Below are 144179 nucleotides of genomic sequence, written 5' to 3' on the forward strand. Positions count from 1 at the left end.
GAGAGAGAGAGAGAGGGAGAGAAGAGAGAGAGAGAGAGAGGTGAATGAGTGTGTCTGTGTGTGTGTAGAGAGAGAGAGAGGAGAGAGAGAGAAGAGAGAGAGAGAGAGAGAGAGAGACGAGAGAGAGAGAGAGAGAGGAGAGAGAAGAGAGAGAGAGAGAGAGAGAGGGGAGTGTGTGTGTATGTGTGTGTGTGTCGTGTGTGTGTGTGTGTGTGTGAGAGAGAGAGAGAGAGAGAGAGAGAGGTGAATGAGTGTGTGTGTGTGTGTGTGTGTGTGTGTGTGAGAGAGAGAGAGAGAGAGAGAGAGAGAGAGAGGAGAGGTGAATGAGTGTGTGTGTGTGTGTGTGTGTGTGTGTGAGAGAGAGAGAGAGAGAGAGAGAGAGAGAGAGAGAGAGGTGAATGAGTGTGTGTGTGTGTGTGTGTGTGTGAGAGAGAGAGAGAGATGAGAGAGAGAGAGAGAGAGAGAGAGAGAGAGAGAGAGAGAGGACGCACGAGATGAGCTCTTAAAAAAAATATATCAAACATTGGGTCTCTAGTGAGACAGAGAATTTAGAAAACAGTCTAAAAGAAGAAGACATCGTAAATCGTTTTCTAACAGAAAATCCTCCCTCTAATCCGACAAGGAAACCAAGTTTTTAGATTAAATCTTCGCGGAGGAGTTCGCAAACAGCAAGCTGGCTAACTTGTTAGCTTGCTATCCTGCTAGCCAACCGTCCAGCAAAACAACCCAACAACTAACGTGGCCTGGTCTAACGTGACCTGGTCTAACGTTACGGATCCAACCCGAAGAAACACGCTACCTGCCGACACAGAGGGAAAGGTAGGACACGTACAGTTGAATCCGACGTGCATAAAAAACGAAACGTAAGAACCGTAACGTAGGACCGGAAGTATCCTAAATTAGCTAACGTTAGCCAGCAAAACAAAACAATAAACCGTTGGTGGTGGTAAATATTACCGATCGTCATGGAAACCAAGCCAACTGAATCTAGTGTGGTGAATTACCCGGCGGACTGCAAGAGCACGCAGGCTAGGAAGAAACACAAGGAGAAAGTGTTAAACGACAACCCAGACACACTATACGCGGACTTTATCTGTATGCATGGAAAACCGATAAAAAACAACTTAATCTTCCACACCACACGACTGTCAGCATGGAAAGCTGCCATCTGCCAACACTATAAACACGTATTTAAAGAGGGAATCGGCCGTGGAGGACGGTTCACAGTGTGTACGGATAAAAATCTGGACACCGATAATGCGATACTGACCATCACATACTACACTAAAGGAGCTATACTGCTGCAGGGAAACGAGGAGAGCCTGAACTCTTTTGAAGAGGTTTTCCCTCTGCTTAAGGCAGAGGTAGACAACCACAGAGACAGCGACACGGCTGAGGACCAGCTACCTACAGAGCCCCCACAACACGCAGCAGCCCCTCCCCCTCCCCCTTCTGACAATGAGCCCCCACAACACGCAGCAGCCCCTCTCCCTTCCCCTTCCCACTCTCTCTCTGCCACTGACAGGCAGCTGAGGGAGAGTCTGGCCCTGCTGGAACTGGACTTTGTCGAGTTTAGGGAGTTCACCCAGGCCAGGTTTTCTGACACCACCACCAGCTCCATCCAGCAGCTAAGGGAGGAGGTGGAACAGCTGAGAACAGAGAACAGACTGACTGTCTTAGAGCTACAAGAGACCATGAAGCAGCTACAGGTGGAAAACCAAAACCTACATTCCCAAGTAGCCCAACTAGAGAAGGAGGCGATACTGAAAGAGAGGAACCTCATGAAACAGATGGAGGATCTTAGGACAGAGCTCCAAGAGAACACCAGGGCCAGGGCTTCAGTCTCCCAAAACAATGCCACTAACACCCATACAGACCATCACACCTCCCCTGACACTAAAACAACCAACAAACATGATACAGAGACCACTCACACAGACACACAGACACCCCTCACACAAAACACACAACCCCCGCCACCCAACCAATCTCCTCCCACCAAGACAAACAAACAGCGCCCACACGTAGCCCTGCTTATGGACTCAAACCAGAAGTTCATGGACCCTCAGAAACTATTCCCCGGATATCACGTGACAGCAAAACGATGCAGCACTACTGGCCATGCACTACAGCTCCTGAACAAGGAATCTCTTGGGAGCCCACAATGCATCATCATCCACACCGGGACCAATGACCTGCACTATCTGCGCAGTGACACGGCTGTGGCGGTGTGTAGAGTGGCAGAGAGAGCAAGTGGAGAATTCCCAGAGGCTCGGATTGTGGTGTCAACACTCCTGCCACGGCGTGACACCCCACCCCATATAATCCATGGAATCAACACAGACATCAGCAGAGGCTGCGCTTCTCTTCCCAATGTCCACCTGGCTCACCATTCAGGCATCAGCCTCCATGACCTCTACGACGGACTGCACCTTCACAAGGAGAGGGTGCGGATTTTTGCGAGGACCCTAAAAGATGTTGCTTTGGGCCGCAACCCAACCACACCCACTTATCCTCCACCAGTAGGAGACTACAGACCAGAACCCTCCCACATCCCCAGATACCCCCCTTTCCCCCCCAGAGCACACAATACCTGGACCCCTCCCCCCCCACAGCCCCATACTCCATACTCACCTTTGGGCCGAAAGCCCTACACACACCCACACCTACGTGCTGCTTCCCCCAGGTCCAAGAAACCTGTGCACCCAACCCCTCCAAAAAACAAAAAGACAACAACACTTGACAGAGCCTGTCCCCCACAGCACAGGCCACAAAGCTATGCTGCTGCAGTAGCCCAGCCCCCTCCCACACCCACCGCCCCAGCCAAGACTGAGATTGGAGAGATAAAGGAGATGCTCCACACCTTGTGTTCCAGACTCCTGCATGGCAGCGTCTAAGACAACCTCTACGTGCCATCAGATCTTAATGGGGTAACCACTTACACGGGGAAATCCTGAGTGTTGATTTGGCTCTGGTTGTGTATAATAATGCCCACTATATCGATAGTGATGTATTTGGTAAGTGTTATCAGAATATTTCATATATGTCTTCTTCCACTGTAACTTGATAATTCTCTGTCTCACAAAAGAGACTCATTGTATATTTTCTTTTCATGCGTTCTTTTTCTGTCTCTTGTTGGAACATTCAGGGTCTCTTCTCATCTTCCTTTGGGATGAAGAGTAGAGACCCTGACTTCTTAAAAAACATCGAAAATGTCGACATAGTCATATTAACCGAAACCTGGTGTCGTGAAGACATAACCACCCACTGTCCCTCAGGTTACAAAGAAATAATTATTCCGTCAAATAAACTTAACTCAGTACATCGTGGACGAGACTCTGGAGGTATTTTGATTTGGTGCAGAGGATGTTTAACCAACCACATTTCAAAAATTAAAATTGGAACATCCCACTGCTGGCTGAAACTCAGCAATAAAATTGGCATATCAAACAAAGATATCTATCTCTGTGCTCTATATTCTGCCCCAATTGAATCCCCATATTACGATGAGGATTTCCTGACTAATCTCCATGAAGAGGTAAGCCTTTTCCAGGCCCAGGGAAATGTGCTGCTGTGCGGAGATTTTAACGCAAGAACAGGTTCAATGAGTGATACCATTGACCCTCAGGGTAACAGACATGTGTTTGGTCAACATTCCCTGTACCTCTCACCAAGCCTCATTAAAAGGAGCTCCCTCGACTGTACTGTGAACAAGGCTGGTAAGGAGCTAGTGCACCTCTGTCGCGCTTCTGGCCTGTACACACTTAATGGTAGGATCAGAGGAGACTCTTTGGGAAGGTTCACATGTTGTTCAGGTCTTGGAGCTAGTGTAGTTGACTATGCAATAACTGACATGGACCCCACCTCCTTCAACGCATTCACTGTCAGACAACAAACTCCTCTTTCTGACCATAACCAAATTATGATTTTCTTCAAAACTATTAACCTGACTCAAATGCCTATAGAGGAGCCCAGCAAGCTGTTCAAAATTAATAAGACCTACAGATGGGCTCCAGACAGTGCAGAAAAATTTATCAATATCCTGAATTCATCAAAATTACTTAATATGATTACTAACTTCATTAACAAACCGTTTGAAACTAATAAGCACAATACCAACCAAGCTGTCAATGAAATCAATTGTATCTTTCAGACGGCAGCAAACATGGTCCTACCAAGGACCCACAACAGAAAAAAGAAACAATCTGAAAATGAAAAATGGTTTGACAACGATTGTAAAAATATAAGAAAAGAACTGCGTAAATTGTCAAACCTGAAACACTACCAACCTCAAGATATGGATATAAGAAAGAAATATAGCGAAACATTAAAACTATATAAACATACATTAAGAATGAAAAAACAAAGCCATGTAGATAGAACCCTACAGGAAATAGAACATTCCCTGAATCAAAACCAATTCTGGGAAATGTGGAATAATTTGAGCGCTACAAAACCACAAGACCTGCCTATCCAAAATGGAGAAATTTGGAAAAGTCATTTTGAACATATCTATTCGGAAATCCAACAAGAACACTCAAATTCCAATTACAATCTGATCAAACAAAAATTACGGTTGCTCGAATGCACTATAAAAGACAACCAAAACCCACTGGATTTTCCAATAACACAAGAAGAATTAGCACAGAAGCTCAAATCCTTAAAACCCAATAAAGCTTGTGGCCTTGACAGCATCAGAAGCGAGATGCTTAAAAACAGCACACCTGAGCTGCAAAGGGCAGTACTCAAATTGTTCAACATTGTTCTAAGTTCGGGATTTTTTCCTGACATCTGGAGCAAAGGGCTTATAACTCCTATTCATAAAAATGGAGACAAATTGGATCCTAATAATTTCAGAGGCATTTGTGTGAGCAGTAGTCTGGGGAAGGTGTTTAATAGCATTTTGAACAATCGAATTCTAACCCTCCTTAACGAACACAATGTCCTGAGCAAAGGTCAAATTGGCTTCCTCCCAAATCACCGGACTACGGACCATATTTACACCCTACACACCTTCATAAATGAAAATGTGAATCAAACCAAAAATGGAAAAATATTTGCTTGTTTTATTGACTTCAAAAAAGCTTTCGACTCTATTTGGCATGAAGGACTATACTATAAACTCTTACAAAGTGGTGTAGGGGGTAAAGTGTATGACATAATAAAGTCAATGTATTCGGACAACAAATGTGCAGTTAAGATTGGAGACAAACACACTGAGTTCTTCACTCAGAATAGAGGGGTGAGACAGGGCTGTGGACTTAGCCCGACACTGTTTAATATATATATTAATGAACTGGCGGTGCAGCTGGAACAGTCTGCAGCCCCAGGTCTCCCCCTGTATGACATGGAAGTGAAATTTTTGCTTTATGCAGATGATCTAGTTTTGTTGTCACCAACCGCAGATGGGCTGCAACAACTACTAGACCTGCTTGAGGACTATTGCCAGCACTGGGCCCTGGCAATAAATCCAAAAAAGACAAAAGTAATGATCTTCCAGAAGAAGCCCAGATGTCAGGAAAATAGATACCAGTTGACTCTAGGTAGCATCACCTTAGAGCATACGATGCAGTATACTTACCTGGGTCTAATTATTACAGCATCAGGGAGTTTCAGTAGGGCAGTGAATAACCTAAAACAAAAAGCTCGCAGAGCTCTATATGCAATTAAAAATAAATTCTTTAACATTGATATACCAATCTCCATCTGGTGCAAACTGTTTGATAGTGTAATTCTGCCCATTGCACTATATGGAAGTGAGGTATGGGGTCCACTCAGTCTTTCCAGCTACACTAGATGGGACAAGCATCCAGCAGAAACCCTACATGCTGAATTCTGTAGAATGATTCTGAAAATACAAAGGAAAACACCAAACAACGCATGTAGGGCAGAATTAGGCCGGTTTCCATTATTGATAAATGTACAAAAAAGATCTCTAAATTTCTGGATGCACTTAAATACAAGCCCAACAAATACACTGCACTTTAAAGCTCTGAAAACCCAAGAACTGAACCCCGAAAAGAGTCCCCTGAAGCAGCTGGCTCTGAGACTCATTAACCCTGTAATAAATACTAAGACCAACCAACCTCAGGCCAGCACTGCATCCCAAACAAAGTTTACGATAAATCAGGCTATAAAACAAAGCAAGAACAATTATCTGAAACATTGGAACGCTGAAATCAAAACTCAAAACAAACTAGAAGTCTATCGGGCCCTAAAAACAAACTATGATTTGGAAGAATACCTCTTAACTGTCAGAGACAGGAAGCAGCGACAGATCCTCACCAAATACAGGCTCAGTGACCACAGTCTCGCCATTGAAAAGGGGAGACACAAAAAGACGTGGTTGCCAAAAGAGCAACGATCATGTGGTCAGTGCATGACAGATGAGGTGGAGACAGAGGTGCACTTCCTCCTTAAATGTGACAGATTTGAAAAACAGCGCCGGGCTTTTGTCAAGGAACTGGAACATGTGATTCCAGAGTACCAGGAAATGGACGACGCAGGTAAGCTGCGGGTGGTCCTGGGAGGGGGGCCAGCGGCGAACATTGCAGCAAGATTTATATTATCTTGCCACAACCTGAGAGATAGTGGATGACGGCACCTATTGCTACTATTGTTATTTAATATCATAATCATTGTTGTTGTTGCTGTTATTATTATAATCATTGTTGTTTTTGTTATTATTATAATCATTGTTGTATTGTGTTGTTGTTTTACATGCTTTGGCAATATGTACACAAATGTATGTCATGCCAATAAAGCACATATTGAATTGAATTGAATTGAGAGAGAGAGAGAGAGAGAGAGAGAGAGAGAGAGAGAGAGAGAGAGAGAGAGAGAGAGAGAGAGAGAGAGAGAGAGAGAGAGAGAGAGAGAGAGAGAGTGTGAGTGTGAGTGTGATGTGATGGTTATATAACCTTGTAGACAAAGTAACGGGGAGTGGGATTTTCCTCTGACAATGAAAATTGAGGAAGCGATGTGGTCACAGCTGTGAGGAAATTCTGCTGTTAATTGGATTGTGAAGAATTCTTAAAGCGTATTCAGCCCATTCTACACTTGGCTGTTGCTCCACTTGTCATTCACACAATGGCTTTTCAAAGGCCTTAAGTCTCTCCCTCCGTCTCTCTCGCTCTCTCTTGCTCTCTCACACACACATGCTCATATGCACGTGCACTGCTCACACACACACACACACACACACACACACACACACACACACACACACACACACACACACACACAGACCCACACCAAAATGTGCAGTGTAGAAGAAAACACATCAGAGACTGTTAAAACAAATGATTGACGACGAGGTGATGACACCTGCTAGTAAACCTGGAGTGAAACCTGAATGCCGGGGGGTTTGATCAAGCTTCAAAGCTCTTCGCAGACTGCAGCACCCCTGAAGAAGCTGTCCTTTCAGCTGTGCAAATGTGCTTTAATATAAAAGGAAGAGCAAATAACATTGAAAGTTAACACCTTTTCTCTCAGCTGGTGACCACTTTTCTTAGGACTCCTGCTTTGTGCAAGCCTTCTGAGTTCAGTCATTGCCATGACGAAGGGGCAAGAGGCATGGAGCACAGAGAAATAAGCATGGCTTTCAATGACTACACACCAACACCATGTGTTTAAGCTGTTCATTACTCCTCTTTTAGCCCCAGAGGACACAGGAGACAATTTGTCACCTGTTGCTAGATGCTGGACAGCATTGCTGGTAATCTGATAAAGTTAACTTGAAGGCCCAAACCATCCTTCCTTGTAGTATTTGTCTTCCTCACCTGTGTCACAGTGGTTATTTATCTGTTTTAGTGTTGGATATCTATTTTCACCCAAATTGGCTGTTATTTATAAAACACGATGGATATACAGAATATTGTCTCTTTATCATGTAAACCCAAAACTTTACTTTTTAAAGCAAAAAGGGATCACCGCGTAAGAGAAGGTGAAAGGCTGATGAAGTCTGAGGGTACTGATTGCAGCAGCGCTGCTCATGAATCTATCCGCCTCTTGGGTTAACGTGTGAAGAAAAAGTGTGAACTTGTGAGTGCACATTGGTGGCTGAAGGTCTCATGGTAAGGTCTGTAAGTAGAACCCTCGCCCCCCAAAACACACACACACACACACACATACACATTCTTGTACTTCTATCTTTGTGAATACAATGATAGAAGTACAAGTTCTGACCCTAAAATAGACAAAGAAATGCAGGCTGGCAAAAATGTCCTCACTCTGATGGTTAAAAACTAAAATTGGTCTTCATACAGATAGAAGTACAAGAACACACACACACACACACACACACACACACACACACACACACACACACACACACACACACACACACACACACACACACACACACAAGCTGCATTGCCTTTTGAATTGATTGATCTGATTGATACCAATTTGATTGTTGGATATACTTAAAGCAAGGGAGCGCTGTCTTCGCTATGGAAACTGCCTATGGCAGTTTTTGGCGGTGGGGGTCTTGAGAGACAGCTTGAGGGGTTAAAAACTACCGCTGTTAATGACACTGCAACAGGCCTATGCCACTGGCAGAGATAACTACTGATGGGTTTTTAGCCAGTGATGACATCCCAGGGCCCTTGTGGGCATTATGGATGCCCATCAAATCCTAACTTCATGCTGGCGCTGTAATGAGGAAAACCATAATGGGAAATGTTGCTTGGAGCGCCCTTTCACTGCGACGGTTCTACCAGCGGGCATGTGCACAGACAGTGGGGATGCTTCAGCTGGTGAGCAGGCCCTCTCATTATCTAGATATGAGCACCGCATGGGTGCAATACTGCCCAGGGTTTGGACTCACATGAATCATTCTGTCAAACATATATAGTTGCACTCCAGAGACAGGTGTTCATGCTATATCCCATCAGAAAGCACTGAAGAGAACAAAAAGTTGTGCCCCCATTCAGGATTGCATTACACAGCATCCCAGTGGTATGCACCTATAGCAAGGTATGGAAAGCTATATTTCTTGACCTAGCAGCAGGATGATGGCTGATCATATTTGGCAATATGTGGCTTAATGGTAGCCCTCATCTACAGCTGTGTCTCAGTGGTGCTTCCCTGCACCTGATTCTAATGTGTATGTGTGGGCAGAATCCCACCATTTGTCCTCTGCAAACCATTGATGGTGCACTTTACTTGCTGTGGGTTTTTATGTGCCAATGTTCCCGCATTACTGGCTCTGTATTCATTTCCATCCAAATTGTACAGGGTGCACAGGGGATAAATATAATGATTTGCATGGATATAGCTTGGAGGAAACAGCATGATGAAAGTCCCTCCCTCCCACCATGAAAGCAAGCTTTGGTCAAGAGTAGGAGAGAACTGTCTTTTATTTCCTTGGCATTGCTGGTACAGCACTGGGACAGGGACTTGCAGCCATGATGGACCAGTAAAAACCCAGTTAAACATGATCTTTTCTCCCCAAAGGTTGGATTCCACTCAAGTCTTAGTAATATTCATAATAACGTTTCCGAGTAAAGTATTTCTATCAAGTGTATAAATCAGTGTAGCCTGAATCAACACAAAGTGAGATCTTGGTGGAAAATGATTAGTGCTGTCTGTTATTGTTCTAGAAAGATGGCCCAACACAAAATGTATTTGAAGCTTATTAACGGTTGAGAAATTATTTCTCACCTTCTTGCCACTACTTCAGTCAAATTAAATTTCTTTTGTGGATTTACGAGCTGTCTGGTTTTTAAGATTCTCTCTGGGAGTGCTTGGCTTTTAGACATCAACATTTTTTGATGGATCTGCATGTTCTCAAACACCATCTACCCACCAAGAGGTTGACATTTTGAATTATGAATTGGTTGAAGCCCGAGTCTGACTTGTTGTGCAGAGGATTACAAAGTGGGTCGACATGGTACTTCATTTATTCCTTGATGATTTCTTTCATATTGATGAGCTACTGTTTGACCTCATTCCCGGACACTGCACAAAAACCTGCCATTCAATGTTGGTACAGCATGACGGTTTTCCTCACAGAGAAGACAACCAGTCATTTTGGATGTTTCTGACTCAATCACCACAGAAACCGCAGGTTGACCATTTATTATGACATAAGTAATCTGGTTGCAATTTGTTGGAATTTATTCAAATTAGCTGTCAGTGCAGCGTGCAATCACATTGTTTTCAGTCACTCTGTGTATTGTAGATAGACACAGACAGTCTGGACTATGGATGGATTTTGGATGACAGCCCATTAGAGTTGAGGTCTTCAGCAAACCATTTCCATGAGTGTGCATACAAATCATTGGGAGTAAGGATAACGCTAACTCAGTATGACGATCACAAGCCACTGGCTTGTCAGCTGGATACATTTCTTACTATAATTGTAAGCAACAACAATATGCAATCAATTAATGCAAATAACCTTCTGGAATGCCAGTGTGTCATTTCAAGTGCACCAGGGTCAGCTGCCCTTTAGCTTTTTTATGTTAGCGCACTGCAGTTTCTCAACTGCTGATTAAACTGTTTCAAAGTCAAATTTCAGGAGTCGTTCAGTCTCCCAATCATTCCTTTGATATCTAAGCCAGACTTCTATGCAGACACACCTCACACGCTCAAATTGCATAATGGACAGTTCAGTTATAGTCTGTGTACAAGTGATAATTTTTGTTTTAAAAATGTTTGTCTCTCTGATCTTTGAGATTGTGTTAAATTTAGAAAAACTGGGAGTCCGGGTAACGTAACGGTCTATTTCGTTGCCTACCAACACGGAAATCACTGGTTCAAATCCCTGTGTTACCTCTGGCTTGGTCAGGCGTCCCTATTGGCCGTGTCTGTGGGTGGGAAGCCGGATGTGGGTATGTACTAGCGCCTCCTCTGGTCGGTCAGGGCGCCTGTTCGGGGGGGGATAGCATGATCCTCCCACACGCTACGTCCCCCTGGCGAAACTCCTCACTGTCAGGTGAAAAGTGGCTGACGACTCCACATGTATTGGAGAAGGCATGTGGTAGTCCGTGGCCCTCCCCGGATTGGCAGAGGGGGTGGAGCAGCGCCCGGGACGGCTCGGGAAGAATGGGATAATTGGGGGAGAAAAGGGGGAAATTGAAAAAAAAAAGATTTAGAAAACCTTGATGTGACAGTAGCAGTAAAGTCATGTAAGAGTAAAACATTGCAGCCCTTAATCTACGTTTGGCCACAACAAAGGCAGCTTTGTCATTTCAGACAGCCTGACACAGCTACAGCAATAGCAGTGTAGACAGTGACCAAAAAAAAAATCAGAAAAGACAAGAGCAGCACAATGAGTTGCCATGAGATGATAGAAACTAATTAGGGAGTTTTCTCTTCAGCTCTAGGGGCCGTGCCCTGATGAAGAGGGAGTGATGAATATGTAGATGTGATGTGAGTATAGGGATGTCGGATCTAGGTCAGGCTGCTCGTGCATGATCGGCTGCTTGTGAGGCGAAGCAAGAAGATGTGTCGCTATGCCACACCATTCAGAGACACCCTCACGAGGCATACGTCGAGGTGAAAGGCCTCGGCTTTCGCGATCATCCCTCCAATAAGTTTATGGGTATTTGGTATTCATCAGGAGCTCGCTCCTATTCAGCTGAGGCAAATGACTTCACTTGGAATTAATTACTGTTGGTTTCAGCTTGGCATTTAAATGAAGTAATTGAATTAATCGTTTAGTCATTCTACTCGTTTGGCAAACTGAATTCAAAACAGATGCACACCATGAAGGAGATGATAGAGGCTAGATGCCAATTTTGGCTGTTTGACCCTTTGGCATATAGGAGCTTAATTCTCCCTAGGACAAGTCCTGGTATACTGAACATAGAGACGGCTGAAGGAAACCAGTGTTTGCTAATAGACACATTTGAAACACAAGATTAACAGTGTGACTTCTTCCTTGTTTATTTTTTTGACTCGAAAATGTAAGCAATCCCCTTAATCAAATTTTATTTTGCAAATTCTTGGAAATGACCAAGCTACCAGGGGGACTGCTGCAGAGTCATGAGTCTTTATTTGGATGCTTCTCTGGTCTCTCATCATGTAATTACGTTCAGTGCCCTCACCCGGTCTGCATTCTCTCTAGGGTTGGACACTGAAACACGATCTTGCTTTATGGGCATGGTTTTCCCCGACGTTAAAATGTTCCTTGATTTCTGAGGCCAAAAAAAAACAACAACAAAAAAACAAAAACAAAACCCCGGCATATCCCCAACTATAAATGTCTGTAGCTCTCTTCTTTTGGAAATACGCACAATCACAATCTCTCTAGAAAAGTAATCCTTTGTAGTTTGTTCCCGATGTTTCAGATTTAACTCAAGTATTACTGAAATGGAGTTGCTGAAGCTCAAAACATAGCGGTAAATTAAATTGTCTTCACCCGAGACGGAAAAAAACCCCAATCATTATTTGAGTGAAAATAACTTCCTTTGGCTTTGTCTCTTGAGCCTCAGTGGAGCCTTTGCCATGCTCTTACCAGTTTCCTCTTCAAATGTGATTCTATACTACCAAAATACGTGCATTTTACATTGCTTTTACTATGGATTTGCAATGACGGATCCTCAAAATGCCTGTGTTTAGTCTTCAAATGGCGAATTTGGGCCAAATGATGTTATTGGCCACAATATCATCATGTTATGCCCTATTTTTGATATATGTGTGCTTGGTGATTAACTCTGTCTTTTCTTGGTGATTATGGTTTGCATTGATCGATTTATTAATTGTCATTCTAAGTGTCTACTCATTTTTTTTCTTTCTGTTTATGTCAGGTGTATGTCACATGACCTGTTGGTAGGCTATTCTAGCTCTCAGGGTCGCGGGGATGCTCGAGCCTTTCTTATTATACTTACCTGTTGTACGTAAGGCCAATCAGGAGTAAGGGGGAAGGGTCACGGCGAAGGGAGGGGCAAGCGGTTGTGAAGATAAGAATGTTTCTTATTATAAATGAAGAAACTTGGGTTCAACAATTACAACTATTTATTAAGGTATTGTGACAACTTAACTAACATGTGCATCAAGTATCATGTGCGTGTGGTGTCTTCTGCCGGAATCCTGCAGACTACTAAAGACAATACTGGTATAGCTTACAGGTAGGTACGTTTGTGGCCACTGTCCTCAGGTGGTAAGTATTGGTAAGTATATTAGTATTAACTCCTATCACCACACCCCTTTCCTTTAGATGTAGCTTTACACAAACAAACTATTCATCTAGCCTTAGTAGCAACTTCAAACTAATAAAAACATTCTTGTCATCCACAAGCATGAACATTTTTTTTCAACAGCATACACAAACATATATATCTATTTTTTCAACAGCATAAACAAGCATATATATATATATATATATATATATATATTCGCTTGCTTGCTGGTTGTCCATCGTGCCCGATGATGACCATCTTCTTCTATTTGTGGGTCCTTTGAGGACTCAGATAGCAGAAGATACCTGCGCAGAGATGGTTTTTAAAGTGGCATGGGGGGTGCGCTTCTCCCAACGCCACATGACTTGATTGTAGAGGAGATGGTTCCGATGCCAAGGGGGATCCCTAGACGACCGGCACCTCCACACAACTGCAGGGGGCTGCCGGAAATCCAGTTTTTCGGAAACCGCCTCGAAGCGTGCCTCCACAGCTTGCTTTTCTGTTGGGGTAAGCGCCCTTAGCCTTATGTCTTCCAGACTCACCCACAAGGCAGCGGGGCAGTGGTTGATAGGTGCCAGGGCGTGTCCACCAGGGTGGGCCTGCACACCATATCTCTGGGGCCCACTGCTGCTCCGAGATCCCCTGCCAAGTTAGCCTGGGGCCGCAAGACCCCAGTTACCACGTGTGGCCATGGGGAGGCCTGGCAGGAGTCTTGGTGAAGGAGAGGCTATGTACTGGCAAGGGAAGGCTTACACGCTAGCATGCTTCCCTATTTGCCACAAAGGCTAGCCAGCGGCAGCAAGCTAAGGGCAGGAAGGACACAAGCGGGTTGGAAGAACACATGCACCTTCCCTCCAACTACACACTGCTGCACTAGACGCATCACAACACCCTGTGTGTATGTACACACACACACACTATATATATATATATATATATATATATTTAGCAACATAACCAGGTTCCTTTTACTAAGTGTTCATGTTTGATTTCAGTCTTTCAAGACAACTCACAAGGATACAGCTCAGTTTTTTTGTTTGTTTTTTGTTTTACAACACTTATAGATTCAACCGGTCAGGTGCTTTGACCTTGCGTGTGGATCTTCTCAGCACAGGTGAGTGTGCAGGTGATATGTGTGTCTCTGCTCAGCTGGCGGTTCAGCGGATGCGGTGCAGGTTGGATCGTCTTCATTTGTTTGTTCTTTCAGTGTCTCTTGTGTTTTCAGCAAGCTGCTTCGATTCCGCCTCAGGATTTACAAACCTCTGTTCTGACTGTAGGATCTTGGACTTACTTCCTCCAGAACAGTGGCTTTCTTATTCCAGTTGTTGGAATTTTCGAGTCTCACTGTCATGTCTTGCCAGTGGCACTAAGCTTCTCGATGACTTGTCATAGTTTGCTTTTTGTCTCTTTTGCAGATGCTTTTGTTTCTGTTTCACTTCTTTGTGCTTCTTTTGCTCTTCAGTGCAGGGAACCATGGTGCGTAGCCTACATCCCATCAGAATCTCAGTAGAAGACTTGCCATGTTCAAGCGGCGAAGCTCAGTAACTCAACAGAGCTAGATATGGATCTGAGCGGCTGTCTTGTGTTTTCTTGAGCAGCTGTTTGATTATGTGAACTCCTTTTTCTGCTTTACCATTTGACTGGGCATACAGGGGGCTTGAGGTCACATGTCGAAAGTCATACTCTTTGGCGAAGTCCTAGAACTCTTTGCTGCTGTAGCATGGTCCATTGTCACTGTAGACGATGTGTGGGATTCCATGTCTTGCAAATATTGACTTCATGTGTCTAACCACACAAGTAGCAGACATGCTGGGAAGCAGCGCCATCTCTGGATAATTTGACAGGTAGTTGATCACCAGCAGGTAGTTCTTTCGATCCAGGTGGAACAGGTCAGTCCCAACTTTCTGCCACGGCTCATCTGGTAGGTCTGTGATTGCCATTGGCTCTTTTGGCTGTTTTGCGTGATACTTCTGACAGTGGCACTAAGCTTCTCGATGACTTGTCATAGTTTGCTTTTTGTCTCTTTTGCAGATGCTTTTGTTTCTGTTTCACTTCTTTGTGCTTCTTTTGCTCTTCAGTGCAGGGAACCATGGTGCGTAGCCTACGTCCCATCAGAATCTCAGTAGAAGACTTGCCATGTTCAAGCGGCGAAGCTCAGTAACTCAACAGAGCTAGATATGGATCTGAGCGGCTGTCTTGTGTTTTCTTGAGCAGCTGTTTGACTATGTGAACTCCTCTGGATAATTTGACAGGTAGTTGATCACCAGCAGGTAGTTCTTTCCATCCAGGTGGAACAGGTCAGTCCCAACTTTCTGCCACGGCTCATCTGGTAGGTCTGTGATTGCCATTGGCTCTTTTGGCTGTTTTGCGTGATACTTCTGACAGTGGCACTAAGCTTCTCGATGACTTGTCATAGTTTGCTTTTTGTCTCTCACAGCTTGAGACCAGCCTATTGATGTCTGCATTGATTCCTGGCCAATAAACAGCTGTTCTGGCCCTTCTCTTGCATTTTTCATACCGAGGTGCCCCTCGTGCAGCCTTTTCAGCATCTCTGGTCTCAGTGACTGAGGAATGACAATTCTGTTTTTTTCTGGCCCGTTGACGACGCTCGGCTCAGCTCTGAAGTTGTAATACTGTTGACATTCACCTCTAGGCCAACCCTCATTCAGATTCTTGATGACTTTCTGTAGGCCTGTGTCCTTTTCTGTTTCAGCTGCAATCTGCTTGGATTTCATGTCAGACACGGGTAGTGATTCAGTAATCAGGTTCACGTGGGGAGTCACATCCATCTCTGTGGAGCTCCCGCTGCGTGTTTCACTCTGTGTCGTCGCCCTGGACAGAGCATCAGCGAGCACAATTTGCTTACCCGGTGTGTAGATCAGGTCAAAATCATAGCGTTGTAGCTTCATCATCAGTCTTTGAATTCGCAGTGACATCTCGCTGAGGTTTTTCTTAATGATGGCTATTAACAGCTTGTGGTCTGTCTCTCCCATGAATGTTGGTAAGCTATAGACATAACTGTGGAATTTCTCAAAGCCATATACCAGTCCCAAATACTCCTTTTCAATTTGTGCATAGCGACATTCAGCCATGGACATTGTTCTTGACGCGTAGGCGACTGGCCTCCATTGTTCTCCATCAGCCTGTAGTAACACCGCTCCAATCCCATTTTTCGATGCATCAATGGATATCTTTATCTTTTTGGATGGGTCAAAGAACGTCAGCACTGGTTCTCTTGTGAGAGTGGTTTTCAGTCGTGTCCATTCCTTTTCATGATCCTCAGTCCACTTGAACTCAGTTCTGTCGTGCAACAGCTCTCTCTGGTGCACAGTTTTTGAGGACAGGTTTAGTATGAATTTGCTGATGAAATTGAACATTCCCAGCACTCTCAACACATCTTTTTTTTTTTTATCCTCGGGCCTGGATATCTCCAGTATTGCTGTCACCTTGCTCTTGTCTGGCTCCACACCTGTTTCTGACAGCTTGTCTCCCAGAAAGGAAATTTTGTTCACACCAAACTGACGTTTTGCTCTGTTCAGCTTTAGTCCATACTTCTGGATGCTTTGTAGCACTTTGATGAACCTCTCATTGAGCTGCTCCAGTGTGGATCCCGATAGCATGATGTCATCCACATACACATGTACCCCATCAATACCTTCTATGATGTGCTCCATGGTCCTGTGGAACACTTCAGGAGCAGAGGAGATTCCAAAAGGCAGCCTTTGGAAAGAGTAATGGCCAAACGGTGTATTGAATGTACAGTACTTTGTGCTAAACTCAGGTAGTTTTATCTGCCAAAAGCAGTGGGATGCATCCAGCTTGCTGAAGAACTTCGCACCAGCCATCTCACTTGTTATTTCCTCTCTGGTTGGAATTTGGTAATGTTCCCTTTTTATGTTGGCATTCAGGTCTTTCAGATCCATGCACACACGTAGGTCGCCGTTCTGTTTCTTGACACACACCATCGAATTCACCCACTCTGTGGGCTCCTCCGCCTTTTTTATGACTCCCAGTGACGTCATTCGGTCAAGTTCTTGTTTCAGCTTGTCTCGTAGAGGTGCTGGAACCCGCCTGGGAGCATGGACGACTGGCTGTGCATCATCTTTTAGCTGTATCTTGTAGGTGAATGGTAAGACACCAAACCCTTTGAAGCTGTCTGGATACTGGTCCACTATTGACGCTATGCTGTTCTGTGCACTGACATTGATGTGGTACACCCTCTTGACTAAACCTAGATTTTCACATGCCTGGTCACCTAGCAGTGAGTCGTGTCCTTCTGGAACTACTACAAACATGAGGTTTTGTTCTTTTCCTTTAACTCTCACCTTGAGTCTGCATGTGCCTTTGGTGTTGATGAGTTGTCCATTGTAGGCTTTGAGTGGAATAGAATTTGGATGAATGCGTGGCTTTACCTTCATGGCTTTGACGTCGAGCTCATTCATCAAGTTAGCCTTTGCTCTTGTGTCCAGCTTGAGAGGAATGACAGCTCCGTTTATATGCAATAGAACAGTCCACTTGTCCTGCTCAACTCTGTTCACACTTGACTGTTCGGTCGCTTTAGGCGTGACATCTTCCTGCGCTACCATTCCCACGAAGAATGAATCACAGAGATCAGTTTCTTCCACTGCACGCACACGATCACCTCGGCGTTGTTTCCCCTTGGAAAAGCATCGTTTAGTAGTGATTCTCTCCTTTACATTTATTACAGACTTTGCCATAAGCTGGGCATTGTTTTGGTGCATGTCGAGTGCCACATCTTGTACAATTAAAAGACTAAGCCATTTTGCTGTTTCGACTGCCATTATGTTTTCTGTTTCTGTGCCCGTGCAGGCACAGTGACTATCGCTGCGCTGTCGTTTTCACTTTCCTTCGCGCCACCACCGAACGTTCTAGCATGTTGCAGGGCCACCTCACTAGCATGGCATATCCTCACAGCTCCAGCTAAGGTAAGGTCCGTTTCTCGTAGTAATCTCTCTATCACTTTCTTGTCATTAATGCCAAACACTAATTGATCCCGGAGGATCATTGAATCATGCAGCTCTCCAAAATTGCACGTCTTAGCTTTCAATTTCCAGTCCGTCAAAAAAAAAAAAAGTCAACGCTCTCACCATTTTGCTGCGTGCGCATGCGAAACACGTACCGTTCGAATGTCTCGTTTTTCTTTGGCGAATAATGTTCATCAAACTTGTTGACAACTTTGACGAACGTGTCCTTATCAGCTGCGTCGGGGTAAACAAACGTGTTGTATACCTCCAATGCTTGAGGTCCCGCGACGGTAAGTAGCAGCGAAATCTTCCGTGCGTCCGGTGTGTCATCCTGTCCGAGGGCTTGCAGGTACAGCATGAATCGCGGTTTGAACGTCCGCCACTCGTAGTCCACATTTTCAGTCCAATTCACAGCATCAGGCGGCCTCAAACTTTCTATGATGGCTGTCTCTGGACCACTCCTGGTACCATGTAATGTTTCTGATTATAAATGAACAAACTTGGGTTGAACAATTACAACTATTTATTAAGGTACTGTGAGAACTCAGCTAACATGTGCATCAAGTATCATGTGGTGTCTTCTGTCGGAATCCCAGACTACTAAAGACAATACTGGTATAGCTTACAGGTAGGTACGTTTGTGGCTACTGCCCTCAGGTGGTAAGTATTGCAAAGTATGTAAAGTGAACGTTGGTTAGATGTTACTGCGTCATTCTCCAGTTCACCGTGACTGTCGTTAGCCAGCTAGTTAGCTAAGCTAGCTGACGTAGTACCCTTGTTTGCTAGTTTGGTGAACATAACGCAGCTATTAAAAGAAGACTCGGGCGGGATCAGACACCCCAGATGGGGTTTGAGCCACCAGGGTTGGCTCAAACTTCCTCTGGCTACGTGGGATTCTCACGTTGGGACAAGTCACCAGCAGCAAGCCTTTCGCCTCCTTTTCACCCGCGCCTGGACCATTCGCACACACCGCCATTTCCTCAACATCCTGGAACTGCCATTCTCCTGAACTGAGTGGGTACGTTTGTCCGTTTAGCTCGCAAGAGTGAAGATAACATCGGTTGGACACGTGAAATCAGGCCTGCAACCAGGGTGGGTTTTCGAGGACCTCTTTATTAGTTTGATAGATGCCGGCTTTAGTTTGGTTAATGTTTAATGTGTTTGATTTGGAATATTGAAAAAGGTACCTACTTTAATTTTGTATTTGAACTGTATTGAGCCCGATATAGTGAAAGTGCACTATTTTGTGTTTTTTTGACAATAACTAAATATTTCGAGTTGCAACTTTTGTCTTGTTTGATTATTCATCGAAAGCCTGGGAACTCAGCTACACTGCTGCAGGCTGCAGCAGTGTAGCTGAGTTCAAAGTTGAGGCTTCTTCTGCTTACTCCTGGCTCCTGCTTTTTGGCACCTGTTTCCTGGGGCTTCACAGTGTGGTGGGAATAGGCCTGTCATTACTGGGCCAATCACACGTCTGTCACCACCAGCCTGCCTCACAACTGGGTTCTCTCTGCTGTCACATAAGGCTAACCAACAGATCTGTCTGAGGATATGAGAGATGCCTCCAGTATTGTTTTTCTATTATTAAAATGTGCGATGTGCAAGCATTTCTTTCTAATATGCACAATGAGAACTTGGAAATGTCGAAAGCTGATGATTCCAGCGTGCACGACAGCTTTCAATAATCTTTTTTTTTCTTAAGAAAAAGGGTTAGAATGAATCACTCAGTCACTCCCATTGTATGTGTATGGCATTTAAAGACATAACCTTGGAAAACCAACTCTGAAGCTGAGGTTTTCAAAGCAATGTGATGTAACTGGAATTCAAAATATAGTAAAGGGATGCGATCTCACAGATGTCAGTACACTGTACAAGTCTACAAAAATCCATGTCTTCACATGGGTTCTGCAGCAAGATTTCAACAGAAGTCATAAGCGATACATGAGAAAATGCCTTCAGTTTATCAAGTGTGAATCATTTTTTCAAGATAATGAAGTCCCTGATATGAAAGAAGCAGTGCCTTACCACATTAAGTGGCCATTTTCTGTTGCCACTCCTGAAGATGGACACGCTTCATTGTTTTAGTGACAGTGGCAGGGGGGCTGCTGACATCACATTTCCCACTGCTCATCCAGTAAAATATGCGAGTCCCTATTTTACAAACACTGATGAGGACACACACACACACACACACACACACACACACACACACACACACACACACACACACACACACACACACACCAACAAAAGCATGCACAAGGATGCCCTTTTTTCCTCTCCTGATGGCTGCATCACACTTTGCGTGGTGGTCACACCCTGTCAGTCCTCTGTCATGTGCAAGATGAATGAGCCAGAATCAACCTTCCCTGCACGCCTGATGAATCAATCTAGCTTGCGGTGGATAAAGCTCTCTGAATGTTTATCGTCTGGGTAATGCAATGGAGTGGCACATCGTAATGGAGTAAACATTGCTTCTCAATTGACACCCAATCGATTATACTCCATACATTGCTATAGGCACCATTGTTTGTGGTAATAGTCCCACGCACGACTGTTCTCAGTAGGACCGTAGGATTGGAGCATCCTCTCGCTGGAGGGATTTAGCGCCTACTATTTCCTGCTCTCCAGAGATAGTACAATGCTGACAAATTAACAGGATCCGCTGAAATGGAGAATGACAAATGTGTTTCTGGCTCAGCACAGGGGAAGTGTTGATTTATGCCGTGAAATGGGAAGGAAACCATCCTCTGAAGAAATCAACAATAAGCGGCTCCTTCACAGGCTTTATATTAGAGACTTTGTGTGGAACTAAAAGGCACTTTTGTGAGCGTAGGAGGTTCCATTATCGTACGGTAATGATTACTTTAATAATTCCCTTTGGGAAACCACACGCCTTCTGTCCAAGAGGTCAGTACACAGTTTGAGTTAAACAGCAGCATCTCTGGAGTTGCTAAGTGTGTACTGCGGTGATTTTCTCTACAGCCGTGCCGACAGAGGGCCTGCTGCCTGGTGTCTGGGTGAAAGATGGACATGTTGACCACTGAAACCCTCTGACAAAATTACAGACGGGTACATGGAGAAGCGATGTGGTACTCTATATGGGTTTTATAATTAACCCAAACCTCAACATAAGAAGCGCCGGAGCATAGTTACTTAATGGGGAAACGTGAGTATTTTTTAACCTACGCCCTATTTCCCCTACTGTTGAGAGCTAAACGGATCAATGGCTAACATAATCTTTTAAATCGATTCTGTCTGCCCACTGTGACCCTTCGGGGCAATGGCGCTCGCCAAATAACATCCGCTAAAAAGAACTGCTTACTTTTGCACTAACGGCAGCAAAATCTTCGGCGAAGTGTCTGAAATCACCTTCCGTTACAAATACACAATCCTCGAAAAGTCAGTTAGCGCGGCGATAGACTTTTGTTTTTTAAATGTTTTCTCCTTTTTTTCCCTCCCGCACTTCTCTCCAACACTTCGCGCTTCCACTGTTGTCTTCCTATAATAACTCACTTCTCGCGAGTTAAAGACGAGCCTTATGCTTCGGGTTAGAAATGGAGCGATGCATCTACACAATACAGACTTATGTTGTGGGTGAGGCTCTTCGGATTCATCTCATGACATTCTGAACCCGTTAGTGCCAAATAAAGAGCTCCTCTACCAAACGTTATTTGACGAACACTATTGTACTGAAGGATTAAATTGCAGCTTGGTGCACAGCAGTCATGTAACATGGTATAGTGCCCATAGGCTTTATCCCACGTCCGAATACACACACACACACACACACACACACACACACACACACACACACACACAGAGGTTTATTAGACACAGTTGTTCCTCACTGACCAAAATGAGCCACTGCCGATGTCATCTGTGTCATCTGCCTCCAAACCAATGCCAAACCCACCATGCAAGTCCTGACTGGATTTACCACAAATCCCTGGCAGAAATTCTTCGTTTAGTCACACCACTGTGGTTCCTACTCCAGGGTCGTGGAGGGGGATGAGCACCACCAGGCCATCCAGTCCTAAAATCAGGCTGTTTCCCCTGTCTCTAAGACTAGTAAGGGAGACAGATGGATGATCTGGTCGGCAGTCGGTTTCTGTTCGTACGGCAAGCACCAATCCATGTTCCTCTGTTGCTTAAACCCAGTTCAGGGTAAAGCAATGAGCAGAAGGCAGGGGTACTCTTTGGAGAGGTCGCCAGTCCATCAACACACCATCATTCACGCCCATTGGCAATTTAGAGTCTTCTATTCACCTAAAAGACATCTTTGGAGCGTGGGCGGAAACAGGAGCATCTGGAAGAGACCCGTCATAACCTGGAGCCTCTGTGGCTGGGAGACGACAGTGACAGTCACCAAGCCACTGTGCTGTTTACTTATTCAGTGGGTCAAACGACTAGAAACAGCAAAACGACCTGCAACTTTCTACTGACATCTGGTATATTTGCCCTTGGAAAGTACGTAATGTTACACTATAATCACTTGAAGTATGCACCTCATTATTATTCATTGGCACATTTGTCTTAAAAGCTGCTTGTTTGAGAGCAGATGCATGAGACTCTTTATTAAATAGCCAGAGGAGATATTAGAGTTTTATTACGATAGGCCCTTTTTTTCTACAAGTCTTTACTCTTAGTATCGGCGTCGGAAACACAGGCAACAAAAAAGACGCGCACTTTTTTGCAATTAAAGTTTTTATGAACTTTTTCAGTATACACAAACGCAATGGCACACAAGACTGCAGTAAATCGATTAAAAAAAGCGACAGAGCAAACGGAAGAAAACAACGAAACAAATCTGGGGCAAATAAAATTAGCTACAAGTACAGTGAAATAAACAAACAAACAACCGTGAAGACAAGTGAAAAATTAAAAATAAATACGTGTATCAAAAGGTGGGGTAGTGTATTTTCCTTGTTTACTTGCTGTTAGGTTCCTTCCTTCACATACAGCAGAAACGTAGTAGACCAAACTTCTTAAAACTTTCCCTTGTAATTATTAGTCCTTGTGATTAGAGCTTCAAATGAGGCAATGTCTTTCCAAAGACACACACACACGCACACGTACACTTACAACCTCACACATGCACGTACATGCACATGCTGTATACCTTCATGTTACTCAAGTCATCAGATTGGCAGAAACATGTGACACGTGAGGTCTGAGAGCGCCAGTCGACAGCCCCCCCCCCCCCCCGCTGCTCCTGGTGAGGCTGAACTGGTCTCAGCTTCAGCATGAGGTCGTGCCTTTGTTCGCGCATACGGTTTCCCTGCAGAGACCCGAAGCACGGCACTGTAATTACACTTTTACCCAAAGCAATGGGGAGAGGACTGGCTGCAGGTGGGAACTAAGGCTCCCTCACAGTATGGGGTGGGAAAAAGGGGAGGGGTCTTGAGGGAAGTCAAACTCAACCAACCGATGAGCACCACAGGGCCTAATTACCGAGTATTTGACAAATGATGAAGCTGCGCGCTGAAGATGTGTGTCCAGAAAACTCCCTCCCTCGGCACCCAATCCAATCCCGGTCCCAGGTGCACTGTAAGTGGTGCATTGCCATAGTGTACGGCCCGTCCCACAATACCTGCCGCCCACTAATGCCTGGAGTGTGATGGATCGCCTGTGGATCTTATAGACCCAGGAGAAAGAGAGAGAGAGAGAGAAAGAGAGTGCGTGTGCGTGTGTGAAAGAGTAAATATGACTGCAGGAATGTATGTGTGCATATGTATGTGTCTGCCTCCCAGTATGACCCATATGTAGGCGTTGTTTTGGCGTGTATGTGCCCTGTATTCCTGTGTGCACAACAAATAATATATGAAGGCAAGCCTATATACACATGTATGCGTATGTGTATGTGACTCAGGGTGGTTCCTTTTTATTTTCATTTGGGGGGTATGGCTGGTGGATGGCCCTCTGATAAATGTGGTGATGGATTTTAGGGAATGTAGCGATTGCGTGTGATAGCTTAGAAAAGCTTTATGTGAGCGGGTAGACGCGCCACTTCGTGCTCTCTGCCGAGATGGCAAACCATCGCTCACTCACAGCCTCCATCCCCGAGAGATTTACTGGTCCTTGGGTGGCCGTGACTGATGGCAGCTCACACATGCAAGTACAAACACACATTACCATACGCGCAGGCGCACTCAGTCTCTCTCTCTCACACACGCACACGCACACAGCAGGTTATATCAAGAGAACAGTTTGCCTGGTTGAGGCAGAAATGAAAATCTCGACGTGGGTTAGGCGCTATGGCTATTTTTCTGTAAAGTGCGCCACTTTAAAACAACTACAAACCAGTGCTTTTGGTATTAGAGAAGAGAAAAAAACCCCACACACATTTGTGTCATTGACTAACCCTGACTTTAGCCTAATCCTAATCGCTAACCCCAATCCTAAACTCAAACTCTAACCCTAAAATAGTCCCTTGAAGACGTGAGGACCGGCCAGAATGTCACCACTTTGGTTAAACTTGTCTTCCCAACAATAGCCGAGCAGGAGTTCACGTTTCCCTTCTGTGAGACGGCCCCCCCAACGATGGAGGGAAAAAACCAGAGGAGCTGTCCAACTGCTGAAAGTGCATCAAGCAGCTTGTTAGCCAGTTATAGGGCTCCTCTGGAAGGAAAGTGTGGTGTAATTGACGGGTCAAACGTGCCGAGATCTTCTCTCACGCATGCAATCATAACAGTTTAAACGGTGCGCTGCAAGAGACCACGCTGAAGAAACGACACAAGCGGCTGCACATGTTCAAAGATAGATCATATAGGAGCAACTCGCCGCCTCAGCTCGACATGGCGCTCAAAGCTCAACTTCCGGATAGATGTTGCTGTCTAGTGGTGCACAGAAATCACTTGCACTGACATTAAAGATCTGTATGAATCGATGCATTTCACTGAACGCCACTCGCACCCCGCATGTGGAAGAATGCAGAGGGGTGGGGGTTGGGTGGTGTGGTGGGGGGGGGGGGGTTGGAGTTCACAGCTTCTACTTTTCAAGTGCTCCCGCCGCCAGAAGAGATCATTCTTTGTCTGAAAACAGCAGAGTTTACACACACACACACGCACACACATACTCACACACACACGCACGCACGCACACACACACACACACGCACACACACACACGTCCTGGCTACGCTCCTGTCGTCAGACCCATATTATACGGTTACTGCGGGTTGTCATTAAACTTTCACCGCTGTTGTTTGCCCAATGGAGAAGACTTAGGAGATGTGACCGCCGACTCTGCACAGAGCCGCCCGCTCGTCTCGTCTCCTGCTCGTGTGTCCTCTTATTACCGTCCGCCCTCTGCGTTCATTTTGGGCTGCGAGTCGTCGAGAGACGCTTCGGCTGCGTGAACCGGGGAAGTGGCCCGCGTCTCTCGCCCTCATGGAGGGGGACGTTATGGACAAACTGGAGGCTATGGCTACGGTCTGTGACTTCGACCCTATAACGGGGAACATCCCTGCCACCAAAGTGGAGATCACCGTGTCGTGCAGGTAAGTCCCGCTCGCCGCCGTCTGTCCGCCGTGTGCGCCATGGCTGCTTTGGATAGGTCGTGCGCTTTAGGCGCTTACACGCGCAGCGCTTACTCTCGAGAGCTTGCTGCGGTTAGTGTAGTCATATTAACAATACATGTTGCCCCTTAAAGATAAAATCATCAGTTTGTTGTACTGTTGAAATCACCCCAAAATGTTCAGACTTGAGTCAATTTTGACGTGCGCAAGGCACTTTTGTTTAGTGAGAGGTTGCCAAGCAGCCGGAAAACTTCGGCTTTTGGCGCGACGACCGTTTTCGTTTCAAATGGATGTGAAAGCGGATTTTGTGTGCTCGGATTTTTAATCTTTGGTAGTTTCTTCTCATCTGGCTGGTAAATCATTGGGGCGTGTGTTCAGCGCGTTCCCACCCTGTGTGAGAGGCGCGTACCACAGCTGGTATCGACCCTGGGAGAGTTGTTGGCTCCCTTGAGGCGATGTGCCAGTTGTGATGTGGCTGCTCCACAGGCTCGGAAAATACACCTTTGCCAGACTACAAACACGGTTTACGGTTAATAGTCATCGTTTCCTTGCATCCGTTTGAGTTCTCCACAGTTTTAGCGAGCCACCCCCTTGCCACATAAAGGAGGCTCCTGCACCGTTTTGGAAGGGTGGGGCGTACTGGGTGCTGTTTGCAGACTACAGGCAGAGCAGATTGTCCACTGGTTGCAGGGTGATTTTCAAACTATCTCATATTCTACCTCGACACAATTTGGTCAGTTGGAAGTAAAATAAATAGATAAATAAATGTTTGACTAGTCGTATAAAGAGATGGATAGAATTGGTCGAGCTTGAACAAGCTATAGTATGTATATACACCTGGCAATCACCGCCGATAATTACACGTATTTAAGGGCCTTATGCAATTCAAAAGTGATTGAATACCCTTCTTCAGGTTTCTCAACGCTGACTGCAGCAGAATGTTTTCAGTGTGAATGGAAATGAGACTGTTTGTGTCACCGAGGTATCATGGAGTCAATGTGTAAGCCACTGGGGGGGATTGATCAGCAAGGCTCATGTTGCTGCCTCCCTGCGACTTACACTCTCTTCTTCCATCCGCATCTTTCACAAAACAGCGACTCAATCATTCTGAGCAGGGATTGGGTAAGGTCAAAGCGATAGGCTGGCGAGGGCATTTTCTTTCCTTGCTGTTAATGTCGTCCTTTTTGTGCAACTTAAGATGCAAGACAAAGCAAGATTTGCTGTTAAGTATGGCCTATCCTCAAACTCCTCTTCAGAATATATATACATATATAAACCTAATAAATTGGTTCAAATCTCAGTGGTGCTGGTTTCCTGGTGCAGCTTGGGTTAAACGAGGCTGCTGATTGAGGATGCAGTTGTAAGAGTCAGATCAGTCCTGCGTCAGCACAGTGGTCACTGTGAAGCCCCTCTGCCAGATCTTAGTTGTCTTCAGTATTTCTGTGTGTTGCATGTAACAGTAAAGGTCAATGCCATGCACAACTAAAGCAAAGGTGTGTGTCTACGTGACAGTGCGTGTTACACGCACGTGTGCACACCCTGTACAGTATGTGCATGAGTGTACGTGTGTTTTAAGTGGATGTGTACGTTCATGTCTCGTGCTAAGTCATTAGACTTGGGGCTTTTATTTTCATTATTCTGTTTTTTTCCTTTTAGACAAACGATTTATTTTTCTTTTACTCTCGGATCTTATACAGTAAGTGGGGCTTCTGCGTGGATTCCCTGAAGCGATGCTGATCTGCACATTCCTGTCCGTCTTTAATGTCTTCTCAAACAAATGCTTGCTCCAGTTCGATATCCTGTAGAACAAAAAATGTCTGCGTCTTCCCTCAGCCTTGAAATACGGTCTGCCTCAGATGCAACATTTCAAGGTCCTGCCTGTTCTCCTTTGAGCTTCATGGGGCTTGCTAAACCTTACGCCTGACCGCAAGGGGGCGCTTAAAAGGGCGTTTGATTTGACGGCTCAAAACCTGCACGAGCAGAAAGTGTATGAAAACGAGTAAGACTAAAACGGACAAGACACAGACTCCGACCTTCCGAGTGCTCTGCCATTTGGATGACATCGCCTTGGTCCAGCCGGTGGACAGCAAGCAGAGACAATGAGAAGCACCTGCACCACCTTCCTGCGTAATTGGCCCGGTAATTGAATCGGGAGTGCTCTGAGATTGCGGCTCATGTGAATATGAATCGTGCGCTGGTCTCCTGCAGGCATGCTCATAACCCACTGCTATTATTGCACAAACTGGAGGACTGGGGCAGACCCCCTCCCCCCTTGTCAAAACAACCGCGTATGGCTGTGATAGTGTATTGTTTCCCCCCTCCACGCCTCTGATAGGGTTTGCTCATAGGGTTAGCCGATGAACCGAGCCCCAAAATCGTGCAGGCTTCGCTCCAAGCCGGTGGTGCGATGGGAGGCTGCGTGAACCGGGGAGGGGGGAGGGAGAGAGAGAGAGAGAGGGAGAGAGAGAGTTAGGTAAGAGGGATGGAGAGGAAGAGAGAGTTAGGTAAGGGGGATGGAGAGGAAGAGAGAGAAAATTAGGTAAGGGGGATGGAGAGGAAGACAGAGAGAGAGAGAGAGAGAGAGAGAGAGAGAGAGAGAGAGAGAGAGAGAGAGAGAGAGAGAGAGAGAGAGAGAGAGAGAGAGATGCCCATGAATGCAGCTCAGCGGGTTAGTGGGAAATGGTCCCACGGTGCAATTTTTTACGCTTGATCCCGACGATTTGGCGGCGAAAAAGTGTATTTTTTTTAGTGGTTAATGGTTAAGCGAATGCCTTGAATATTTTATGAGTTGTCTCCGCGCAGTTTGCTGCCTCATGCCGTTAATGATGTGAGCAAACTACTTGCTGCGAGTCGAGCCAGATTTCCAAAGGCGCCCTTTCTGTATCTCAGCATAGCAGGCTGTTTCAGAGTTCCCATATAAAACGACTTGAGGGGATCTGGGATTTCAGCTGGGCGGGTCGAAATAAGTGCCGAGAAACGCAGCCTATGTTTTTTTTTTGTGTGTGGATAATTTGACTCGCTCATAAATCCTGTGCTTAGCCTATGAAGCCCATGAAGGCTTGACACATGGATCTTCATTCCATGTTTTTGGTTTCCCTTTTCTTCCTTTTTTTTGTCGTTGCTTGCCAATAAAGGACCCAGATGCAGCAAACACATGTCGTTATCTGGCAGTATGTATACCCATCACACCCTCTAAGGCCTGCAGTAGGCATTTGTTAATGAGACCGACACCATGCCAAGCCCAAAGCTTAACACACTTATCAGTGCACTGATAGAGAATCCCTTGTTTCTCAAAATATTTCATTTGGTGTTTCTAAAAACAACATGCAGGAAGTTGGGATTGCTTCTGTGTGGATTTGGAAAAGGAACTCGTAAGTTTTTTTTCCCTGGACATGAAAATCAAAACAAAGCAAAACAAAGCTCTGGAGCTCAATCAAAACTCAATCACTGCCTAACAACTGGTCAAAAAAGCGGAAAAGAGAAAAGTGCATGCACTGACAAAGCAGCCCCCCCCCCCATGTACCACTGCACTCCATCTCCCACCTGACAGCCTAAATATAGAAGTGGGCCGAAGCCTCGGGCTCGTTTCAGTAGCGTGAAGACACACTACTTATCTTTTTTTACGCCACAATTTCTATTATGGTCGGAGGGAGACACTAATGCGGCTCTATCCACTATTGTTCTCCTCCATTGCCTCCGAGCTTGGTGTGCCCATTCATTTGGCGTGATGGATTGGTTTAGAGAAGTGCTACACCAATCAATGAATTCCATAGCTGGGGGATTTCACTCGGCCCGGCCGCTCCGGTCCCGAGGGATTCATTACTTGGTGGAGCGCGCGGCCTCCATCACAGAGGTCACGCCGCATCCGGCGCCCTGTGACAAGTGCTGGCATGGGAGGATCCGCCCCACCCGCACCAGGCCGATGATCGCTATCTTCTCGGGGTCAATCTGAAAACCTGTGGCACGCCTTTCCATCTAAACTCCGCTCCGAGGGGGATCGATGAAGCACACGGGAAGGTGGCTGTAATGAAAGCATCAGGGCGATTAGGACGCGGCGTGGCTCGATCTGTCAAAAACAATTGTTGGCGCGGAGGAATTGGAATTCGATCCGGGTAAAAAAAACCCTGAGATTATTCCACCAAGATCTCCACTCGTTCCCACCTGTGGTGTGTAGCTGTGCTGTAGATCTAACACGCACCTCTCCGGAGCCTCGTCTGAAACAAAGCCTTGTGACCTGGTTTCCTGCTTGAAACAGCCTTTTGTTCCTCCGGTGGAGGAAAGCAAAGCTTGGATTGAACTCGTTTTGCATCGTGCCAGAGCGTCAAACATTGGCTGAAGGTATCTCTGTGTCAGATCGCAGTGTTTCACCGAGCCGTACTTTTCAACACCTTGACCCGAGGCCAGCTTGCATCTCTCATCTCCCATGTGCCAGTACTTGATGTGCTGTATCTGTTTTTGGAGGGTTTTGGCTGAACGATGGGAAAAAGCGCCCAGAGGGAGCAGATTCTCTCCAATTTCGGGGATGTTAAGATTGCAGCAGGCGAGTCTCACAGGTCGATGAAGCGAATAATTATGCATGAACCCCTGACACACTGAAAATGAGTTTGGATCACAGACACTTGGCCTGTGGCGGTGTCAGTGTTATGATGTGTGGCAGCAGGAGCGGGGCCTGTGGAGAGTCAGTTGTGGTGCAATGCCAGTGGTTTATGACACTTTGTGTGTCGCCTGTGTTATCTGAAAGTGCTGATTTTCCCTTCTCAAGTGTTATGTAGTTGTAATAATAATAATAGTAACAATTATAATTATAATAGGTATTATTATTGATAGTAGTATCATTATTGGTAGTAGTAGCACTACCTGTATAATAACAACAACAACCACAACAATAATGATAATAATCATTTCTATTATCATTTTGTCATTTTCTGCCTTAATTTGATAGTGATAGTAGAGTGAGACTGGAGAGACGGGGGAGAGAGAGGCGATGACACAGGCTGCTGCAGTAAGAACTCAGCGTAAGTAGTAAGAACTAATAATAATAATAATAATAATAATATACTATTATTGTTGCATAATAATAATAATAATAATAATAATAATGAAAGTAATGATAATAGTACTTATTATTGGGAATGTTATTATTTGGGGATATTAAGATTGCAACAGGCAATCTTGTTATTATGGTTGTTGTTGTTGTCGTTATACAGATAGTACTACTACTATCAATAATGATGATAATAGCTATAAACAAAAAACAATTAAAAAAAATTGCACAGCATCTTACAGAGCTCAGAGACACTATACAATGTAAATCTACAAAGTAAAGAACAAAGTAGAACCCTGTAGCGCAAAATAAAAAAGGCAACAATAAAGATCTTGGGGAAATTGGGAAGCATAGAGCAAAACAATAAAATAACACGTACACATAAGTAAACATTCATAACAAGTAAGACTTAAATGGCATGCAACATATCACAGAAGACGAGATGTAAACGAGATTAAAAAGGGGAATTTTGAGTTTGGGTTCCAAACAGACAGTTTGCTCGCTGCAGAAAATCATTTCCCTTAGCTAAGAAACATCAAGATATTTTCATCCCTATTTCCAGGGAACCCTTACGGGTCAGTACAGTGTGTCAGGGGTTTTCTGTGTGGAGGGATATTTGACCTTACATCGACGCTTGTTGGGCTTTGGGGAACGTGGCAGCTGATGCAAGATCGGTGCATGGATTGACAGGCTGAGTTTTGCTCAGGGAAGATTTCCCGATGTTATGATACATGTATGCTGAGGGTCTCTTGCTCACTGACGGCCTCAGCTGAAGGGCTATACAGGTACACTGTTTCCAGGTCATAGCAATACCCGCAGACATATCAGAGATCATGTCAGATATAGCTCAGTGGAAACAACAGATTGTGGCCCAAAGTGGCACTTGGCCACATCCTGCGGAAACATGTTCCAGCGGCTGTTTTGTGCATGGTTGTGTGTGCTCATGCATTTAGATATCACACAGCTCAGGTATTAGTGTGGCGTGCTCTATATTTTGACCACACTCGCTCGGTTTAAATCACAATACTAATCAACTTTTATGACTTCATGCTTGTTACAGATTACCTCCTTCCTGCTGCATGCTCCTTTCATCTACCTAGCCTCAATGTGGACCAGTTACACAGTTGCCTCTCGCTGGCTCTCTAATTCCTCCACATATTGTGCTCTTGTTGCAATCTCCTCTTACACTAACCTCAATTAGCCTCGGTTTAAAGCCCAAAGCTAGGTCATTGTAAAAAAGCCAGACTCTACCTGGCTTTGTTGTTGGTGTACATTTATTTCACACTGCCAGTCTGTGACATATGTGGTTTTGTGTGTGTCTGAATGTGTGAAACGCATGAAACGCATGCGTGCGTTGTGTGTGTGTGTGTGTGTGTGTGTATGTGTGTGTGTGTGTGTGTGTGTGTGTGTGTGTGTGTGTGTGTATGTGTGTGTATGTATGTATGAATGCCTCCCACATTTTGGATGTTTTCAGTTGGAACGGAAAGTGTAAGATGAAATAAAACTGGCGTGAATTCACACTAGGCGAGGTGGAAGGTATTCTGCCTGGCTCTTGCAGAAGCAGGTGACATAAGGAGTTTCTTCAATGTCACTAAAGCTGTATATGGACTTAGCTACCCCGTATCTAACTCCCTCTGTTCTAAGGACAGACAAAAGATCCTAAAAACGGATGATGAGATCAAGGCCTGCTGGAAGGAACATTTTGAGGAACTGTTAAACCATAGAACAACGGTTGATGAGGAGGTCCTCGATAGATTTCCACAGTGTCCCATGAAGGAATGCATGGATGACCCTCCGAGCCTATTGGAGGTTGATGATGCCATCTCAACGATGTGGAACAACAAAGCTGTTGGCCCTGATGGGATTCCAGCCAAAATCCTGAAGGCTGGAGGGGCTAACCTCCTTCAGCATATACATGTCCTCATCGTGAAGATTTGGGATAAGGAGGCGATACCCACATACCTCAGAGATGGATGTATTGTCACCCTTTTTTTAAAAAGGAAACTACATGGGCATCTCACTCCTGTCCACAACTGGAAAGATTATTGCCCGCATTCTCCTCAAGAGACCCCTCCCACGATCTGAAGAAATCCTCCCCGAATCCCAGTGCAGATTCCATCCTGCTGGCGGCACAACTGACACGATCTTCACCGCCAGACAGTTACATGAACAATGCAAAGAACGAAAACAACCACCATACATGGCTTTCATCGACCTTACCAAAGCATTTTACTTTGTGAACCGTCAGGCCCTCTGGACAATATTGTCAAATTGTGGATGCCTGTAAAGGTACATCAGGATTCTGAGGCTCCTTCATGATGACATGTCAGCAACAGTCCTCTGTAATGGCAGTGTAACTAAACCTTTCAAGGTAGAAACTGGTGTAAAACAAGGATGCATAATTGCCCCCACCCTGTTCACAGTTTTCATTGCAGCCATTCTCCACCTAATCGGTCACAGTTTACCCCCTGGTGTGCAGATCATCTATAGAACAGATGGCAGCTGTTAAACTTAAACCATTTCAAAGCCAAGTCCAAGATCTTTCACACATCCATTGTGGAGCTGCAATATGCAGATGATAACGCCATCATCGCTCACACAGAAAAAATATCTTCAGTGCATACTTGATGCTTTTGCCACGGCTTACACACGCCTCAGTTTGGCCATGATCATAAAAAAGACCAAGATCCTTCATCAGCCCGCACCGGACTCCTCCTCCTCCGCACCCCCACCAACAACAATAATTGACAGTGTAAGCCTTGAAAATGTGGACCAGTTCCCCTACCTTGGAAGTCACCTCTCCTCAAGGGCAGACATTGACAGCGAGGTTCACCATTGCATCTGATCTACCAGTGGGGCTTTTGCACAGCTCACTAGAAGAGTCTTTGAAAACGTTGACCTATTTGCAAAGACCAAGCTGGTTTACAAAGCAGTTATCTTGCCCACACCTTTACATGGTGCAGAGACCTGGACTACCTTCAGTAGGCATATAAGAGTCCTGGAGTCCTACCACCAGAGATGCCTATGCAAAATCTTGCGTATCAGCTGGAAAGAGAAGCGAACTAACATCAGTGTTCTTGAGGAAGCAAACATGGACAGCATTGCCACCACCGTCATTAAACACCAGCTGAGATGGACAGGCAATGCAATATGAATGCCTGACATATGCCTCCCAAAACAGGTCCGCCACTCAGAACTAAATGCTGGCCAATGAGCACTAGAGGTCAGAAAACCTGTTTTTTTTTAATTTATTTTAGATACTTAATTGATCCCCGTGTGGAAATTACGTTCTGCATTTAAACCCATCATTTCACCCAGGGGCCAACTCCAGTTCGTCTTGCCATACCTCGGTCAAGGGTAGACAGGAGTATTAATCCTAACATGCATGTCTTTTTGATGGTGGGGGAAACCGGAGCACCCAGAGAAAACCCACCGCAGACACAGGAAGAACATGCAAACTCCACACAGAGGATGGATGAACTGGGATGACCCCTAAGGTTGGATAACCCCAGGGTTCGAACCCAGGACCTTCTTGCTGTGAGGCGACAGCGCTAACCACTGCGCCACCATGCCGCCCACTGTGTGTTTCAAAGACAACATCAAGATCAACCTCAAAAAATTCCACATAAACAGCTCTAACTGGGAAGACCTTGCTCAAAACAGAACTGCATGAAGAAACAGTTTACATGAAGGATAACATTCCATAAAGCTGATCTCTGACAAGCTGCCAGAGTCAAGCAGCAGCAAAGAAAAGAGAGCGTCCCCACCAAAAAGTCTTTCCCACATTCCACTTTCAGCAACTCACATCAATGCCCACACTGCAAGAAACTTTGCGGTTCCAGAATTGGCCTCTTCAGCCACTTGGAGACCCACAATAAAGACCCCCCAGGAGGACCATCATACTCGACCTCGAGTGATCGCTAATGATGATGGTGTGTGTGTATGTGTGTATGAATGCCTCCCACATTTTGGATGTTTTCTGTTGGAACAGAGAGAGTAAGATGAAATAAAACTGGTGTGAATTCACGCTAGGCGAAGTGGAAAGTTTACTGCCTGGGTAATAACAGCTGTAGTATCAGTGCACACATCTCCTCAGCTCCGAACAAAAGCCTATCTCCACACAAACCCTGAGCTGTCACAGTGTGCAATTAGTGGTGATATTATTCCCAGTTCAAACATTAGTCATACATAGTGATGTATCCATGACAGCCTCAGGGAATTGTGGTGTATACCCAAGTGTGTGTGTGTGTGTGTGTGTGTGTGTGTGTGTGTGTGTGTGTGTGTGTGTGTGTGTGTGTGTGTGTGTGTGTGTGCGTGTGTGTGTGTGTGTGTGTGTGTGTGTGTGTGTGTGTGTGTGTGTGTGTGTGTGTGTGTGTGTGTGTATTCTCATGTATGAAACCAACAGAAAACCAGATTTATGACTGAAATTCTGCTTACAACACGGCTGCCCGGGGAGTGCTTAACACACAGGTACTGTAGACCCGGAGAGATCCCGGGATGAACAGAAAATGAATAATTAAAGAGATAGGGGAGGAAGAACACACCTGGCTCCATCACAGGGAAACTCAGCAGATGAATCTGTCTCTAAAAACGGGAAAGAACAGATTGTGTGTAATGGAAGAGATATTTTGACACAGACACCAAAGCAACATTGGTCAGCATCTGTCACCGTTCTGGTGATTCACAGATAGACATGACAATATAGCTGGTGATTTGTTGCCAGTATAAGCAAACTGGAAATGTTCAAGAAGACCTTTAAGAGCATCTTTCTTTCCATTTTTTTTCTCCACACGGATGAGCTCCCCTTAGGGCACATGTGAAGAAAGGGATGCCTCAGCTTTATGACTCCACCTGACTCTGCAGTAGGCTGAATCTCTGCTGTTTGGTCCTGTAACCTTTTGCCCCCTGTAATGTTCCTAAAGGGCATATTAGAGCAAGTCTACCTCTGCTGACCATGTAGTTTCTGACTGGGGAGAATATTAGAGCAAGCTCTTCCTCTTTGTCTGACACTTGACTTTCAAACTTGCACTGGTCCCAACATTTTAGACCCCTCTGATGAAGCAGATAACGCCAAGATGGCCACCAGGACTGAAGGTTATTTAAATCCCTTCCCACCACCACAACGTGCAAATTATGATTTTGACAACTCTTAGCGCGGGGCAGAGAATTCAGGGATTGCTGGAAATTGGGGGTCCTCAGCCACATGAATTAATTCCCATATCTCCCAGATTAATAACAGATCAAATGGACCATGGCCTTACTAAAATATCTCCAGGGGTTTCTGATAGAGAAGGAGCTTATGTTGCTAATATACACTCCTAAATTAGAGTTCAGCAGACAGCTAGAGTTCTTTAGGGCTTTTTGTGGGTGTCTAACTCCATCGGACTCACATTTGCCCTGTAGCAGAAAGAAATATCTCGGCCATACCAAGTATACTTTTTGACTAAATACTTTCTGTGGCACACATTTGTAGCCAGAGAGAGTCTGAATGCAGGGCAAATGCATCAGTTGTTTAATGATTGGATTTAGATTTTGCAGCTTCATTTCATTAATCACTTATTAATCCAGGCACAGAGTTTATACAGTCAGGTCCATTCAGCGATGAATAAACAACATTACCACGTTAAGGATTAGTAGTTTGTGTCTATTTACTCAAAAACTTTTCATATTTCTCTGGTGGAATTGATTGTCGTCTCCCACCCTCGTTTGATATAAATCAGATAATACAGCCTACTGCATGTCAAATGGACTATTGCACGCATCAGGGATGACTGCAGGTCTCCTCTCAAAAAATTTTCCCGACAAATTTACTCATCAAAGATGGTGAGCTAAAGAAGGGTGAGAATAAACTCATTACCATAATGTTATTCTATAACATCGCCAACAATAAAGGCTGATTACATAGTCGTACTGTTGAAAAAGATACACTATACATAGCATGCAATGACAAGCTGTTCCTTCAAGTGTCACGTTGGGTTTTGGTTGAGTCTTGAAACAGTCTGTATTATTCCACTGAGAGCAGAGGGATTATGGGTACGAGATGGTGATAGTGGTGGTTCGCAGTACTACAGTTGAACGTGTGTTAGCTGGCGAGCCAATCGCAACGCAAGCTAGTGCATTGGCGTAACAGGTTTCTTGACAGACATTTCTTAATGGAACATGACCAGGTGTGGTATGTTCAGTCACATGGAATTGAAGTTGGGAACAAAAACATTGGACACGTATTTTACAAGGAAATGTTGGCTGCTCCTTTTTTTCTTTTTTCTTTTGCTCTCCAGAGGGGCGCGGTGGGATGGCACGCTTTCCTCTGCTGAAGGAGTGAAGAGATGGGACAAGGTGATTGACAAGCTAATTGGCTGTGGGTAATGAGCGCTAGACAATTACAGGTGGAAGAGAGCAGCAGTTAGTCACGGATGGCTTTGTTATCTCCAGTGATAATTACAGTGACAATGTTCCCGCTGTCGTCAGGGCAGCCCGAGGCTAAACACTGACAACAAGCCGTATTAGGATGACACAAATATCCACACACACACGTCCCTGTAATGGAGGGTTTCTCTAGCCAAGTCGAAGGAATTATGTGTACATGGATGATGACTTGGACTGAGTCGCAGAGTCTCATATATGGGTGATTCTTCAGTTACGGGAGTTTTTCTGTCCCCAGTGTAGATTTTCAAGAAAAAAAAATTCGGGGGAGGGGGCACAACAATTATTGTATTTGTTAAAGTTAGGTTGTGTTAGCTATAAAAGAAAATTGTGTCTCAATGATGACATGAAATTTTAATACTTTTTTTTAGTATGTTGAAAATTCAAATGTGCCAGAATTTCATTGTTTTGGGCTTGTCTCCAACCCAGACTTTTTAACTTCCCCTCTATAATAAAGTAATAAAAATGGTTAAACTCATGAAAGCTTTACTTTGCATTTTCTCGTAATAATTTAAAAAGACATATTTCAAATTCATATGGTTTATATATGTGCAATTTGCACACTTTATAGTTAAATATCGCCGAACATTTTAGAGAGCAATAACGTTTTTTCAAACAACAACAATGGTTGCCATGGAAATGGGACGTGCCAGAGGTGCATGACCAGTCACGGCAGAAGCGTGACTTTTTCCATGTCCACAAACGTAAGTAGTTTGAAGATTTGTATGTCCTGATCTGAGAGTACGTTTATTAGGCGTCATTACCAAACAAGTTACTAATATGGTTCGTATTTTAGTTCATCCATCCATCCATTATTCAAACCGCTTACCCTGCTCTCAGGGTCGCGGGGATGCTGGAGCCTATCTCAGCAGTCACTGGGCGGCAGGCGGGGAGACACCCTGGACAGGCCGCAACACAGTGCCATTTTAGTTCAGAAATAAGAATATTTTAGTTCAGATATACTATATTTTATTTTAGTCATATTTTATAGTCATATTTTAGTTCAGAAATAAAAAATTTCACTTTATTCACGTATATTCATTGTACATTTTATGCTAGCTAACAAGTTAGGTTAGCAAGTAGCCAACTTTTTCTCCAAAAAGTGAAAATTGTCATTAATACCATCACGTGTCATTACCATCACATTTTGCTGTAACAACTTTGAAAAAAGTCTCAACTTATTTTGTAGGACGATCAACGCTATGCTAAGATATTTGTTCCAGACCACTTAATAGAGCTTTTAAAAAAAAACAGATTTTAAAGAGATTTATTTTTTATTTTTTCAAAATTTCAAAACCCGAAAGTGCCAAAAATTGAAGATTCACCCATATATGTATTAATTGAAATTCCCATAGTCCCCAAAGGGACATGGATAGTTTTACAATGTGTTTGAGTTATTTATTGATGCTGTTCCCTACTGAAAATCGGGATTAGGACAAATGCTCAGGCTTATTGATTATGTTAATATGTCAATGAGATCAATGGGGCCATATTTGTAAAATTACTCAAATGAAAGTTAGATTAAATTGGCCAATTACCCGAATAAATAGAACTGCTTTCACTGTCCTCGACTTCACACAATACTTAGTTTATTAGTCAGTGATTGGTTTTGTTTATTATGATAGAGAAGACAATGGACTGGTATATGAAGTTTTCTTCTTCCTACTCTATTTCGTTAATCGAGTTGTGTATATCTGTGTGTATGGTTGTATATATGAATAAAATCAAATAGTGGTGACATTTGACTTTTTCAGGAATTAGGAACACTTTATTTGTTCACCTCGATGTACTTGCGCACATATGTAAAACGAAATGCCGTTTAAGAACTACAAGAACACGCATATTCAAGCTAACACATATATCCAAACCAAAAAAAAACAAAACAAAACCTCACTGTCCAAAAAAACCCTCACTGTCCAAGGGAACAAACGCCAGCCAGGATGACTGCCGGAACCGCCGGTCTACATGGGCTAGCAGTTAGCCTAGCTTGCCCCGATTACGCGTCCTGTCAGACCGCCCCCCGTGTTTCCTCATCGGGCGCAGCTCCAGGCAGGGGCCCTGGTCCCTGCGGCAGACCAAGCCCTCCCAGCCGATCCAGCGCCAGGTCTCCCAGCCAGACACCCTTGACACACCTCCCCGCACTCCACACGACGACATCAAAAACAGTCAATGCCAGGTGAGGCCGCCGCCAGACCGTCCTCTCTGTTATCGGAACTGCCGGTCTTCACGGCAGTGGCGTAACCAGGAATATTTTTGTAGGTGGGCCTGAGTGAAAATGGGTGGGCCAAAATTTTCCAGCAATAATCCTTCAAACAAGACGCAAATTCGAACACATTACAGCAGTAAACACATAACACAGGTTTTTAGTACGTGACCAAGAAACATACTAAAACTTTAATAAAAACCCACTTAAACAAATACCACCCCGGTCATTCTCGCCAGGCTCTGCACAACCATTCAAACATCACTGAGGAAAACAGTCTAAAAGATCATGATACAACATGTAAGCTATAGGCCTATAGTACACGTTTTACAGCACAATGTGTAGACGCCGAGGGCGAGCATTGAAGATCGAGATTATTTCATCATAGTCCAAAGAGTCAGTAAATTCCCTTTCAAAGGACAACGGGGATAGATTGTTGAGGCGTGCAGTTAGCATGGAAGATCTTAGACATGTTTTGATACGGCCTGTAGTGGAGAAGAGTCTTTCAACAGTACATGAAGTCAGGGGAATGGTGATCATTACCCTTAACAGTCTGTTAATGTTTGGGAAAACGTCAGAGTTGCAGCTGTCCAGCACTTCAATGAGGGATGGGTAACACTGACCCCTCTCCACTTTACGACGCAGTGCCTGAATGAAAACGGTCCATTCCGAACCCTCAAATTTACCAAGTGCAATACAATGGGGTTTGCTAGCCTGATGTTTCGAGCATGCCTGGCGGAGGTGCTTCCAATCTACAAACCCGCTTCGAAAAAACGTGTTTTCCATATGGGGCTCGGGGAAATGCCTACACATTTTACAGAAAACAGCGTTCCTTGCTGAGCTGTATTCAAGCCACTTAAATTCTTCATACCACTTATGGGAAAAAGAACGTAATTTTCCTGAAATGTTGGTTGCGGGGAACACTAATTTAGGCTGCGTGGGTGGCTCATCCACAGCAGACAAATCTGACGGTGGCATGGTCAAGGGAATCGTCTCACCGTCGTCAGAGGGGGGAGGAGAAGCTGCCTGCAACGGAGAAGGTGTAGCCTCCTCTCTCGTTCTCTCCGGCGGTATCTCACTCTCATTGGGCGGCTCAGTCGGTGCTGGAGCAGGTATGCTTTCCTCCTCTCCATCCGTGGCTTTTTAAAAAAGCGGAAGATTGAACTTTGTTTCGCCATTCCATAAGTTATGGCTAACTGTTGGCTATTGGCTAGTTAGCAGCAGTGAAAAATACAGAGCGTGATGGTATGCGCGCTCAGATTTTGCAGTTCTACGTACGTAAAAGGGGCCGGCCTACGTGCTTGTAAGCCAGTGTGATTGGGTGGGCCTGGGCTTGAAATGGGTGGGCCTGTGACAGGCCAGGCCCACCCGTGGTTACGCCCCTGCTTCACGGGCTAGAGTTAGCTTAGCCTACCCCGCCTCAGCATCCTGTCAGACCGCCCTCGGTGTCACCTTCTCGGTTGCAGCTCCGGGCAAGGCCGCGGTCCCTGGGCCCACAGCGCAGAAGACCAAGCTCTCGCAGCCGATTCAGCGCCAGCTCTCCCAGCCAACAAACGCAGACAAAAAATTTAGACGCAGGCGTGGACAAAGACACTGCATGTATATATAGCCATCCATTATCCTAACCGTTTATCCTGCGGTCAGGGTCGCGGGGATGCTGGAGCCTTTCCCAGCAGGCATCGGGCGGCAGGTATATACTGTAGCGAATTCGGGGGACAACGCAACCACAGGAACTGCCGCGGCCGGGAAGCGAACCCGTGTCGCCCGCACCGCAGGAGACGTCGCTAACCGTTCGACTAAAGGGCCAGACCCCCAACCAGCGGCCAGCGTGTCTACTTATCCGTGCACGTTACAATACATAATCCAGTGGGTCAAGTAAATTCTTTATCTATCTATGAAAAATTTAAGTTATATAAAGAAACACTCAACGGTAGGGAAAGTGCTCAACAAATAAAGAGCAAAATAATCCAGTTAGTGTCTCATAAAGAGTTTACTTGACTCACTGGATCATATAATCCAGCGAGTCAAGTAAATTCTTTATGAGACAGTACAAGCCTGTTTCATGCCATAAGGATTATTTTGCTCCTTATTTGTTGAGCACTTTTCCTACCGATAAGTGTTTCTTTTAACGAAGTTTTATATTTGTGTGTGCATAACATTTGTATGCATGTGTGTACACTGTTCTTTAAGTTAAAGGGTCAGCATAATAGACCGCCAAGAATGTGCCACCACAAGTAAATAAATGAGTGAATAAATAAATAGATGAATAAATAAATAAATAGAGTAAAGATAGGGGAGTGATAGAGAGACTGAATGGAATGGGGTCCCCAGCCCTCAGCGATTTACTGGATTTTCCCTTGGTTTGTCATATTAAATGATTTTTCTTTAAAGGCCAAAAATAGAGTTCTTATGAGACAAATATCTCTCCTGATGTTAACTTGAACGAGTCAATGAACGAATCAAACTGGTTGTACACAAGAGTGTTGGGTGAGGATCGATGTTATGTAAACAAACAGCACCTCCACAACTCTTCAAGCATTGCATGTTATCTTTGAAAGTAAACTGTGATTATTGATGAAATCCCAAATTCTGCATTGTGTGTTTTGCAAAATAATCAGGTGCTCCATGTATGTCAGTGATCATGTTCGTGTTCAGGACTGCTCTCTTTGGCCATGTTGACCAGAGTACGATAGCATATAATCTCGGTATATTTGACTCATATACTTGTGCCACTGTGCGAGCGATAAATCGGATTTGAACTCATCTCAGTATGGTCACGTGGGATGTGCAGTAGCTCACCATGCCACCAGAACGCGCACATGAGGTCAGACTGAATTTGAATCCATTGAATCCATCTTTGGCCATCATTCCACGCGGAAGTACGTGTTGATCGTGGTAGAAAAGTATTTGACGGTTGCCGCGATATCTGAAGCAGAGTGTCCTAGTTGGCCTGTGTTGTAGCTTGTTACTGTGGTTGGCTCCTCCAACTGCTTCATCTGGCAGCCCTGAGGGCTGCTTGCCTCACTCCCTCCACCTCTGCACGCCACGAGCTAACTCACTGCAAACCCTCTTTCAGAAGTGGCATCCAAGTTTTTACAGGCAGCTCTGCCTCGCTGTCCTCAATGTCCTTTTTTTAATTATTATTTCAGCTGGAGATTTAGTGTGCATACTGTGTTGGTAGCTCAGAGAGGATGAACAAGGACAAGGAACATATGGTTTATGGGATGGTTTTGAGCAAGCACAACTGGAAATTACTGTTATTGTGTCAGGCTTCGCATATAAAACCTTTACACCAAGCTGTAAAAAAAGGTGTTTACAAGAGCGACACCTTGAAAATGAGCTGCATTGTCCCCACACTTACACCACAATCTACACAACTCATATCAAACTGTTATTTTACATATGGACAGATTCAAAAGGATGTCTGATGTATATCTGATGTATATGTCTGAAGTATATCCTTTTCATTCTCTTGCAGGAATCTTTTGGACAAAGATACATTCTCCAAATCTGACCCATGTAAGTGCCATCACATTCTAATAAAATGTTACCATGCAAATTAAATTCAAATTGAACAGAATCATAAAGATCTGAAGGATTCAGGAGACAAGCCACTACGCAGTTTACCTTTTCTTGAGGGAGAGAATTTCAAGTAGAATGTGGTGCACTGAGGCTTCTCCTTATTTTTGTGACTCTTAACTTTCATTTTTTGCTGAGCTTCTAGGTGATTCAGTTTACTCTGCTATTTCAAAGTGTTCTTTCAATAACTGCATATCATTAGCACAGTAATGTGACAGCATTTCCTCTGTGAGAGCTACAAAAAGTACCTTAATGCATGCAGGGCTTAAAACGCCAGCCTCTTTGAATGCATTCAAAGGCTGGCGTTTCTTTTGGTGGGTACCTTTTGGTGAGACAGGGGAGAAGCGACCCCAGGTCTCTCGGGACACTGCTATAAAAGGCATCTTTTAAGATACCCCCGATGGGACAAAGAATGGGGGAAATGTTTGACATAATTGGTATATAGGTTCAAGCCTTTCATGTCTATAAGCGACCGGGGAGACGTCACACTTGCTCTGTTTTGTTTTACTCGAAGATGGGATGAACCTTGAGACATGTGAGAGGTCACATTACCCTCGCTTGTCTCGGCGCTGTTTGAGCTAACACAATAAAAAAACTCTTTGGAATCCCACTGTTATGAAATTGTATTAAAAATGTAACGTGCTTGGGGGTGTACAGGTGACATTGTGGTCTATTTCATTGCCTACCAACATGGGGGTCGCTGGTTCGAATCCCCGTATTACCTCCACCTTGGTCGGGTGTCCCTACAGACACCATTGGCCGTGTCTATGGGTGGGAAGCCAGATGTGGGCATGTGTCCTGGTCGCTGCCCTAGCACCTCCTCTGGTCAGGCGCCTGTTCGGGGGGAGGGGGGAAATAGCGTGATCCTCCCACGCGCTACGTTCCCCTGGCAAAACACCTCACTGTCAGGTGAAAAGAAGTGGCTGGCGACTCCACATATATCGGAGGAGGCAAGTGGTAGTCTGCAGCCCTCCCTGGATCGGCAGTGGGAGTGGAGCAGCATCGGGATGGCTTGGAAAAGTGGGGTAATTGGCCGGATAAAATTGGGCAGAAAAAGGGGCGGAAAAAATCTAAAAAACAGAAAAAAAAGCACACGCTCAGTTGTGCAGCCCGGCGCCTTCCATCTAGCTCAGAGCATTGTTTCTTTTCCTGTGGAGGTTGTTGCTAGATTTGACACGGTGCAGCATCATCAAGCTCGACACTTCATCATGCTGTCAAAGTGTGGCAGGGTAATTAATGATGAATGCGAGCAAAGGAAGAAGAAAACAAACATCATTTCAAAAGATGGGATGCTCGATTGTGTTTGGTAACTGTGTATTTTGCCCCCCCCCCCCCCCACCTTGTCTCTCTGTCTCTCTCTATCTGCCTAGTGGTTGTGCTGTACACCCAGGGTGCAGAGTCCAAGCAGTGGAGAGAGGTAAGCCAACTCAGGAGTTCGTACATCAATACACCTCAATCAACTTGTCTTTCTCTCTCTCTCCTCTCCACAACAGCCCAATGTCAAATGCCCCCTAACACCCCTCCACTCCCATCTCGCGCGCGCACACACACACACACACACACACACACACACGCAAGGAAAATGCTGTGACTGTCACTCACCCTCCATTGATTGACCCTGTGAATATTCATGGGCTGGTGGAAGCCATGTCAGCAGTGACTGATTGGCCATTAAAGTGACATCTACACATATTGATAAAGATTAGTCTCAGTGTCACAATCTCCCCCCAGGCTGTTGGATGTTAGTTAGAGAAGGAAGTGAGATGGAAGTGGTTGCATGTAGAGATTGCAGGTAGACAATAAGTGTTACTGGAGGTTATTCTTTAATCTTCGTATTCAAAATGAATAGACATGAAGAGAAACAACAGTTTCTCTCCTTACATGGTCTTATATAGGATTGTTATGGGGGGGGGGTCACACTACATTGGCAGCCGTATTATTAATCGGTCTTCGAAATGTTGCTGAAATTGCATGAAAAGTGTCCACCATTGACGTCACTGATGGACAATCTTTTGAATCGTGGTCTTTATATGGCATTCGGTGACATTCACTACAAGAGTTATACATATTTTCTGTTGCCTATTTCGATGTAGCCCACCGAAAGCAGTGGCAAACCGGGAAGAAAGGGTTTACATTCGTGGATTGTCCACCAGCGATATCTCCGACGGACACATTTTCAGCTGACACTTTCAGCAGCATTTCAGACACACAGAGGACTGCTCATTATTATGGCTGCTAATGGAGTGTTAGCCCTATAGCAAATTATATATATATAATCTCTCTCTCTTTCACACACACACACACACACACACACACACACACACATATATATATATATGTGTGTGTGTGTGTGTGTGTGTGTGTGTGTGTGTGTGTGTGTGTGTGTGTGTGTGTGTGTGTGTGAAAGAGAGAGAGATGGATATAGATAGAAAGATAGAGGTCTTTATGCATGCTCAATAATCCAGGTAAGAAAATCAAAGAAGGTTGAATCAGTTCATCTGGGTACAACGTTTGTTGACAGATATATTTCAAGTGACCTCTTCAGTCTAAACTGACTGCAGGTATCCCCACCCTTATAAACAATACAGTTGCACAACGACTGAAACCAATGACCAGTTTCTTTCTTTTTCTTTTTCTGTTTTTTTTAAAAATTTCCCCCCCTTTTTCTCCCAAATTGTGGGCGGCACGGTGGCGCAGTGGTTAGCGCGGCCGCCTCACAGTAAGATGGGTTTGAGCCCTGGGCTAGTCCAACCTTGGTGGGTCAACCCAGGTCATCCTCTGTGTGGAGTTTGCATGTTCTCCTCGTGTCTGCGTGGGTTTCGTCTGGGGGCTCTGGTTTCCTCCCACAGTCCAAAGACATGTAAGTCAGGTGAATTGGCGGTACTAAATTGTCAGATACGTTTCATCACTGTTAGCCCCCCCTCCCCGACCATCCCTGAACCGGGGGGGGGGGGGGGGCTAAGAATACATCCGTCACCATCTTACAATGCTGTGATTGCAGCCATTCCCAAATAATGGTCACGCCCATATTTGCATATGAAACTGGTCGTTGGTTTCGGTCGTTATGCAGCTGTATTGTTTATAAGGGTGGGGATACCTGCAGTCAGTTTAGACTGAAGAGGTCACTTAGATGAATGATGAAACATTTCTGTCAATAAACATTGTATCCAGATGAACTGATTCAATTTTCTTGGAGATATAGAGGGAGTGTTGAAAATTGTGATCCTTTCCCTTTAAGGTAAGTATTAACCTAGGACATTCTTAACTAATGACATCCCTGCTGTGTAAAGCAGCCCAAGCACTGTTTGTGAACACTGAAAAACATCATACAGTTGACAGAAACAAGAACACAGCATGTGGAATCTATAATGCTAAACAGATGCACCCCCTTTTTTCAATAAAAGCAAATGGGAGGAGAATGCTTTTCAAAAACCAATTTGATTGAGCTTTCAGTTGATTTATCGGCAATGATGTCTTTAGTGATCCCCAGTGTACAGTGGTGTGACATTGGTGTTCACTGGTGTGACATCATATGGTAGATCTAGGGCGAGGACAACAGCCTGCCTGTCTCTGGCTGTAATCAAAAGGGTGTATTTTTGCAAAGTAAACAGTAACTATACAGTGCTAATCCCTTTCAAATTCAAAGAGTATTTTTGCCAAGAGATAACAAAACAAAACATGAGTGTACAAGAACAATGAAGCCTTGACCTTACTGAGATCCAATGCATGTTCAGGGGTCTGATACACCTGCAAGCCCTGACTGGGCTCCACCCCTGCTAACACTCTACGAGCTGAGTGGGCCTCGCTCCCAGATACAGAACAATGGGGCTGCGCATTTAGCGCTGGGCAGATGGCTTTGTTGATGGCACAGTAAAGCTGTGAAGAATTGATAAAGCTAAGTGACTCGTTGGCCCTTCTGTCATGTAATGTGTTTTTGTCCCCCCCCCAAAGTAGATACAGTTGGTCAGAGAGCTGCTCACTGTGTCCTCGGCTGCCTGTGATCCAATTACTCCTCTGTGGGAGAACCTCTCAGTTCTTGCTCGTCATTACCACACCTTTCTTTTTTTTTTGATTTGTTTTTTTTTGTTTTTTTTGCAAATACAATTAGTATGAGTAATGAGCCAAACGAATTGTGTTTTGATTGCAATAGGTTGCCCTTATCAGCTCCACTTGAGACCAGCTCCCCCTGTCTAATTCGTTGCAGCATTTTAGGTCTGATGTATAAGACCGCAGCTGCACCACCTCATTCTGTCACAAGATTACGTTCAAGTCTTGATTTCAGCCCCGGGTCTGTAATTACTCACAGTCAATGACACGTCCTCCTCTTTCTTCCTTTTTTTATTTGCAGTGCCATGGTGACCAAAGGATGCTCATTCTGTTTAGGAAATGGCTGTTGGAAAATGGACTCCCTCAAATCCCACAAGTCTGACCTCTCCTCCCCCAATCATATCTTTCTAGCCATAAATCTTTATTCCAAGTTGAGCGCTGTGACTTTCTAGTTCACAATTTATTCTAGTTAAAGTTATTGGATGTCAGGGGCTGCAGACAGCCAGTGCCAAGATATCCCCTCAGCAAGTTTTTGTTTGGGGTCGACAGCTAATGGTAAGGCTTTTGCTGCAATAGCTAAAGTGCCCTGCTGTGCACACGCCAAAGAAAGAATGATATGTGGATGCGGAGGTCTGTTATTTCCTAGGGTGGCAATTTTTTGCAGTGGTGCTGATTCTTTTCCTTTGGTGAAGTCTGACTATGAGACTCCACTGAATATGCTATCGACCCGCTACCATCACATTTGACTTCTGTCCTTGAGATATTATTGCCTGTCTGCTCTAAGAAGATCTCACCACTTCTGCATCCACTGGAATGAAGCGACTCTGACAGCAAGTGGAGCACATGGACAGAGAGAGAGAGAGAGAGAGAGAGAGAGAGAGAGAGAGAGAGAGAGAGAGAGAGAGAGAGAGAGAGAGAGAGAGAGAGAGAGAGAGAGAGAGTCGCTCCACTCACTGGTTAAACTTTGATAGGCTTAGACACACTTGTATTTATGATGGAAGGTTACAATTTCAGAAACCTGGTTCAGAAAACTTTCATGTGGGCTACACAATCCGTTCAACTGAGGGATTGTGCATTTGCCTGTCTCCAACAGTCCACTCCAGCGCGGGGTGGGTGGTAGCTTCGCTGTCAGCGGCCATAGGGAATCTCACCATCTCGTGATGTAATCACAGATGTGTGAGTCTGCCTCGATCTGAATCGACTACAATCCTGCTGTTACATCTTCCCTCTACACCCTAACTTGACCATCATTAATTCAATGTGTCAGTTTATGGCAACGTTTTCTAATGGGGATCATTTATTTATGCAGCTCAAAGTCGGTCCCCTGTGCATGAATTATTCATTTTGGACACTGTGTGTGTGTGAGAAGGAGACAAAGAGATGGAGAGAGAGACAAAGAGACAAGAGATAGAGAGACAGAGATGGGGGGGGGGGGCTTCACTGCTTCTTCCCTATCTGTTGATCAGTTGATCTGCTCATTAGCACATCGCATCATCTCAAGATCTTACTCCATAATGACACCAAGCTTTTCTTTTCTTCACATCTGTGCAGTGTCCCATTTTCCTGTTAGTGCCGCTGCAGAGAATGCAACTCATCATCCTCCGATGTTGTGCATGCTCCCCTCGTGTTCAGACAAAGTGTTTCTGTTAGGCAGTCACAGAGGCAGAAGTCACCGTCTTTTGCGTCATTTGTACCCACCTCCAACCCCAACCCCAACCCCAACCCCCACCTCCCAACTTAACTCGACTCGACTCAACGACCCCCTTACTCCTTCATGGAGGGATGAGAAAGCTGTGATGGAGTGAATGCCTTATTAATTAAATCTGTATATTAATTAAATGTGTGTAATTGGTCTCAAGAAAGTGGTTTCCCCAGGCTTGCACTAGGAGGCGAGATGGAGCAGAACAGATGACTGCTTGTGATTATTGACTCCCATTAATCAAACCTGAGCTTACTCCATGGTGTGCAGTCCCAGGGCTGTGAAGAGAAAGAGAGAGACGGGGGGGAGGGGGGGGTTAACAGAGCAATGGATGTGTTTTGTTTTTTTGTTTTGGCTGAGTGACTGCATTATATGGCATTTCACAGTTATCTGCTGCTCACATTTCTTCATTCTCTGTCTCTTCCTCTCTTGGTTCTGATCTAGTTTGGGAGAACAGAGGTGATAGACAACACACTAAACCCTGACTTTGTCAGAAAGTACATCCTGGACTACTTCTTTGAGGAGAAGCAGAACCTGCGCTTTGACGTGTGAGTTATTCTGTTTGATCCTGTCCTCTGAGGATGCACCCGAGTGTGTGAGTGTCTGATATGCCACTTGCTTCGAACCTGGGTGTCGAATTCTGCCTTCTTTCTCCATGGGCTTAACATCTCTCTCTCTCTCTTTCTCTCTCTCTTCCTCTCCACCCCCCTTACCTAATTCTCTCTCTCTCTCTCTCTCTCTCTCTCTCTCTCTCTCTCTCTCTCTCTCTCTCTCTCTCTCTCTCTCTCTCTCTCTCTCTCTCTCTCTCTCTCTCTCACTGTCTTCCTCTCCATCCCCCTTACCTAATTTTCTCTCTCTTCCTCTCCATCCCCCTTACCTAACTCTCTCTTCCTCTCCATCCCTCTTACCTAACTCTCTCTCTCCCTCTCTCTCTCTCTCTCCCTCCCCCCTCCTCTCTCTCTCCCGCCCCCCCCCCCCCTCTCTCTCTCTCTCTCTCTCTCTCTCTCTCTCTCTCTCTCTCTCTCTCTCTCTCTCTCATTATATCTCTCCCTAATTCATTGTTCTCCTCTCTTCTCTCCCTCGACACGAACCCAGCTCTCTCCTGAGGAATTATTCATCGGCGCAATGTCTCAATCGTGATGTGTTGGAAGGAGATTGGTACAGGGGCGATAAATATTTCATATGAAGTTTTATCCTCAATATAGTTGGAGTTATGCAAAGCAAATGTCTGAAACCAAGTCCCATAAGAGTTGCATAGACCCTTGTTTCACCCGTGCTCCTACTCTTGCACAGGGCGGGTTCTCTCCTTTTAGAAAAAGGGGCCACATCAGTGAAAGGAGAGGGCGCGAAGGTGGGATTTAATTTTGTCATCTCCGAGAGGGGAGCAGAATAATTTCCTCCACTCTCCCCTCATCATCATCTCCTCAGCCGGGCGAAAAATGTTTTTTTAAGGAGCCTCATTTCCCCCACCCTTTCTCCTTTTACCGTCATGCCTGAAAAGACACTTTGAATAGAGTCCCTCTGGTGGACTTCTGGATTATATCAAAGATCTTGTTGAAGGTCTCCTGGGCTTTTTAGACACTTAATTAATTCATCTGGTGCACTATCATGATGCAGCTCTGGTGACAGGAAGGGGGGGAAGTCTGTCCCCTCACAATTAATGCTACTCATTTACATCCATCCCTTTTTTATCATGGAGGGGGAAGTCAGAGCATCCTGAGGTTTAATTACTTCTACATTAAGTTTGACTGGCATGTGCTCTACACTTTCCGTGCATTGCTGCATTGTTTCAGTATGATCCCCAAGGCGTGTTAGAGAAATTACATTGTTAAACTATGAAACCATCCCCCTTGATTAGCTGTGATTTTGCTGCTTTTTTCCGGGCCATTTCCCATGGCTTTCTGGGTGACCCGAATGTGCAATTGACAGGAAAGTTGCATCCGTATCATAAGGCCATACATCCACTAGCCATGTGAAGTCATAACAGAAGTGTTTGGGGGGGGGGTCATCTCTCGGGTCTTCAAATGTTTTGCCGTTGTGTACCATAGTCATGATCAGTGCTCTCTTTTCGATTTCAGGTACGATATCGATTCTAAAAGCCCAGATCTGGCCAAGCACGTAAGTGACTGACGTTTGGTTTATGGATGCTTTATCCGCACAGCTTGGTTTTGGTTTTGTTTGCCCTACAGTCATTGTCAATGCATGACGTGAGTGTTCTGGTTTTATGCAAGCCAGAATTTGAGACCGAAATGCTCAAATATATTTGAGAATGACAACAGTGAATTACCCCCCCCCTCCCAAAGTACCATTATGTTTCCTCACTTTCCACCCGTTAGTATTGTATTCCTGCAGACCTAGGATGAGAAGTGCTCATCTAGCTTCAATAAGAAATTAACATTCCTTATTGCATTGTTATCAAAGCTTTTCAAACATATTCCCTAGATACTCGACCCTTTTTTGTTTTGTCTTTGTGTTTTTCTTAATTTCTTTAACCTCTTTTTTTTTTCAAAAACAGCAGATTTGTTCAAGATTACCTGTACATTTACATTTATTGAACTCTTGAGTATGAAAGGCAATGCATTGTGCCAGCAGGAAGGACTACTGTAAGATATATGCTTGGGCATGTAGCTCATAAAGCTCCTTTGCACATGTCAGCATTATCTTTTACAGTAAAAGCTTTGATAAACAAAACATCCCTCATACTATACAATATGCTCACACTGAGAATATATTTGCAGCCCTTGGTTTGCATATTACCAGAATATTGATCATTCACATTTTCACCAGTGATGCTTTCCTTGTTGCATTATTCACATCAGTGTCTCAACCATTTCATTCACTGAAAACAAACTGTTCTTTGTGAATATCTGTTTCTCTTTCTGCCTCTACTATCCTCTCCTCATCTCTCTCTGTCTTTCTCTCTTGCTTCTTTCCCTTTCTTCTCTTTCCTTATCTGTCTATGAGGCTCGGCTCTCCTCTGTTCCCATTCTACCAATCTGCTCCTTCACATATATCCCTTTTCTCTTCTCTCTTGCACTTGTTTGATGATGGTCTGGTATTTGAGTCTTGTGCCTTCTGTTCCATGATACGCTCTGTTGTGTCAATGCTGCTGCCTGGCCTCTTTCTCTTCCTCCTCCTCCTCCACCCCGGAAGCCAACCGACTTTAACGTACGTGTCTGCCTCAGATGTCCTACTTTATTTCTGCACGTATAATGCTTATAATAATGCCTAACTGCTCACTGACTGACCATGTTACCCCTCCGATGAACACCCCCATGCTCGACTCCATTCTGCGGCGTGCTGGGTCCCACCAACAATGTTTCTTATGCACCCCCCCTACTCCCATGGCAGGACTTCCTGGGGCAGATTTTTTGCACACTGGGAGAGATTGTGGGCTCACCTGCCAGTCGCCTGGAGAAGCCCCTAGGGTGAGTGGCAATGATCATTTTACCATTTCCATGTCTAATTGGTTCTCGGAAAACAGCTTCATCATTCAAACGAGAGAAAATTACGATCAGCCAGAACAAGAAAGAGTTTTTTTTAAATTTTTTTTTACTTGAGCTGCATTCTTAAAAGAGAAAAATAGTTGTATTTGAACTCACCAAGCAATTGAGCTCCCTCCTGCTGACTGTGGGATAATGAAGACTCTGACAACTCTCCTGGGTGTTAATGTGCTCGGCTCATTCAAACGTGGTATGGTTTCCCAATTGGATGTCATATGTTTCAGCAGTAGGATGGTGATGAATATGTCCCTCATCTATAGCCATCTGTATATTGCAAGATTAGAATCGTGTGCTTGGGTGGGAATGGGTAATTGAACACGACCGGGGGCTTCCTTAACACAATTACTATCATTAGTGAGGCAATCTGCCTCAGAGAGTGGATGGAAGTTGGCACGAAACACACACCTCTATCAATCCTGCCTCAACACAAAAATTTGGAAAAATGGAGCCCTGCAGCTACTGGCAGCCACAGTGCAATGTATTACTCTTTGAATTGTGTTTGCGCACGCGTGTGTGCGTGTGTGTGTGTGTGTGTGTGTGTGTGTGTGTGTGTGTGTGGGTATGTATTTACCTGTGAAAGATATGACAGAGTATTTATGAAGGATTTTTGAGAAATACGTTATATTGTAAGCATATATATTTGTTTGCATATGTGCATACATATGTGTGTTTGAATGTGTGAGACCCTGTAGAACCTGATAATGTAATAAATCCCCGATAATGTAATAACCCTGATAATGTAATTAAAAAAATGCACTTGAGGCCATTGAAAATGCAATAAAACCTGATAATGTAATAACTTCCTGATAATGTAATAAAATGATCCAACTGAGAAAAAACATGTGTGGAAGTAGCTTGGAGGTAGCTTTGAGGAAGAGTAGAGCATTCATGCACGTCCAACTTTGACCTGTCGGTGGCGCTAGACCTCTCGAGCTTGCGTTGCTTAAACAGTATCAACACTTGAATCCATTTATGGGTGGTCTGCTGTTAAATTATTACAATATTGGGGAATTATTACATTATCAGGACCAGGGAAATGAAGGCTAACCTGATAATGTAATAACGTCCCGTTAATGTAACACATTATTACATTATTGGTAAAAAGTTTATTACATTATTGGGAAATGCGCTTTATTACATTATCAGGAAGTTATTACATTATTAGGTTTTATTGCATTTTCAATGGACTCAAGAGCATATTTTTATTACATTATCGGGGTTATTACATTATTGGGAATTTATTACATTATCAGGTTCTACAGACCCCAAGGCACAGTATGTATGACAGTGTGAAGTGTGTGGATGTGCTGGCCTGTGCAATCAGAGTTTTATGTGAACAGCTGAGCTTTGACCGTGTCAAAACAGCATATACTATACTATATATGTGTTTGTGTGTGTGTGTGTGTGTGTGTGTGTGTGTGTGTGTGTGTGTGTGTGTGTGTGTGTGTGTGTGTGTGTGTGTGTGTGTGTATAGCACAAAGCAGACATGAAGGCCTTCCCAATAGGACATCTTGAATACCCCAGATATTGTTACCCCCTCAGTCTATACTGTCAGTTGAGCAGAAATACGAATTGATTCCTATAATAAACATTAGTTATGGTGCTATTTATTGACTTACAGCTCCCACGCCAGGGCAATTCAACTGAAAATTCAAAATCTGTGAAGAAAGGCAAAGAAGCAAAGGAGTGCAGTTTTTGCTTTGATGTAAGCATATTCCAACAGGGTTTCTATTTTCCCCCTTTTAAATTACATGCAGGCATTTGTCTTTATCAGTTTGTACAGACAAGCTATGAGACTGTACTTCTAATATTTGAATAGTATAACAGCCTGCATAAGTAATGGGTATTAGGTCCATTGCTTTGACAGAGGATTGTTGGGTAGCTGTCTAATAGCTGTGTGCTCCACTTGGGATCCTGACATTGCAGTGCCGCTCTGCAGCTGGGCTTTAAGGAGTGGCCACTCGGGGGACCGAACAAAATCTGTTAGCCATGCTTAAATGAGCCCTCCCAAGGCACACAGCATCCAATGGCCTGCTTAAGAAGCACATCAGTCCCCCTTTCCCCACTTTATGGAATTCATCTTCGATTTATTCTTCCTCTTTCAGTCTTTTTTGAGCTCCATCCCTTTTCTCCATACTCCGTTTTTTCCTGCGTCCCCCCCTCTCTCTCACTCTCCGTCTTACTTCTTTAATTTAACAATTTCATAAAATCCATCACACACACACAAACACACACACAGACACACACAGACACACACAGGCACACACGCGCGCGCGCGTGCATGCATGAGAGTCCCACAGTCTTTCTCTTTTATCTGAAGTGAAAGATAAATCGCTACACGCTTAATAATTTACCACAACCATCTATGTATATTCTCTACACACAAGGGATGAAAGTATTGTACTGGCATTCATTTCTAAGGGAATAATCGAACGTAGTTTTGTCCTGGGAAATTAAGAACTTGGATGAAATATGTTGCATTTTTCCATGTGTTTTTAATGAAGCAGTGTGTATGGCAATGATTGAATGGGAGATATGGAATAAAATGACATGTTGTTATATTGGTATACACTACTCTTTTTCTACTCTACACTATTCTGTCTGCAATCATTGAGAACTCAACGAGCAACATATGTCAAAGTTATTGGGAGATGAGGAAATGATTATTTCAATGTATAATGGATCATGCAAGAGAATGGCATTTTTTATTGAAAATATGCTAATTCTGGTGCAGCTCATGGCTGTGATATGTATAGCCTGTGGGAGGGAGCATAATAACATTGTATAGGTAACATAAAAATAGGGCTCATTATATTGATGGCAATAACCTTTTGTCTTGATATGGGAAGTAACCCAATACACCAGAGCATATGAATGCAATATAACATTAGCATGTCAAACCCATTAGTGTTGCTGTGCCCTGCTGCTGTATTCGTGAAGCAGGCGATGAGCCTTAATTGAAACTACAACCGGGGATGTATAGGCTCCACCCGTAAGAGCCATGAAAAGGGATTTGCAGAAATATAACTTGCACCTTTGCGTATCGTTTATCTAAAAGGTGCAAGCTTAATTGAACATATTGAGGATTATGTTAGTTCTATATTAAAGGCATTTTTACTCTGCATCTGCTTGTACATGTCAGCTACTGTGCAGTACTAAGAAGTTCTGCCAAATAGATAGAAGCATTTAGTTTTATCCAAGAAATACTGCATAATGAGTGGGATCCCACTTTTAAAGAGAGTTTGATTTGGTGGTATAAGGCATTGAAGATAAATGATCACATGCTTATAAAGTAATTCACTTTTTATCACCAATTTAACCAAGGGAGCATGAACTGCTGTGGTTCACTTCATGTCTCTTTGTCCCTCATACGAAGTGGCAGGTCAGACTCATAGAGTATTAAACCTAAAAGTAGCTAAGCTCCAGACCTACAATGATATTACTATAGTTTTTGCTTCAAAACACTGTAGGTATGTCAACATAGAATCTCAGCAAGTTCCATATAATTATCCTTTACGTTTTTTATTTTTTTTGAGTCTACCAGGGTCATTACTTGTACCCAGGGCTGTTGCCAAGACCACCTTTGTCAAATTCAAGACAAGTCCAAGACCAGGAATAGTTTAGATCAAGTCAAGACCGGGTGTTAAAGGGGGTCCAAGCTAAGTGAAGACCGAGACCAAATGAAATCGAAACTGAGTCAAGATCGAGACAGAAAAAGACCAAAGTCCTTTTTAAGAACAGACTCTTTATAGAAATTAACTTGGTTCCAGTCCAAATTTGCCAATCCTTTGATAGAGTTGTTTGAGGCTCAGCTGTACCTGCAGATGTGGGTGTCTGGGTAGTGTAGCTGTCTACTCCATTGCTTACCAACAACATGGGGATTGGTGGTCCGAATCCCTGTTTTACCTCCAGCTGGTTGGTCGGGGCACCTGTTCAAGCGGGACGGGTAATGGGGGAATAGCGTGATCCTCCCACTCGCTACATCCCTCTGGTGAAAGTCCTCACTGTCAGGTGAAAAGAAATGGCTGGCGACTCCACATGTATCAGAGGAGGCATGTGGTAGCCTGCAGCCCTCCCTGGATCAGCAGAGGGGGTGGAGCAACGACTGGGACGGCTTGGAAGAGTGGGGTAATTGGACAGGTACAATTGGGGAGAAACAGGGAAAAATACAAAAAAAACAACCTGCAGATGTTCTTAAGACGATGGATTTAAGCACATATAAAACATCACTACAAGATTGTCATGTTTGGAAAATAGGCCTATGTTGTGCATACCAAAACAGAAGTTTTACAATTTTTCTGTGTGCTGTTGGTAAGGCAAAATCTAGAGGAGGGGGGCAATTCATGTGAATGCATTTGGTAATTGGCACGTTAATAGAACCGATGCTCTTTTCCAAACCAGTTGCCTTAATCAAAGGCACCAAATTATTTTTTTGTAGAATGATTGACCTGTGTCCGAGGGAGTACAGGGCAGAGATGTGTGCTGGTAGCAGTTAAATGTAAAGAAAGGAAGAAAAAAAATCAATGAATATAAATAAAAAAAATCTTAAAAAGCGTCTGGATTCAGTCAAGACCAGAAATCATATTTGGTGAGATCATCGGCCCAGAATGTGTTAAGTCCAGGTACAAACACCACGAGTCCAAGACAAATCCAAAAAAATGGAAAAAAAGATCTTGAGTCTGGACTCGAGTACTACAACCCTGGAAGTACCATGGACATCTCATGCACTAATTAAAGTATTTTCCTTTCTTATTTAGTTTGACTGACTAGGCCCATCAGCACTGAATTGTAATGTATTGTATGGTACCCTATTTGCTGGTAGATGGCAAATTACCTTTTCATAGCACTTAGCAAAGCCAGATGAGATTACCAGAAATGTATTCAGAGAAAACTGAAGCAGCAAACATCACTTATCTCGCCTTGACTCATTTTGACTTCAGAGACTTAAAACTTAAAACTTTTTTTTTTTTTTTTTTTGCTCATATACTTGGCCGCCTGACTCCGGGCTATGCAGTGGCTGTTCTACTGAGATGTGAAAGAGAATTTGCTCCGCAAATTTAAATAATGAGTGGGGAGAATTTAATACCTTTTCTGATGAAACTGAATATCTTATTGGCATTGGAGAGGACAGGAGAAGGTAAAAGGTTTTTTTCCCATGTTACTTCCATGTTTATTGCAGTCTTTGCATGTATTATTTAACTGGGAGCTGAGGGTTTTCAGCAGCCGACTGTAATCAGCATTTTTTGCCTTGGAGCATGACACAATTAGGCCATTCTGCAGCATCGCTAAATGTCAATTTGGACTCAAAGGCTGAGTGCTAGCAAGGGTCCCACTCCAATAATGTGTGGTTCCTGCTTAGATGTGAAAAATACTACAACCTTGCTGATGGTACAAGAATCCTTCATGTCCAATGGAGGGGGATTTGTTAGGTATGATTTAGATCCCATCCAGATGTAAACAGCTAGCACTTTGACTAGTGCTGTTCGATTTTCCTTCTGGCCTTCACAATCTGAGATTTACTTTACCTGTACAAGAAATCTAGAAATCTTCCAGGGAATGAATTATGAAAAGCAGTTGTTATTCTTCTACATGAAGTTTTTGTTGAAGGACCAAGGTTTTAAAAGCACTGCAGATAAGACGGCAAAGCATTTATTCTTTCCCTCTTGTATTTGAGGCCTCAGGAGCAAGAGCAGGCAAGGACAGTGGAAGTTTGTAGTGTGCAGATGGGCTTAGCCGGTTTGTTTTGTGCTTAGAGTAGGCAGCGTTCATTTCCGCTGCGGACACGGCTTGTCATCTCCTGAAAAGCCGAGAGAGCATCGCTCTGTCCTGAAAACTGACTTGTAAGATTGCTCTCCCACTTCGGTTCAACACCTTCATGTGATTAATCTGCTCAGCAGCCAAAACAGCTCGCTCTGCAGCCAGACTATAGTAGCAACCTATAGTGAGCTGTAACCACTGCAGCACAGGGCAGTGCGACACCTGTGTAACGTGATTACAGGTATGAGTCCCATCACTCATCACCCAGTGCCCCATGAGGAGGGAGAAGAATACAGCCCTCCACCCCGCTTCCCCCAGCCTTCTGGCACTGGGAATAAGAGAAAACAACGAATGAGCAAGACAACTGTGATTTGATGTCATGCATAGAAGGAAAGCGGTATAAAATGCTACCTACACTATTGCTTAATATCTGCCTGCCTGCTGTCAGGGGATGGGCATATCTCTTGGCCTCTGATCGAATGGATTGTTTTTTTCTTACCAGAGGGAGAGTGAAGCGGATGTAGCGTAGCTTACCACATCCTCTTGAAGTATGAATTTGTTGTTGGTAGGAGAAAAATATAAGAGGGAAATGAGAAACTTACTGGTATGACTTGGGAGTAGTTTTAGTTCTAGACTGAAACAGCAAGTGTCTCTTTTGATTGACAGTTCCACTTAGACCTCTCCTCCAGTCAAAACAAGTGTTTTACGTAACCGGCAGGTGGCTGATGAATGGCTCATTTATTTAGCCCGATGCTGAATTGAGCTGCCATCGATATAATCATTAGAGCGTAGGATTGTAATTTAAGCAATCAAAACTTGAACAACAATCTCATTAAATTACTGAAATACTACTTAGAAAACATGGACCACCTTTCAAATTTCATTGTGGGGCTATGAGCAATTAGTGAATGCCTGAGACTCCATATTTCAAAGAAATGCCAGGATCAGTTTAATTCTCTGGGGTTTGATGATGGCCCGTATATAGGTAGATGAACACACAGAGGGCGAATGAATGAGACACTCAACATGACAATAACAAAACAACCACGATGCGTTGGTTGTTTATTTGTCAAGACAGGATTATTTCATAAAATGTTATGAAAAAGTGATGAAAGTGATGGCAATGAATGCCATGAACTACTTACAAAGTATGTTGTTCAAAGTATAACCCTTTGTTTTCAACTCTAAGCATTTGCATATCTTTTTGTGGCGGGGGAAAAAAGAAAGCCCTAAACATATTCTTTACCCAAATATCATATTGCCATTTTTTATACCTTGTTTACTTTCTTTGCACACGTTCTAGCAATGCTTTAAAGGATTTAGTGAAGCTTGCCTATAGCCATGTCCCTTAAGACCATCCAGAGCCTTCTCCCCCTCTACCAAATAGGCAGCTGTCTGTTTTTCTTTGAAAACTAGGCATTGTGGTGTCCTTTTGAATTAGGTGACTGCACTTTTCATCCTCTTTTTTAATCTGGACGAGGTAAAGGATTATGGATTCTTATCGGTGTATGAAGATCAAGGGGATTAGGCATATAATCCCATTTGAACCCACTCAGGGTTTTGGCACCCTTGTCTAATTTGGTTCAACTATGATCTGCCCACTGCCCCAAACGTTTACTGTGGCACAGAGCCCCGTTATCTGCCCCCCCCCCCATCTCTGTTTGTCTTTGACTCAGATCAAATGAGTCAGATATGCTCTTTTACCCTAATCCCCTTGTTGTGCAATCAGATTTAGTGGATTCATTGACCTGGTTGAGAGGCCTATTTCATTGAATTATCCCATTTAAAAGTGTGGGAACTTGAGTCTTGTTGTGCTTTGCCTCTACCCGAAATGATTTATTTTAATTATTCCTACCTAGGCGTTAAATTTGCATTGCAAGAATCATTTTTTTGTTTGACAGTGAAGATTCTCAGAAAGACTGAAAGAAGAAAAACACTGGAAACCCACCTAGCACCATCTTCCGTTTGGTGCAAACAATGTTTTGGTTTTCTTCATTCTTTTTGGTATTGCTGAACTGTTGCTGCTCTCATATGCCTGACACGTTGCAGTATGGTTAAATATCAAGTCCATTGCTCATCCTAATGACCTTCCTGTAATGTGGAAGGCTCCTACAACTGCTTCAGTCTCACCCTCCTGACTTTAATGTCACTATCCTCCATTCACCCCACCTCTAAACTGGAGGGTGATGAAGAACATAGGATATCCATATTTTGAATATCCATAATGATAAATCCATTTGCATAATGCCATATGCCGTGATGCCATGCATGATGATGCTTGATGCTTTTTTTTCACCTCCCATATGTGACTGAAATGTGCTCACTTCTTGAGAGGAGAGAGCACACAATCCTGATTGGTATTCTGCACGAGCATTAAAATAACATTAAAAAAAATCACAGACTTCAGCTGAGCCATTGTGGTGATGCTAGCGTAAGCTCCTTGATCTTTTTCTTTTCATGTGATCAAATAGGGAATCTGTCAAAACCTGCAGATAGCTCCTTCTTTATAGCATGAGCCAGTTTCACAAGAATATTTCTTCAACAGTATGAACCTCATGCCCTCAAGCCCCAGCTGGGCACAGGCAGTAATCATGCTTCATGTATCCTGATCTGTTTCTGTCTTCACTTGTTTGTTTTCCTTGTGAGGTTTTGTTTGACTGGAAAGAAGGCATAAGGTCTGTACACTAAATTGTTTTCAAAACTAATTTGTTAGCAACGGTTCGATCAGTTAGATCTTCCTCAGGCCGTTTGATCCTGCGGGGGTATCTGTAGTGGAGGGGGCACAGCGATGTAGTCACACTGATGCAACGCTGATTTGACTCAGTGGGTATGAAACCAACCTAGATGAGGTTGGCAGGGAACATCATCAATACGTATTATGGACCTCCACTGGCAGCAGTCTGATTCAGACCATATGGCAGAGTTTTGACTAACTGGGAAGGCCAACTGACTGTATGTGTTATGAGCAATTTATTTTAGCATTAGCTATCATAGCTACTTAGTATGTGGTTAACATTATCACTGCGTACCCGTATCCCTGAGATGCAGGAAGACATATTACCCTTATTTTATCATTTTAGCCATTCATAGTAGCCCAGAAACCAAGGATGATAACAAGCAGTCATCAATCTTCTCTAACAAGAGCACCTCATCAAAATGCTATTCAATTGCCCGAACTTAGCTCATTGAATTTGAGGTGTCATTGTTATTTCAGTGTAATGATCTTTTCACTGCTTTTGTTCCTTCTTGAATGTATGGTGCATTAATTCTCCAAAATTACCCTGGAGATAGTCACTGTCCACATGCGTTCCCACATCTCACTAAAGGTCATCATGCATGTGTGTATCTATCTATCTATCTATCTATCTATCTATCTATCTATCTATCTATCTATCTATCTATCTATCTATCTATCTATCTATCGGATTTGCATAAATACAAAGATGTTTTAACTTTGAAGTGTAGATGTTAGTCTTCTCACCGGTTCAGCCAGATGTTATTTCTTACTTTTCTCTCATCTCATTCCCTCATTTCAGTCTGAACTATTTTGAGGAGGGATTCAGCCAAGTCAGGGCAACAGCAGGACACAACTCCAATGCCAAACATCCAAGAAAGCCCCTTGTTGTTTGACATAGGTTGTTTAGATAGTCAAATGTTTCAGCGGTTGCAGAATCAGTGAGTATGGTGATATAGGACATACATTACCAACTGATTAAGCCCAGTGTTGCCCTGGAGTGCTCAAGCTCACAAACTGTGTGCCTCAGAGTTATGACTTCTTTCATAATAGATGGTGCAGGAAATGGGACAGCGGAAGTACATTTCATGTAATTTCATCATCAAAGCACTCCTCATTGTGAGTCTACGAGTCTATGAATGAGCGAAGTGGAAAGAGGACCTCTTGGTGCAGGACACTTCAGATCACTACCTCACTCACACCTCTCCATGTTCAACCTGGCAGTGTTAAAATGAAACATTTGTTATTCTGTGCAGTGAGGAGGAACTCATGTGCCAGACATGAAAGCACTCAGCACTTGCTTGCTCTTTAGGCTAGCCGGACCTCACAGAAGAATTAAAGTAAATTCACTCAATAATGGATGCATGATCCAAAAAACCATTAAGGATGCCCTTTCTTTTCATCGGTGCAGAAATTAGAGGTAGGTTGGTGGCGATGCCAAATGTTACCATGTCTGCTGCCGAATTTAAACTCCTCATCCAACCTCATTTTCAAGTTTGATATTAGCACTGGCCCTTGTCATGACCTGAATGAGATGACTTGATGGCCAATGGTGCAAGTGGGGTTTACTTTCTACATAGGTGAGGGGTTTTATCTCCTTTTGAGGCATCATCAGGTTGCATGTGGTGGCTGGAAGTGAAACATCAATAATTCAAGGACAATTAATTCACCTTAAGATTGGTCTCAGAGGCGGAAAACGAATAGAAGCCTGAGAGAATTAAGTGCGTCTGTTCTCTCGATAGACATGTCGGCTTTACTTTACACCATGCATTTTTATGGGCCTGGGCGCTTCAAATAAAAGCATGGTGGATTTGGATTGAGGTATTGATCCCACCTGCTTTATCAGAAGATATATTTTGTTTATTGAGTCCTCTCTTGATTGAGGAGACAGGCTACCTCAGAGAGACCAGTGAAGGTTAATGGAGAGGCACCTTATCCTGTCTCTTGCTAGCCTATGAATTAGTTGAATCTTAATCAGGTTAGAAGAGAAAGCACTGTTCTATTTACAAATTTATCCCTTGCTGTGATTTGCTTGTGTATCCATGCCACAAGCACAATATTCTGCTGTTTGTGTGAAACAACTGCTTCTTAACAATTGTGCAGTAGGTACAGTAGCATGGTTGGAGAGAGGTTGTTTAGGTCAGCTGGATGAGGATCTGCAGTGAGGCTGACCAAAGGGTTGGTCTCCGGCCAGGGCCTTGGCATGACTCCTGTGTAATTTCCTTCTTTATCAATAGAGCTGACAGGGCTGTTGGCAGCTGGAGTGCTGGTATATGATTGGATGGTAGCTATTCTGTTTTACTTTATGTTGGACTATGGATGGTGGAAGGTCTGCGTACTCACAGCCACAAAGGGTTCTGTGAGGCAGAGATTGGATTAAAAAAAAAAAAAAGTCATTTTGTCCCACTTAAAAGTTAACCTAGCCAAAAAACGTTTAGGAGAGACTGCTAGATTGGCAAACTACTGGGGTGATGGTGTTATATGAGGAGACACACATACATGCACCCCCTCTACCCCCCCCCCCCACACACACACACACACACGCACACACACTTCTCACCCTCTCACTCAACAAACACAATAAAGTGTGAGGATCTCCTAGTGTATTTTTGCCTCCAGGGTCTCTCTACTGTGCTGTCACATATCTTCAGAATATGTTGGATGTGGAATCAGGGATAAAAAAAAAAAATCACAGTTCTGGCGGGGGGGGGGGTCTTTCAGCTCTCAGCATGGCACTTGTAGAGAGGGATCTGACAGGTCCAGTGCCTTCACAATAATAATAATAATAATAATAAAAAAACCTTGAGAACTAGTGCCACTATTTTAAGAAGTGTTCTTGTACATGTTTTTGCATTGAGATATGAGTGAAACGATATATGTTGTGTACATGAAAACTGTTAGTTTGTCATTTTTGCATGGTCTTACATAATCTCACTGCAATGTACCAAAGCTTGTTTTGTAAAAGGGTGTTTGTGATAAAAAAGATTTTATGTTTGTCTTTTTTTTCTTTTTTTTTGGTGCAGTGGTATACCTGGGAAGAAATGTGGGACCATCATTTTGTCTGCTGAGGAGTTGGGAAACTGCAGGGTAAGTGTAAACCTTTCTTTGTCTACATTATGCACTATTAGATTTATTTTATGTCCTACACTGTGAGTTACATAATAAATGTCTGACAACATTCACATTCATACTGAACTAAATGGACTACTTAAAGATGATGACTTGGCTAAGATAGATCATATTGTAACTGTGAATACATAGATTATGGCATGCAACAACATGATTGGACTTAACAAAGGCAAACTGCGTACATAGCAAACATGCTACGAGTGTGAATGGCTGTTTAATGAACCTGTGCACATTCCAGTCACTGAAATGGGCATTTACTCCTGCGTGCGGTTCAATGTTAATAGCCTGTGTCCACTAATGGCCATTGGTTTTCTCTCTGCACTGCTAAATGAAGATAGTAAATAATCATATTATAGTGCTGTCAGAGGAGCAGGGAAAAGAATCAAGACTTATTGGTAAGAACAACTGGCCTCCCTTGGTGGCTATAAAACAACCCACTGAACTGTAGCAACTGTGTAGCCTAAAGGTTTTACGATACCCTAAAACATCCTTAAAAGTCCACATCGTTCATAAACACTGAGAGACATGGTGCACTTCGCTGATTTACAAAAAGAATATTTGCTCCCGACCTCTGAAATGTCTTCCTGAATCTTTAACAATAATGGGACAATCTGTGAGAAATAAACCATATTCTCTGACCGTGGCATACCAGTGCTGCACAGCTAATTATCATCAATGGTCGCATCCTGCTTGACTGAAGTGTCATTGCTCACAGCCAGCAAGTGAACTGAAGGGCCGTTGTGAGTCACTAGGTGCAATGCATCTGTGATGATAGGAGTTAGTCTCATCACTGCAAAGCACCACTCCAAGCAATGATTCATAATATAAATGCAAATGATTATTACTCCCACAAGTGTCAATTTCCTCTCTCTCAGAGTCGATTAGAAAGGCAGGGGCCTGAAATGCAACTCCAAGACTTCACAATTTACACAGAACTGAACTCGGACAGGAAAGTGTAAGAAAAGACATGTTATGGCTAAAAAAAACCAAACAAAAAAACCCAAAAAACTTGAAGACTTTTTTTTGTCAGTTAGGGTCCCACGTGTGTGAATTATAACAATATGGAAATGCCATCGTCCATCTGGATTTATGTTTACTCTGTAAGCCACCTGTGAACTGCAGAAGGAGGCTTCAGAGTTTATCACTTCCCCTGAGGGAAACATCAGGATTCTTGTTTGGTGGAACAGAAATCAACAGCTTGGGCTAGATAGACAGTCAACTGAGGGAAGTTCTGCAGAGAGTTGGCTCTCACCTCCGCCATGGATTTGCCAGGTATCATTAAACAGAGCAGCAGCCCCAGCACGGATCAAAGGCTCCCTCTTGGCTGTCGTTATCTCTGGCACATATGAGCTGCTAAGAAGTTAGGCTTCAGTGGCTGTCTCCTGTCTCACTCTCACTCTCTCTCTCTCTCTCTCTCTCACTCTCACTTCTCTCTAACCTACAGTTCAGTCAGCTGCGGCTGATTCAAATCTAAAGCAAACCACAGAACCGTCTTCATATGACCTCACTAGACAACTGGGAGAATCACTCCTGCCTTGTTATGCACACAGCACAGTTTCTGGCATTATACTGCAAAAGATAATGTGCAGCAATAAAAGGAGATATTTAACCACCATCTCCATCATCACCAACCAGATTTATCACACCTCATCATAAATGAGCTAATACGGATTGCAAGCAAAGTATACACATACATACAAAAATGAGCAAAGTATAGACAGTGTAACAGTGTTTTTTGCCTGTGACCCTGAGAGCAGGATAACTGGTTTGGATAATGGATGGATGGGATGAAAACACGCACTTCTTGATTTCTACCCCAACCCTATTTGAAATATGAAAGTGATGAGATAAATTATATGATATCTCAGGGGCATCATGTCGAATGGTGAATTGAAAACACTTCTCACTTGCAGAAATCGGAAGAACCAATACTGTGCTCGGCATTGAATCTGTTGGTGGTATTGAAAGAACCTACCCTGGCAAGTGCAGTTCATTCTGCCCTTGTAAGGAGAAAGGAGGTCATGATTTGTTAACTTTTTAAGTCAAATCAAGTCAATTTTATTTGTATATCACAAATTACAAATTTGCCTCCAGGGGCTTTACAGCAATGCAACATCCTGTCCTTAGACCCTCGCATCGGATAAGGAACAACTCCCTGAAAAAACCTTTAACAGGGAGAAAAATTAGGAAGAAACCTCAGGGAGTGCAACAGAGGAAGAACATTTTAGTATGGTTTGTGTATGTAAAAATGTTCCTCATATTAAAAATACATTCTTCACTTGAGACTTCCATTCATAATACATTACTTGGCATGAATTAAAGGAGTGAACGACAAAAACGAAACTCTTTGAATTTCTAAGTCACGTTATCCTTTATCTCATGATTAATTCAGTAATACATTGTGTCTCTGAAGACGCTATGATGTGTTTTACATTTAAACAACACGAGAAACCGTCACGTGAATTTACTGATTGCGTTGTTTGAAATTTTCAAGGTCTCACTCCTTTGAGCCAAAGCCTTTTGAGTCTCGATATGCATCACTGTGCCACCTACTCTGCAATTATGTCTGCAGCAGTCCGAAGAGGGCTGCAAACTTTGTTGTGCATCCCTCGGTGGCCCTGGAGCCTGCTGGCTGGTGGAATGAATGTTCTACCGTTTTTTCCCACCTAGAGAGAGAGAACACTACCTAGGCGCTGAAGTGAGGATATGTTATCCATATCTAACAGAGGTTTATAACACCCCGTCTCACTGGGCGGGTTTCCATTAACGTGCTTAATGCGCAATTTGAAATTGCGAACTAAAGAACGAGTTATAGAAACACAAGAATTTAAAAAAAAACTCGCAAATATTGCAAAAAATTTATACGCTCGCATGAGGAGGTTTTTCAGACGAGTCAACAAAGCAGTATTTCACAAAATTGACATGGAAAAACATTTTTCGCATTTAAGTCAAGGTAGCCACCTTATAATGAGCGATGGCTATATGCTTCTTTTTTTTCTTGTCCCTAATTGTACTTGGCCAATTACCCTATTTTCCGAGCTGTCGCGGTTGTTGCTCCGCCGTCACTGCCGATCTGGGGAGGGCTGCAGACTACCTCATGCTCCCTCCAGTACATGTGGAGTCACCAGCCACTTCTTTTCACCTGACAGTGAGGAGTTTCGCTAGGGGGACGTAGCACGTGGGAGGATCTCGCTATTCCCCCAGTTCCCCCTACCTCCCTGAACAGGCGCCCCGACGGACCAGAGGAGGCGCTAGTGCAGTGACCAGGACACATACCCACATGCGGCTCCCCACCTGCAGACACGGCCAATTGTGTTTGTAGGGACACCCGACCAAGCCAGAGGTAACATGGGGATTCTAACAGGCAAGCCCCGTGTTGGTAGGCAACGAAATAGACAGCTACGTTACCCGGACGCCCCAGCTATGTGCTTCTCAGTTGGACCTGGCTCTCCCGGGCATGATACACAGGCACCATAAAGGGTCCTATTGCGTTGCATAACTCATCAAGTGTTAAGGAGGTCATTTTGAAGTTTTGGATCCACAGGGCCTCTGTAAAATCATTGCAGACAATGACCTCCTATAAATCCCTGATATGGGGACGCTATCAGGTATAAGTGGGTTGCCTTTCCTCCATTGCATGCATCACATGCTCGTCACCTTCGATTAAACACTACCACGGCTATTGCGGTCCATACAATGGAAATCTCCATGCCAACACTTATCAGTTCTTGGAGATTAGTGCAAGAGAAGAAGACCCAGCTTTAATCGCATAACATCACTCAATGGAAACACAGATCGTTCGTAATTGTATTTTGTCAACTTAAAAAAAAATCGCTTCTATTTTGCGCAAAACTGCAATGGAAACTCGCCTACAGATATGTCTGGGAATGTTCTCATTCATCCAGTTCATGGTTATCCAAAGGAGCTGAATCAAGTGCAACTGGACTAAGACGTTTCGCCTCTCATCCAAGAGGCTTCCTCAGTTCGTACCTTTCTGACTAGACGAAGCTAGTCTGACTGGCTGGTGATGAGACTCAGAATTTATCCTCTTTGGAGTCGTTGTCAGAGCTATAGATGTCCATGGCTCTTTGTGTCCCGATGTTTACCAACGCCTGTCGCTAACAGAGCCATAGATATGAGTGGTTCTTTTGTGTACCGATGTTTGGCCACGCCCATCTCTGTTAGCGACGGGCGTTGGTAAACATCGGGACACAAAGAGCCATGGGCATCTATAGCTCTGACAACGACTCCAAAGAGGATAAATTCTGAGTCTCATCACCAGCCAGTCAGACTAGCTTCGTCTAGTCAGAAAGGTACGAACTGAGGAAGCCTCTTGGATGAGAGGCGAAACGTCTTCATGGATATATACCAAGTCCAGTCGCACTTGATTCAACTCCGTTGGACCACCTACAGATAGTATTATTGCCAGGCAGTGCTGGACTTAGATTTATGCAGATGTTGCTATTTCCCCCCCCCCCAGGTCCTTGGGGAAATAACTATGACACTCTCCTTTGTATTTGTAGGCAACACAATATTGTCTAAATAAAATAAATTAAAAAAAACAATTCACAGGAGAATCTTGCCTCCACAAATTAAATGTTCTTGTTAAATACATTCAGTGGGGGAGCTTGATCCACTTTGAAGCCATGGTGCACAGTGGTTGGCCCTCCGCTGGTGTGGTTTATCCCTATCCAGCCATTCACATGGGAACAAGCACATTTTCTATAACAACCTCTCTAGCATTATCTTCAGATGGGAAGAAACAGGAGTGTTAGTCTATGTGCAGAGCCCCAGATAATGGCTGAGAGTGATGGTGGAAAAGAAAGGTAGCTACTCAACAGCTCTGGTACATTTAGCTTACCTCTGACCGTTTTTAATCAGTTCCTTACTTTGTTATCCTCCTGGAAGCAACAAAACTACTCAAAGAAGTGGATCGGTTTGCACTTCACATTTTAATTTGACAGTTATTTTGGTGTTAATCACTTGCTTTTCGGCAATGGCTTTAAAAATGGAGGTTTTGCTCCTGTGTGGTATGCATCCAAAGCCTAAAGCAATGTGATTTGGGTTGGCGAGAGGTGGATGAGAGGCATGACTTGGCAGACTGATGTGGGTCACAGCAATCAATGGGGACCTGCATTAAGGCTCCACCATCCCATCCTGGCCCCACTTTGAATCAGATTTAACAGATGCATTCCACCTAAAAAGCCCAAAAGACTACCTGAGGGCAAAACAGCCCCATTTCATCCATTTGCATTTGCTGGCTGATGGTATCAAATGCCTACTGATGTCGTGTCTTAGCCTCTCAAATAGATGCTGTGGCGCTCAAGGTGAACCCTGAATTACGATTCCTCTTGCATACAATATGTATTGCCATGAGTGTTGACCAATGAGATCGTAAACCTGAGGCTGGAAGCTACAGAGAATGTTCAGTAGGCTTTCCTCTGATGTGAATTTTTATCTGAGGTATAAAGGGGTGTATAGGATGAACAATGATTTTTTTCCTGCTTGTCCTGACTGGGTCCATTATGCCTCCTTATTATACAAAGCAACATAACACCTTGACCATAGGGAGACTCTTTGGCAGCAAAAACACAGTGAGCCGTATTCATTGTCCTTGTAATGGCAGTGCATGGTGAAATGCTGCCTAAATGAGTATAATTATGCTAATACCAACCTTTCTAATGTATCATTAGCTGCACTCACACCCTCCATATCCTTTTTGTACACAATCCCCCTCCATATGAGGGATTTTAAAATCCATTTCAGTCCCTCTGTAAGCTCTCTTGGGTTGTTATGATTATACTCAGTACAACCAGGCATTTTAGCTTTGATATCCTGCATCCTGTCCACAGTTGTTAAGATAGTCTTGTGTAATAACGACATTATAATGAATGCATTTGTTTCATGTTTTTGGAAACCAGGACACACTGGCTGGCTTCTTCCTAAACTAATTAGGATTCAGTCAGTGTGCCCCATTTGTTTGGTGCTTCAATGCTTTTACATTTTGGCACAGAGCATGTTTAAAAAGCAACAGGAAGCAGACAAAGGAGGAAATGTGGATTTGCATGTCCGCCTTCTATTTGGGTCTCTGGATTTCTCTGATTCGCTCTCTTGCTTTCTCGCTCTCTCGCTCTGTGTGTCTGTGTCTGTCTCTGTACCATTGTGTAGGATTGTGCCACCATGCAATTCTGTGCCAACAAACTGGATAAGAAGGACTTCTTTGGAAAGTCAGATCCATTTATGGTCTTCTATAGGAGCAATGAGGATGGGACGTAAGTTGGTCCATGTGTTGGGTTTGTTCTTCGTTTGGCTCTTCCTTCTGGCTTATCAAAGAGAGTTGGGGAGGTAGGGGTGGTTTAGCATTACGATCAGAGGAGAAGGGCCAAGAAAATTGTATTTGGATTCCTTAGAATCCCGCTTCCTTGACTGCATACACATTAATTTGAAGTGGAGCTACAGACATGGTCCCATAGCAAACTTAGTGGGACGATTTATTATTGGCTTTTTCTCTGAGATGTTTATTTTAGGATCCTGTGCGCTGTTACCCTGTGTTTGCAGGTTTACCATCTGCCATAAGACAGAGGTGGTAAAGAACACGCTGAATCCTGTATGGCAGCCCTTCACCATCCCTGTTAGAGCACTCTGCAATGGAGACTATGACAGGTAGGATCGAGCCTAATATTGATAAAATGTGCACAACATTCACATAAAATGTGCAACACATTCACAAAAACACACGCACAAATAAACGAGCATGCATACACAATCTCTCTCTCACTCTCTCTCTCTCTCTCTCTCTCTCTCTCTCTCTCTCTCTCTCTCTCACACACACACACACACACACACACACATACACTTGAGGGAATGAAAAATAGCTCACCCCCTTGGGTGTGATCTTCAAGAGGAAATCAAAGCCAATGAAAATTTTGATATGCGGTGTTATCGCTTCAAAATGGGTTTGGCTCAGCACATTTAGACACCATTGATTTTCAAATGTTATTTTATCTGCTGTTCAAATAGAGAGCTATTATATGCCTATCTCTGACTACCTGTTAGACTTGTCTGGCCTCTCATTGATTTGTCCACAACTGGCAATAGCATAACAGATAAGCCTGTGATTGGCTGCTCTAGTGGCATTGGCTATCTTATCTGAATCTCGACAGAGCACAGAGTGCTGACAAGCAGGAAGGCTCTTGGCAGGAACATAAAAAAGGGTTGGTGAGAGGAAGGAGAAACAGAGAAGGAGGACGAACAGCCACAAATCCTGTAGATGTTGGTCTATGAGACAGGTGGTCAAGACATCAGTGGGACCCTGCTGTGCATGTGTATGTGCGCACTGGCAGGAGACCGTGTAGAAAGATCTGGCTCTCCACACCATACTGACACCCCAAGGAGCCGGGGCCTGGGCGTCATCTGAAGCCCGCTGTCATTGTTGCTCTCTCTGTTCACCTGCCCGGTGAAGCTAATTGGGTCAGGCAGATGGAGTGGAGACTTGAAAGGCTATTGATTCCCTTTGAGGATTTTCACCAAGAGAGGATTCTATGGTAATTTGGAGTCTCACCTAGATTTTTTTGGTCATAGTGTGAAATAGCTACAGTATCTGGGGCTATGTTTCAACGTTTTACTCCTTTGTTCTCTAATTTTGCGATTCCATTCTTTTATTCTGACGGCAATAAAAAGATATACAGGACATGTAGGGCAGAGAGAAAGAGGAAGACATGTGGTAAAGGTCTTGAATCAGATTCAAACCAAAGATGCTTTGATCAGGCCTGAGCACACATGGTAGTCAAGTCGAGTTAACATGCGCAGCACTAAACCACAGTTGTAGTCTGTGACAGACTGCCTGTTACTACACACAGTGGGACACAGCGATGTAGAGGACGGTGTTGTCATGGTGGCAACAGTCCTTTTACTTGTACACAAAAAACGCTCAGACCAAACCAGCTAAAAAAAACATGGCATTCTGCAGGCCATCTGTAGATGGGAGAGTACCGCTGTGTATCTGTGTCCATGGCTCCCTCTCTCTCCCTCACCCTGGTGTGTGTGTGTGTGTGTGTGTGTGTGTGTGTGCGTGTGTGTGTGTGTGTGTGTGTGTGTGTGTGTGTGTTTAGGTAAAATTTAAGCTGTCCCAAGCTAATTAAGCTGACTCAGAAGGGGTGAATTTGCTCACACTCTGACACAAGAACCCAGAGGGCTTTACATTCCCATCACATTCCCATCACATTTTCCAAAAAGAGGTAAATACAGTAAACAACAATTTATAGAGCCCTATATCTTTGGCTGCCTCCTCCAGGATGGAGAGATGTGCAACAGGCATGGAGAGAGCAGAGCAGACAATAAAGCAAATGCTTGATTAAGACACTGGCACCACTTAGTGATAGTGAAGCAACACAAAATACACAGTACATGCTTATCTGGTTGAGAGACAATGACAGGATAACCAATTTTGTAGAATTTTTAAGCTATGTTTTTCTTTTCAAAAGAACAAGGGATCAGTAAAAATGCCTGATTTGTCTGTGCTTTGGAAAGGGCCCAGCCCTGATTGTGACCTATTGTGAAGTGGTATTTGCTATTTTTCTCCCCTCAGATGGGGGACTTAAATACCGCATTGATTCAAAGGCCAGGAGCCTGTCGTACATTGAATGTTCTCGACTCTGGAATTTGTCAAAAAGCACGCCATTTTCCCTTCTTTTTATATCATGCCAAGTTTGCTGAATGACTCGACGTTATCCCAGCTGGAATTCACTCTGTGGTGTCTTTGCTTTCTTTTCAATTCAGTGCCTCAAATTTCCACCACGGGTGGAAATTCCGCCACAGTGGAATTTGTTCTTATCTTGCGTGATTGTGAGGCATGAAATTATCCTGGCTATTGCTGCTTCAGAGCCGTGTTGTTCGGTCTCATGTGTAGCTGTCAAATCTATCGTTACGGTTCGGCTTTCATATTTATCAGAAAATGAAAAGCCTCCCATTCCCACTCAAACATGAGACGAAATTGATGTGAGACCTAATTTTCTGTACAGTACCTCAGCCAAATAGATTTGGTTGTGTTAATTCAATCTAATCTAGTTCAAAAAGTATTGTTAATTAGAGAAATTTTGCTTTAAAATTGGGTTTAAACTCAAAGCACTTTTGTAAAATCAGTATGAATATACAATATAAACACAATCACAAAAAAAAACACATCACAATGACGCATAATTTACTTCACCATACACATGCAAACAGGAAATAGGTAACAAAATAAAGATGGGCTGAAATGAAACTACTCTCTCACCTGAAGAACCTGAAATACACACCAAAGCACAAACAAACATCAGACAGACAAACCCACAACAACAACACCATCCCCCATTCTGGATTTGAAGTATTTTGCCGAACCCTTTCTTTCTTTTTTCTTTTGTGGCTTTTTTTTCCCACTCTTTTTTCCCCCAATTGTACGTGGCTAATTTCCCTATTTTCCGAGCTGTCCTGGTCGCTGCTCCACCTCCTCTGCCAATCCGGGGAGGGCTGCAGACTACCACTTGTTCCTCCAATGCATGTGGAGTCGCCAGCCACTTCTTTTCACCTGACAGTGAGGAGTTTCACCAGGGGGACATAGTGCATGGGAGGATCACACTATCCCCCCCCAGTTCCCTCACCATCCCGAACAGGCCCCCCGACCGACCAGAGGAGGCACTACTAGTGCAGTGACCAAGACACCTACCCACATCCGGCTTCCCACCGGCATGGCCAGTTGTGTCTGTAGGGACGCCCAATCAAGCTAGAGGTAACACGGGGATTCGAACTGGCAATCCCCATGTTGGTAGGCAACGGAATAGACTGCTATGCTACCCGAACGCCCCCATTGCCAAGCCCTTTCTGCAGCAGCAAGGACATTTTAACAGCAGAACAGCTCCAAAATGACCAGCATTGTAGTTTAAGCGACAACAAAACAAGACGAGCAAAGTCCCTTCTTGGTACTTCTTGCTGCACTATCCCTGATACCATTAAACGGTTATCTAAGAATCACATTCCAGAAAAGACACTTAAAGCAATAAGGGCTGCAGAGAAACAGTTCAGTGGACTGTAGGTGGTTTGAGGTACTTTGCACAGATGAGTTTCATGCCTTCAACAGAAGATTAGGAGAGACTCTGCAGTTCTGGCTGAAGAGGCGAGTTTTTGTAATTTTGCCCTCTGCATCATGACATCAAAATGACATTAGAGAAAATGGATGTTGACTGACAAACCACTAGGGAATCATCTGCCATGCTGGGCTCCAGTGTCAAAGCACATTAGTTGTTTTTTTCCCCCTCTGTTTTTGTATCTGTCAATCATTTTACAGCAAAAGGCAGGCACTATCACTTATCCTCTATGATCCTCTATTACTGGAACCGCAAGCTTAAGTTTTATTCCATGCTACTGATTTCCCATCTCTGTCTCTCTCTCGCTCACTCTCTTGCTCGCTCTCTTGCTCTCTCTCAGTCCCTCTCTCTCTCTCTGCTTATCTGTCTCTTTATGTGTGTGTATGTAGTTCATGGAGGGGCCTCAACAGTTTTTTTAAGGATGGAAATGTGTTTCGTGCAGACAGAATGAGTTCAGGTCTACATAGCAGGGCAGGGCTTTTACCATCCGTCCTGGACCCACTGACACATGATTGACAGGAGCCGAGGGGTCGAGCCACTTACCTCCCCCATCATCAACCGTAAAGGAGGAACTCTCTCATCCACTTTCAGTGATTCCTCTCAGTCATACTTATTTGATTTTCTCGCTTCACCACTTATTTTGGGAACTCGTGAAAAACATGCTCCCTCCCAAGAGGATTGTTTTTTGGCAGGTGCAGAGGAAAAACGCCTCGTCCAAACTTTCAGCAACTCCACCAGCCTTCTCTCCCTTCCACGAGATAGCATTAGACTCAATGTCTACATACACACACACACACACACACACACACACACACACACACACACACACACACACACACACACACACACACACACACACACACACACACACACACACACACACAATTAGCCTTGAAACATAAAGGCATTAATAAATGAGTCATTAAAATCCTTGCAGCAGGATTATGCATCTTTCTCTAAAAAATGAGTTATAAACTTGACTGACAATTTTGGATAAGCGATCGATGGAGACCTGCTTATTGCGTTTGTGGCTTCTTTGTGTGTGCACCCTCAGCTGCTTCTTTTGACTATTTTTCAAACACTGTCAAAAACAAATGTGCTTTCAAATCTCTCCAATTGCACAGTGCAATTTCATTTTGGCGGTGTCATTAATTATTTTCCACCCCCACAAGATATTTTTGAAAGATGCTCATGTTTTCGATGTTAAACCTCTGTTTCAAGAGAGCAGGCTCTCTATGACTGATCTAACTCTGGCTTGTTTTTCCCCATCAGATCAAACACAGACCACGAGACTCTGGCAGCTCTACCACATATTCTTAATTGGACCGGAGTCATTTTGGAATGTATTTATGCAGTGTTTGCCTTGAAGGACACCAAAGTTGACGCCTCGTATCTTACGTCAATGTACTCTCAAATGTCCATTTACCTCCCGCCCCTTTTCTGTGCTTCACAGGACAATCAAGGTGGAGGTGTATGACTGGGACAGAGATGGAAGGTAATGGCATTCTCAGCACAAGCACACACACACACACACACACACACACACACACACACACACACACACACACACACACACACACACACACACACACACACACACACACACACACACACACACACACACACACACAATTTCACTTCTTAATTTGCATTCACAGCAGAAATATAATTTATGTTAGAATGTTTCTCATGTCTCACTCACAACCTTGATGGTTTCTGTTCACCCTCAGCCTGATTTATGTCACTTCTTCATATCACCAAGATAATTTCTTGGCATCAGAACCTCATTTATTTCTTTCATGCTCACTCAAAAGTCCATCATGGGGATCAAGATCTTTCCGACTGAGCTGCCATTCTTCCTTCATTAGAAATAGATTAATCTACTACATCACATCTGTGTGAGCACTGAGCGACTGAGGTCACATGATTCCTCCATCTGCAAACCCTGGGGCCGGTTTGTCACTTTGACTGTACAGTGTCTGAACTGGCATTGTGTTTGCCTTCCAGCCATGATTTCATCGGTGAATTCACCACCAGCTTCAAAGAGCTATGCCGGGGTCAGAGCCAGTTAAACGTCTACGAGGTGAGCGGCGACAGAAAGCAAGAGTTCACACCCCGTTCTGACACCCTGCACTTGCTGCTAAAGTTGTATTTCCCTCCCATAGGCACCCAGAACAGAGAACACTTTTTGTGACACAAGCATTATGGTTACCATTTGGAAATTAGATTTTCGAGATCTCATTCAAAAAGATTGAATTTTATGACATAACATCTCTGTAGCACCACACTTGGCCTGGAAATGACTGTATTCATTTAATTCAGCCGTGCCCCTGCATTCATTTTCCACATTGTATTTTTTTTAATATGCATCCTGACTGGATTGCATTCAGACCGCATAGAAAGAAATTCTATGCGGTCTTCCTCCCATATAGCATTTCAATATGAGACATACCATTTCGAAAGATTTTCTATACCAGATACATGCCCAACATCCATTCTCGTGTGTGTCCTACCCTTTCACTTTCATTCAATGCAAAGACCTATCACTATTGGATGGACTTTCTGTGAACATATTATGCGTGCATCCCAAGCAGTTATATGAGCTTGCATTAATGCCAGCATACTGTACAGGTCTCGCTGGTTCTACCTGGGGTTGTTTGCACACGATTAGAGTTTGTGAAGGAAGGAATGCAGCAGAACTGTTTCCCTGATTAGAGTCCTCTCGGGCAATGCTCAGATGGACAGATTGGATATTACAGATAGGTCCAGGGATGGCCCTATGGAGCCTGCTCATTAAAACACTTGCCAAGTTATATTAGTCATTGAATTAGTCATTGAGGTGGCTCTTGGAAGGAGTAAGGCCAACAGAAAGAGTGATATTGAGAGAGTGGGGGGAGTGTGGAGGGATAGGCAGTAAGACACGGAACAAAAGAGGGGGGGAGAGAGAGAGAGAGAGAGAGAGAGAGAGAGAGAGAGAGCGAGAGAGAGAGCGAGTAGTGACACACAGACTTGCCCTTTCATCCTGCTGAAATTGCAGAAGCAGGTGCATGCATTGATCTTCACAAGCCCTTGCTAGTTCTCAACGAGGAAATTGAAGCGAAACAGCTTCTTCATGTACTTTTATCTATGCCGGTGACGGCGAGAATCAGAATGAGTTTCAAGACGTGGTTGTGTGAGCCATAAAACTTCCAACTTCTCAACTACCCAAAATTTAATCTGCATTGGAAGTGGGTCAATATGTTCAGCGCTTTTCAGTTTCCTGTATACTCAATCTGACATGAAAGAAGACCCACAGGCCTCAACTCCATAAGATGTGTTGGACTTGATGGCAGCACGCCTGTAACAGGGGTAGGTGGTATTGATAGTGAAGTCTGTGTGATGTAACACAATCCTGATAGTAGGTGATGGTGTTATTGCTACGAAGCATACTCTGTATGGGAAGGGAGGAGAGGGGGCCACAAGAGAATCTCTAAGGCACAAAGGGGAAGGAGAAACCAAAGTTAAGAGGAGAATTAAAGGCACAGGTCAACCCCTCATTTTTTTTTTCCAGCACAGTTCACCTCAGGTTGGTTATTTATGTATGAGTATGTACCCATAGAATGGCGATAACGTGACCTTAATGGTTTGCTCCTGCGTATATACCTTTGCCCCTCAAGGGAAGTACTAAATATACGTATAGTGTGTGTGTGTGTGAAACTATGGTTATATGCACACACATGCACACAAACTACAGATATGATACATGCAGTACAATGCCAAGGAATTTTTTGTTGTTGTATAACATTGTGTGTGTGTGTGTGTTTATAAAGAATGCATGTTCTACAGACAGATATGCAGGTCATGGGTGACGGTACTCTATTATCATCAGGCTTGGTCACACATGTATATGCAATAGACAGTACGGCACAGACTCTCATAAAATTTCCCTGTGAATAATCTGTTTCCAGCCTGGAGGTATGATCAATGTTATCTCATTCTCAACCCCAGCAGTTATTGGATTCAGTCCCCATGCTCCATTACCCCCAAAGATATGGAGGGGGAGGACGAAGATGTTTTTATTACTTGGCCTAGGGTGGATAAAAAGGATTGGGCTGGGAGTTTACTTTATCATTATCATCCTTCTCTGCTTTGTGTTGAAACTAGGTGGTGAACGCCAAGAAGAAGATTAAGAAGAAGAGATACATCAACTCGGGGACGGTGAGTCTGAGATTAGGACCAACCTTCAGGTGCTCTCTCCACACCAGCCCTGCCTTGCATTTGGATTCATCAGGACCGTGTCTGCTAAGTGGATTGCAGGTGGCAGGAGTTAAGGCCACTTGAATGTGTTTGTTATGTCTTGCATCTCAACATCAGTCAAGAGGAAAACATTCTAATGACTCCCAAGTAAGGGTGAACGTCTGAGAGTCCCACACAACTATACACACAACGGGACTCCTGTTGTGTCCTATTAGTGAGGGTTAGTGACTGATGTTTACGACCGTGCAGAAACATTGTTATTGCCTGAGCACTTCAGCCGCTCTATCTGAATATGGGGACTGCATAATTAAAATGATGGTCCAGCCATCCATCACACCTGTCCATCAGTGCGCAGTGGGATGGATATCTCTCGGCGATTGCAATACTAATATGTTGTTTAGCGTCAAACTTACTCTGCCCGGATGAATCTGTTTGTGGGTTGTTTGCCCAGGGGTCAGTGGTTAATGTGCAGATTGGTAAATTGTGGTTGCCTTAATTATCAATGTACAGGATAACCATTGGAGAATCTGTTTGGACTTATTTTCCCAGGTATCCTTGCTGTCCTTCAGTGTGGAGTCCGAGCACACCTTCCTGGACTACATCAAGGGAGGGTGAGGTTCTTCATTGTTGAAATATTTTTTTTGTATTACCCACTTTAAGCAAAGTGTTTCCGTCATCAGTTGAGATCAGTAGGGCTGTAACACCAGCGTTGAACTCTTTTTTGGCAGCCCTAGATGGCAACACAGTGTTGCCGTCCAGCCTGTTGTTTACATTAGAGAGCAAGTAATCCCAGAAAATTTAAATCTCAGATCCAGATTACAATACATTTAGATGCATTACTCTTCCTCCCTTCTCTCATTTCTTTTTCAATCTCTGCTGCTGCCACCAGCAGTTCATGGACAGGCACACAGAGACCACATTCACTCCAGTGTTAAGAAGTGCATTTACTTGGCGAGGTCTGGAATTTCCATATGTGAGCAAAGAGTGTCCCCTAAAGGAGTCTTATCTGGGGCCACAGCCTAAATGAATATGAATGACTATATGATAAAATATGGAGTGGATCTTAGCACTTAATTAAAAGTGGCCAGCCTGTCACATATGGATCACTGGATGCCCTGGTTTTAGTTTTCTGCCGCTTCGCCTCTGATGGCCCGGTGTCCCAGATCTGTCCTATTGGGCCCTCCCTGATTCACACATACGTAGACACACACACACACACACACACACACACACACACACACACACACACACACACACACACACACACACACACACACACACACACACACACACACACACACACACACACACACACACACACGTAACCCCATACACTCTGGGTAGCACTATTGCTCCTACTGAGTCTATTTCTGAGCCTGAGCTGTCATCAAACCTGTCATTTTTAGTACTCTTCAGTCAGGAAAACGCTCATATTTGGAAAAATGCGTATTTTGTGGAATACAAGTGTCAGTAGTCTTTTTTTTTTAGCTTTGGTGATGAATAGATCTGCTCTGTATATGACTTTATGAGTGAACTATATTGACCAAAAGCCTACCGTACAGTTTTGGGAGGTAGATCTTGGCTGGGTGGAGGTGGCTGAGCAGCAGTCATGCATGCATGCATAATGGCAGCAGCAGCAGCAGCAGCAGAGGCATAACAATGAGCAGCAGTTGCCGGTGGTTTCTCCAGTTGAATAGCCCCGGTGCTATAGCAAGGGGCAGTCGGGATTGGCGTATGGTGAATACATTGTGGCTAAGGCCAACCAGGTCACCTGTCAGTTAGCATTTCCTGAGTGAACCTGCTACACCCATTGAGCGGCATGGCAGAACATGAAGGAGAAAGATTAGAGTGACTCACATACGATAGAAGTGACAAGCACCTCTATGCTATAAGCACTGGTCATGTCTGCACAGTTCGCTTGGTCACCAGAAAGGCTGCACCAGCGCCCCGTCTATCTAAATCCTCTATTGAAACGGGCTGAATAGGATCCAGTGCCCTTTTTTCTCTGAATGATGGCACTCGCTAGCTGCAGCAGGCTTTGTAAAACTGATACGAGATCCAAATGTGATCTTTCACATGTAGGATATTGATTCCTCTCCCTTTCAAGTGTGCTTGCCTTATCCACACTCATGCTCTAAGAGGCGAGCACAAGCGTGTTGAATTTTAGATGATTTTCGCACTGGAGGGTAAAAAAGGGATTTCTTTCACTGTGACACCGACACCTTGACTGATCTCACATTGAATTGTTTATTTTTTCCCCTAATATTCGAGCTGACTTGGGAACATAATAGAGGTCAAAAGCCATGCAGACTTCTTCAATTCTGAGAGTGTAATGCAAGATTTATATTCTTTCCATCACAAGCCATGTTGAAATGTTTCCTTTTAAACGAAACCCTCAATGAGATCGCTTGGGGTAGTGGTTTTTACAGGCTGTCTGATGTATGGAGGCCTCGTTAATGTTTAATAGTTTCATCCCATAATATCGTGTCACAATATGATATGAGAAAGGTACCGGAGGTTTTTTTTTCCACTTTCTCTGTACTGTTGTTCTGCCTCATGTTCAAACTTCAGTGTGGTGTTTGCACAGCAAATAAAACTACCGAGACCCCACTTAAACCTGTAATTACCATAAATCTGTCTGCATCTGTTGCCTGGATATGGAAGAACACTTAATTGAAGGTGTAAACATACACATGCACATTACAAACAGATCTGCCAGGCCACTTCTGGATGTAGTCTGGTTTGCATTGTCATCGGATCTCAGCCAGAATCAGCTGGTTGTGAGAAGGAGGCTGAGATGCAAAACTCAGTCATAGGAGATGCATTTGAATTAAGCAGAAAACAAGGATTTTATTGCCCGACAACCACTAATGCTTGAAAACAGGAAGCTGTTTCCCAGAGTGTTGCAGTGGTTGTGTTTCCATCCAACTTTCAAATGAATTTCAAGCTAATAATTAAATGCAAAAGGAAGGTGACATAGGGTGTTTTTCAGTCAGAACAAATAAAACCCTGAATGTAGGCCTACATGTTCTAAGTCATAAGTACATACTTCGACACCCACACGAGACTAGTTAAGAATAGAAAACAGCTGATCAGGGTGTCCGGGTGGCATGGTAGTCTACCAACCGTTGCCTACCAACACAGGGATCGCCAGTTCGAATCCCCGTGTTACCTTCGGCTTGGTCGGGCATCCCTACAGACACAATTGGCCGTGTCTGCGGGTGGGAAACCGGATGTGGGTATGTGTCCTGGTCGCTGCACTAGCGCCTCCTCTGGTCAGTCGGGGCACCTGTTCAGGGGGGAGGGGGAACTGGGGAGAATAGCGTGATCCTCCCACACAGTACGACCCCCTGGTGAAACTCCTCACCGTCAGGTGAAAAGACACGGCTGGCGACTCCACATGTATCGGAGGAGACGTGGTAGTCTGCAGCCCTCCCTGGATCGGCAGAGGGGGTGGAGCAGTGACTGGGACGGCTCGGAAGGGTGGGGTAATTGGCTGGATACAATTGGGGAGAAAGAGGGGGAGAAATAAAATAACAAAACAAAACAAAAACAGCTGATCTCCTTTTTTTTGTTTTTATTCCACAAATGCATTTCCATTGCAATTAATTTTAATTCTTTGTTGATTATAAACTTTTATCTACCTCAAGCAGGCATACAAACTTTTATGCAAATTTTGCAGATTTTATTCAAAATTTGCCATTTCCATCAAGCTTTTTTATTTGTTCGAAATGACAACATTGACATTAAAACACTTGGATGGAAATGTGGTTATTGTGGAGTTAGAAAACAACGAGACAGGAGACGTGAGAGTAGACGTAGTCGAGGTAGTTTACTAGCTCCAACTTTGCATGTCATACGTTCGACAACGACACTGAACTGTGTACCGGAAGCGGAAGTGCATTATCTGACCCCTCTTAGGTGAATGTCTCTAGTTATATAGATGTGGGTCACCACATTATCGACAATCTTGCAGGATGCATTTTACCGCACAGGCCCATGTTGCTGGTTTGTTATTCGTTCATCTTAGAAGATTTCAGAAATACAGGGAGGAGAAGGGGAATATACCCTGCAGTACACAGTATATATTTTTAGCACACTGCCAAGATATGTGATGTTTGGTCTTGTTCTGAAACAGGAGGGGCGACTGTTGATTCTGCTCATAAACAAGCCTGCGCATACGCCTTCGTGGAACCAGGCGCAGGACTCAATGCTTAATATTCATTCATGCAATGGTTTTATTCAGTTGTGTGTGCCCAGGTCTTGGTCTCAGCAAGAAACCATCACAGTAGTTTGCTGAACTCCAGGGGCCTCATGCTAGAACATTTTTCAAATTTCTTGTTTGTTTCTCTTCATCTGGGCCTTGTGAGAATTTAAGCATTCGAGACAAATCAGTGTTGGATTCATAAAATGTTCTTAACACTCCGTGTCTACAAGGTGTTGTTACATGAGGCCCCGCAAGTCTCAAAAGCTACAGACCTCTGAGTTGTCCTTTTTTTTTTTTTTACCACCATGCCAATGTTAAGTAAGGATTTTTTAAAATTTTCTTAGGCTGTTTTTAAGGGAAAAATCATAGCGGCGCTGACATGTTTACAATTCTTTAATTCAATCCCGGTAATCCAAGGTGATGCACAGGCTCGTGGGTAGATGTGCATAATCTCGAGTGTCAGCATCAGGTTTCTCCCATTCAGGTAGGATGTGGAGAACTGAGAGAAGGGGAGACACCAAGCAGATTAGGGCGGAAGGGAAGTGATGGGGGAAAGAAATCCAATAAGAGGCTGTTTCCCTGCCAGCTCTGAGGCACATCAACAGCTACATATGGAAACTATCTTTACGTTTAATGTCAGACTGATTAATTTCTGATGAAATTAGATGAGGCGTAAATAAGAGTGGAATATGCTGACACGTCCATTTTATTGAAAATAACTGAGGGAAATGTCAGAATATTCATTCATTGATTCATTATCCAAACCGCTTATCCTTACTGAGGGTCGCGGGGATGCTGGAGCCTATCCCTGCAGTCGTTGGGTGGCAGGCGGGGAGACACCCTGGACAGGCCGCCAGTCCATCACAGCCACATCACAATGGCAGAATAATGAAAGATATATATATTTTTTGAATTTCCCCCCATTTTTCTCCCCATTTGTATCCAGCTAATTACCCGCACTCTTCCAGGCTGTCCTGATTGCTGCCCCACCCCCTCTGCCGATCCAGGGAGGGCTGCAGACTACCATATGCCTCCTCTGATACATGTGGAGTCGCCAGCCACTTCTTTTCAGCTGACAGTGAGGAGTTTCGCCAGGCGGACGTAGCGCGTGGGAGGATCACGCTATCCCCCCCCCCCAGTTCCTCCTCCCCCCCAAACAGGTGCCCCGACTGACCAGAGGAGGCGCTAGTGCAGTGACCAGGACAAATACCCACACCCGGCTTCCCACCCGCAGACACGGCTAATTGTGTCTGTAGGGACACCTGACCAAGCCGAAGGTAACACGGGGATTCAAACTGGCGATCCCCGTGTTGGTAGGCAATGAAGTAGATTGCTATGCACCCGGATGCCCTGAATAATGAAAGATAATTAACAAATGACTCACCACCTGCTTGAGGGGTAAGGCCACTTGGACACAAAAAGTCTAAAAAGACAAAAAGAATTACTGCAGGCAAGTCTTATCTTCTGTTATAGTAATTTTCATTGCTCTCAGCAGATAAACTTTCTCATGGCATATGGCAACAACAATTTGTATTGATTTTTCAACTTCAGACAATTGTCAGCCTCAGCGCTTTAACAAATCCTCAGTCCTGCCACAAGTGAGGGGGGAAAAAGAGGTGAAACTAAAGACATTTATCGGAACACAGTTCTGCCCTTGTTGAGAGGAATAACTCTTTCTCCAGCTGGCTGACAGACAGCAGCCAATATGGATCTCCAGAAGGTGTGTGTGTTTGTGTGTGTGTGTGCATGTGTGCATGCATGCTTGCATGTGTGTGTGCGTGCGTGCGCGCGTGTGCGTGTGTGTGTGTGTGTCCATGCTTGCATGCTTGCAGGCGTGTGTACGTGTGTGTCCACGTGGTACGCTGACCTGTTTCTTTCACAGCACTTTGTTCTAATAGAGAGTGGCTCCACTTTTGGAGTCTGCTGATTTCCCAAACTGTTCATCCAGGAATCCCCTGGAATAACTACAGGGAGGGATGGAAGGATAGAGAGGTAAAAAGGCCATGTAGCATAAAAGAGAAAGACAAATAGTAAGACAACATACTTTTACTCTAAAGGGAAAGGAGGCATTCTCAGGATGGAAACAGTATGCAGATCAGTTAGAGAGAAGGGAGAGAGTTTCCTGCTGTGGTACTTTGCTGAGAGAAATGATATTGATACTGGTATGTGTGGGTCATATAGAGGACACGGGCCATATCAAGGAAAATGAACGATTACTTGGGTACTTAGTGGATGCATGGGCCGGCTGTAGACTTGAGGTAGCACTTGGGCTTCTCATTTCTGTGATGACTTAATTGGTAAAATGACTGACAGTTCCCTTTCTATTGTGCAGAAGCAATACTTTAACTTGGACTCGCCACCTGTTTCTGCAAAATGACCACACTCTGAGGTAACCACAGAAAAATCACCAGAGGCTTTCAAATGAAGGCCGCATGCTGTTGCAACAATTCCCCATTGTCAGCCATGCAGTCCAACTCAACGCTGATTAATGAACTGGGGTCAGAGCCTCCCCGGGAGAAATCCGTCATTATCTCCAACACAATACATGCTGAAATTTCTGAATGAAGTTGAATTCAGGAGAGGCAATCAGTGTTAATCACAATGAAAGGGAGCACACTTTGATCTCGGCTCCCTTTCCTCCCTTCTCCATTCGTCTCTCGGGGGATAGCTAGGCAAATCCACGGGGGAGTAGCTAGGCTGCATTTAGTTTCTTTTCAAGGTCTTGGCTATCATCACTGCTGGACTCATGAATAAAATATGGCTGGTTGCGTTTGGTCAGTCAAGTCTAATGCTGTTACATATGCACTGAAATCTGTAAAATCTTTGGCCATTTGGTATCACACCAAAGGGACTTAGTGGAATATGGAGGATAGCAATGATGATGACAATGACTATGATTGAATTATGCTTGACAATAATGATGATGATGATGATTATAATGCCATTACCATTATGGGGGAGTTGGTATACACTACATCATATGTAATATTCTACTAATACACCTTAAAAATAAATCTGGACGCTTATTCAAGTATTTTAAATGGCGGCACAGTGGCCCAGTGGTCAGCACTGTTGCCTCACAACAAGAAGGTCCTGGGTTCGAACCCCAGGCTGTCCCAAGTCATTTCTGTGTGGAGTTTGTATGTTCTCCTCATGTCTGCATGGGTTTCCTCTGGGTGCTCCGGTTTCCTCTCACCATCAAAAAGACATGTATGTTAGGGTTAATATGCCTGTCTGTGTCCCTGACCAAGGCAATGGAAAGAAGAAGTGGAGTTGGCCCCCAGGGGCTGCAGCTGCCCACTGCTCCTATACAATAGGATGGCTTAAATGCAGTGAACACGTTCATTGTAAAAATACAATTTGTTGTAAGAATACAGTGTCAAATAAATGTCTTGATGCACGCCCAATAATCCAGGCAAGAAAATCAAAGTTTATTGACAGATATGTTTCATCACTCATGACCTCTTCAGTCTAAACTGAGGTATCCCCATCCTATCCCCACCCTTATAAACAATACTGTATTGTTTATAATGGCAATCATAGCATCTTACAATGCTGTGATTGCAAACGTTCCCAAATCCTCTGTGAATAGTACACATGGCCATTGAAACTCTAGTTAATGGTCACGGTAATTTGCATATGAAACTGGTCGTTGGTTTCGGTCGTTATGCAACTGTATTGTTTATAAGGGTGGGGATACCTGCAGTCAGTTTAATCTGAAGAAGTCACTTAGATGAGTGATGAAACATATCTGTCAATAAATGTATCCAGATGAACTGATTCAACCTTCTTTGAATGTCAAATAAAGCGGCTTTCATTTTCATTAAATGCAGAGGAGTGGAATAATTGATTTTTTTTCAGCTTTGCTGCAGTCTTCATAAGAATCTCTCCCCTCTGCATCTATTTTGTCAAAGCATTAGGCCAAGTCCCTTCACTCATTAAGTATACCTGCCCAGGACAACAGATGTGAGGTAGCTGCTAGCTAACTCTGGTGCAATTACTTTTTTAATTGTGTGCTGTCCCTGCAAAAATAAACAATAAAATAAATAAATGTATCTTTATCTAAGTCGATTGGGAAATGACTCCTTTATTAATTTCTCAAGGTTTGCTGGGTAGGTGTGGATTTTCATTTTGCCGGTATACAGTTGAAGCCTTTGAAGACATGTGGCTTCTATTTCCTCAGGATGCTAACAAACAGACACAGTGTGAATTTTTAGGTTTCCAAAATATCGTTCTTGGGCTGTCTTCTTCCTCCAGTATTGTGTGTGTATGGCACTGTATGTCCTTCATACAGTAGCGTGTGTGTCTTTACCTTGACCTTTACAGTATTTCTCAAGCATCTATCTCACAAAGCCAGATTTGTCATAAATGTAATGTCATGCCATCTTACAATGCTTTGATTGCAACCATTCCCAAATCCTCTGTGAATAGTACACATGGCCATTATAACTCTAGTTAATGGTCACGGTAATTGCATATGAAACTGATCATTGGTTTTGGTCGTTATGCCACTGTATTGTTTATAAGGGTGGGGATACCTGGAGTCAGTTGAGACTGAAGAGGTCACTTATGCCCCTTTTCCACTACATGGTACTGGCTCAACTCGACTCGACTTGCAGAGTGTTGTTTTCCATTACCGTAACAGTACCCCCTCAGTGTAGCTGGTCTGCATTGATTTTGGTAGCCGCTCCAGTTTTTTTGGAACCTCAACAAAGGTGGTACCAGAAAAGTGGTAACAGTTACCAAGATGCCGGTACTTTCCAGTAATGGAAAACGAAAAAGTCGAGTTGAGTTGAGCCAGTACCATATAGTGGAAAAGGGGCATTAGAAGAGTGATGAACCGTTTCTCACAATAAATGTTAAGTCCAGATGAACCGATTCAACTTTCTGGTACATGTAATGTGATTAGCAAAAAAAAAAAGATTTGAAGATTTGTGGATTCCTTAGCCTGTAGCGGCTGTCCTCCATTACTGTAATCGAAAGAATCAATAGGTGGGAAGGGTTCAGACAGACAGACAGACAGACAGACAGACAGCTGTCTGGCTGTTGAGATGATCAGCCCTTAGAGACAGGCCCATTTCCTACTCATTGGTGAAAGTGGATAGGAAAATAAAAAAAGAGTTATCAACATTACTCAGTTGGGTGAAACATGCAGCACGCTCCTTCCCAGGTGAGAGTTGGAGTAGAAAGCAGACTGAGGCCTGGGTAATTGCAGTACTCCTCAGGACAGATGGGCAGAATTGGGCCTCTAAGCCAAAGCACTCAAATTCAGCAACAACTTTGTGTTAGACTTTGGGGAAGGGAGAATATGCACTCATGCACCTGCCAAGAGAGAATGTGGGTGTTTCTAGTCTATAAGGAGAACACAAGTCTAAGCCAGTTAACTCTCATTAAAGTACATAGCTTGGGGCAATGGTTTGTGGTATATTTATGTTGATTTTATGATACCCTGCCCAGCTGAATCCCTTTTTTTCTGTATTCATCTGTTCCAGGACTCAAATTCACTTCACAGTGGCCATTGATTTTACAGCATCAAATGGTGAGCTCCTGCTAACTCCCTCCAACACCACCACACTCTGCATCTAACTCTATGTTGATGTGTGACTGTGGAATTTTCCACAAGTCAAAAAGGTGACTGTGTAGATATTTCCTCTTTGGAATCCATCCATCCGTCCATCCATCCATCCCTCCATCCATCCATCTATTATCTGAACCGCTTATCCTGCTCTCAGGGTTGCATGGATGCTGGAGCCTATTCCAGCAGTCATTGGGTGGCAGGCGGGGAGACACCCTGGACAGGCCACCAGGCCATCACGGGGCCCCTCTTGTGAATGTGACTGTGAATTTGTTTTGTATAAAAGGAGCTTCTAGGAGCATCCGGGTAGACTAGCGGTCTATTCCGTTGCATACCAACGCAAGGATCGCCGGTTTGAATACCCGCGTTACTCCCGGCTTGGTAGGGCATCCCTACAGACACAATTGGCCGTGTCTGTGGGTGGGAAGCTGGATGTGGGTGTGTCCAGGTCGCTGCATTAGCGCCTCCTCTGGTGGTCGGGGCACCTGTTTGGGGGGAAGGGGGAACTGGGGGGAATAGCATGATCCTCCTTCATGCTACGTCCCTCTGGTGAATCTCCTTACTGTCAGGTGAAAAGAAGCGGCTGGTGACTTCACATGTATCGGAGGATGCATGTGGTAGTCTGCAGCCCTCCCCGGCTTGGCAGAGGGCGTTGAGTAGTGACTGGGATGGCTCGGAAGAGTGGGGTAATTGGCCAACTACAATTGGGGAGAAAAAGAGGGGGGGGGAAAGCAAGGGGAAAAAAGAGGAGTTTCTAAAATTGAACTTTCCAGAAAAAGTAAAAAACACTCAAGGCCACAGCGTTTACAATTGCCCTGTATGCACTTTAAATTGTAAACGACTTGTTGGATGTTGTGTACTGTATATCTACCACTAGTCTGTTACTGCAGCCTCTTAGTTTCATCAATAATAAAAGATATTGGAGTCCCACTATTAAATTGTGCTAACCAGTTCTATTGACACCCTCACCCCCAACTGTGACTCGCGGCATATACTTAAGTACTGGCCCAGTCATGTGTTTCTCTTGTTAGAGCTGCAGGTATGGTGTGAATCACTGACCTTGACCTTTTACTTTCTTGAAAGGCAATCCATCGCAGTCCACTTCGCTCCACTACATGAACCCTTACCAGATGAATGCCTATGCCATGGCCCTGAAGGCCGTGGGAGAGATCATCCAGGACTATGACAGTGATAAGATGTTCCCAGCTCTTGGCTTCGGCGCTAAGCTGCCTCCTGATGGGAGGGTCTCTCACGAGTTCCCCCTGGTAAATATAACCTCTAACGCTGTTATAAAACAAGGGTTCAAAGCCTATTTCAAATGCCTGTGCCCTAATTCAAGCTCAGACTTTCTGTCATGTCATTAGGTCTAAAGCCTCAAGAGTTCTGCCTTGGATAAAACTTGACTTCAATCGTGAGCACTTGTTTGTGTGTTTTCTGTGCTCTCACTTGAACACATACGAGCATGCCTGTGTATTTAGTGTGCATTTCTGTAAAAGTGCAAGATCAATGCACATGCACCTCTAGGATGCATAATTTAGAGTGAACTCCATTTACCTTTTATAGTGCAAATTAGTTTCTCCAAGCCTGAAAGATTCGTAAATAAATTTGGCTTTTCTCCGTCACCTCACAGCTAATGTGCTCCGGCTGCTGTACAGTGCTTCCTAATGAGCAGACTGTCAACAGAGTGTCGTCTGCACTGCTCCTTGTTTCCATTAGAACTTATATTAGCGTTGAGATCCATCTCGCAAAATCAACGAAATCACCATCATTTTATCCCCTCATACTGTAACTGGATTTAAGGGACAGTTACAGTGCAGTGTAAAACATTTATTGTTGGATTGGTCTGAAATATTCCACGAAGCCAACTCAACTTTTTTTTTAAATTAACCTGACTCCTACGGGTCTTCTTTTTTCTTAGAACGGCAACATTGAGAACCCCTACTGCAACGGAATGGAGGGCATTCTCGAAGCTTACCATCAAAGCCTTAAAACAGTTCAGCTGTACGGACCCACCAACTTCGCTCCCGTCGTTAATCACGTGGCAAGGTGCACACATATTCATCTAGTGCAACATTAAGGCACATGCCATGCTGGTTGAAAGTCACTGATTAGACGTCCTTCTGTATGCAGGCAGAAAAGCATTAGAACACTGAGTGATGGTTGCTTTGTGAAATGAGCCAAACTAATGAGGAAGAGACAAACAATCAGCTGCCATAATGCCGTGAATAGGAGTGGCATTCAGGTGATTTTGATGCCAGACATTATCGAGCGCAGGTGCGACATTGTTATTTAGACACCGGGTCTGCTGATGGTGGTGGTTGTGGGTTTATGGGTTTGGGATTAGCAGGAGAATTTCAAATAGATTCACACAGTAAGTTATGTAGCTTTTCAGCCAATGTTTTGCCCCCCAGTAATGCTATTTGACAGATGCATCACAAATTACTAGGAGCGGGACTCAATACTCTTTCCACCACTGTGAGCTTGCCATCATCGCAAATGGGATAATTGGACAAAATGAACTCATCCAAATAGGCAATGGCAAAACCGCATTAAAAACACAGCGTTAAAAAAACAAAACACACACACACACGAAGCAACAGTATTTCCCCTGTACTTCCTAATAAGAAAGCTCTTATTTGCTCCCTGGGAAGCTGCACTATACTTACCATGAAAAGGTGAACAGATAATCCAAATAACAGATGCTGAAAGGATTACAATAACTCATTAAGGGACAAGGAGGAGAGAAAGTAGTCCACCACTGTTACTACTTATGTTCTACCAAGTTAAGTAACAAAAAATTGCCCCTTACCAATAATTGATTGCCTGTGCAGAGCCATTTGTCTTCTATTTGTGGAAGTTAGATATATTCACAGCTACAATTTAGTGAGGTTTTTCCTCTCTACCTTCCAGATAAATTGAGTCATTTGTGAGACCAGAGCTACCCTATATTATCCGAAAAAGATATGAGTGGCTAATTGTGGATCACGGCCAGATTCTGTGCATTAATTTGCACAGAGTTACACATCCAAAAAATATCTAGGGCGCTGAACTTGTAAGGTAGACTGATACAAGAATCATACCAGAGAGTTTATTATCTCATTCTTATATCCCTGTTGCTACAGTTTCTGCAGTTAGGTAGCAGCAATGCCCTTGCTGAGTACCTGATGCCCATTAGGGAGTGTGGCCAATGTTGTGCGGTCGACTTGAAAGACAAATATATTTTAAATCTCCTAAACACCGCCCATTTGTCATGCACTTGTCAATGATCTGCCACACTCTTTGATTAAAATGTCAACTCTGCTCAGTCAAACATATCAAACTAAAAGTACAGGGGTCCACGTCTGCCCTGTCCTTGGCTTTGGCAATAATCTGTCACTTTTGTTCTTCTCTCCCATCTCACTTACTCAGTAGAGTGCAAGGCAATCAATAATGTTCTGAGAGAATAAGACTACACCACTTGCATAAACACATTATTAAATTATTCATAGAGCAGGCGATTGAAGATTGAATCTAGGCCACACTCACTCTGGAGTCTCTGATGGATTTCATAATAGTGTCTGGGAAGGAAGGCCTCCGAGACTCGACTATATAGCATATTGTACTTCTTTGCATGTCTAAATTAAGACACTCTTAGGCAAGGTGGAAGTTTGAATCTAAAGGATGATGGTTGTTGATGTCATATATATATATGTATATGTATATATATATATGTATATATGTACACTACCGTTCAAAAGTTTGGGATCACCCAAACAATTTCGTGTTTTCCATGAAAAGTCACACTTATTCACCACCATATGTTGTGAAATGAATAGAAAATAGAGTCAAGACATTGACAAGGTTAGAAATAATGATTTGTATTTGAAATAAGATTTTTTTTACATCAAACTTTGCTTTCGTCAAAGAATCCTCCATTTGCAGCAATTACAGCATTGCAGACCTTTGGCATTCTAGCTGTTAATTTGTTGAGGTAATCTGGAGAAATTGCACCCCACGCTTCCAGAAGCAGCTCCCACAAGTTGGATTGGTTGGATGGGTACTTCTTTGAGCAGATTGAGTTTCTGGAGCATCACATTTGTGGGGTCAATTAAACGCTCAAAATGGCCAGAAAAAGAGAACTTTCATCTGAAACTCGACAGTCTATTCTTGTTCTTAGAAATGAAGGCTATTCCATGCGAGAAATTGCTAAGAAATTGAAGATTTCCTACACCGGTGTGTACTACTCCCTTCAGAGGACAGCACAAACAGGCTCTAACAGGTACTATTTAATGAAGATGCCAGTTGGGGACCTGTGAGGCGTCTGTTTCTCAAACTAGAGACTCTAATGTACTTATCTTCTTGCTCAGTTGTGCAACGCGGCCTCCCACTTCTTTTTCTACTCTGGTTAGAGCCTGTTTGTGCTGTCCTCTGAAGGGAGTAGTACACACCGGTGTAGGAAATCTTCAATTTCTTAGCAATTTCTCGCATGGAATAGCCTTCATTTCTAAGAACAAGAATAGACTGTCGAGTTTCAGATGAAAGTTCTCTTTTTCTGGCCATTTTGAGCGTTTAATTGACCCCACAAATGTGATGCTCCAGAAACTCAATCTGCTCAAAGCAGTGCCCATCCAACCAATCCAACTTGTGGGAGCTGCTTCTGGAAGCGTGGGGTGCAATTTCTCCAGATTACCTCAACAAATTAACAGCTAGAATGCAAAAGGTCTGCAATGCTGTAATTGCTGCAAATGGAGGATTCTTTGACGAAAGCAAAGTTTGATGTAAAAAAAATCTTATTTCAAATACAAATCATTATTTCTAACCTTGTCAATGTCTTGACTCTATTTTCTATTCATTTCACAACATATGGTGGTGAATAAGTGTGACTTTTCATGGAAAACACAAAATTGTTTGGGTGATCCCAAACTTTTGAACGGTAGTGTATATGTATATGTATATATATGTATGTGTGTGTGTATGTATATATATGTATGTATGTGTATGTATGTATATATATATGTATATATATATATATGTATATATATGTGTGTATATATATATGTATATATGTGTGTATATATATGTGTGTGTGTATATATATATGTATATATGTGTGTGTGTGTGTGTGTGTGTGTGTGTGTGTGTGTGTGTGTGTGTGTATATATGTATATATATATATAGCGTTTTTTTCCGAAACCATCAATGGTGTTGTAAGTGCTCAACTAATGAGGAGCGGAATATCAACACGGATACAGGAAAAAAAAAGTTTTAATGCATTGCAGTACAGGCCTGTTTCATGCATCTTGCACTCATCAGCTGCGAGTACAGGCCTGTTGCAGTACAGGCCTGTTTCGTGCATCTCGCAGCTGATGAGTGCAAGACACACGAAACAGGCCTGTACTGCAATGCATTAAAACTTTTTTTCCTGTATCCGTGTTGATATATATATATACACACATCTTATTTGATGTTTCATGGTCACATGATGTGACCATGAAATGTCAAATAATGTATGTATGTATGTATGTATGTATGTATGTATGTATGTATGTATGTATGTATGTATGTATGTATGTATGAAATATATACATCATCAAATAAGAGCTTATAGTCTGCACCCATTTGTAAGTGTGCGTAACTGTATCTGTGATTCAATATAGGTTGATTGATTCTGTCTTGACGCCATATTGTACAAATGTGCCCTCTTAGGTATGCAGCTGCAGTACAGGACGGCTCTCAGTACTTTGTCCTGCTCATCATCACTGATGGTGTCATATCAGATATGGCTCAGACAAAGGAGGCCATTGTGAATGTGAGTGCCGCTCAAACTTCACCTGGAAGAGGCCCATGCTCCCTGAACACTCTCTCTCTCTCTTTCTTTCGCTCTCTCTCTCTCTCTCTCTCTCTCTCTCTCTCTCTCTCTCTCTCTCTCTCTCTCTCTCTCTCTCTCTCGCTATTTTGCTTTCTCTCTTTTTTCTCTCTTTGCCTCTGTTTTTGTCTCTCTTTCTCTCGCTCGCTTACCCATTTCCTCTCTCCTCTCTCATGTTCTGTCTCTTCTTGCCTTTTTCCCTTCTCCCTCTCTGTTTCTCCCACTCCCTACCTTTGTGTGTGTCTCTCTCTCTTTCCTCTTTCTCTGGAGGGCATTGCAGGTGCTTTTAACGTGCCATGGCTCTGCTGTGATCATTGTTCTCACGGCCAAAATCAGTGTGGGGCGTTCTCTTACTTTCAGGGGGTTTATAAGTCAGTAGCATTAGATTTGAGGATTTATATAATGCTTTCTGCTCCACTTGTGTTTTTCATTCATCTGTACTTGGATGCTGTGTTTGTCAAGTATCTTTACCCTGCTGGGAAAGCTAACCTCGCTCTACTGGTTAAAATCATAGGTCAGCAAGTAGTTTCATTTATCCAATACAACATCTGAGGCACCTGTGTGGTTAAAGTTGCTATGAGGAGTGTTGAGTATTTTGCGAAGAACAAACCTCATCTTGCATAAGCATTGCCTCTTGTCACAAAGGTCTACATCCGCCCTCTGGCAGCTCGTGGATTTGTTTCGAAGAGAAGATTGAAAGATGTATTGTTGTTTTGGAAAAACATGTGTTTGCAAGCTATGTATTGATGAGGCAATATATATGCAATTGTGGCTATGTATCCCGTCTGTGCACCATGAATTTTGTTTTCACCAGATTTTGCAGTGAAACCAAGGCCCAGACAAGCACCTTGAATCATTATATAGCAATATCTAATTTTCTCGCTGATGGTCCCAGTTGACGTCGGTCACATAAAGACATCAAAATTAAACTGAGACTGATAAATAATCTGTGAAGAACTCCTTGAAGCAGCTTTAACCTGTACTGATTTATGTGGGTGTGGTACTTCTGTGCCAATGTTTGTGATGCATGTTTGCAAGCCTTTTTTTTTTCAATTAAGACATTTACAAAGTGAAGTCACATCCCACCTGTAAGACCAGCACTAAGTGTGGTATCATCAACGGGGCCAACCATCAGAGCAACATGTTGCCTTGAACCCACCCAACCCCCCAGCAGACTGGGTTTAAAGGGAATTTGCGACTGTTAGTCAAATCATTAGAACAGCCACACCTTCCTTTTAAGATCTTGTCTGCTGCTCTAAGCTGCCTGGGCCAAACCAGCTGTGTCCTGCTGCAACCTTTTACCTCTGACCTGGACCTGGCTGCTCTTCCATGCCTTTACCACAGAGCAAATTACTGAATAACCTGTTACACTTGGCATTCAGTCTTTTGCTTATCGAGTTTAACCGGTGATAAAGAGTTATGGGCAATTCTGATTTCTGCACTTTGGCTTTTTTTTTTTTTGCATTCTCCACTTCTGAGCTCTTTAAACTGTGTTTTGAAATGCACCTGCAGTTTACACCCAGCATCAAAGCAGATTTCCCAAAGAAGTGTGAGGAGGACTGCTGTCAGTCAAATTGTTGTCTTTATTTTCTGATTGACTTGTTTCCAATATGTCCAAAGGTTTAAAGAGACCGCCTGTAGGGTAAATAACAGCTCTATCTCGTTTCCTTGATGTTTGCCTTTTCCTCCCAGAGCCTCCTTAAAGAACTGTGAATTATAAAAGAGGGGTCTCTCTCTCTCTCTCCCCCTCTCTCTCTCTGACTTGATAAGCCATATCTATTTGCCCATCTATTGACTGGAGTACGGTTCAGCATTATCTGAGTGCCGTTTTGCAGATAAACCACCTCTGTGACTGAAGTCAAATATAAATGGTGAATATTTTCGATGAAGGAAGGATTAGTAGGGGAATTAATATTGGTCTAAAGCTCCTGCATGGGGATTATGGTGATGAACAGAGGGGAGGATATATGTTTTGGACAACATGATAGTGCGTGGGATCCCTGAGGTTACTTCAGAGTACAGGCAAAGTAGCAAACGGTGTTCAGTAAATATTGCAGGTCTGCAAACTTAATGAGAATCGGAAGTGGCGTTTACAGGTATCTGTGTGGTGGGGCTTGTATGCATTATGTAGTATTTCGTGTGAAAATGAAGGGGTGTTAAAGACGAGCTTCCAGGAGGACAGGGTGAAATGGGGGGGGGGGAAGTGTTAGGTAAGAGGGATGAATAGGAAGAGAGAGAGAGAATTACATTTTTAAAAAAGGTCTTTTATTGAACGAGAAAAAAATATATAACAATGACATGTTTTGACAATATTAACAAAGTCACTCCTTTATATCAATACATCTAAAAAAAAAGAGTTCATCTTCCATCACAGAACCCCAGGTTAATTCAAAGGGAGGGAGGGAGAGTGAGAGAGAGAGAGCGAGAGCGCGATAGAAAGAGTAAAGGAGAGAGAATATAGAAAATGTGGTCCTTCTTAGTGTGTTTACTCTTATCTGTGACAGGCCTCCCCCCCTTGGGATGTTTTCCACGAATACTGACCTACTTTTACCCTTCCAAATGTATTTCTACCACAAGAATATATCATTCATGTTTGCCAGAGCTTTCAATTCCTCCCTGTTAGACAAGCAACCCACATACATGAGATGGAGATGTAATCTGTACACTGCAAACGGTACAGGAAGTGTGAACCCTGTTTGCTTCTAGTATGTGTTAGACTTAATAATTCACAACTGTTCCCAACATTATTGTAAAACCCTCACTTATTTGAGACACTGTTCTTTTTTTTCCCCCCACCATGAATAAGTAATATGGGACTGTGCTGTGTGAATGTATGGGAAGAAGCAATCATTATATATAAATATTTGACATTGCTTAATGTTACATTTTGTCTCTACATTGGTTTTCCCTTTTCTGGACAGATGTAGCACAGTCGCCTATGACATTCTTCATTGTAACAGCCGTCTATATCTGTGTTTCCTGTAGTTAACAAAACTATTCCATGATTTGCATATAAAAAGGGTATAACCACCCTGGGCCCTCCAGATGGAATAATGTATTCTCTTTGCCCTCAGTGAGGCTGAACTGTGTAACACACGACAGTTTGAAATGCAAACAAGGAACTCTCAGCACCGCGTACACCATGTATTCTTATCCTGCTTTATCTGCTCCAACACTGTCCTGTCTCTCGCTACTCCAGGAAGGAATTCACTCGCAGATTAGCACCAAATTTTACAGCAGAGAGAGAAAGAAAAAAAAAAGTAGTCAAACGGATGCTGATCTAATTGAAACTGTATAACCACGCTACATTCTAATTGGGTTTCTGGCATCAGCTCAGGTTAAAATGCAGCATGTTCTTACAACTGGGCTGACCTCTGACCCTGCCCCCCCACCCCCCCCTGTGTTCTTAACAGGCGGCTAAGCTCCCCATGTCCATCATCATTGTTGGAGTTGGTCAAGCTGAGTTTGATGGTGAGAGATGTTTTTTCTTTTGAATTCTCACTCCTATTACCAAGTAGTTGATTTCAACTATTTGCTCGAATTAATATAACAAAAAGTTAGGGGTAAAAAAAAAAAGTCCAGGTAGTGTAGTGGTCTATTCCATTGCCTAGCAACATGGGGATTGCCAGTTCAAATCCCCCCATTACCTCTGGCTTGGTCAGGTGTCCCTACAGACACAATTGGCCGTGTCTGCGGGGAGGGAAGCCGGATGTGGATATGTGTCCTGGTTGCTGCACCAGTGCCTCCTCTGGTCAGTCAGGGTGCCGGGTCGGGGGAACCGGGGAGAATAGTGTGATCCTCCCACGCGCTACGTCCCCCTGGCGAAACTCCTCACTGTCAACTGAAAAGAAGTGGCTGGCGACTCCACGTGTATCGGAGGAGGCATGTGGTAGTCTGCAGCCCTCCCCGGATTGGCAGAGGGGGTGGAGCAGCGACTGGGACGGCTTGGAAGAGGGGGGTAATTGGATGGGCACAATTGGGGAGAAAAATAAAAAAAATAAAAATAAAAAACCACATGTTTATTAGACTGTACAAAAAACACTGAGAAGTGTTTATCCTGTTAAGTGAGTTAAAAGTGAGTGAGTTGTTTTTTTTTTCTAAGCCCAAACATGGATTTCATCTTGTCCTCTGTGCACACTTGCTAGTATGCATTTGTAAAAATTAATTGAAAAAAAAACTGAGGGAAGAGTTCAGAGGTGGCAGCCTCTAAGTGACTAATTCTGGCTAATGGGCAGGTTGGAAGGAGGTCCCATGTAAATAAATCCATGTCGGCCTGCAGCATCTCCACCAGTTACAGCATCTGTTGTGCACCATTTGAATATTTTTCAACATATGGTAGCACATTTAAAGCGTGTGTTAGCAGTGTGTGTGCACTGGCTGGCAAGGATGGGGCAAATTAAGTGATTTAAAGCCTTTGGATACCTACAGCTATACAACTTAATTAGTGATGGGATTATTCAGATAAAGGAAAACGCTGGCGCTTAAAAGGTACTTCTGGAAGGGTATATATTAATGCTCTTCTTCTCTGTAGCCATGGTCGAGTTGGATGGTGATGATATCAGGATCTCCTCACGAGGGAAGCTGGCGGAGAGAGACATTGTACAGGTGAGCTGTTCCCTCAGGTCTCTCTCTTTCTCTCTCTCTCTCTCTCTCTCTCTCTCTCTCTCTCTCTCTCTCTCTCTCTCTCTCTCTCTCTCTCTCTCAATTTTAATTTTCAATTTCAGTGTGCTTTATTAGCATGAATGTCAGATGAAAAATATTGCAAAGCGTCAAAATGAGAGAAAAATATAATTCATTACGTTGATAAAATAAGATAAATAGATAAATAAAAAAGAAAGAGAATGGCAGAAAACAGTGAACATGTGTTTGTTTTTTTTGTTCACGTGTATGTGTATGGCTGCATGTGCGGTGTGTCTCATACTGTATATAGACGTAATTAATCTTTGTTTAGGATCAATAAAGAAACAATTAACAGCAATATATTAATACTAAATTTTAAGTATCAAATGTCAAATGTAAAAAATACACAAAGTAGAGAAGTAAATCAAAAGGCAGAGCATGAGTTGTGAGGAGACTAACTACAGTTGTTCATGTGTTGTTGTGTTGGTAGGCCGGGATCAGACTGCACGATTTCAAACCGATTTTGTCATCACTGACAAATTTCCGGTGTCAAGCCTGATTATGAACGTCGGGAATGATGCCTCGGCGTCTTTACCCCGTGTAGTGTGACTTAATCAAAGAGTAGTATTGTGATGTCTGGGACACCCCACGACACCCCAACAAAAAGTCTGGCATGTCAGAATTTTTTGTATTTTCCCGCCTAGTCTGATATCTCCCATGACGTGTTCCTTGACATTGACCAATAGGATGACAGAGAACTCTCTGGCGCACATATGTAAACATAGCAAAGAGAAAGAGATGCTGCTGTTGCTGCTGTCAGGTGGAATGGCGAAACCGAGGAAAGGTTTGTTGAGCAGTGGCAACACTACCCCTGTCTTTGACGCTTCCTCAAGGGAGGACCATGACAGAATCAAAAAAGATAAATGTTGGCGAGAAATAGCGTAGGCACTTTAGCAACCCAGTGAGAAGCTGGTTAAACTATGTTAGGTTATCATTCCCCAGTAGCACTAGCTGCAACAGAATCCACAATCTTTTTTTCTTTCTTTTCTTCTTTGTTTCAGAACACAAGACTGCCAGCATCACACGTAGCGCTTCTGTAGCCACGATTGACAATTTCTTGACACCTCCTCCGTAATGATCTATGAACTCACGCAAGACTGTGAAAGGCAGCATATGATGATTGGTCGGGGTAATACTTGTGGTGTTGCCAGTCTCACAGCCATTACACGGCAAGAATGTATGGCACTATGATTACCTAATCTGACATGGTGACCATTGTGAAAGACAAAAATATTGTGTCGTCTGATCCCAGGTTTAAGCAGTCACATGCACTGACATATCTTAGTGCTTCTATGGTGCTGACACTGTTTTCTCCAAGTAGATGTTACATTTTAGTCTGGTTAGAGAGTGTATCAAAATCTTGGAATTTACATCTAATTTTCATAAAGGACTTTGCTCTAATGTCTTCATATGTGCTACATTGTAACAGGAACTGTTGCTCTCTCCACCTCTCTCTGTGGACAGGGCTGACAGTCTGTCTTCTCTAGGAAGCCAGGTCTGCCTGTGTCGGCCAGTCTCTACAGCCAAGCTGTGATCACTGAGTCTGTACATAGTTAATGTCTTTCTCAGTTTCTGATCAGTCACGGTGTTCAGATAGTATGCCACTGTGTGCTGTCTGTTTAGAGCCAAATAGCACTGAAGTTTGCTTTGGGTTTTTGTGCTAGGTGTCCAATAGGAAATGTAATTTTCTTGTTCTTTAGCTATTATTTGGTTGGGCACAAGGCATCTCTCCTGATGCCTTGTGCTGTTGGCTGAACTCAGCCTCGGGACCAGCTGGCTGAGGGGACGCCTCTCTTTGTTCTCCTCTTGGTAATGGAGAGCTTTGTAATGGTAGGAGTTGGAGTCACTTGCTTTTAGGTATTTGTAGAATTTGATTGCTCTTTTTGTATACTAATTAAAAGGGGGAAATTGGCCTAGTTCAGCTCGGCCTCCATTGTTGGGGGTGTTCCTGTGGACTCTGAGAATGCTCGTGCAAATTTCATTGTGCAGGGTTTCGACTGGATTTTTGTCCCATTTTTCAAAGATTTACAAGAGGACCCCGGATTTCACTGCCATACAGTAAACTTGGTTCAATTATAGATTTGAATATTGTGAGCCATATTCTAACAGGTAAATCTATGTTTGAAGATTTTTTATAGTATAGAAAGCCCTTATTCCCTTGTCTCTGAGATCATTAATAACCAGATTGAAATGTACCGTAGAGGTTATTTTTATTCCCAAATATGTGTAGCTGTGTGTGTGTGTGTTCTATGTCAGTGGAGCCTAGTGAGAACCTATTTGTGTTTCCCTGACACCTTGGTCACCCTGTGATAGCCTGGCAGCCTGTCCAGGGTGTCTCCCCACCTGCCGCCCAATGACTGCTGGGATAGGCTCCAGCATCCCTGCGACCCTGAGAGCAGGATAAGCGGTTTGGATAATGGATGGAATGGATGACACCTTGGTCGTTTCTGGAAGAACATAATTCTAGCCTTTTTTAGATTAACTGTCAAGGCCCAGGTCTGACAGAAGTTTTGCAGATGATCCAGTTGGTGTTGTAATGCCTCTTTAGATTGAGCTAGCAATATAAGATCATCTGCAGAAAGTAGGCATTTAATTTCTGTGGGTGAAACCAGGGATATCATGTTCTAGTGATTTTGCCAATTCATCAATATAAATGTTAAACAGGGTGGGGCTGAGACTGCAGCCCTGTTTCACTCCTCTACTTTGGGGGAAGAAAGCTGTTTTATCACCAATTTTCACAGTACATTTATTATTTATATACATTTTTTTAATTATATCATAGACCCCCCCCCTACAAATTTTTCAATTAATTTCAAGAACAGACTATTATGCCAAATTGAGTCAAATACTTTTTTTAAATCTACAAAACAAGAGAAAATGTTCTTCTTGTTTTGGTGATAGACATGTTTATTAATGAGGGTGTGAAGTGTATAGATCTCTCTCTCTCTCTCTCTCTCTCTCTCTCTCTCTCTCTCTCTCTCTCTCTCTCTCTCTCTCTCTCTCTCTCTCTCTCTCTCTCTCTCTCTCTCTCTCTCTCTCTCTCTCTCTCTCTTTCTCTCTGAGAGACTAATAGAGACCCCAGTAGAGACTGCAATCTCTATTGGGGTAGAGAAAGAGGTTTCCATGGTCAAGTCAACTTACCATTTATCAGATGTGGATTCAATGTACAATCTAACAATAGTTTGTGATGCTGTTTAGACAGCAGTTGAATAGTGTCTGTCTTTTGAGTATCCACCCCACAATGACATGGTCTTTCCTTTGTTTGCCCCAGTTTGTACCGTTCAGAGACTACATGGACCGCACGGGCAACCACGTGCTGAGCATGGCGCGGCTGGCTAAGGACGTTCTAGCTGAGATCCCCGACCAGCTCATCTCCTACATGAAAAGCCGGGGTATCAAGCCCTGCCCCATTCCTCCAGCCTACTCATCCAGTGACCACGCCCAGACCACTCCTATCTGAGTATGAGCACCAGCTGGAAGAGCGGAGGCGAGGTATAGACGGGAGCCTGGTTGTGACTCTTGCCTCCACCAGCCCTCAACAGAGGGGCTAAGGAAACACTTCAAGGCCCCCTTCGTAAATATTCATCTGGCTGTCATGCTAAACAAAATGATCAGACTCCATTCAGCTTGGAGCAGGACCTCTTTTGGGGGGGTGGGGTGAAAAAATGCTGATTATCAGGGAGTTTTTGCTTTTTCGAGCATTCGACGGGGATGAGGAATAACTCTGAGAGGAGGAGAGAGGAGGGACCTGGTGTGAAAGGAGGACTTAGTTGTTTGCTGTCAAACTTGTCAAAGTGGTGATTTAATGGATAGCAAGCAAACCCTTAGAGAGAGCCTGTTTGAAGGCATAGATATATTAGAATGTGCCACTGTATCATGTTTGTGGATATGATACCTTTTGGAGTTAGTGTGTGTTGAACTAGGAACTTGTGCGTTTGCTGATTTATTTATTTGTTTATTTATTTAATGCAGAAATCATTTATTCACAGCAATGGTAGTGGTGGTAGATATGACGGTGGGATGTTGCAGTCATATATTTTTCTGTCGTTTTCCATCTTCTCCTTTGTGACCAGTGGGGGGAGGGGGTGGGATCTGCATTTCTACTTTGATAAGCATTATATTATAGAAGCATGTGATGAAAATCTATCCAGCAGTTTACTGGTCATTGTCATGATCAATACTTTTTGAATGTGGCTATCATGTAGAGGACCTACTGTGAGCTATCACCGTGTACATTTTTCACCACTATCAAGTCCTATTCGTATTTTTAGCATTTCTATTAAAACAGAATGCACTAATCACTGTCGAGATGAGAAGCACAAGGCTCATAATGCTGATAAGCTTAAAACGATTCTTTTCTAGAGCACCAACAATGACCGCAATGAAAATAATGAAAAGGATCACATAATTATGTTTTATATAGCACTGTAAAATTACATGTCTTCCACTATTATTTGAAAAATAATGGAAAGCAGAAACTAAATGTTGATTTAGAAAATTATTTTGATCTTAGATTGTTATATTAATAGTGTCACATATATTTGTTATTCAAAACAGTGTGTTTGCATTCACAAATAGCATTAGGGCTTTAGCGTACAGTAAAGCAAATCATGGTGTCGTGCTGTCATATCTCACTTGTGATCTTGGTATTAGTGATTCTTTTCATTATATTTGTTGTGATAAACGTTTATTTTCTGGAAGTCTCGGTACTTGCAAAGGATACTTCAAATGGGGACAGCTTTTGAAGAATTTGATGTCAGCTAATATCCCCCCCACCCCCCCAAATCACTCAGTTTTCCCAGAGTAAAAAGCGAACAAATACCCTACAGCACAGTATTAAATTAACAACTTTCTTATCCTTTTTTGTTCTTACTTTCTTGCCTTTTTATGCAACTTTTAGAAATTGTGTGTGTTTTAAATGTGACTTGTGGGAATCAACAATTAATTGCACAAAAAGCAGTGCAGGGTCCATCTCTCCCATCCAATCTCTCAATAGCTTGTTGCTAACTAATGCTTCACCAACACGTCATGTTTCAATTGTTGAACCAACTATGTCATGTAATATTCTGTATGGGCATCCAGGTAGTGCAGCGATCTATTTCGTTGCCTACCAACACAGGGATCGCCGGTTCAAATCCCTGTGTTACCTCTGGCTTGGTCGGGTGTCCCTACAGACACAATTAACCTTTCGCAAAGTACTGCCCCAGAACGGTGCTTGTCCAATCCTACCTTAGCAACAGTCTGTCAAGCTTTCAAACACACAACAAAATGCTGAAACGGTGTGCCTATGGGATCTGCAAATCAGATACTAGATATCTGAAAAGTTTGGAGGGGGTGTAATTTTCTTTCCCTTCCCGAAACCCAGAACGCAGGAAGCGCAAAAATGGAAAAAACAAAAATACCTGTCTGCTCCATGCTAAGCTTGCTACTAGCTATTATTGATAGCTAATACAGCTAACGTATTATTACTGTTACTTTTACCCACACAATGCGCTGATTTCTTCCTTCATGTTTTGGTGTTTTCCGGCTACTTCCTGGATAGTTCTGAAATGCTTGATGGGCAGTAACTAAGGGGGTGGGACTTTGCGAGGGGTCAACTGGCTGTGTCTGTGGGTGGGAAGCCGGATGTGGGTATGTGTCCTGGTCGCTGCACTAGTACCTCCTCTGGTTGGTCAGGGCGCCTGTTTGGGAGGAGGGGGAACTGGGGGGAATAGCACGATCCTCCCACGCTCTAGGTTCCCCTGGTGAAACTCCTCACTACTATTACCTTTGGCTGCTCCCGTTAGGGGTCGCCACAGCAGATCATCTTTTTCCATCTCTTCTTGTCTTCTGCGTCTTCCTCTGTCACACCAGCCACCTGCATGTCCTCCCTTACAACATCCATAAACCTCCCCTTTGGCCTTCCTCTTTTCCTCTTCCCTGGCAGCTCCATATTAAGCATCCTTCTCCCAATATACCCAACATCTCTCCTCCACACATGTCCAAGCCATCTCAATCGCGCCTCTCTAGCTTTGTCTGCAAACCGTCCAACATGAGCTGTCCCTCTACTACACTCGTTCTGAATCCTGTCCTTCTTCTTCACTCCCAATGAAAATTTTAGCATCGTTGAAACTCCTCACTGTCAGGTGAAAAGAAGCGGCTGGCGACTCCACTTGTATCGGAGAAAGCACGTGGTAGTCTGCAGCCCTCCTTGGATTGGCAGAGGGGGCGGAGCAGCGCCCAGGATGGCTTGGAAGAGTGGGGTAATTGGCCAAGCACAATAGGGGAGAAAAATGGGAATAATCCCAAAAAAAATTTTTTTTATATGTACTCTGAGCTCCTCCTTATCCTTGTTGTAAATCAACAGAGACATCAGCCCATGTTTTTACAATCAGCCATGCAGGTACATAACAATATTAATGTATGCTAGCAGAGTTTTCTTTTTTCTTTTGGACTCAGTTCGCCAATCCAGATCTATTAAACATAGAGGTAGACACAATATGTTAGTAGCCTCCATCAAGGTTTTGTGGAGGGTGACTGAATAGTCTATACCGACAGTCACTATCAGTCAGGCCCAGTCGTAAACATTAGAATTGATGTGTTCATAATGGCCATTATCCTCTCTAGTATCACCCAGTCACTCAGTATCTCAATCCAAATGTGCCTATTACTACATAGAAACATATCCAAATTAAATTACCCAGGTTGTAGTCTGCTGGCTGCAGATGTCACTTTTATGATCAACACACAGAGAAATAACAACAAAAATAAGAAATCGTTGCAAGATTAGGATTGTTACAACAGCTAAAGATGTGTTGTATACGCCCATAACATGTGTCCTATACTTTTTTATACTTATGACTACTTATGACCTATGTAACAAATGATCTTTAAATGAGTGATGAAAGCAAAACACTATTGCCAAGCCTTACTGTAAAATTTTCAAAGTCAAGACCTGTTTACAATTTAACTAGGGCTGCATTGCCTCAAGGAATTAGTAAACATTCATGGTTTTCATCGAGAAATGTTCTTTGTGCAGAATTCGCATTCAGTCTTTTCATTACTTTGTGGATATGAAGGTCCACTTAATGACTCTAGACAACCTGTGTTAATGAAAAGTTGATTTCCTCTGCTCTAGCAATGTGCAAAGCTCTCATTTTTGAACTGGGTCTTTGTTATTAAAGGATATTGTGTGTTGATAGAATAACATGTGCGATATTCTACAGTTGAATGTCATGTTATCGCTGATGGGTCATTCGTTTATTTTCAGCGGTATGCAGTATTCTTTGGCTCTCGCTGCTTTAATGCTCTCAGAAAATGGATAGGGCCTATTTATACTGCAGGTATACCGAGTACGCAGACATTTAACACCCAATATATTGCAACTTTCACTCCATATTTACTGTTTTTTTATTTCATTTTAATGATACAAATTAGCATTCAGCCAACTAAAAATGCCCTCATTCAATCTGAAATGAGGCAGGCGTTGAAAAGAGAGAGAAAAAAAACCCATTTCCTTCAGAGAGCCATTCAAGCCAACAGAAAATAGATGTATCATATAATCTGTCAAAATTGTTTAGAAGTTTATTCAATCAATTTAATGAAAATTATTGCATACACATTAATTATATTTGCAGTTATACTTTTCGTGAGTTTTGGCTTGCTTTAGTGTTATTGTAAAAATAATTTTAGCGTTACAATGAAAACGTCATAAAGTCAATTATTTTGCCCTTGTCAGAAAACTCGTTATGAGACAATTCTAGGCATTTATCACTCAAAGTGGTTCTGGAGTATGTTGGTCATTTGATGTGCAGCATTTCCAGTAAGATCAGCCAATCAGTGTCAGTATGGAGCCGATTTGAGTTTTGGGTGGGGTTTACATCATGCGTGGTGTAAAGAGGCAGATATGATCTTGGAAATGATTGCAAAAAGAGATGAAATTTAAAAAGACCCTTCCTCAGACCCTTTCCAAATCACCCATTATAGCACTGGTACTGTCTCTCCTCAGTGGAGGCAGGGGATGTGCCTCTAAAAAGACACATTTCTACAGCATAAATTAGTTTTTTTCCCCCTTAGTTTTGTAAATATTACAATAGTTTACCTATTTAAGGCACGATACCTCCTGAGATTTTTTTGGAGCCCCTCCTGGGAAGCCCCTGACCCTGACATCAGTTACTATGAGATGACCCTATGAATTAAACTTATGCAATTCATTTGAAAAGTTCAATTCTGAAATATATTTTTGTCACTTCTTGATTATTACAGTTTTCATAGTCATAATAGTAATGGAACATGACTTTTAAACAATACAAGTTTTAATTTATTTTCTTCGGGTGGAATGGCTTTGATTTCTCCATTGTTTTGAACTTCCTCATTGAACCCAAGTTGTGCACATAAGCCCCACCTAAATAATATCTGGTGCCAAAACATGTTCGGTTGAGCCTCTTTAGTCATTGTGCATATTTGTGCCAAAATGGCAGGAGATTTGGTGATCTACCGCCATCTCACCTGAATAGAGCATCTGCTATGTGCTTCATTTGTTGTTTAGGATGTTATTTAGAGATGGCAAGCCACCTAGCATGCTGTATTTCTGTTTTCCTTCGGTTCCTACTAACTTTATATGGGTTCTCTTTGCCACTGTTCCTGTTTATCCCAGGGTGTTTACATACCTCTCTTGGTCTCTGACTTGCATGCTGAATAATTTCCAAACCAGATGTTGGACATGATACTGTCGTCAGTCTGTGGTTTGTGAAATACTTTGTAATGGATTGCCTTAAGAGAAAATTAATAAAACAATGACAACTTTTTCAGAACGTGTCATGGGTTTCGTGTCTAGTCATAGCAAGAGGAGGCGATGTTTGTCAGTGGCAGATATACAAAGCTTACTTCAGGTGCTTTTTGGTTTTACCTTGTGAGAGAATCTTAGTCTAACTGGCACTATTTCCTTTCTTCAGTTCTAATAAAACCACTCAATATAGAAAGAGCTTACATCAGAAAATCTTGTTGAGGGGCGTCCGGGTAGCGCAGCGGTCTATTCCGTTGCCTACCAACACGGGAATCGCCAGTTTGAATCCCCGTGTTACCTCCGGCTTGGTCGGGCGTCCCTACAAACACGATTGGCCGTGTCTGCTGGTGGGAACCCGGATGTGGGTATATGTCCTGGTTGCTGCACTAGCGCTTCCTCTGGTCGGTCGAGGCGCCTGTGGGGGGGGGGGGATAAAGTGATCCTCCCACGCACTACGTCTTCCTGGCGAAACTCCTCACTGTCAGGTGAAAAGAAACTGCTGGCAACTCCGCATGTATTGGAGGAGGCATGTGGTAGTCTGCAGCCTAGAGATTGGGATGGCTCGGAAGAGTGGGGTAATTGGCCGGATATGATTGGGAGAAAAGGGGGGGAGGGGGATAAAAAAATCTTGTTGATCAAATATTTTCATCCCAGGCCTTAATTACAAGGCTAAGTGATTTGTATTCTCCACACAAGCAGCCTAATGAGTGGCTGTTGTCCAATCAGTGACGACTGAGGAGCACTGGGTTTTCTCGCAGCGTGTTTTCTCCTCAGAAAAGGCCTTTTGTCCAACTAATGGGATGTGCTGCTGATGAAACAAGCTGTCCACCTGGAGAGTGGAAGACTGCAGCTGGTGCCATAAATTACCAGCCTAAGATGGAGCTAACACTTAACTCACCCACCCACCTGCAACCCAAGCAATAATCGCAGAGCAGACAGCTATAGAGAGAAAGTCAACAGCCAATACCATAGAATTATATTCAGCGTTTCATACCTGTAATGCATCAGTAATCTACAAAAGAAGAGGAGAATTGCATCGTCTTGTTCAGGGCACTGGTACACATCATTTTTATGACCCGAAATAGATATTGGCAAATGCGTAACAGGAGGCAGGACAGTCTGTAGACTTCAAATGTGTTGAATAATGGATATTCAGAACGGGAAAACCTATTTGGCCATAGGTTTATAGATTTGTCAATACTATGGAGTCAATAATTTTTCTATACATGCTTATCTTCAGAGCTCATTTCTCAGCACTGACTGCTTCATGAATTTACATCTAGGGACATTCAGCAGTGTATTGTGGAGTTAGAAAACAACGAGACAGGAGACGTGAGAGTAGACGTAGTCGAGGTAGTTTACTAGCTCCAACTTTGCATGTCATACGTTCGACAACGACACTGAACTGACTGTGAACCGGAAGCGGAAGTGCATTATCTGACCCCCTCGCCTCTTCCCTTAAAGGTACACCGTCCTCTTAGGTGAATGTCTCGATATATAGATGTGGGTCACCACAGTATGCAACTTGTCATATTAAGGCAGGACACTGGTTTAAGAATAAATTTAGAGGCAAGGCAGGAAGAATTAGGAGTGGTTCATCTGATCAACAAGGAACATCTCTTTCTCATAAACCACTCTACTAATATACTTCAGAGTTTATAGATGCGGGGTGAGAAGCCCAGCTATGCAGCCAAATGACATTTTGGAGTATGAAAGATTGTTTCTGAGAACTGTTGATCGCTTAACTTCTGCAGAAGGGAATATTGAAGATACTGGACGATCCTTGAAAATAGAATCAAATTGACTGAGTGCCATGCTTCACAAGAACTGCTGTCTTTAATAAATCTGGCAACTTTGAAATTACTCTGTGCCCGTCCTCCCAAAGAGTCTGAATACTGGCACACATTCATTACTAATTTTCTATGATTATTCTCATGCTTTTGATTGCACCGGAGCTATTCAAAAGACGAAGTGTATGGGTGACTACAAAGGTCAAATGAATCCAATTTGCTGCAGCTTACAACCACTACATTGGCACGGAAATTAGAAGGATAAATACATACTGTATACTGTAAATTTTATGAGTATAGGCATAGTCCTCTAAGAGTTGTTGTTATTGGGGTTATCCCTCGTGCATGCACAGTCGTGAGCTAATAGCATTGTTTGGGGGGAAAAGTTAAATTCTCAGAATTAGAATCAACTTTATTCGCCAAGTGTGCTTATGCATATGAGGAATTTGACTCCGGTTTATAGTAGCTTCTAGTACTTGCATATATCACTCATACACACAAAAAAGAAAAAACAAAAACAAAAAAGAAAAACAAGAAATAAGTGGAATAGTAAAAAGGATATTGAAGGTAAGTATGTATAAACAACAGGTATGTCACTACTATACAGTTTTTTTATGATTGAATAATTAATAACTTATGCTTGTGTCATATTATATTGCTTATATATTATATACAAATATTATAACTGCATATTTTATTATGATTATTTATAATATTATATACTCATGCTATATACTAAAAGTATATACTATATATTCATTATCTGAGAGAGAGAGCGAAGGTTGGATGATGTTGGGATAGTGAATCAGGAAGTGCGATGGATTAGCAAGGAGGAAGTGAGGGCAGCTATGAAGAGGATGAAGAGTGGAAAGGCAGTTGGTCCAGATGACATATCCGTGGAGGCACGGAGATGTTTAGGAGAGATGGCAGTGGAGTTTTTAACTAGATTGTTTAACACAATCTTGGAAAGTGAGAGGATACCTGAGGAGTGGAGAAGTAGCATACTGGTACCGATTTTCAAGAACAAGGGCGATGTGCAGAACTGTAGTAACTACAGAGGTATTAAAGTTGATCAGCCACAGCATGAAGATATGGGAAAGAGTAATAGAGGCTAGGTTAAGAGGAGAGGTGACGATCAGTGAGGAGCAGTATGGTTTCATGCTATGAAAGAGCACTACAGACGCGATGTTTGCTTTGAGAATGTTGATTGAGAAGTATAGAGAAGGTCAGAAGGAGTTACATTGTGTCTTTGTAGATTTAGAGAAAGCTTATGACAGGGTGCCGAGAGAGGATGTGTGGTATTGTATGAGGAAGTCGGGAGTTGCGGAGAAGTATGTAGGAGTGGTGCAGGATATGTATGAGGAAAGTGTGACAATGGTGAGGTTTGCGGTTGGAAAGACAGATGGGTTCAAGGTGGAGGTGAGATTACATCAAGGATTGGCTCTGAGCCCTTTCTTGTTTGCAATGGTGATGGACAGGTTGACAGACGAGATCAGGCAGGAATCTCCACGGACTATGATATTTGCGGATGACATTGTGATCTGTAGCGAGAGGAGGGTGCAGGTTGATGAGAGCCTGGAGAGGTGTAGGTATGCACTGGAGAGAAGAGGAATGAAAGTCAGTAGGAGCAAGACGGAATACCTATGCGTGAATGAGAGGGAGGACAGTGGAATGGTGAGGATGCAAGGAGTAGAGGTGATGAAGGCATATGAGTTTTAATACTTGAGGTTAACTGTCCAAAGTAACTGTCCAAAGTAAGAAGAGAGGTGAAGAAGAGAGTGCAGGCAGGATGGAGTGGGTGGAGAAGAGTGTCAGGAGTGATTTGTGACAGAAGGGTACCAGCAAGAGTTAAAGGGAAGGTTTACAAGATGGCTGTGAGACCAGCTATGTTATATGGTTTGGAGACAGGGACACTGATCAAAAGACAGGAGATAGAGCTGGAGGTGGCAGAGTTGAAGATGCTAAAATTTGCATTGGGAGTGACAAAGAAGGACAGGATTAGGAACGATTATATAAGAGGTTGGATGATTTGGAGACAAAGCAAGAGAGACAAGATTGAGTTGGTTTGGACATGTGTGGAGGACAGATGCTGGGTATATTGGGAGAACGATGCTGAATATGGAGCTAGGGAACAGGAAAAGATGAAGGCCAAAGAGGAGGTTTATGGATGTGGTAGGGAGGACATGCAGGTGGCTGGTGTGACAGAGGAAGATGCAGAGGACAGGAAGAAATGGAAAAGGATGATCCGCTGTGGCGACCCCTAACGGGAGCAGCCAAAAGTAGTAGTAGTAGTAGTAGTAGTAGTAGTAGTAGATATAATTATATGCAAAGGCAAAATTATATCCAAAGGTGAACATTTTTAAGGTATTATCAACTATATAAAGTATAATTAACTTCTACCTCATGAAACCCAATTACAAAATTGAATTCAAATAAACTTCCTTAATTTGTTTTCAATGATAATGTTTATACTATGACATTTACTAGTCTTATGATGACATTCCTGGCCCTGTTATGGCCTGGCGGTCTGTCCAGGGTGTCTATCCTGCCTGCCGCCCAATGACTGCTGGGATAGGCTCCAGCATCTCCGCGACTCTGAGAGTAGGATAAGCGGTTTGGATAATGGATGGATAATTATATGCTATATTATATACTTATAACAATAATAGTCTTCTTCTTCTTCTTTCAGCTTATTCCCTGATTCTCAGGGGTCGCTACAGAGGATTTTACAGTTTCCATCAGTACCCTGTGAGAGCACAACACCAATGGTGGCCGTTGTTAACCCAGGCCTTGTCCGATCCAGTATGGAGCCTCGACCAACTTGGTATGGTCTTGTCAATCTGCATAATAAGTTGGCAAAATTTTACATCGGCTGCCGTTCCTGACACAACCACTAACGCTATGGAAGGGGGCACAGGTAAAATGCTGGATGCCATCCCAGTATTCATGGACTTGCGTCCATGCCTGTCACTGCATTATAACAATAACAGTAATAATTTGTAACGAGTATACAGCAGTTGTATCTGTATTTACAATTGGACATTTGTATTGCACATCTGGTTTAAAAAGAGGTAGTGCACATCCTAGATATGTAGGTGAAACATCTTGACCAGATGGATCTATTTACAAAGTGTCATATTTACATAGTAAGTGCCTATTCCTGCACCATACTGTTAAGAGTTCATGACAGAGATGGCTTGTGGGGGGGGAAAAAAACTGTTCCTTTGTCTGGTGGTTTTGGTGCCCATTGCCCTGTGACACTTGCCAGAGGGTAGGAGTTCAAGCACACTGTGTGCTTGGTGTGTGGGGGTCTGTTCTGATTCTACCTGCTTGTTCCTGGGCACTAGAGGTGTACAAGTCTTGCAGGAAGGGCAGTGGGGTGCCAATCATTTTTTCTGCTGTCCTTACTATTTGCTACAGTCTGTTCCTATCCTGTTTTGTTGCTGTTATGAACCAGACTCTGATGGATGTGCACAGGAAAGATTCAATAGCTGTGGTGTAGAACTGGCTCAACAGCTCCTGTAGCAGACCAAATTTCCCCAGTTGCCGCAGAAAGAACATTCTGGGCTGTGCCTTTTTGAGGATGGAATTGATGTTGGTCTCCCACTTCAGGTCTTTGTAAATGGCAGTTCCCAGAAACTTGAAGGTCTGCGTGGTTGACACAGGGCTGTTGGATATTGTGAGGAGGAGCATTGCTGAAGAGTGTCTCCTAAAGGCCACTACCATCTCCACAGTCTTAAGCATGTTCAGCTCCAAGCGGTTCTGACTGCATCAGAGCACCAGCCGCTTAACCTCCCACCGATATGCAGACTTGTCACCATCCTGAATGAGTCTGATGACCGTAGTGTCATCTACAAACTTCAGGAGTTTAACAGCTGGGTCCTTGGAGGGGCAGATGTTGGTGTCGAGGGAGAAGAGCAGTGGGGAGAGGACACATCCCTGAGGAGCACCAGTGCTGACTGTCCGTATACCAGAAGTGACTTCCCCTAGCCTCACCTGCTGTTTTCTGCCTGTCAGGAAGCTGGTGATCCACCAACAGATGGAAGGGGATACAGTGAGCTGGGAGAGTTTGGAGTAGATGATTTCTGGAATGATGGAATGTCAAGCTGAAGTCCACACTAGGATCCTTGCATATGTCGCTGGGCAGTCAAGGTGTTACAGGATGTAGTGCAGTCCCATGTTGACTGCATCATCCACTGACATGTTTGCCCTGTAGGCAAACTGCAGGGGCTCAAGCAGGTGTCCTGTGAAGTTCTTCAGGTGGGCCAAAACCAGTCATTCGAAAGTCTTAATGACCACAGACACCAGAGTGACAGGCCTGTAGTCATACAGTCCTGTGATGGAGGGTTTCTTGGGGACCGGGATGATGGTAGAGCGTTTGAAGCAGGAGGTGACTTCACACAGCTCCAGGGATCTGTTGAAGATCCGTGTGATGATTGGAGCCAGCGGATCAGCACAGGCTTTAACACAGGATGGGGGGACATTGTCTGGACCTGGTGCTTTCCTGGTCTTTCCTGGTCTCTGGAAAAGCCAGCTCACATCTTCTACAAGTATCTTGAGTGCAGCCTGGGTATCATGGGGGTAGAGTAGGGGGGTTGCCAGAGATGTGATGGGAGCCAGCATGGGGTGATTGTCTTCTGTAGATTGTGATGTCTTGGGGCCCCTCCACACTGATTGTAGGGTCATTGGCTGAAAACTTGTTTTTCAGCTCTTCAGTGTAACTTCTTTTAGCCACTCTAGTCCCCTATTTCTGGCCTGGATGTACATGGTTCTGTCCCCACTACTGTGGGCATCCTGCTTGGCCTGTCGAAGTTGTCTAAGTTTGGCTGTGAACCATGGCTTGTTATTGTATATGCAGAAGGTTTTGGCAGGCACACATTACAATTACAATGTTACAATTTCATTTAGCAGACGCTTTTATCCAAAGCGGTGTACATCTGAGAGTTAATACAACACATGCAAGGATCTAGTCAGGAGGCGACAATGCAAGTAAGTGCCAAAAAACTAGGTTCAAGTCCAATAGGACATGGGTGTCAACAGGCAGTGCACAAAGGCAATGCATAGGGTGCATAGAAGCAACTTTTTTTTTTAATACCATCAGGTGTGGAGGTATTTGTGAAAGAGCTGGGTCTTTAGCTTCGTCTTAAAGAGGGACAGGGACTCAACGGAACAAATGGAGTATGGTAACTCATTCCAGCACAGAGTAACTACAGGCGTGCAATAGATGTTGGATGTGTGGATCCTTCTCTCACTCAGACAGGACTGTTTTTTTCTTTTTCTTGTCTACTCTCCCGCATATGTGAATGGTGTGATGTGAGTCTCTCTTGTGTGCATGTGTAATCTGTCCTCCTGTCAGGTCTACATAGTGATGGTGGTCATGTGGCTCAGGTCCTGGGCTGTTCCAGTGGCATCTTGACACTGCTTGGCATCCTCCTCGTCATGCTCTTCATAGTATAGTTTATAATTCCTTTGTAATTCTGTTATCCTCTTTCGACATTGTATTGTGTAAATTGTGTAAACACAACAACCAACGCATGTCTGTCCGTCCTGGGAGAGACATCCCTCCTCTGTTGCCCTCCCTGATGTTTCTTCCTATTTTTTTTCTCCCTGTAAAAGGTTTTTTAGAGAGTTGTTCCTTATTCAATGTGAAGGTATAAGGACAGGATGTTGTATTGCTATAAAGCTCACTGAGGCAAATGTGCAATTTGTGATAATGGGCTATACAAATAAAACCGAATTGACTATAGCAAGAACACACTAGTGTACATTAAAAATAGAGCCACTGTCATAGCACTGTGATTTTGATGTCCAATTCAGCTTCTTGTAATTGGATTGTTTTGTTTGGTATTTAGAATCTAGACCAATTCCACTATTGTGGTCCTGGGTATGACGTTAAACTGCAGCCGTCGGGTCGTCGGGGATTAAACCGGCACACCCACTTCAACCCCTGGTTTGTTGTGAGGAGAGTGTGTGGACACCCAGCAGGACTAAAAACAAAACCTGTCAAAGGGCGGATGAGTTCCTCTGTGAACCAACGACCATCCATACCTGGAGAGGAGATAGGGACCACCATGTACTCCCCCCGCTGAAACACAATGATGACTCAACCAAACTCAACCACCATAAACGGTGGAAGAGACTTGTTGAAGCATCAGCTGTGCTCCTACGACCTCCATAGGTTACAGAACTGATGATGATGACTTTATTAGTATGTAAGCACTTACTACGTATTACTTAAATACATTTGATTGTTTCTCTTTTGATAATTCTGACAGCAAAATGCCTTAAAAGTAAAGAAAAGAGAACTTTTATGTTACATTGATGTATATATTCTGATCCCTTACATCTTCACAAAAATTGATTGATGTAAGATGTCACAGTGTCAGTTAGTTTGTCTTCAGTTGCAGATTAAAATATTCTCCAATCGGTGCAGTCAAAACAGTCTTGCGGTTCTTGATTCGCTTCGCTCATCCATTTCTTCACTGTTTTAACCACAGGCTTTGCAGATTTTAGTTTCTGCCTGTAGGTTGGAATAAGATGAACTGAGCAGCCATCAGAGTTCCCCAAAGCTACCCGGGGGACAGAGCGATATGCATCTTTAAGAATTGTGTAGCAGTTGTCCAGTGTGTTATTTTCCCCGGTGGGGCAATTAATATGCTGTCTGTATTTTGGTTGTTTGTGGTTTAACAATAATAATAGCTGTTGTTATTCTCATATTTCTTTAGTGCTCTCAAGAGATATCTTGGCATTTTTACTCAAGTTTTAGATCGATGTTCAGGAAAAGTAACATGTTTACATTTTTAGTTTTAAGCCGATTTCGCCTCTGACTAATTGCCCCTCCTGCTGAAAAGAGCCTCTCTGCTGGAACAGAGGCTGTACTCTTAGCCCTGAGGAAGGGAGCTTAGAGTACATCATTTGCCATCTTACAATGCTGTGATTGCAATCCTCTGTGAATAGCACACATAGCCATTGTAACTCTAATTAATGGTCATTGCAATTTGCATATGAAACCTATGCAAATTGGTTTCAGATGTTGTGTAATTGTGCTATTTATCAGGGAGGGGATTCCTGCAGTCAGCTGGGACTGATGAAGTCACTTAGATGAGTGATGAAACGTTTCTCCTACTGTCCAGATGCACGCCCAACCAGAAAATTCCAGTTGCTCCTCTCTGCCCTCTACCTGTTATGGAGGAACCATTCTCAAGAGTACTTATTGATTGTGTTGGCCCTTTGCCAAAAACTAAGAAAGGGAACGAGTCTATCCTGACTATTATGGATGTGGCCACCAGATTTCCAGAGGCAGTGCCATTGAAATCAATTAGGACCAAGGTCATAGTGGAGGCTCTGCTCCATTTCTTTTCTCGGGTAGGTTTACCACTAGAAGTCCAACATGATCGTGGGTCCAACTTCACTTCTGGTGTATTCCAGGAAGTGATGCATGAGCTGGGAGTTAAACAAATTATGTCATCTGCCTTTCATCCTCAGTCCCAAGGTGCAATTGAGAGGTACCATCAGACTTTATGTCTATGATTAAGACCTATTGTGTTGGCTGCTCAAATGACTGGGATGTAGCCATGCCATTTTTATTGTTTGCTGTCAGAGACTTGGTGAATGAGGCTACACGTTTTAGCCCTTTTGAGCTGGTTTATGGACATCAAGTGAGAGGGCCACTGAAGATAGCGAAAGAACAGCTGTTGCAGTCAGCTTTGCAGAAAGGTGCTCCTGGTGGGGTTTTGCAGTATGTAGCATCCTTCAAGGATAGGCTGCATGCAGCTTGTGACTTGGCCAGGAGTAACTTGGAAGCAGCTAAGGGAAAGATGAAGGCTCACTATGACAAAAAGACGGTGAAGTGTACCTTCAGAGCAGGAGACCACATTCTAGTGTTGTTGCCCATGGGTGGAGGTAAGCTGGGGGTTAAATTCTATGGTCCATATAAGGTTATCAAGAAGGTGGGTGATTGCAAGTATGTTGCTGAGACACCCGACCGGAGACAGAAATCACGACTATGTCACATCAATCTCCTGAAACCTTATTATACTTGTGACACTCCATCAGCTGTGCGTATCACATCTCAGGTTACTGTGGAAGAGGAGCAGAGTGAGGATGATGGGGTTGGGTCAGTTGAACCAGTTACAGCTAGACTTAAGAATTCCAATGCCCTGGCCAATCTCAGAGTCACTGAGTCATCTCACCACAGAGCAGAAAGAGGTGAGTTACATCTAGTGGATCAGTATAGTCCTCTGTTTAGCGATACGCCTGGCTTAACAAATTTAATAACTCATGATGTAGACACTGGTGAGGCAACCCCCATTAACAACATCCATACCGGATTAACCCACAAAAATGGGCTCAGGTGAAACCAGAGTTGCTCTACATGGAAGAAATTGGAGTGATCGAGCAAGGCTCAAGTGAATGGAGTTCTCCCTTAGTCCCTGTTCTCAAGCCCGATTTAACTGTGCGTCCTTGCATTGATTACTGAAAGGTAAATAATGTAACTAAAACAGATGCATATCCTATACCCAGGCTGGAGGACTGTATTGATAAGATTGGCAATGCACAGTATGTGTCGAAATTTGACTTGTTAAAGGGCTACTGGCAAGTCCCGTTGAAAGAAAGGGCAAAAGATGTGTCTGCATTTGTGACGCAGGAGAGTTTGTATCGCTGTCAGGTTCTCCCGTTTGGCATGGAAAAACACGCCGGCAACCTTTCAGAGGTTAATGAATTTGGTAACCTCCAGACTGCAGAACACTGTCACATATCTGGATGATGTGGTTTGTTATAGCACTTCATGGTCTGATCACATCGACCACATGAAATGGCTGTTTGAGCATCTTAAACAAGCGAGGTTGGTAATCAACTTGTCCAAATGTGAGATTGGAAAGGGGCAAGTCACATATTTGGGGCACCAGGTGGGTCAAGGTTCAGTGAGACCAAGGTCTGCCAAGGTGCAAGCCATTTTAGACCTGCCTGTTCCGAAAACAAAACGCCAGCTAATGCGCCTTTTGGGCATGTGTGGTTTTTATAGGCGGTTTGTTCCCAACTTGGCAGCTATGACAACACTACTCACAAACCTGTTGAAGAAGGAGTTAAGTTTAGCTGGTCAGCAGATTGTCAGACAGCGCTGGAAATGGTTAAAGCTATTCTAGCTAGTGAACCGGTGCTGGTTGCTCCAGACTTCTCTGTCCCATTCAAGCTTGCAGTGGATGCTTGTGATGTTGGAGTGGGGGCGGTGCTGCTACAGACTGATGGGTCAGGAATAGACAGACCTGTTGCATATTTCTCCAAGAAACTGAATCACCATCAGAGGTGATATTCCACCATCGAGAAGGAGGGCCTGGCTCTTGTCCTAGCAGTCCAACACTTTGAGGTGTACGTCTCTATGGCTGGAGCTGATCTGGTAGTCCTCACTGACCACAACCCACTTATGTTCCTGTCAAAATTCAGAACATCCAGTCAGAGAGTTCCGTTGGAGTTTAATTTTACAACCATATAACCTGACGGTAGTGCATTTGCCAGGCAGAGAAAATGTTATTGCGGACACCCTGTCAAGGGGATGTACATATGGTTTGGGTATTTTTGAAAAGTTTGGGAGTGCATTGCTGATAGTAATGCACTTGAATCAGTGGAGTTTACAAAAAAATGAATTAGATTATAACTGTACATAGTCTTGTTGTTGTTTTAAGAAATGAGAAAATAATATAAAAAGGATAAAACAAAAAGGAAAAAAAAACAAATAGGTTGAAACCAGATGTTTTTGGTTTTTTTTTTTGTAAGGGGGGAGGAATGTTAGAAGTGATAGGGGTTATAGCTGCCTTTTCCCCTCTTCTTTTCTTGGACTGGTTTTCATTGAGAAATGATTGGAGGTGTGGTTAAGCAGGGTATATAAGAGGACGTCACCGTGAGGTGTGGGTGCATCTCCTGGAGTTTGTTAATGGCGGGAGGTTGCGTAAATGCCTCAGGATACGCCACTTTGAAAACGCGGTACAGGTTCACACCATTCCAGCCTTGAAGGACTTTGAAGAAAACCAAGTTTCTTTCATTTTTGAGGATCCATCCATTATCAACCTAAACTGAACTAAACTACCAAGACAGTGTCCACCGCGTACGGAAGCCGAGACCCACGTGGTCGAGGCCTTGTCGGAGGGACCTGCTAACTGCTAGCCTGTTACCTTGGTAAGCTAGCCCACCTCCGCTATTTCTCTCATCTTGGAAATCAGTCCTTCTTCTTGTTTTTTCCCTCGTTTCCATCTTTTCTAAACACTCCAGATTAGGACTAGTATTGCGTGTTTAACCCTTAACCCCTAGACCTGACTAGTCTGTAACATAATGGTCCGTAACAATATCTATTACACTAGATAAATAAGTCTGTTAACTGCATTAACCCGAGTCAGCATATTTATTGCACACAAGCACTAACACACACCAGTACTCAAGCACCATATAGCACGTAGTGCACAACAAAGGATACAGTAATATCAGCTGTGTCATGGCCTTTTCCTGCTCCAAGCCCTGTCTGAATGGTCAGGGTGAAAACATTACACTCTGCTCGCATGCTGTAAGACAGATGCGAGCAGATCAGACGAGGGGGCAAATAACATACTGAGGACAATGGTGTGAGTAGAGGGAGCTATAACATGGCACGCAGGTGCACAAAGCAAGTGCACTCACACACAATGAATTTATGTTGGGCGAGCAGGTAGGGACGGTCATTACACACTGTGGTGGCATCAAGACCTCGTACAAAAAGGTAGAAGAGAGCTTAAGCACATGGCAGACTGTTGCACACGTACTGGTTCACTACAGTGATGACTGTGTGTGCGTAACGTGCCCAGAGCTGACCGTGTGTCACTGGTCACCAAGCACATTCAATGCTGAATGAGTTAGAGAACACTCAGATGTATCACGCAGATAGAACTGAATAAAAGGATGTGGTGAAGCCCATGATGCCACCGTGCATCTGTCTTTCACTGCCATTCCTCTGAGGAGAGCTGTGGAAGAGGACAAATCTCTCGTAGAATGGGCACGAATACCAGGCGGGGATTCCTCCCCCGCTGTGGCATATGCTAGTGGGCCAAACACTGTTTTGTCAGTCTTTCCTTAAGAATTCCCTCTGTAGTGCACAAACAGCTGCTGTGTCTGTCTGAAGCCTGCTGTGCGTGCCACATAATGGGACAATACGTGCACAAGACAGGGGCGATGTAACATTTCTTCTCTCTCATTTCTGTGAGGAGGAGAGAAAAAGCCCTCTAAGGAAACAACTCTTGATTTAAAAGAGCTGGTTATGACTTTGGGCATGAATGCAGAATTGGATGTCAGAGTGGCCAACCCGTCATCATCTCTGATAGTGAGACAAGATGGAGAGACTGAGGGTGCACACAAATCATTTACTATTTTTGCCGAGTCAGGGCTAAGAGAAGCGCTGTCTTTAAGGACAGTAATTTGAGAGAGATCTACGTTAGTGGTTCGAAAGGGAGGTTTCCAAGAGTGTGTAAAACCCGCGGTAAATGCCACTGTGATGCCAAGGGGTGCATGACAAGTCGCTGTCTGACTTCTTTTAAAAAGTGCTTAACCAGCGGGTGCGCAAAACAGACCTCTCTCCACAGCCTTCATGACAGGACGAATTGGCTGCAGCATATGTTTTAATTGTAGATAGAGCCAAATTTCTTTCTACTAGCAGCTAGAGAAAGGTTAACACATGAAATAAAGGGCAAGATGTGGGATCTGTGCCCTTCTCTATACATCAGCACTGAAAAGCAGGCCATTTTGCTGTGTAAGAGGCAGTAGTAGAAGGCTCTCGCATCCTGAATAGTGTGCACTACTTCAGGAGGAAAACCTAGCCTTTCCAGGTGCCCCCACTCAGGGGCCAAGCCCATAAACACTGGCCTATCACTGGAAAATGTAGAATTGAGCCGTCCAGCAGGGAGATTGTGTCCCCTAACCCTAACCCTAACCATGCCATGGTTTCCCCAACAGCAGCTGTATCATTGTCGGAAACCATGACATGCTCGTGCATTCTGGAGCTACCAGAACAATCACTAAATCCTCCTCTTGAATGTGCAGAATCAGAGGAATCGGAGGAAAAGTGTAAAGGAGAGCTCTGGGCCACGGTCGGTGAGAGGAGGCGTCCACTTCTGTTGAAGGAGTGTCCCACGCACTCATGAAGAAACATAATGCGAGCAGCTCAACAAACTGGACAGAGACGGACCCCGCCAACAGAATGCTGGGAAGTCATGTACTGCATTTCTTTATACACTGAAGAAAAAGAGGGAACAGAGTTCAGGTCACACAGGTGGTATACACAATCAATGTGGACCTGAGGGAGGCTCGTGCAGAGCACAAGGATGCGAAAGAAACTCATCACGACTACACATTGCGTGAGGGATAAACCCAATAGCAACAGCTCTTAGAGGGCAAAGCTAATGCGAAATAGAGCAGTTTATTACCAAGGAAAAAGAATCAAGTTTTCATTAGTGAATTGATAAGGTCAGCAAAAAGGATCTACAGTTAATGAGTGCCTGTTTGGACTCAACGCTGTTTTTGATCTGTCTACCGGGAGCCCGATGTGAGAGAGAGAGAGAGAGAGAGAGAGGAGCTGTGTGGAGGCTTTACTGTCCAATCAATTAGATTTCTGAACTCCCACTCTCAGACTTAAGTTTTAATATTGACCTAGTAACCAAGCAGAGCCAGCTCCCATTGCAGCATGTCATGTCAGCACTGTGTTGTAGCCAATTAAAATGGTCTTAGTGCTTTAGGCTCTCCAACAACAAGGCCAGTAAGTTCTTGTATGGTGGGAAGGTGAATGCTAGCCACTTATTTATGTTGCTCAAATCAATCACAAACATGGAGTTATTGACATTAATAGGATTAAAGTGGGATGTAGTTGGGGGGAGGGGGGGATCCCATTACCTACCTGCTGGATTTTGAACAGTGGAGTATACAGCTTACAAAAGACATGCTTCATAGCTAAGTCATGCAGCAATGATCAGAGCGAGAAGGTTGGTAGGTTGGGACATAAGTCACCACATGCTGGGACATAGGCCCTGCTTAGGAGCACAAATGCACTCTATCACAACCCGGTTTGTGCTTGTTCACTGGTCATGAATCACCATTACACTGCCAATAAAGAATGATTTAAGAAGAATGAACCGATTTTCAATGCAATAAAAACACTTTAATGGTGCCGCAATGTAGTCGGTTGTTTCCTACCACCACTGATATGAAATGACGTTTTGGAGAGTAGTCAGCCGGGGCTAGCCAGGTCCATGAAAAAACGCTGATTGTGATTAATCATTTAATCGTTATTCTGCAAAATGTACTCAAAATAAAGAAATGAGACAAATGGTGCTCTCTACCCATGTTTATTTGTACGTTTAAATGCAAGAACAGAAAGGAGAGATTTTCAACCTGAAAACCGGAAAAAATGAATATGACATTTTTTTGCTCTGAAGGACAAACGACTGGCCGATGAGCTGACCACACATACCAATAGCAACAATAATGTAAAATGCTGAGTACCTTTCCAATGACGGCGTAAACACTGCAGAAGGGGTCTGATGTGCTGAATGTCATTAGCGCCTGACAGAATGAATCTTATTTACTATTTGTGCTTTGCTGGAACAGCCTGTTCCCCATAAAAATGCATTCCCATTATGGACAAAAACAACAGGGAAATTGAAGGTGTCAGGAATGTTTTAGTGATTTCAGCATATGAATATTGTTATTTCATGTCTGAACGGAACAGGAGGACATTGAGGAGGCAAATAACCCAGATTGAATGGAAGCACTGAATACCAATGAGATTTTTTTTTTAATTGCCTACATGATGGATAGAATACTGCCTGAGAAGTGTGGACATAATAGGATACAGACTGCACCCATGAACATGTGTGGAAATATATGTGAATGACAGACAGGGAGGAAGGAGAGAGAGAGACAGATAGAGAGAGAGGAAGGAGGACTTCGACGGAGAGGTGATGGGAAGTCAGGGTAAGGGAGGGAGTGCTCTCGGTTGCTCTGTGTTTGTGCTGTGCTCTATTTGCTTTCACTCATCCATACAGGCCGGACCCCATACAAATCAAATGGCCATTACATCCCATACAGCGGATACTGCCAGTACTAATAAACTTGCTCATTGGAGAAAACCATCTATTTTTATATTGTTGGCATTTACCCAACATTCCAATCCAAAATGTCTTACATGAGCACTACTGCATAATAAACCCCACTAGCTTCCTTGATCACCAAAAATAACAGCCAACTAAAAATAAAGGCTGCAGCGGGCCCGGGGCCTGGTCTGACGCATCCCCTTCAATTTTCCTGGGGCTAGAAAATGGTCACGTAAGGGCAGAAAGCTTAGAGTAGTTGCAACAAAAGCCAAGCAGCGAGACTGAAGAGTTTGCCTTAAACCACTCCCTGGTTCATGTTCACCCTTTGTCAAACGGACAGGATAGAGCACAGGCGCTGCTTGGCCCGACCACACCCATCACGTGGTAATAGGCTCACGGGGTTAGATTGATGGATGTGGGTGGTGGGTTTACACTGGGAAGATAACTCCTGCTTCTCAGTGACAGCTGTACCACCCACCACTCCGCCTGCTGTGCCCCCCCCCCCATCTCCCGCACACCTGGGTTTACTACTACTCCAATGATTATCAGCCAGGGACTCTGATCTCTGTGGCAAAGAAGGCAGCAAAACGCTGGCTGGGAGAGAGGATGAGTAGGGTAGTAAAGCATGGGAAATGGAGATAGGAGGTGGGTACTGAAAGGGAGAAAGGATCAAGGTGGGGCGAGCATGGCGGGATTTTAGAGAGGAGTGTAAAGGAGAGAGCATACACTGAAAATGAGTGAAAGCTGGCGGATAGAGAGGGGTGAGTGAGAGAGATGGAGAGAAAGAGAGGTGAAAGACGGGGCAAAAGGCGAACAAGATTAGCAACAGCAGAGGCAGGGAAACAGTGGGAGTGTAGAAACAAGGAGAGATGGTGGGGGAGGGCCGAGACATAACGGAGAGGAGGAGAAATCGGAGGCCCCATAGGGAGCCACTGCGCCGTGAGTCATCGACAGGCAGCTGGATTAGGGTCTGTGTAAGTCAGAGCCTCCCTCCCCTGGACTTGTGGGATATTAACACAGAGAAGGATGAATGGCCCCTCTATGGAGGAGGAGAAAATAGAAATGAGTCTCTTTTGGCGCATTCAAAGCTGCCGGATTGTAGCTCTTTTGATGTGAAAGAATGTTGCGAACGAGGCCGTTTGATTGCAACACCGTCCTTTTTTTGTGGTTTCAAAACAATCGATGCACACATACTGAACTGTAGACACATTTAACAGCGCCCACAAATGCAAACAAGTAATATACAGTAGCTTCTCTGCTGATGCGCTTGTAGAACAGGGCCGCGCATTGTTACAACCTCTCAATTTTTAATAATGTTTTTGGGTGAAAAAGAATCGCTGAGCATTATTACCCTAGTTCTTTGAAAGCCAGACAGCTCCGTGCTGCATTTTTGAAAATAATAGAATTTTTTTTATGCTTGAATTTGGCAGCTTCTACCTCAGTGCTCTGAATCCCTCTCTTTTCTGTTTTCTGCCCTCTCCTCAGTGATGATGTGTGACTACCGGGTACAACTTCATTCCCTTGACTCCTGCTGATCCTCCTGTATTCAAATCCTTAGAGGACCCATAAACACAGCAACTATACACAGGCTTGTATGTGCACGCATGCACGCACACACACACACACGCACACACACACACACACGCACACACACACACACACACACACACACACACACACACACACACACACACACACACACACACACACACACACACACACACACACACACACAAGCATGTACGCACAGACATATATGCTAATACACTTGCAGAAGCAGCTGAAATCACAGTAGACCAGGGGCAAAAAGATAACAGCACTTAGACTGCTGCTGCTGCTGTTGTGTGGGTGGGACACAGTTCAGCTTCCTTCCTTCAACTCACTGCACCAGTCTGGAAAGAGGACTGAGAGATATGACAGCAAAGTGTAGAAACCAGAAGCTGGCTTTTTTTGGGTGTATGACTTGCACAGCTCCTCCGATGCTCCCTATAGGGCCCTGCGATGGCGCCTGTCACCCAGCAGAAGTCTGTGAGAGGAGTACAGGACTCTTTGTCTTGTTTGAAGAACGTGGGCCTCACTGATAACAGACACACTCAGCACTCTCAGGCTTTAAAATGGAAATCAATAGGAATGAGAAACGAGGCTCTTTCTGAGGCAGTCCTCAGATAGGAGGCGCTTCACTTTTGTTCCTCAACAATTTGGACTTTGAGAAATTTCTCATTGTAACTTTGGGGAGTCAACTGGCGTATCAAGTGGATTGCTGTCCTTTTTTCACCCCAGAGATTTATTTTGCCATCCTTTGAGCAGAACAAGGGAAAAAGTGACAGGGTGCCTCACTGGCGTGAGAACCGCTTCACTTACATCATAGATTAATGTGTTTGATTTTTAAAACCAAGCCTTGTGGAAAATGTATTTATCTGCAGTTTAAATTGGACTCTGAATCAGTTTTTAGTAGCAAAGTAAGTTTGAACATTCATGGACTTTGATACGGTGCTTTCCCCTTATCGGTCACTTAAACTGCAAATGCAAACACATTAACAATAGTGGTATACAAAACTGTACAGATAAAGTGAATAAATTCAAAATGATATGCAATGTACACAAGGTGTCTGTACAAGCCTGTCTGATTGCAGTGATAGAAAGCTGTGGATCACAGTAAAATAAAAGTATTATGTCAAATATTCAAATATATCCACATTTATGACACCTTCAGACTTGCCCGATGACAAAAATCGTCCGCCATACTTGTTAGAGTATTTACTGGAGACATCCTATGCCAAGGAAAGTACCCCAATTGGTGCAACATCGATCATTTCATCAATTTGAATGGTTCAATTATAAATATTGGAGAACTAAAATTAATCATTAATACATTTATGAGACTGGTTTTATGAGACTGATTTGATAACCCTGTTGCACCTACAAAAGTCTCATCTCCAGTTAAACATGAAGGGCCTCCGTTCCTAGACAGCCTTCGAAACCAATGCCTTGTCTTCATTTTGTCTGTAATCGAACCAAATCTACTCAGTTTGAATTTTTACATCGTACGCATATAACACCTGCTCTGAAAAACAAGATGGATGCTAATGTGTCTCTGCTCTACTGTAAGTGTAATTCTGAGATTGAGAATTACATTCACCGTTTCTGGTCACGTGTGAAGCTACAAAGCTACTGGTCTGGTATTGTAGATGAACAGTGTGTTATTTTTGCTATTCCGATAGAGTTAGACCCCATGTGCCTCCTTCTTGGTCTTCCAGATGGTCATATCATAAATATCAAACACAAGAGGATATTCAGTCTATTAACTTTTTCTGTCAGGAGGAATATTTTGCTCTTTTGGATCAAGGACGTCGCTCCAACAAAAAAGTCGTGGTGCAATCTTATAATGGAGTGTATTCCCAATGACTACATCTCATGTACGCTTCACTCCTCACTGGATGCCTTCTATAAAGTTTGGGACCCTTACTTGGAACATATTGGACCTACGCTGTCATCTTCCATATTACAAGGCTTTCCTAAACCGGCCTAGCCTGTCTGTCCCTGTACCTTTTTTACTGCAAAATCAGTTTTCCTGTAATCTTGCTATTTGTTTACTGATTTAATTATTCATTTGATGTTGCCTTTCTCTGTTGTAGGGGGTGGTGAGGGTTGGGGATGGAGATAAAACTCACTATTTTTTATTTACTGATTTTGTCATGTCGTGTTTGAGCTGTTGTGTTTTGTGTTGTATACGAAAATGTAATAAAGATATATATATAAAAAAGGTCCAACATTAATCAACCGAGTGCATTTCAGTTGATGTTACTTGGTGCTGTCTGTGGTTCTGAAAACAGCCCTGCCAAAAGCTTACTCACACAGTCACATCCCTAATGGACACCATTACATCCTATGATGTTGGGACTCTTAGTACATGAAATGTGATGTCACAGAGGAACTATAACTGTGGTTAGGGGTCAAACAACAGATTTCACACTCGTCAAACGAGCAGTTATAGTATTGCACCCCCCTATTTATGGCTCCTCTAGTCACAAAAATTGCAGTTCCAGCTGACTCCTCATATAAGTGCACCGAAATACACAGATGCCAGAAAATAAACCTGACAATATGAAATACAAGGACTGGGTCATGTGGAAGGATAAAAGACTAATAATAGTCATCGCTAAGCAAGGAATGAAATCTCAATCAAACGCAATCTGTCCAAATATATTTGGTATTCCTCAAACACAAGGCCTTGACAACAGAACTTCTTCTATAGTTCATTCCCTGCTGTTGAAAATAGACCGAGTTACTCAAGTTAAAGGTAATGGCTGTCTGTTTAACCTTATAGCAGTTGTAACAGCTGAAGAATTAGGACCGTGTGTTGTGCTGGTTTGAATCCCCGTGTTACCTCCGGCTTGGTCGGGCGTCCCTACAGACACAATTGGCCGTGTCTGCGGGTGGGAAGCCGGATGTGGGTATGTGTCCTGGTCGCTGCACTAGTACCTCCTCTGCTTGGTCAGGGCTCCTGTTCGGTAGGGGGAACTGGGGGGAATAGCATGATCCTCCCACGCACTATGTCCCCCTGGTGAAACTCCTCACTATTAGGTGAAAAGAAGCAGCTGGCGACTTCACATGTATTGGAGGAGGCATGTGGTAGTCTGCAGCCCTCCCCGGCTCAGCAGAGGGGGTGGAGCAGCGACCGGGATGGCTCAGAAAAGTGGGGTAATTGGCCGGATACAATTGGGGAGAAAAAGAAGTGAACCCCCCCCCCCCCAAAAAAAACAAAACAAAAAAACAACATAATTATGCAATCATGCTCAAACACACCTATGTTGCAGGGACTTTGCAGGCCTGGATGAATCTAGAGGTTCCTATCTGTGGGTGCTGTGTTTCTAGGCACTCAAGCAGAAGTTTGAAGTGCCAGTCTGTAATGTCTGTCATTTAAAAAAAAAATCTGTCTGCTATCTACAAAAGGAGCTCCACTCGTTTGAACACACTTTGTCTACACAGTTTATTCGTCACTGCACGAACCTGTGCTCAGATAAACCCACCCAGGGCCACAGTGTGACCCCGGACTGGAGCAGGAAGACATTTGTACGGTTGTGGCAGTGAATTTCTACATTAATCAAACTCTCCTGCCTGCCCATTGTGTGCTTGGTAAAATTTTAATGTGATCGAATATATCATGAGCTAATAGCAGTCTGTGATTATAAGATCCCTGTCCTGAATGTAAATATTAGCCTGTGCTGGAGGGTTGAGTGAAGTCAAATAGCTCACTTAACCTAGATGTGGCGTTACACTTGGTATAGGGGCTCGGCCTTTCAGGTAGCTTTCAGATGATCTCCACTGTGAAGTAATGGTCTGTGTGAAGAATCCATCACTGTAGTCCTATTACCCCGCTGGTGATGTTCATAGGGGGAAGTGACACTCCATTTCCTCTCATTTCTTGGCCTCACCACCACTGCTTCATATTCTCTCATTCTGTTAAAACAAGCATTTTTCCTCCGAAATAATATTTTCTCCACAAACAGGTGTTGCATCTTTTGCAGGTGATGTCTTCAAACCACATTTGGGATTAAAATGTAGATTTGTTAAAAACATGCAGGAATCTGTATATGAATAGAATCCAGTCTATGTATACAGTCTTGGTATGTTATATTTGTAGCACTGTGCTAAAATGTTCACAGACACCATTAGCATATATGGAATACTGACCTTTTTAATTCCAATTTATCTAAGTCTACAAATTGGGAAACAATTTGCAGAAGTATATTATTCGCTTCATACAACTTGAACCATCAACTAACTCGCCTGAGATTTGTGCATCGATATTATCTATCCAACCCTAATTATTATAGGATCTCCTCAGTGCACATTATGTAATACAGGTAAGTAGGAATTGTGGTGTATTGATAAATGTTCTATCATTCACTGTGGATACGGAACTACTTGTTGTTTACATGTTGTTGACCGGATGTAACCCCGCCCAGAAAGGAGATAAATATTAGATGCAAAAGCGCCAAAACCCAGAACTGCGCTCTCCAATGCCTTGACAGTCAGGTGGACATGTACAGCCGAGAGATATGAATAAAAGCTCCTTTACATAAAGTCATCTCCGGGTACTTTGTCCATAAGAACACAACACTGGCGACAAGGGGGATTCGTTTTTTTTCCACGAAAACTTTTTCTTCTGAGACGGAGAAAAAGGTGTTAGACAAGAGAGAGCTAACCGGAGCAACTAGCAACGTCAGTCACGAAATGGCTGTGTTTAGCAGTGAGTCGGGTTTGTGCTTCAACGAGGCTAACGAAAGCTTCGGCACGTACGAGGATCGTTTTGCACAGTTTATCGAAGCCAACGGGATTGAGGAGGGGAAGCAACGGGCTGTGTTCCTATCCGTGGTGGGTGCAAAGACTTTCGCTTTAATGACTGACTTGGTAGCGCCAAAGAAGCCATCGGAAACGCCATTAGCTGATATTTTTAAAGCATTGAGGGACTTTTATGTGCCAAAGAAGAATGTCCCGAGCGAACGTTATAGCTTCCGTGCCCGCAAGCAACAAAGTGGTGAGTCTCTAGCCGAGTATGTTGCCGCGCTAGAAGGGTTAGCAGCCTCTTGCGCATTTGGCGCGACGCTAGAAGAACAACTGAGAGATCAGCTAGTATATGGTATCAGTAGTAAAGAACTGAGAACTAAGCTGTTGAGTGCTGCTTATGGACAAGAGCTAAACTGGGCTAAAGTGATGGACACGGTGAACAATTTTGAGTGCACATCCGCGAGTCTTAGAGCGTTCCAGCAAGCTCCGCTGAGAACAGACATTGTGAGAGCCAGCAGCTACAAAGCGAGCGCCAGTGCGCGCGGAAACGCGGCACACGACATGAAAAAGGGCGCCAGGGACACGGCGTGCTACCGGTGCCTCGGAGAGGGACATTGTAATGAATGAAAGGTCACGTGTTTAACTTGACCTACTCACGGATGTACGTGCAGTGCGGGTGACGTATACAGGAAGTGAGAAGCGCATGTTATGAAGGTTGTATGTCGGATGAACGCTAGTAAAAGCTACACAGTTAAGAACCTACGAAGTCGGCTCGTTCTTGAATTATTCTTATGTCAGTAAGACAAGGCGTCTACGGACATTACATGGTGTCAGAATAGTCTGTGTATCGGAACACGAGTGGTCATGCCGAAGTTTAATCCGCCGAGTGAATTCAAGTTTGACTGCCCCGTTGAATGGCGGGAGTGGAAACAACGGTTTTCGCGCTTCAGGCTCGCGACAAAGCTGGATAAAGACGACGGGGAGATTCAAGTGAGTTCGCTGATTTATGCAATGGGCAGCGAGGCTGAAAAGATATTCAGCTCGTTTGACTTCGCGGCGGAGGGTGATAAAGTGGACTATGATATCGTACTGAAAAGGTTCGACGACTACTTTATTCCCCGCCGTAACATCATACATGAGAGGGCGTGCTTCTATCAACGTAGCCAGCAGCCAGGAGAGACAGCGGAGATGTACATCCGGACATTGTATGAGCTGTCTGAACACTGTGAGTTTGGGGACAAGAGGGATGAACATATCAGAGATCGTCTGGTAGTGGGCATAAAAGATAAGGTGCTCTCCCGTCAGTTCCAGCTCACAGCGGACCTTACTCTGGTGAAAGTCATTGAACAAGTGCGCCAGGCGGAGGCAATAACAAAGCAGCTCAGCCTCCAAGCTAACCAACCAGAGGCCCAGCTGGCTAACGTCAATGTTGTCCGACGGCGGGACGGACGCCAAAACAAAAAGGGCGGACAGCGTCATGGTGGCAGCAGTCCTGCAACCAACAAAGTAGATGAATGCGGGAGGTGCGGCAAGACGCAGCACACCGATGAGCGGAAGTGTCCTGCAACGAACAGTAAGTGCAACAAGTGTCATAAAAAGGGACATTGGGAGCGTGTATGTCACTCTAAAGCGGTGAGAGAAGTCACTGAAGAGGTTAAACAGCTGTACTTTCTGGGAGAAGTTGGCAAAGAGAGCAGTCAGGAAGATTGGACTGTTAGTTTAACAATAAGTGATGTACCAATAACCTTTAAAATTGACACGGGGGCTGACGCTACTGTTATCAACCAAGGGACATTTAAAAAGCTGAAGCCAAACATAAAACTGGGACCTCCTGACACATGCTTCATAAGCCCAGGTGGAAACATCAGCTGCATAGGACAGTTTCAAGCCACAACCAACTACAAGGAGAAACAATACTCCTTTCCAGTGTATGTGATCAAGGGGAGAGGCAGCTGTCTGCTGAGTCGTCCAGAGGCAGTGGAGATGGGTCTAGTGAAGCGGATGAATGAGGTCAGTGGAGTTTTCGGCTCAAGTGGACTGCTGAAAACAGACCCAGTGAAAATAGCTCTGGTGGAGGGTGCCCAGCCATATGCGGTGCATACAGCCAGACGGATACCGCTGCCACTTGTACCACTGGTTAAGAAAGAACTGCAGCGCATGGAAAATGAGGGCATTATTGAAAAAGTGACTCAGCCCACAGAATGGTGCGCCGCTATGGTGCCGGTGCTGAAACCGAACAAGAAAGAGGTTCGCTGCTGCGCTGACCTCAGGAGGCTGAATCGAGCGGTGAAACGTGAGAAATACGTGCTGCCCACTATGGAGGAAATAATGCCAAGGCTCGCAGGGTCAAAGTTCTTCACAACGTTGGATGCAGCAAGTGGGTTTTACCAGATCCCCTTGCATGAAGACAGCAGGGGGCTCACCACTTTCATCACCCCATTTGGGAGGTATGCTTTCTGCCGCCTTCCATTTGGTATAGCGAGTGCTCCAGAGATTTTCCAGAGAAAGATTGCGGAAACTCTGACCGGGCTAGAGGGCACAGAGGTGTACATGGATGACATCCTTATACATGGAGAGACTGAGGAAATCCATGACCGGCGCCTAGCAGAGGCCCTGGGGGTCATTGAAACAGCAGGTCTCAAACTGAACCAAGCGAAATGCAAGTTCAAACAGAAACAAGTCCGCTTCCTTGGTCATGTCATCGACGAGGCAGGCATCAGACCTGACCCGGACAAAGTGGCCGGAATAGAGAACTTTCCTCAGCCCCAGAACGTGACGGAACTCAAGAGGTTCCTCGGGATGGTGAACTATTTGGCAAAATACGTCCCAGAGCTGTCCACTGTAGGTCAGCCGCTTTATGGACTGCTTAAAGCAACGACAGAGTGGCTGTGGGGACCTGTACAGAACACAGCATTCCAAGACCTTAAAGCAGCACTCGCCACCGCCCCGGTACTCACCTTTTACGACGTCACTAAGGCTACGGTGGTGTCAGCAGATGCCAGCAGCTACGGGCTGGGAGGCGTTCTGCTCCAGCAGCACGGGGAACACTGGAAGCCCGTGGCCTACTGCTCCCGACGGCTGAGTGACGCAGAGACAAGGTACGCACAGATCGAGAAAGAGTGCTTAGCCAGCGTCTGGGCATGTGAAAGGTTCGAGAAGTACTTGTTTGGGCTTGACAATTTCAGACTTGTCACCGATCATAAACCACTAGTGCCTCTCATGAACAGCAAAGACTTGGATAATGTGCCCATTAGGTGCCAGAGACTGTTAATGAGGCTGATGCGTTTCAATGCAGTGGCTGAATACGCACCAGGCAAAACTTTAGCTGTGGCTGATGCACTCTCCAGAGGCCCAGAGCAGTGCTACGGAGATGGTGCTTCTCATGATGATGTTGCAGCGCACATTGATGCCATCGTGTGCCAGGTGCCTGCCACACCTCAAAGGATGCAGGAGATAAAACAGAGCACGGATGGGGATCTGCAGCTCCAGACAGTGTTGAGCTTCATCAGACACGGCTGGCCTGAGTATGTCGATAAAGTGCCGGAGACAGTCAGAGACTTTTATCAGGTGAGAGGGGAGTTATCTGAGGTAGATGGTTTAGTCATCAGAGGCAGTCGTATCGTCATTCCCACAGAGATGAGGGAGGTGATCTTAGAGAGAATACACGACGGGCACCAGGGGATAGTTAAGTGCAGAGAGAGAGCTAGCCAGTCAGTGTGGTGGCCCAAAATGACAGAGCACATTACAACAAAGATACAGCAATGTCAATTCTGCAGAGAACACAAGAACACACAGAGAAAAGAGCCTTTAATGTCAAGTGAGCTCCCATCCAGACCATGGCAGAAAGTTGGCATAGACCTGTGTGAGTACAAAAAGCAAAACTACTTGATAGTGTCTGACTATTATTCCAGGTTTTTGGAGCTCCTAAATCTACCAACAACTACTAGCAGTCAGGTTGTAGCTAGGCTGAAGGCTACATTTGCACGTTTTGGTATCCCTGAAATTGTAGTTAGCGATAATGGGCCACAGCTAGTTTCAGAAGAGATGAGGAGGTTCAGTGAGGATTATGATTTCATCCATGTGACTTCAAGCCCACACTACCCCCAGAGTAATGGACAGGCAGAGAGGGCTGTTCAGATAGCCAAAAGCATATTAAGGCAGGAAGACCCTCTCCTCGCCCTGTTGACATACAGAGCTACACCCTCTTCTTCCACTGGAGCCAGTCCAGCGGAATTGCTCATGGGTAGGAGACTCAGAACCACCTTACCCACATTGCAGCATAACCTGAAACCGGCCTGGCCTAAAGAGGAACTGATCAAAACCGCTGACGCCGCAGCCAAATCGAGGCAGGCTTTCTACTACGACCGCAGGAACGGCGTGCGGACACTGCGCCCACTGAACTCGGGTGACGCAGTACTCACCAAACTTGATGGACAGAAAACATGGACAATGCCAGCAGTTGTTCACAGTCAGAGCTCCACTCCCAGATCCTACATAGTGGAGACAGCTCAAGGTGAACATTACAGAAGGAACAGGCGCCACCTGTTGGCTACACCCAAAACACTCACCTCTGTCAGCAGGGATCCTGACCATGTCACTCCAGGGGAGAGTGGAAACACGGATGAGTCCCGAGCAGCAGAAATGCCAACTTCCACACCATATGTTACTCGCTCTGGCAGGTGAGCAAGCCAGCAATCCGGCTGGATTTGTGAGGCGTATGGACTTGTGTACTGTGGGAGATTTTTAATTTTTTGTGAAAAGGGGGGTGATATACAGGTTAAAATTGTTGGCAGTAAATGTTCAGAGAAATGTTTAGAAAATAATCTTAGAGGGGGAGATGTAATGAATGAAAGGTCACGTGTTTAACTTGACCTCACGGATGTACGTGCAGTGCGGGTGACGTATACAGGAAGTGAGAAGCGCATGTTATGAAGGTTGTATGTCGGATGAACGCTAGTAAAAGCTACACAGTTAAGAACCTACGAAGTCGGCTCGTTCTTGAATTATTCTTATGTCAGTAAGACAAGGCGTCTACGGACATTACAGACATAAAGCAGCGCCATGCAGGTACAAAGAGTTCCAGTGCAGAGCCTGCAACCGGAAGGGCCATCTGGAGAGGGTGTGCAGGTCCACTGCATCATCGGAGTCGGAGACGGCCAACCACGGCGGCAGCTCCAGACGGGGACCTAGGACGAGTAGGAGGGCCACTCCTGCAGAGAGGCAGACTCGCTACATCACCAGGGAGGAGTCTCCCCACGAGCAGCAAAGTGCATCGGAGGAAGAGACTGATTATGAGGACTACAGGGCCTCCAACAAAACCCACAAGCTGACCATTATCAAGGTAACAGGGACTGAAAAAGACTTGGGGTTGTTTTCCGTTACCGGTAGGCCTAAAAATGATAATGAATATGTCAGACCATTTATGGTCATGGTGAGATGTAATGGTGTAAAGATCAAAATGGAGGTAGATACAGGCGCAGCCATGAGTATCATAAATGAGAAACTGTACAGACAGAGGTTTATCAAGTGTCAACTAATGCCATGTGATGTAAGTTTAAAAACTTATTCTTCAGAGCCGATTCCATTGTTGGGTACATTCCAAGTGAAAGTACAGTGTGGGGAGCAAACAGAACAGCTATCTTTGTTAGTGTGTAAGGGACATGGGCCAACACTGATGGGTAGAAACTGGATCCAGTTCTTAAAGTTAGACTGGTCTAGAGTGAACCATGTACCGGTGGTAGTAGATCCACTGACTGAGATCTATCAGAAATACTTCCAGGTGTTTGAGAGAGACAGGGGGGTAATTTCAGGAGTAAAAGCAAGGTTACAGGTGGTTAGCGACGCCACGCCCAAGTTTTGCAAAGCAAGATCAGTGCCTTATGCACTGACTACAGCAGTAGAACAGCAGCTAGACAGACTGCAAGAAAAAGGAGTATGGACTCCGGTAGAATATAGTGAATGGGCTACTCCCATAGTATGTATCCCCAAAACAAATGGAGAAGTCAGAATATGTGGGGATTATAAAGTGACAATAAACCCATGGCTAGAGGTAGACAAATATCCTCTGCCAAAGACACAAGACCTGTTTGCTAAACTAGCAGGTGGCCGGTATTTCACCAAGTTAGACCTCACACAAGCATATCAGCAAGTAGAGCTGGATGATGAATCCAAGCAGTACCTAACTATAAACACGCCTAAGGGGCTGTATCGTCTAAACAGGTTGCCATATGGAGCAGCAAGCTCCCCAGCAATATTCCAGCGCACCATGGATCAGGTATTACAGGGGCTGCCAAGGGTGGTGTGCTATTTAGATGATATACTCATCACAGGGACAACAAAAGCCGAACACTGGGAAAATGTAGAACGAGTGCTGGAGCGGTTACAAGACAGAGGTGTAAGGGTGAACAAAGACAAGTGTGCCTTCTGCCAGCCAAGTGTTACATATTTAGGGCACAAAATAGACAAGGAAGGGTTACACCCCATAGAAGAGAAGGTAACAGCCATAGCAAATGCTCCCACCCCGAAGAATGTCACAGAACTGATAGCATTCTTAGCCCTACTGACATATTATGGGAAGTTTATGGACAACTTATCCACTATCATAAAGCCTATGACTGAGTTGTTACAGAAAGACAAGCCATGGGTATGGTCTACTAAGTGCCAGGAAGCCTTTGAGAAGGCCAAGAGCCAGTTAACATCAGACACAGTGCTGACTCACTTTGACCCCCAGCTACCACTATTACTAGCATGTGATGCAAGTGCCTATGGGTTAGGAGCAGTGATAGCACATAGAATGGCAGATGGTAGTGAACGTCCAATCGCATATGCCTCACGCACGCTTAGCAAGACTGAGATCAACTACTCTCAAGTTGAGAAAGAAGCACTAGGCATCATTTTTGGGATACAAAAATTTAGGGACTACTTATATGGAAGGAAATTCATATTAGTGACGGATCATAAGCCTTTAGTAAAGATTCTAGGGCCAACAACAGGGGTGCCAGCGTTAGCTGCTGCCCGCCTGCAGAGATGGGCATTACTCCTCTCTGCCTATCAGTATGACATAGTCTACAAACCCTCCTTACAGCATGCAAATGCAGATGGTCTGTCCAGGCTTCCAGTACAGGGAGAAGCACCAACGAGTAACCCAGAGTACAGAGTGTCTTAGTTAGAAGCAATGCCAGTCTCAGCCAAAGATATTAAAATCCAAACAGATAAAGACAGGGTGCTCACAAAAGTTAGGCATTTTATACAGACAGGATGGCCTAAACATGTAGCAGATGAAGAATTAAAGCCATACTGGAACAGACGTGACGAGCTCACAGTGGAAGCCGACTGTGTGTTATGGGGTTTATGGGTAATCATACCCATGACACTGAGACCTACACTCTTGAAAGAGTTGCATGCAGAGCATTTGGGCATTGTGAAGACAAAAGCAGTAGCCAGAAGCCATTTTTGGTGGCCACGCTTAGATCAGGAAATAGAAAATATGGTAAACAATTGTATTTTATGCCAAGCAAACAGACACCTGCCCACCAAAGCGCCCGTACACGCATGGGAATGGCCAGAGCAGCCATGGGAACGAATCCACATCGATTTTGCAGAAAAAGGGAAACCGCAGTTTCTTTTGGTCGGTGATGCATACTCGCGCTGGCCAGAGGTCAAGCTTATGACCAGGACTACAGCTACAGCCCTAGTAGAGGCAATGAGGGGCCTCTTTGCAGCGTGGGGGCTCCCCCAAGTGGTCGTTTCAGATAATGGCCCACAGCTAGTGTCAAGGGAGTTTGAAACCTTCTTAGAACAAAATGGTGTCAAACACATCAAGTCCGCTCCTTACAATCCAGCTTCCAATGGACAGGCAGAAAGGTTGGTCCAGACTTTTAAACAGTCTTTAGAGAAGCAGAAGGAATATGGGTATCCAGTGCAACGGTGCATTGATAGTTTTTTGTTTAGTTATAGGAACACTCCATCAACAACCACAGGGAAAACCCCAGCTGAGCTCTTTCTGAAAAGACATGTTCGAACCAGGTTGTCGCTGATAAAGCCAAAATTCTCAGCACAGATGCAAGAGAAACACACAAAGGTTACAGGCAGTCCTAGAACCCTCCAGCCCAATCAGAAGGTGAAGGTTAGGGATTTTCGGGGAGGGGATGGGAAGAAATGGAAACCAGGGGTGATAGAGCGAGCTCTAGGGCCAGTGACTTACTTAGTCAAGGTAGAGGGGCAAACCCTCAAGAAACACATTGACCAGTTGATCACAGATAAGACCACAGACAACACAGGAGACCCAGAATTTGACATTGCAGAACATGTGTTTGTCAGGGCTCCAGAAACAGAGGTGGTACCCAGTGGTGAACTGGAAAGAGATGAAGCATCTACGCTACGGGAGCACCACGCACCAGACCACAGCGAAACAGACGAGCACCTGATAGGTTAACTTTATAATCTGCTTAGGAGAAACATTGATTGTAAACAACTGTTCATTGAGTGTTGACTGTAATAGGAAAAAGAATGTCACTGCTGTGGGTGGAAAACGGGTTTTATTTTTTTTGTTGTTGTTCAGATGAAAATATGAGAGGTTTAAAGTTTCTGGGGAGGAATGTGGTGTATTGATAAATGTTCTATCATTCACTGTGGATACGGAACTACTTATTGTTTACATGTTGTTGACCAGATGTAACCCCGCCCAGAAAGGATATAAATATTAGGTGCAAAAGCGCCAAAACCCAGAACTGCGCTCTCCAATGCCTTGACAGTCAGGTGGACATGTACAGCCGAGAGATATGAGTAAAAGCTCCTTTAAATAAAGTCATCTCCGGGTACTTTGTCCATAAGAACACAACAGGAATCTCTTCAGAAATGATACAGGACTGCCCCTCAGCTAAGTATTTTCCAGGGGAAGATTACAAACTTGATATTCAATCGGATTCTATCAGGTGGAGACCTCCATACACTTTACCTGTGCATTTATAGTGCGGTGCATTAACTGTGCAAGTATATCATCAGCTACAGTACAAGAGAACCGAGTCACTCGTAATAATTTAAACTCTTGGTGGATTCAAAGAGACTGTAGGGACTCTGGCACAGGGTTAAATTTGAATCGTCAGTTTATAGCTGGATGTTTGCAACGCTGCAGTATTCATCCGTTCCACGGTCTCGGCTAAAGCTGGGGGGGGGGGGGATCAGGCTTTTGCTGCTGCTGCCCACAGGCTGTGCAACAAACTGGCTCTCTCTGTTAGGTCTGCCCCCACTGCTGACACTTTGAAAACCCAACCTTAAAGCCCACCTATATTCCTGCACACATTAGGCTACCTGTTTGTCACGTGTAGTCTTGTCCTCTTTACTGTGATTTATCAATTATTTATTGATACTATACCGTGTTCTGTCCACTTTTTTTTTTTTACTTGACATTGTACCTGACATTTGGTCAGCTTTGGCTGTTTATAGATATGCTCTATAAGTAAACCTGACTTGACTTGACTTACTTATCTCCCCCTCTTTCTCTGTTATTTACTCCTCTCTCACTCCCCCTCGTTTCCCACCTCTAATCTCTTTCATCCCCCTTCTCTCTCTCTCTCTCGCTCTCACTCTCTCTCCCCCCTTTTGATGTATTTTTTACTTTGTTTGCATGATGTATTAACTGGACGTGCTGTCCTGTTTGAACTCTTCTTTTTTGCTGCTGGCTAGGCTAGGCTAGGTCTTCACTGAAAAAAAATCTAAGTTGGAGTTTGCCTGATTAATAAATGTTCATAAACAAAATTAAAAAAAGCCCATAAAAGATGTCAAACAAGAAGAATATGATCTTGAATTTGAAGAAAAGAAGAATATGGAAATAATGGTTCTTCACTATACTACATTAACATAAGAGGATATTGCAGGAATAATGCTGCAATATTCATGCTCCATATTGCTCCATGCTCAGCAGTGATGCTGAATATAGAGCTGCCAGGGAAAGAGGAAGGCCAAAGAGGAGGTTCATGGATGTGGTGAGAGAGGACATGCAGGTGGCTGGTGTGACAGAGGAAGATGCAGAGGACAGTAAGAGATGGAAACGGATGATCCACTGTGGCGACCCCTAACGGGAACAGCCAAAAGTAGATATAAATGTATATACATATGTATATACATCATATATACCTTTTGTTTCATCAATTCTGTCCCTCATAACACCCCTTCCCCTTCTTTACCATGTGTGTAAGAGTCGAGGGTTATTCCTCCCAACTGAAAACATTACCTTTGTCTTGTCTACATTGAAACAACTTGAAAGAGATTGAAACATATGAAATGTGAAATTTAGCAACATATGACCGTATCATCCAGATAAAAATGAAAGACAACATTTGGTACATTTTGAACAAGATTATTGATATAAATTGTAAATAAAAGGGGAACCCTGTGCAGAACCATGGAGTACCCCTTTGGAGGTATTTAAGTTGAAGTTTCCTTTATTAATCCCCTTGGCGAAATTCAGTTACTGCAAATTACATCCTAGCTGTGATCTGTGTAGCTAAGAGCAGTGGGCTGCTGCCTTCATGTTGTGCCCAGGGACCAACTCCAGTTCTTTTCCCATTGCCTTGCTCAGGGGCACAGACAGGAGTTTAAACCATAACATGCATGTTTCTTTTAATCGTGGTGGAAACCAGAGCACCCTGAGAAAACCCACCGCAGACACGGGTAGAACATGCAAACTCCATACAGAGGACAACCTCGGATGACCCTCAAGGTTGGACAACCCCGGGGTTTGAACCCAGGACCTTCTTGCTGTGAGGTAACAGTGCTAACCACTGTACCACCGTGCCACCCATTTAGAGATGTTTTGGGTAACCCCATTGATTTGGATACACTGAGACTCACCCAAGAGATACTAGTTTTCAAATCAACCACCTGTTGGTTCTGATAAACTAATATCAAGAAGCTTTTTCCCCATTACAGAGCAGCTGACGGTATCAAATGCTTTGGATAAATCAATAGTTATACAACACTGTTTATTGTCCAGAGACTCCACAAAATAAGTTTTACGCTCTTTTCTACGTATTGTGTACATGGTATATCCTTTTTGCATATATGTACAGAACACTATTCCTTGCCTACAAAAACATTTTTTTGTAGTCTTGTATAACCTTGTTTTTGATGTGAGCAATTTAAGTCAAGTTTTTTTATATGTGCAACTCCCTTGGCACTAGAAAACAGTTTCTGACTCTGACATTGAGTCTAACAGTAAGCTCTATTGCTCCTGTTTTTTTTTTTTTATACAAAATGATTGCAGAGTATTCTTACAAACCAGGTGTGTTACTTTTTATCTAAAGAGGATCTCTTGGGTTCAGTGGAAGCAAACCAGACCTTTGTGGCACATCTCAGTCAGTGATTAGAGGTCTATGGAGATATCATCTACATTCTGCTACACTGAGGTGTCCCTGAGGTTTTGGCTGATTGTTAATCCTCTGTCTCATCCCAGAGTCACTCATCCTTTATGAAGACGCAAGAAAAGTCCTCCTGACTGTGTGTGTCTCTGTGACATCTCTCTGATGATGACTTTATGGTGTCCCATCATGGTGTCCCCAAGATTTGTGAGGTTAGCGAGGGGGGGGGCAAGACAAAATTTATTTGGTATTTTGTCTCAAAAGCAGCCAAATGGAACATGCTAGGACCAGGGCCAAGTCAGAATGCTTGAGGCACTGGATCGATAGCACTGTTTTGTTTACTTAAAGATTTTCCCCTGCTGACAGTGGAGTTATGTTTTAAGGAAAGGGGTGGGGGGTGGTCTTTAGCACTGTTAATGAGTAAGCCCTGCTTGACTTTAGTAGAAACCAGAGTATTGATCCCTTCAGTATTACTTTGTCACACAAGTCTACTAAATACTACCACCAATTTTTGTTTTATTGAATATTTTCTCCGTGTCTTACATAATCTTTCCTTCATCCTTCATTCAGAGGTACTAAAGATGAGTCTCTGTGTACTAGTCTGTTTGCAGTCCATACCTTCCTGCTGTGGAATGGACTGAGGATCTCTATTACAGGGTGGATAAGGTCACATTTCGTTAGTGGATGGTGGATGAGCTTCTCTTTGGTTGTTACCCTAGGGCACCTGAAACCATGCAGCCCTTATATTCTGTAGCAGCTTTGATGACAGAGAGGTGGAGACACTCTGTAGTCCAGCAGCAGAGCAGGGTGGAAGGTATGTTTAGTGATGCAATGAGCTCCTCATTGTACCTCACATCGACACGGGCTCTTCAAGCAAAGTTGGAATGACTTTGATTGATCCACGCTCTACTTTGACATTGCTGCACATTATGGCCACTGGAATATACCTTTATCAGGATAATTAAGTTAGAAAATTATTATTTGCCGAACATATATCTAATATTCAAAGCAGCACATGCATTGGTTTGCATTAAGTTAGTGCACCAAAATAAGACCCGATGTCCTCATGTGCAGGATATGCTTCATTTTTACGTGATGCTATTGTGACTTTCGCTCTTTACTTCTCACAATCTTACCCACCGTGATGTATTATGTATCACATGACCACGACCTTTTATCTTTGCCTGAGTCAACGCTACTGAGTGGTCGCTGAACTACCAGCTAACATATTTAGCCATTTACTGCCACCTACAGGAAAATTTAAAATATTACAAAAGGAAATGGCTGTCAAATCTGTAGCGTTTCTCGACGGGGGAAGCAATATTTTTGAAAGGGGGGGCGTTTGTTTAAGGCGCGTTTACACCAAAGATTCACGACGAGACGAGCTAAAACTTGCAACTATTTGCAAAAGAATGTGGTCTGCAACATTCCAGAACGTGCCAGCTTACACCAGTGCGACTAGACGAGACGGTCCATCGTTTCCATAGCAACGACTCCCCTGTACTTCAGTGTTTCTGTCAGCTTTCTGTATCTGGAGAGTTCCCGTGAAGGCAGCGGGACGTCGTCAGAGTATCAGCTATAAAATGTCCCCAACACGGCGGTACTGTGTTAACTCAGGAACATTGACGTCCTCTTCCTTGGTATTGCCCGTGGAGGAAATTGAGTTTCTTCTTCTCGTAAGCATTAACTTCTCCCGAGGATACACTGTGAACGCCGTGTTATCGCCTTGGTTACAAATTAACAAGGATATTCCGCTGTCTTGTTTGGCACCGGCGCAAAATTGCCGTTTTCTGATTGGCTGCTGTTTGTGATTCATAACGAGACCTAATTAAACGGTTGAATGTCACATTTTCTAACCGTTGCATTTGTTCAACGCTCATAAATATCTCTAGTCACGTGTTTTTTAATTTGGTTTTTTTTGCTCCCTGGGAAACCAATGATAATGATATTCCAACTGTCCAGTTAAATCAAATCTATTTTTTTGCATTCAATTACATGATTTTTTAATGATATAACACAGAATGATAATCAACATTAATATTCAGGGAAGATAATGAGCCTACATTTTAATGGGGGGGGGGGCTGGTTTAGATACATGTTCTAGCGAGGTGTACCTGCGTGTTGCCCTGGTCTTTTATTACTCAAAACTGAATTTCAAGAATGGTACCAAAGCACCTTGATTCGCAGATAACAAACATTTAATAATGTTTGTTATCTGCGAAGTAAGAAAAACCTGTATTCCTTAAAACAGGTTTTTCTTATCAAAACCAGTGTTATAAACGAGGCCATGTTATACACATCCTAAAAGTAAAAAAAAAAACATTTTCAGAAAAAGTAAACTAAATCTGCAACGGGCATGTACCACCTAGGAAAGAAAAGCCATTTTTTCAAATCACTTTTTGCAATTTTTAATGTTTAATTAATGTTTTTACTTAGACCTTACCTCCATTTATGAGACTTGGAAAAGCTCTGATCTTTCAAAGATTCCTCTCCCAATAGCAAAGCTACATGAACACTGTAACACACTGTTCAATCAGTCAATCAAGTTGCATTTTTATAGTACTTTTCTAGCTGCAACAGCCACTCAAAGCACTTTTACACTGTTCACAATAAAATGAAATGTTTAACATTATTTTTGATACAACACAGATTAAATGCTTCTCAAACACAGCCCATGTTGTTTAATATCCATCAATTGGTACAGCAGTGAATTTACATATAGGGTTTCAACTACCTCTGAGCATTAGCGTGGGAAGGGGGGGGGCTGCAGCTCTCCCTAGTGGTGGGGTAGGCTAAGTAGGAGACTGTTCACTGACTGACTGTAGGACCATGACTGGCACTGATGTCGACACTTGTGACATGGGGGGGAACTCGTTACTCGTTACATTGTTGTCAGTTCTGGTCCGTTCTGGCCGGTGTGAATAAAAGAGAACCTCCGGGGTCATGCAGTGTATTGGGCACGGGAGTTGCGATTAAAAAGAGATCACAGCCTCTTGACTCATTTCTTCCACACCAGCTTGCCACAATGCTTTTTGTTTTAGATGGCAGCCCCCCTACTTAAAACATCTTTCCACACGCCTGCCTCTGAGGCAATTCAAACAAACAACAACAACAACAAAAACAAAACATGTAGTCATGGTACTGTAGAAGTGCATTGGATAAAAGAAAACATGACTAAAATATGTTTTTTTAAACAGGTAGTAGCATCCTGATGACAATCAGCAAAAATGGTAATGAGAAACAGCCACTTCTTTTGAACAGCTTTTGAGAAAGTAAACAGAATGGGTCTGTGTAATGCTCATCACTAAAACACACAAGTATCGCTCAGTTTCTGTGAATGTTCTCATTCATCCAGGTCATGGTTATCCAAAGGAATTATCGCTCAGTGGAGACTACCAACAATGAAAAAAAAGAATGAACTGGATTTCGTGAAAGGGACAATATTTTACCTACACT

At 43.8% G+C, this 144179-nt stretch overlaps 1 protein-coding gene across 1 annotated transcript; it reads left to right on the forward strand.

Annotated features, from left to right (window-relative positions):
- Positions 1-25521: 25521 nt before the first annotated feature.
- On the forward strand, positions 25522-106427 carry cpne5a (copine Va). Its single transcript, XM_056299030.1, has 21 exons — positions 25522-25616; positions 42783-42823; positions 44254-44300; positions 49074-49177; positions 50708-50747; positions 51981-52057; positions 63647-63710; positions 69921-70024; positions 70311-70415; positions 75327-75368; positions 75881-75956; positions 78017-78070; positions 78659-78720; positions 87809-87855; positions 88975-89156; positions 89810-89937; positions 93577-93679; positions 97150-97207; positions 98268-98341; positions 101688-101847; positions 106345-106427. Exons 1-21 carry the CDS (start codon positions 25522-25524, stop codon positions 106425-106427), a joined length of 1746 nt encoding a protein of 581 aa, XP_056155005.1.
- The last annotated feature ends 37752 nt before the right edge of the window (positions 106428-144179 follow it).

The sequence above is a fragment of the Lampris incognitus genome, chromosome 2, assembly GCF_029633865.1.
Source record: "Lampris incognitus isolate fLamInc1 chromosome 2, fLamInc1.hap2, whole genome shotgun sequence".
Taxonomy (NCBI): Eukaryota; Metazoa; Chordata; class Actinopteri; order Lampriformes; family Lampridae; genus Lampris; species Lampris incognitus.

Bases quoted from the DNA above. Each gene is read 5' to 3' on its own strand.
- cpne5a (XM_056299030.1), top strand. From the start codon at position 25,522: ATGGACAAACTGGAGGCTATGGCTACGGTCTGTGACTTCGACCCTATA. The intron at 89,157-89,809 runs GTAAATATAACC...CTTTTTTCTTAG, and splicing joins TCTCTCACGAGTTCCCCCTG to AACGGCAACATTGAGAACCC. The intron at 98,342-101,687 runs GTGAGCTGTTCC...TGTTTGCCCCAG, and splicing joins CGGAGAGAGACATTGTACAG to TTTGTACCGTTCAGAGACTA.